Here is a 142,120-nt window from a genome sequence, read left to right as displayed (position 1 = left end):
AGCTTTTCCTCTGATCGAACTGTGTGGGACATGGCATGGGAGGAGACTTGTGAACTATAACCTCCCTGGAGGCATGAGGCCACAATGGGAAAATGCAATTTAATATAGTGATTTGAAATGAATCATTCCATAAACAAAAACAAACTCCTTGGGGTTTTGAGAATGTCCAAATGTTTCACTGCATTTGGGAAGCTTTATTTCTGTAACATATTTTCTGAAACGCTGCTCCTCAAAACAAATAAAACCATCAGCTTTAATAAAGAGAATTTCTCATAGGATGAAATTCTGAATTTCAGTTAGTTCTAGCTATTACCATGATCTTCATAGCATGTGCCACATTAGCAGCATTCTTCAGATTCTTCCACTAACCCGGTAACAGAAGTCACGTAAAGTCAGTGCAAAAACTGTATTATTTGAAATAAGTGCAGTGTATAGTGTGTCAATAAAACTGTTAATAATGATGGCACTGAATACCCTTCATAAAACAAGGCTTGGCAATCTTTCTAGAAAAAGAGAACCGTGTATTTTAACCATGATAAATAGGACTATCTGCTCCCATGGCAACGACACATTCAACCCCTGTGGTCGAGTGCCCCTTGCACTCCCAGCCCTTTCTGGCTATTGTAAGGGTAGTGATGAGGGGCTCCCAAGAGTCCTTTCAAGAGTCTGGAAAAATGGTGGCCACAACATAAAAACACAAGGCTGACAAGAACTGCAAGAAACAAAACAGGAAGTGTAAGTTCAATTTGAAAACATCTCAACAGGGGAAAACCTGGGGTTTCAAAACAAAACTTATCCCAAAGTTGAAGAGATTATGTGAAAGAGTATGTATACAATCTAGTCTAATATTTGGGTCAAAATGATCATTACTAAATAAAAAGGAAGATAGCTTTGGACAGCAATCAAGTCACCGGGGGGGGGGGGGGGGGGGGGGGGGAAGAAAAGGAAGAAAAAGAGTAACTGATACCTCACCTACTACCCTGAAAGCTAATTTCAATTTTAAGTTCATTTAAGAGACAAGAATTCTACTTGAAAGAATTCTTGTATCAAGTACTGTGGGAGGTCATGGCACTAATTAGTAAATTACAGCATATTTGAAACTATGCTCAATCTCTCTCCTGATCATATAAATTTTGTGGAATGCACAGATATGAGATGGTTGGATTTATGGAAGAAAATACCACACTCTTAAGTTTCATGTCACTATAAATCACGCTCTACATATTAGAAAATTTCCCTACCTAACCACTTCGCCTTCCCCTCCAAGCCACTCATATCTTCAAGAAATTCTGGTCTCTTGCTCCTTAATTAAGAATTTCAAGAGGTAAAAACAAACACATACACAAAAGCCACACCTCCTTTTCCTGTTGTCATTCAAGACTCTTCTATTATTCACTTTCCAATGGCTAGCCAAAGAAAGAGCCAACTAACATCCAGTCACCAGCGAGAAAAATATCAGTACAGTATTTCTACTTGTAGGTTTTTAAATACTTTGGTCCTGTCCAAAGCAAACAACAGACTTCTCCACACATACCACAGAACCTGGGAAAAGTAGAGGGTTGAGACAAAAGGCAGGGCAAGGTCCAACACAGAAAAGGCCACTGGAAAGGAAGGATGAGTGGAAACTGCTCCCGTAGATACTGGACATGGATAGAGCATCTGCAGGAAACTTTGGGGGAAATAAAGGCTTACAGTAGGAAGTCATGTTTCTTTCTGCCATACATGAAAAACCAGGACACTGTACAGACTGAGGGAGAAGTATAAACACAGATACATTCCATCAAGCATACCAAATGTTTCCTGTAATTAACCTACAAGGGTTTGACAGCACCTCCAGTATATTATGGGTAAGCAGCATTAGGCAAAAATTAATGCAGGTTCAAGACACAGGGATCTTGTCAACCTGACTGCACTGTCACTAACCAGCATCTACCTGGCAAAGGGAAAAACTGGTCAAGGCTTCAACACGAGCTCATGAGAAGCTTCATCCCAAAGTATCTGCTTTTCGAGCAGGCCGTTTCCCTGTGCATTCTCTCTGAGCATGGGAGGAAGACGTACAAGCTGCAGCAAGCCAGGTCTCTCTAAGACAAGTTTCCAGCTCTGCTGAAGCAAATCAAGGCACTCTCAAAACCTGTTTACAGTTTCTGAGGAACACTCTCACATCCCGAGGAACATGACTGTCATAATTTTCTTTAGACAAAAAAAAAAAAAAAAAAAAGTAAAAAAAGTGTGCGATTCAAAATTGCAGGGAAAGTTAAAGAGATCTCATTTTCACAGAAGAAACAGATCACACCTCCCTGAACTGCACCAACTAAAGGGCTTTTGTTAACATGCCCGTGTTGGTTTAGGAGGAACTCTTCAGGGTTGGTGGGTTCTGCATTTGGTTTTGTTTCGTTTCTTTTTTTTCCTTTTTTTTTTTTTTTTTTTTTAAGTTCCTTACAATTGAAGCTATGACAGCATCATTTTGTATTACATAGGTGGTTTCAGAAGTTGGAGCACAGCCATTAATACGTGGCAGTTTTGTTCCAGTGGAATGATAAAACTGATACTGGAAGAGTCATTTCATCTGTCCAAAAGCCCACAGCAGGTTATACAGCAAGTCATTTTCTCAAGAGAAAAAATCAGAAAGTGTCACAGACTGTTTTAAATATCAAGAAAAAAAAAACAACAGGAAAGAAAAAGAAAGGTAACCCACAGCTGGAGTCAAGACAGAGCTAGACATGCACACTCAGAACCATGAAATGCAGCAGTACTGGCCAGATTCAGCCTAGATCCAAGGGTCTTAAGGAGCTTGTAGGATCCAAAAGACCACCCAACAACTTGTGAAAATTTATTACCTTCTAGTTTCTAAGATATGAGCATAAATATCTTTAGAGGTCAGAAATTCAACAAGCCATTCACATAAAGGTAGGACAGAGTGTCACAGCCCAAGGACTGACGTAGCTGATGTAAGCTAAGGAAGAGGATGAGCAAACAGGCTGTATTTGGTAGACATTCTTTCCAACAGCACTCGTCATGGTGTGACAGCATAATGATGGGGGGGGCTACTCCTATCCCAAGCTTATATGCCCATTTGTCCCAGTCTACAAGCCCACAACACAGCAGTAACACACAACAATACAGGACTGCCAGGGAAGTTACCCCTTCTTTGGAACAAAGAATGGTGAAGTTCAAATTCTTACATTTTTTGAAATTATTTACATTTTCCCACTTCTGTGAAACATGAAAAGGAACTGACAATTAATCCTCGACAAATAACACAAAAAGATGAATTGCTGGCTCATCCAAGATTAACCTCCGCAGTTAGGACACAGGCTTTTCTACAACCACAAAAAAAAATAAAAAATCTTCTGGAGTCCACACCATGAGCTGTGTCCATACAATGCCAAACATACTCAGTGGCAGAAGATCTCCAAGAAGGGCAGTCCCAGCGAGTTGTTCCAACTATCAATAGGTAACAGGAGAATCCAGCCTAAGCTTGCCAGCTATGGGTTAGTTTTCCAGCCACTAAAAAACTACAAGCTGATACACTGAAGCAATATTAAAACCCAGTTTCCCACTCCCTGCTGCAGAGCCAACCATGCGGATCACGTAAAGGATAAAAGCCTTGGGTGCACAGACAGAAAGCATGGAGCAGACTGCAAAGGTGCGAGGCTGCAGCAGCTGCTTGAGCTTACCATACGTCTCGGATCTACTCTCCTCCGAACTAGACTTTGTCTTCTTGGAGGAGCTATCTGCACGAGAGCAGGAGAAAAGGAGAGAGAGATATAGAAAATATGGAGACCAAACATGAGAAAAAAAAAAAAAAACTTCATGAAAAACACAGACTGATTTATTAGGTTAAATCGTGCAAAACACAAATAAGATGTGAACAAAACATAGGTGAAACACTTGGAATAAGGGGTGAATAATACGAGCATGAAGACACAGAATATCAGACAATAAAAGAAGTTCTTTGCAATGAACTACAGAAAGTCTTCTGGTTAAAAAAAACAACTCCGAGCATAGAAACTCTGGTAACGTTTATCTCCAGAGCAAGTAATCGACATTGACATAGTAGTCCAGCATTCTGAATTCACCCCTTAAAAATAAAAGAGTTTTATGAAGGCTACAGCGCAGAGTTCATCTATCAGACCAGCTCACAAGCATCTTTACAGTGGTGCCAGGTAACAGCTCTCAAAATTGGAATGACTTTCATCAAATTAAGATTAGGGGATTCCTGAAATTTGCTTCTGAAAAAAACAAATTCCTTCTACAAAACAGGTTTATAGCCCGAGACCTCCTCTGACCTACTCCAACCTGAATAATTTTACATTTCCTTTGTCCTTGCAAATAGGTAAAGACAACAAGCACTAATTCAGCTTTTCCCCCTTAGAGGATTTTTTTTTTAAACCAACATTAAAAGCCCATTTTAATTTATTTTGTGCACACTAGGAAAGAGTCATGCAGCTAGTGACTGAAAGCATTAACGAACAGAATGGTTTATAAACACCAGCTTCAAATGCCTTGTGCAAAAAAACCACATTCTACAAGTCGTACCACCTTTACATTCAACTCTCATGTCTTCCACAAGCCCCAGGGAAAAGACTGGCTACACAGCAGAATGCACAGACATGAAAAACACACATTGCATGGGGCCAGGAGGCTCAGACAAGAGCCTGTCATGCATTTCATGAACACACCGAGTAGTCACTGGGTTAGTGTTTCAGAGAGAATAAAGAATCCCTGCATGCATCCTGATTTTTAAGACAGCACTGGACAGGCTTACCAAACTGACCCTAATTTAACCTTTTTGAAGGTTAAAAAAATAGGATAGCATATCCTTTAAAAATGGACATTTATCTTAAAATATATCATGTTGGAAAGTACACGTTCACTTTACAAGTGACAGAGATAGAACAAAATCCACTAAGGCTCAAAAAAACCCAACCAACCCTACAAGGAATACCAGCCCTAGTCGAGCCTATAACATCTCCAATTTCACACTTCAACTAAAACAGCCAAAAGAACTGCTCACAACTAATTACGGTATTTGCCTACTGAAATTTCAGACTGACTTTTCTGAAAGAGGAAGTAATTATAATTATTCACTGATACCACTAATCTAGGTTTATTCTTGCACCGTTAACAGCTGCTTTGTAGATGAGCACGTTTAAAAGCAAGCCCATATTAATTTCAATGCCCGCATGCTTCAAAAAGGCTTTGCAATCGCAGAACAACGCAACTCTGAAAACCACATACGTTGACACATTACAATCATTTTTATTTCAATCCCCAGTACTTTTTCAAATACAAGTCTAGATTTTTCACCTGTGAAGTTTTAGGACTTTACCTGTCGGATCAAAGTCGTGCGTACTACTGCAGCGTTCAACCTTCTGTTTCTTGTCAGCTGGAGACTCTCTGCTCAGAATGCTGCCGTGTCTGTGACAAACCAAAGCAGAGGATCCTGACTACCACGCCACAGAAGCATCGCCTCGCTGGCGAGGCCTTCGGAAATAACCTTAGCTAGCTCTCTTTGCTAACAAGGAATTTAGATTAAAATGTACGCATTAAGTTCACCTAAAAAATTTATTCCCAGACTGAATTCAAGTAGAAAAATGATCTCCCTCAGAAGCTTTGGGAGCGTAGCCAAGGTTCTAGAAACAGTCTCATTAACCTTCAAAATTAGTAACTGCGAGTGCATTCTCTTTATCATTCAACAGCAGGCCATATTTTATTTTAAAAGCAAAATAAATTTAAGTTACAGAGGACTGAAAAAATGGAAATCTTACCTCTACCTGCTCTCTCAGCAAACCTTAAATCTCTTTGTATGCAAAAATTAAAGATTTAGAATACGCACACACACACCCCCCAAAGGAAGCGTCTGTACATCATTAGTGTCGCTTTCTCCGAGCATCTCAAATCTCAGGTAAGAGAACCCGCCAGTGTACGTAACAGAAATGCAAATGGTAACACTATGCCATGCACTTTAAGTGCACCACCAACTATATTTTTGGCGCCCTGTCCCAATCTGGATATTAATTTCCTCACATCCATAACGGGTACTGCTATCTGTGTTTGTACATTTTATTTATTTTTTTTTTTCCTTTTAAAAGCGTTCCTCCTCTGAAAAAGGCTGTATCATAACTTGCAATAAACAGTAAACTTCAATAACTCACCTTGTAGGTTTTTTGAGAGGAAACCTGAAAAGAAGAAAGAACATAAGTTTAATGAACATTTTTTGTTTCTCAACATTATGTTTGATATCAACACTAATGCTTAAATACAGCCATTCTACATTTCTCTAATACCTTCACAACAGAACAAGTCTTTTTTTGCTCTGCTACTTCAGCCAAATTAAGTTCATTTACAGTTGATTCAATTAGGTAAAGTATTATTATCAATATGCTTAAATGTTTCAAACAGAACTAAGAACAGAAGCAGAATCTGTGCTCTCAAATCCAGCATCTAGTAGGTCTTTCTTAGTACAGTATAGCAGCTCATGGATCATCTTCCTCCAATAACAACTAGTTTCATACACTAAAAATTAACGTAGCTTGATTTTTTGTCCTGCTAATGGACCAAAGACCTGGAATCCAATGAAGGTCCAAACTCTAACTGAAAATTCTCTTATAGCTGAGACATTCTGGTTATCTCCCTCCTACATGGGTGCTGCAGCATCTGGTAACACGGGAGCTCGTGCTGACATCTCCTAACAAGATCCCCAACCATTTTCATGAAACTATACGAACTTGCCATCTTTGAGACAAGCACAACAGAGTAAAATTAAGTTGAAATTATATTAATTATTCCAAATATTATTACCGGGACATACACATAACAGGCAACACAACCCCACAGTTAAAGAAATCTATACACGTTTAAGTAAGGAAAAGATGTGGGACTTATGAAACCAAGGTTTTTTTCCTTGAATTACTACAGAAAAATGACAGAGCAAGGTGTATGCCATGTAGCTTAAAGCACCAACTTCTACTTTCATGAAGCGGAACTATTTTTTTCTCAGAACTTTTTAGAAGTTTAGCTCCATTCCTCCTGGTTAAACGATTTTAGATCCTTTGGCTGAAAGCAATATAAACATTTAGACCTGTGTATGTACATATAAGAAAAGAACAGACAACTCAAGTCACTTTTTGTTCTAAATGATGACATTTACATTATTATATAGCTGATCATTTCCCCCATATACATAAATTATCCTTATTGCATTCAGTTCCTCCTATTTATACAGGTTTTCCAAGAAGTAATAGGGTAAAGGTTAGAGGGAGGCAGAGAAGAGATTCAAGGAAAAAGAAATATAATACCACGAACATCGACAGGGGATTAAATGACTCATTTTTTTTCTTTTTTTTTTTTTTTTTTAAACATATTTTAAACAGATCCTATTTGATAAAGATCAGTAGTCCCATGGTAAGTCTGCACTAGAAAAAGGCAACATCAGTGCAGGATAGTCCCAAGGATATCACCTCTGAACTCAAACTGAGCTGAGCGATGGCCCTGTCCAACTCGTCCTCTGCTCAGAACCAAACCATTCTCTGAAAGTATTTCAGAGCATTACAACAAAGATTCCTTGAGCACTGCCAAGGAGACTGCCCAAAACGCACACCTCATGTTTTAAGCTCCTTTCTCCAAAGGAGGGACAACCTTGTCACCTATTCACCTGTTCTCTTTTCCTCGATAACTACGCACAGAGTGGCTCAGCCAGAAATAGCACAGTCTTAAAGCTGCAATAACTCCCTCCCCATTACCTGAAAAACATAACTGGATACACAGCAGAAGCACTCAACTTAATCCCTCTCTTTGACTAATAGGTATTCCATTAAATGCGTATACACCCTAAACGCCGGCCAGCTCACACATGCCAATCCCTACGCGAGCATGCACTAATATGGCAACTCTGAAACGAACACCTGATGACACATTAGGCAAACGAAATTAAAATGTTGTCTACTACTGAAAATAATTATACACATCAAAACACTTGTCATCTTTTAGATAACAGCGTCAAATTTAGTTGAAATACAACGACGGCTTCAAAATTAAGGTGAGAGATAGGGCCTTTGATTGAGTAAGTCTTAGGAACCTAAAGCAGAGGTTAACTGAAGAAAAAAGGCTGCGTACAGACTCCATAGGAAGCGGTACCCTCTTTCCTCCTCCCCCCAAAACCACTATTTTCATCTCGGAAGTCTGGGAAACGCACTTTGATTCAAAAGAGGAACGTGTAGCTAATCAAGCCTCTTCTGCTCTACCTGCAAAGCCAGATCTCTTCAGCCTTCAGCCCTGCCACTTAGGAATTCTGGCCAGTGAAGAACCACTTTCTGCAAGACAGACAACCTGAATCCCAAAGCAAAGAAACCAAAAGTCATCTCAGGCCAACCTAACCCTCTCTGAACACCGTATGGTAAACAGATGCAGTGGTAATCTAGCGTTTCATTGAAAAGCTGAAAAAGAGACAAAGGAATCCAGGCAAAGACAATCTATTGCCTCTCCGAAGGCAGGAAAATATGCTTAACGTTAATTACACCACGTATTTTATCTAATGCACTTGAACTTTTGAGCTGCATTAAAAAAAAAAAAAATCCTAACACTACTAGCAAATAGTTTGATGAAGAATTTAAGTGAAAACCTTTATCCCATAGTGTTTCTCCAGGCTCATGCTCCTACAGCAAAAGAAACCATTTATGAACAAAATAAATTTAGTTCATTGTTGTACTCTTCTGGTTGGTTCAGAGCTATTCATCATGTGTTCAAGGATGAAGTGCAAATATTCCATTTTACAGGTCTAGAAAGTTGTGTCAAACCTTCCTACTCGTAGACCATCGGCATTAATTATTTGGACAGAGAACGCTGAAGTTTGTGTATATAAAATGGCACTGAAAACATCAGGAATTGTTTCTGTGCTTTGATGTTAAGGGTGAGCAGGGAAGTCCCGCTGCGCGAGGGCCACAATCCCACAGCTCCCTGCTCCGAGGCCGTCACCGCGCTCACGGCTGTAGGGACGGCGCTTCAGGACGAAGGGTCAGGCCTCGCGAGGAGCCGGCGAGCTCCGAGGAGTCACCACCGCCCGTGGGCACTGCCGTGACCCCCATGGGACGAGCTGCCCGAGCCCAGGCCCCGATGGCCAGAGCCCAGGCCCGGATGGCCGCCCTCGGGCTCAGTCCCGGGCACACTGCCGCGGAGCTGGGCTGCGAGGCAGGCTGGGAGCCGCTTCCGGAAGCTCTGGAGCCCCTTGGCCACCCGCCAGCTTCCTGCGTTTCTTTCTTCTCCGAAGCAGGGAGGGAGGGAGGGACGTGGCGGGGAAGCGGGGCAGGCTGCAGGTCACCATCACAGCGAAGCCTCTGGGGCACAGGCAGCAGCACGTTCAACCAGAGGCGGTGAGGCCGAGGGAGCTCCAGGCCCCCTCCTGCACTCGCTTTACTTCAGAGGTACTCCATGAAATCACGGGAGTAGGAAGGGCTCTGCTGAGCTAGGCTGGAGGTGAAACTTCCCAGCCCTCCTCCCCCCTACCCCGAAAAATTCCCCTGCTGGACCTGAAATCGTTCCAGGCCACCGAGTTATGAAATCACAGAAATGAGAGATGGAAAAGTCAGCTGAGCTAAGACTGCAAGCGGGATTTACCGTCGCTGCCAGCCAGGCTGTGGGGAGTGCTCGTACAGAAGTCCCTCCTCTCCCCCAGGTTCCTACCTGAGGAGTACCCAGCACTTCTTCATTTGCCGAAGGCATTCATCAGTTCCCAAACACCGCTCCTATACTACAGCCGAAAGAAAAGTCTAGGTGGATCAATGGAGTATAATCAAAAGAACACAGAAGAGCTCCCAGGAGTTTATCCAACAACTGTTTGTATTTCAGTGCAACTTAGCCACTTGGAAACAGTATTGTTTGAAAGCAGTACCGAAACTGCCCTCGCTGTGAGAGCACCCAGCACTATATATAACATAGAAAATGTATTTCACCTACTGCTGCGAACACCACGCGAGCTGGAGGCACAGCAGGGCGCGGTTAACAGCTGGAGACTTAATTCCAAATCTAGCTGGCAAGTGTAGGCTCCATGATAAAACCCTGTAGACATTTTGTCTGATAACTGACAAACATCAGCACATTTTCAAACAAGTTGTTCCACTCTCCCAAATACCAGGAACAATTAAAAGCTAAGTCACATTTTGTTTTTAAAATACTGGGTCAAATAATTTAAGTAATTTAAACGCAACAAATTACTAAAAGTACGTCTTGTTAGTCATGCTGCATTAGGAAAATCTATTTACTGTAAAGCCAAGTGAAAAAATTATACCCTCAACTAGTAACACTGTGGATTAAAAACTGTGCTTCTCCAAGTTAGCTCACACACGCATGCACCATCCAGTACTGGACCAGCGCCTAACATCTACCTTGAAGCCAAGACAGAAAAAGATAGTTTTAAGACCTGATGTGTCAAAACACACCAGAGAGAAAGGATTTCCAGCTTCCAACAGTACAAAGCGTTCCATTCTAGCCTGGGAGGTTGAAAATATATCTGACCAAAAATAGCACAGCATTCAGATAACCATGTTGGGTTTTTTTTTTTACTCCCATGCTAAAATATTACCAGAATTCAAGTATTTGCTATCTCAAAAACTGATCAAAGTCAAAAATATTTAGATTCAGACAAGGGCCCCAACCTTGGAAATATTTATTCATATGCCTAACTTTAGTTCCATTTACTTCAGCAGGACTACTCACATGCCTGAAATTAAGCTTGTGTGTGTTTGCACAATTCAAGTATAAATTACTACAAGTTGTGCCGAGATGAGTAAGAAATATTGTGAAACCCATACAAAAGAGAACAGCCAAAAACTGCTTGCTTGACAGAACTAATCTTTAATTAGGAGATGAACAGTTGCAATAGAAGCTTCTTCACTGCTTTATTAGTTTCATTTAAATAAGACGTTGCTTGTTACGGACAAACCCTCTTACAGAATTCTAAATTTTTTAAAAAAGCAACAAAAACATGTGACTACTGCAAACTCAGGACTGATGAGAAATATTACATGTTCACACGTTTATTTTTTTCACACATTTAGAAAGAGAAGAGGAAAACCAAAGGTTAACCCAAAGCCTGATCTGCCCCCCCCCCCCCCCCCCCCCCAACAAAACTATGTCTATTTAAAATGACATCATCCTACTTCAGGAGGTTTTTCACCAAGTAATTAGTGAATGGGATGCCTTTTGCCAGCGCCACCTCCATGGGTTTTGGTGAAAAGCGAGTTGTGTAACTGGCAGCTATGCTTCTGGAAGGCTGAGCTGGATTGTACTCTCTTCTTGCTCATACATACCCAAAGAGATCCTTTCACTGGAAGAACTCAAGTCTGTTCTTGGGTGACAGTTAAGGAAAAAAAAAAAAAAAAAAAAAAAAAAAATAAAATCACTGAACAACTTCATGACTATTTCAAGTGCATCTAGTGATAGAACTCCTGCAGTACCTATTAAGCTTTATTTTCAACGCCATGACTGGACCTGCACTGACAGCCATCAGAGAAAAGCTACATTTGCTGCCTAAATGTAGTAGGTTTAAGTAAGTGCCTTGAAAGTACAGTAAGCACGGATGTCTTAAATGCCATTCTTCAGATAATTCCCAGAATTTAATCTTGAAAGAGACGGGAAGAATAAAAAAAAAAAAAGTCTGTTTGTTTTCCCAGTTTGCAGATGCACATACCCACCAGAGCAGTTTTTTGCAGGGCTTAAAAGCCCTGAGAAAGGTATTATGGGAGAGTGCTGACATGACCTGAACAAAAGAAGTACCAATGTGACCTTAATATAGAGCTAAAGGCAGTCTTCTGTCACAACAAAAAGAGGTGGACATGTTCTGTATAGGACAGCGGCTGAGTAAAAGGAACTGATGAGATAGCAAATGACAGGCGGATAGAGAGAAACACAGATGCAGCAAGTGGGCAACTATTAGCAACCAAGAAAAAACGCAGACAGAAGTCTGCCATTTCACTGCACTGCCCACAAACTGCAGCTGTAACCGCATCACCTATTCTGCGGACAACACCGATTCCACACATCAGGTCTATTTACCTTCGCATTAACCCACTTAAAGAGCAGTTTTATGCAGTGTCACCTTCTCCCCGTATCAAAGTACCTAAGCTCAGGTAACCAGAGTTTTCTTCTCAGAAAAAGCCCACTGCATACTGATGACAACGGACTGTCACGCGAAGTGCAGGGAGAAGGGACCCAACCGGTGTGGATTCCTGGGAGCTGTCAGAGCCTACGGACAGATCTTACAAACCTGCAGCAAGTGCACAAGGAGGTGAAACTGAGCAAGGCAATAAAAGTTTCCATGTTATTTTTGTAGGAGGCCAAGGCAGCAACCACAGCTGACGCAATGACTCATGGAAGAATCGTTCGTGGCATTATTAGCTTTAGATTACTGACAGCTTTGTGAATAAGCCCGGCCACTGCCTTCTGAGAAGGACCACGGGAAGGTTAGTGAAGTGACTGCAGAGCCCATATAGCAAATATCTTCTGTATCAGCTCCACACAGTGCTCCACCTTCTACACATCCTCAGCAACTTCAGTGCCGAATTTGCCCTACTAAAGCATCAGTGAATACCTCTAACTCAATGCTACGTGTTTTTTCTGGCCCACCAACGTTTCCATCCATAACTAGAATATGCCATTCAATTTTCCTTTTAGGTTAGAAAATGCAGAGTAGCCAACAGAGCCCATCAACAAACCTCTTGATGGCTCAGTATAAGGATCGATGCAAGGGACCAGCGCTATGGCAACCAACAGTGCTGAGTTAAGTGCTTAACGCAAATTAGGTTAAGATAAATTTGATGAAAATCAAAGAAAAAATTATGCTTTTTCACAAGTCTGGAAAGCTGGCAGGTTTCTAATGATCTTTAAGAGGAGGACAGGACTCCAAAAGGCATTTCTACAGAGAAAGAGCATTCTACTGGTGCTAGTGAGAGCACCTTTCCATCACAAGGATGTTTCTTCTTTGAGCTTTTTTTTTTTAAAAAAAAAAAGGATAGATAATAGAGATATCTCTTTCATTCTTGTAGTTAACTGGAGATTTATTCTGTGTGAGGGTTTCATCAAGAGGGGTGAAGAGAAAGTGGCAGCATGAGAAGGGAGCAAGAGAAGAAAATCAGTTTAAAAAGATGAAAGAAAAAACAGAATTCAACAGATAAGTCTTCGTCGCAAAATGGATTACAAGAACATGGAGATTTTGCCTCCACACATGGAGGTACATGGAACTTCCTGATCGTACTAGTAGTACGTCCATCCAAATGAGCATTACTCTCTCTAGGAAATACTCCTTTGCAGATAGATGTGACCAGGTCTAAAAAGAAGCTGTCAACAATGTCTGTTAAACAGACAAAACAAAAATTTTAAAAAAAGAGAAACGACAAGCAGCTTTGAACATACTATAGCCAACTGTAGTTCTTTCCTTAGCACCCTTTCACTCTGAAACTTCCAGATGGGAAGGGTTTGTATTTCTCTATGAACAGCAACGTTTGGAAAGGGTAGAAGAAAAGCATCTCTAGAGAAGTTTCATCCACAGTTCAGTCATTCAGTCCCAGCCCAAGCAAGTGCCTCAGCTATTTTCCATGACACAAGCACTTGGATTTTTCCAAGAGCTGATGTCAGGGCTTTTCATGGAGAAAGAACTGCATTTACAGGGCAGGCAAGGAAGGAGGGCTTCCCCAGCAGCTATTCTCAATGTGGCCTTTGTGCTGCTCTGCTGCTGAAGCCAGGACCCTGCAAGAACTTTTAGTCCCCGCAGAAACTCTACAAAGGGGAGGGGACAGAGACATTTTCAGCAGCCAGTGCTGTTCTTCCACTCCTGACTGACTTCCAAGGCTCAGAAGCATCAGCTTTCCATCTAGAGGGCCTGAAGTTCCAGCCTTTTTAAGACAAGGACAACTATTGTTTAATATCTCTACAATGGGGTAGAAGCAGACAAACAAACTAAAACTGGGGAGGGGGCAGTGGAAGAGAACATAAATAAACCAAGTTGCTCATGTTTCCGTGATGCTGCTTTTAGATTCAGCCTAAATGCAAGATTTGGGCAACAGAGATGCAGTTTGCCCATAGAATGTAGCTCAGAGCAGGAACAAACTCTATTCAGAAACTGAAGAACAGAGGTTGCCAAATCACAGGTAAGATTTCCCACAGGTTTCCCAACGTCACTGGTTATAAGTTACTCAATCCATCAGTTCCCACTTTCGGAAAGAAAAATTGACATCTTTGAAAGGGAACAACTTAAATGAATTAAACACCAGCAATATTGAAAAAGGCCAAGTATTTTTTCCAAAAAGACCATCAGAAAATGTTATCAAAACAAAAATTTAATGAAAACTCTAGTGCACTGCAGAGAAAAACTGTCCGTGATTTGTCCAGTTGCTGCACGCTTTTATTGCGTGACCCACTTAACAGAACTGACCAGGCACAGGAGAAAGGTCAAGCCTTGTGATTTCAGAAGTTATGACCCAGCTTTCTAGCTTATTTATTTATTTTTAAGTAGGCTACAGACAAATATTCCCAGGCATGGAGAGCTCAAGCTTCCCTGAAAAAAAGGAAAAGCAGCTGAAATATGCATGGTTTGGCCATACTAGAGGAGCTCCAAAATAGCCCTTTTTTTTTTTTTTTTTCTCCACATTTTCATATCATCTTGGCAACCTGAGCTTCAGCAATTTGAGGAAGGAAAAAAAAAAAAGTGCAGAACATGTGCTTTCCAATTCTTTTCTCCAGTCTTCATTTCTGAAAATTGTTTTAAATCCCTTTGCCCACAGACTGCTCCTCTATGAAAGAATCAAATAAAGCAACAAGGTTTCTTGAGCAGACAGGGCGTGGCAGTCAAAATTAACCTGCCTCCCTAAACTGGAGCTAATTACGGGGAAATGAAATGTTTGCTTTGCTTGCCAATAATTGCAATACAGAACTGGCTCAATGGAAGCAGCCCTGCTCCCCGCCTCCCCACCACCACTCCTCCTACACGGCGTCTGGAAAAGCTTTCTAGTTAGATGCACAAAAATCAAAGCAAGAGACAAAGGAACAAGAACGCTGCGCCAGACAATTTTATTTTCCTAAACCAACCGTAGAAACCATAAAGCCATCAACTGCCATGGGATTTGCTTTCACCCAACGCACGCATAAGGGCTTGGAGATCACTCGTGTTGCCCCAGCGTGTCAAGCAGTTTTTGCATTTCATTAGGCACACAGCCTAGTTCCTTATTAATGCCATACCTAGCTTGTGGTTGTTATGAACCAGCAACGAGACTACTGTGGAAACAGTTCTTAAAAACAGCAAAAGACAGCAATTAGGGAGGAGAAAAAAAAAAAAAACAAACACACAACACAGTGCACGTAATACGACTGGATGTATAGCTTTCAAATACTGTAACACTAACTCCAATTATCCAGCTTCAAGTTTTGCAAATATATGTACAAGGTTCAGAGCCACATTTGAATATTTGGCCCAGAGATCACATTTCTGGTGAGTGAGTACAGCTGCCTGGCACAGGAACACCACACCTCTATAGCTTGTAACTAATAAACATGGCTCGGGTGCTAGATACCAGTAAGAAAAGTATCCACACTAAGGCATATTTGCTGTTCCTCCAGCACGTCTTTCAAAAGGTAAAGAACCAACAAGGCTAAGTTGTTCTGCTCCTCAGCATTACCAACTCATGTCTGACAACGTTTCACTGGAGATTTACCTTGATGCAGATGTTACTACAATGTGAGAACGTCAGCAGAAGTACCGAGCTCAGCAACACCTTCACTGGTGGATTTAGAGATTCAAAGGGCAGTATAAGTTTGTCTGACCTACTGTACAATGCAAAATTTCATTAAGTTACTCCTATGATAAATAAGGTCAGCATGACTAAAATACTTAGCTCCAAGAAAGGCACTTTCCCTTAATTTAGATTTTCCTTCCATTCTCTTGTGAGCTTGTTTTAAAGGTCAGGGAGTGTTTACTGGTCTAGAAATGTAGTGCCAACACTTCAATCCCTGGACTTGCCTGCTCATCAGAACTCGGAATTTATCAGTTCAAAGCTAAGCAGACACTCAACCAAAAAGCATTTTCAACCCTGCCTTTCCTTCTCCCACCCAGTTGTGAACCTTTGGTCAAACTACACCCGTTCTGCATGGGATGTGCAGACAACATCCACCCTTACGACCTTTGCAAAGCTTCTAAATATTTGCCAGCTGCAATAAACTAATTTACAGCTAACATGTCTTGAACTACCCAAAGGCAAAGTGCTCCCAGTGGCCTAATTTACACCAGGGAAAAACTGGATACACAATTTTACCAACAAAAGCTGTAACACAGAGGACCAAGAAATCACTACCACACTGTTGCTTAACCTGTATAGTGGATTACGAGCCCTTAGTCCTTCACAGCTTCCAGTCTAGCTAATTCTGATGGAGAAGTTTTACTCATGCAGATGCAAACACCAAGAGCAATAGAAATCTAAACTATTTGAGACTAAATTAAAAATGTGCAACTAACTGAACATATCACTTTTCTTGCTTCAACACCTCCCAAGAGGGTTTCTATCCTAGTATTAACTCATATTTGTAAAAGTATCCAAAAGAAAATAGGTGATGCAAGCTCAACTATAAAGAGATTAACAACACTACATACTGAAGTTAAAGCTATTTTAGTTATTTACATGGCCTAAGAAAAGAGATTTGTGATGTGCATGCCTATTATTTCTCCCCTGAAATGCAGGTCTCACCTATAAAACACAAGACAAAAAATGCACATAGCATACACTGCATGAGAAGTGAAAAAAATTACACAGGCATTCGTGGCATGCTTTGGTCCTTCGCATTTCATTTTTCCCCTTCATCTAAATTACAGGATAAATCCAGAAAGACCAATGGTAAAGGACTGGAGCAGAACACAGGATTAGGATTTCACAGCAACATCAAGCCCTGGTTCTTCTTCTATAAAATGGAAGAGAAAAAAAAACAGTAGCAAAGCCACAGTACTTGTAAAATGGCTCAAGATCCTGCATGTGAGTCAAATACATTGCTATTAATAGGCCTCCAAATATGTTTGTATTAGTATTTTCCTCTTGGGTCTCTTAAATAAAAATACAAGAAGAGAAAAAACCATTTACTCAGGAAACCTACCAGTTGCTAAGAGGTGATGCCAGCAAAATTCCTCAAGACATGTGGCAGCAGCACAGAGATAACCAAGCTATCAGCAATACCATAACCAGTTTTAAGTTTTTTTCCCCCACACGTTTCACTTACACCAGTTCTTGGTACCTCCTCCTCACACAGGCACAATGCTGAGAACTGCCAACTCTCACTGACTTTGGTGAAAGCAGAGCTTGCAATAACTTGCAGATTGTCGCTCAGGATTTTTAGACAGTTACCTCTTCATGTCAGAGCCACCTACAGTGCTGCCTTCCTGGAAAATAAGCATCTGTCCACAAAGGGAAGTAACCACTTTGTAGCACCACTCACAAAAAAAATAAAAAAAAAAAAAAAAGGCTTCTTACATTCATACTTTTACATATACATATGTATACATGTAAAAACCAAATCCCCCCAGCAGCGATTAGCATCTCACAGCCCTTCTACTTCAAATCCTCGCACCCATACGTTAGCAGAAACTATTGCAAATGGAGAAAAGCCTCTCAGTGCTCTGATGGCTGTCACTGTATTAATGTCGTCTCAATTCTGCACCAACAGTACTGTCCAGACCATCACTGTGACTATCCTCTACTGATGCAATCTGCTTCGTTTTTAGAACACTTTACAATAAAATCCCCCCTAAAAAAAAAAAAAAAAAAATCAGTGAAAACTGTATTCAGAAGAAAACCCACCCAAAACACTCAAATATGGTTTCTTGAGCCCCAATAGCTAATTTAACATCAACACGCATAAAATATCAGCTTATCAAAAAAAAAAAAAATCACATTCATTTCGACTGCAAAAGCAGTCTAAAAAGTCTGGTGAGAAGGTTCTGCTAACATGCCGGTACGCAATTCAGGGCTGAGAAATGGAAAGGCGGCAGTGCTGCCAGCGTCTACATCTAAGGCATCCCTCCTTGCTGTCAAAACCTTTGTTCCTGAGCTGAGACACTGAGGCACGAATTTTCACAGCGAGCATATTTAATTGGCCACTTCCGCAATGAAAATACAAAAGAGTAACTAAGGTTCACGTTGCAGCTATTAAAAAAAAAAGAGAAAAAAAGCTAAAAGAGAAAAACCTCCTCTCCCACCCTTTTCCCAATAGATACTAAAGGAAAAATCCTTTCTCTCTCCTCTGCAATCAAGGAAGCTATTTTCTCATCTTTCAGTATATTCATATCACAGAATAGGAACAAAGACTGTCAGATATTACCTGTTTCACAAGACAAAGTCAGCTGAACAGGGAGATCCCAAAGGCCCATTTCCAGGGGGAGTACACTGAGACCAAGTCCTCTCCAAGGAGTGCAAGCTACCCCTCTTGGAAGCTGTCTGGTTTTTTTATGCTTATCCGATATCCTTGAGAGGCATCTGCCTGATTGTTTCACTGACCACTTGAGGGAAGGGAAGAAACTCCACCTCTTCTCTCCCACCTCCTCCCAACCACCATCAGCTGTGGCCCATCGCCGCACTGCTAATGGACACAGCGAGAACAGCATCCACGGACGTCCCACAGAGACTGCATGCAACAAGAAAGCAGAAGAGAGCTTGGATTTTAAAATTTAGGGTTTCCAACTGTCCCAAGGGACAGAACGATATATCCCTATACAGGTATTTATGTAAATACAATACATGGATGTGCACGTTCTGCATGTATTTATGTATGTGTACGTACACATCTATCTGTCTATACACATGTATACATGCATGCATGTCATTAAATCAGATCACTGATCAAAGAAACTGCATCACATGATGCACATGAACAAAGGCTTGGCATAGGGCAGCGAGATTTTTTTTCCTTCAATCCACTTCCAGCTTTTTTACAGGGTCACTCCGTGCCACGTAATGTATTCTGATTTCAGGCATTCTGAAAACACCCGACCACCGTGGCACCTGAAAAGCACACAGTGTCAGAAAAACAGAGCCTCTGCATTGTATCAGAAGAGAAGAGGGCAGGAAAGAGGGCGAGAAAGCAAGCATGCCTCTTTCTGTCATCCAGGGAAAGAAACTGGGAGGTCAAAACAGGGGGGCAATGAGCTTACTGCTCTTCTAGCTTATGTGACTGGTCAAGCCCTGGGGAAGAAGGATTGGAGGGTGAAGGGGCTGTTTTCTTTTTCTGCCCCAATAACCTAATTAAGTTTGTGAGCACTGCTAGCAGGATAGAAATTTCTTCACGCTACACTGTCTGTTTGTGTTTGATTAATGTAAATCTTCCCAGGGCTCTAACCATGCCCCAGGCAGTGTGATGCCTGACTCTCCATTAACAACCGTCCAAGCCGCCATGTACAGCGGGAAGAGAGAGAAAGCAAGATCTCTACTTCAGCCTTTGCCATAAAATCATCTAACTTAATCAAAATAACTTCTTGTTATTTAATTTGAATTACCATTCCTAATTAAATTCCACTTTTTTTTCCCCAAATCACGGGACCTATTAGAAAGATGAAACTGCAGCAAACCACTGAATATATTAATAGTAGTTACTTTCTTTTGCATTTCCTCTGTTCTCTCAACCGAATTTTTTAGACTACACTCACCACAACTTCTGTGCTGCCCAGTCCAACGCATGCTGGTACCAAATATAATCTCCAAGCCACAACTGCATCAAGGCTACAATTACACAGCAGACAGGAAGCCAAAGAAATCAACTCCTACCCCTACATCTATCTGCTCCATGGTTCTAAGCATGCAATAATTTCCCAGCCAGAGCTTGTATTTTCCATGCTTCTGTCTTTTCCAGTGGCATGCATTATCATTTTCTAAATAGTAGTAAGCTGTATTTCATTGGTTCGTATTTTGAAACATTTGCCCAGCTCCTCATTTTCTAGGAATTTCACAAATCAGAAAAGAAAATGTCAGCTCTCAAAAAGAAAATGGTAACCAGAGGAAAGCAAAAAGCTCAGCTGATAGCCAGCTGCTCATATACTCAATGGCTAGCACCTTTCAGAATCCTGGTATCTGACCCAAAGCACAGAAAAAAGAAAAAAAAAAAAATGAACAGTACTTTTTTTTTTAAGCAAACATGAAATCACAAAGACTTAAAAGAAGCAAGGGAAAAGTCACTGCAAATCCCAGAGCACGGCTTCATATCCAGTTTACTCATGCCTGAGTGAAAATCACGTGCAAGAAACAGCCACTGCTAAGGCATAAAGAGGGTGTCAAAGAGATATTTTTAAACCTGGATTACATTTTAAAATCAAGTATTTCCTAATTCTTCTCCCTAATGCTCATCATCAAGTGAAACATAGATGAAACAACATAAGCAGGCCAATAAGCCTTACTTTACTAAACTACATTTAGCTTAAAACAGTTGTTTGTCGTTTCCCTCATCGCGCAGGGTACGCTCCTGCTGACTGCAGCAATCCAAACACCACGCTCCAACAAGCAGAGTTTGGAACAGATGCCGAGAACCAGATCTGCTCCCCTCCACAGAAATTCACATTCCCTAGCTGCGTGCCTCAGTTTACCCTTCTCTACAAGCACATATTGCCCTCCTGCAGGAAAATACCACAAGTTTAAGATTTGTAAGGTGCGTTACCGTTGCAAGAATAAATATTTGCAACACTGCAAATATCCTTGAAAAACTCTAATTCCTCTAAGCAGAATGCCTGCTTTTTGAAATTTGAACGTAAAATACTTAATTTGAAACCATTCAGGTCAGCAAACAAACTGAGGTATACAAGAGAAATATCCTTCAAGTCTCTTACGCCTTTATGTCAGAAGGGATGTTTTCAATCCCCTTAAACACAAAAACTCTCTTACTGGCATCAACACTTGGGAAAAGAAATGTATTTGTACCATAAAACAATCTCAAAAGCTTCAGAAATACATACTGCAGCCTTCTCTTCATTATAATCAAGCCAAAACCACTCTGAAGAATCCAAATAAAATTTCAGTCTATCAGGAGAAGCATCAAGGAGAAAAAGGTTTTAAGCACAGGGTACAGCAACAGCAGTTTTGGAAAAGTATTATGAGAATGAACTTGAGACCAACATTGAGTTTGTTAATTTTTTTGCTCTAAGGTTTCTTTTACTCTGCCAAAACAAAAGAGGCCTGTTGTGAGTAAACAGGGCCAGTCCTGTAGATTGCTTCTTTCCTGAAATACTGATTTTCTGAAAGAACATTGCTTTTTAAAGCACCGACCACCTTTTGAAGCCTATTAAGTCCAGACTTAAAATACCACAAAGGTGGCATGCGTCACAACCTGAGAAAAGTTCTCGCTCTCACTTATGATGGGGAAGAGCATGCAAATCACTGATTTTTAACAGGATTATTATCCACTAAGATCACTGCGGAACTACATAGACCAGTCATTTAATTCTTAAATCTTAAATGTTGGCTGAAATATTTTTTTTTTTTTTTTTTTTGCTTACGCACATAAACTTTTAATTTTTATTTGTATTTTATCTACAGCCTTCAGGAGAAAGCAACACAATGCATTCCTTTCAAGTACAAACCAATGCAGCTGCCAGGAAACAGCGTAAAAACAAGAAAGATTCAGGAATGGAAGCTTATATCTTGCTTCCTACTCTGATTTCACAGATTTCCTTCCCTTGGTACTCTCTCAGCCACAGGACACAAGAAGAAAACAATTGGAAGGGGGGGAAAAAAAAAATTTTTTTTTGACCATAAAAAGCAAGAAAGTCTGGTGTAACCAGGTTTTGAGAAGAAGTGAGAGATAGCTAAGATATGGCTAGGACTGTGAATGTCGCATCACTGTTTTAAGTCTACAGGGATTTCTACAGTCCTGGACAACAGCAGGAAAAGAGGATAGAGAAAGAAAACATGGAAAAGAGATGTCACTTTCCACATAATTAAAAGAAAGCTCTCCTAAGAAGGATAGTAAAAGAATAAGTAACTGATTTAGCCAGGTCCTTTGTCCTTTTAGAAAAAGCATAATAAAACATAAGGCAGTTTTAAGTAAGTGCTTCTAAAACATCACACTACAAGTGGCAAGCCTGTATACTTGAGCTTTCACATTCCAAAATCTTCTCATCTCTCTCTGTTCCACCATTTTTTGTCAAGTAACTGTAATTTTGGTCCCTGCTGCCTCCCTTACACTCTGTTGACTAAGGAATGCTTTATTTCTTGCCCATGTACAAACCACACACCCTGCAAGCAACACAAGCAAAGCTCTTCTCCTTGTTCAATAACACTATTAGCAGCTCTCAGCTGGTTAGGCTGGGATATGGTAAATATTTATGCAGAATTCACAGACCTTTACCCCAATAAGGAGCCAGGCATGGGAAACGAACAGCTTCCCAGAGCTCCCTACAGCGGAAGCAGAGTGGTCCCCAAGGACCAGAGTCCACACCCCTGTGAAAAAAATAAAAAATAAAAAAACAAAACCCAAAAACTCCACGAAACAGCAAGAGAAGGTCTGCATCTGATCACTACCACTGCTGGTTGAGTTTCTACAACAAAAGCTAAGGTCTCCACACACCAAGCACTAAAGCATCCTGTCTGCAGCTTTGCTGAAAAGCCCAAACCTCACTCATCATTTTTGGGAAGCTCAAAGACACACAGATGAAGAAATTTTATTTTTGAAAAAGGATTTAGTTCAGATATTATCAAGATATGGGAGAGATGGATAAAGGCATTTTTAATCAATGAATCCCTAACTTTATAACACATCACAGCAATATATAATAAGCTCACCAATGCACTTCGTTATCCCCTAAAATCATAAATGACAGGCAGAAGGGCTGTCCAGTTCCCCCATCAGGGTACCTACACACTTTATAGAGCCAGACATTATGACCCTCAGTCTCTCATTCGATGGGTTCAGGGTGTTCATTTCTCCCATCTTTTAAATAAAGCAACAATATCCATCTCGCACATCTTGAATACACAGGAATTAGCTAAAGGCTGCTATGCTTTTCTTTTTTTTGAGAGAGTATATAAATATAAAAGTAAAAACAAGAAGATATGCATGAATTCTGACATATCTCAGCAAGATACTGTAACAGCGGTGTCCATGAGATGACCTGCATCTTTTAGACACATCAGAGAAACGTCTGAGTGTTTTCAAGTACCAAAATACTGGGTCACTACTTAGAAAGTAGGTACTTATTGAGAAATCACAAACATGTTATAGGCATTGAACTTCACTTTAGTAGAGGAAAGTATGGTGATTTTATTTTTTTTTTCCATAAAAAGATGAGCACTCTCACACTTCATTCACAATGGCACTTCTTTCTTGTCACAAGAAATATAAACTGTACCTTTTTTTCTTCTCTATGCCTATGCTGCCTTATTTTCAAGCCACACACATTTTATTTTTGCTTTAGACACATCTCGGTCTTTGACCTTCTGTCTTTACAGAACTGATACTGAGCCTTCAATACAGTTTCTGACAGCAGCAGCACCCAAACGCTGCCCGACCTGCAGCGGTCACCCCCACACTTGTTCCATCACCCACAGACGATTTCTCTCTGCCGTGTGCGTTACTGCGCCGACCCGACGTGTGGGAAGTGGGTGAGTTCAGCCTCTCTGCCTTCACAGCATGGATCGTGTTTGTTCAGGAACTTTTACTGGACTGAAGCATCAATAACTCACAAGCAGCATACAGCTAAGAAATCTTCCGTTTGGCTACTTCAGACACGCTTTATGGAAAACCAAAGACAACTTGATGATCAAATGAGTTAATATTTCATTTAAGTATCCGAAGTATGTTGCATTACATAACAGGCAGGGGAAGTTAAAGATACAGAAGCTTCCTCTTAGGAATTTCTGCAAGTCAGAGTAGACAATTTAAGGAGAGCTTACATCAAAATAATAATTTTCAAAACCACTCTTCACATATGCAAACCCTTCATTATTTCAGCTCCTTAGAAACATGCCTTAAATTACTGGAACTTAGTTTGAAAAATAGGAACCTGAGGTACAGAAACAGGAAATTATTTTTGCAGTAAAAAAGTAGATCAACAATAGCTAAATTAGAAATACTGCCCAGATTATTTGACCATACTCGGCCATTCTCATCTTAAATCAGCACCATAATTTCTTTTTTAAAAGATCGGCAAGAGAAGTCTGCGTGGCACCCTGTGAGGTACAGAAACCAAGTCACAGATGCTTAGGATATACATACAACATATTTGGGAAGGAGAGTTAAACTGAGTGCTAGCAACGCGCATGCAAGCCAAAAGACCTGCAAACTTTAGGGTTTCAGAGCATTTTGCTGCATGGGAGTTAACCAAATGCTTTTAGGATCCTAGGTACCAGATGAGACTCCCCTAAGAAATACCTCCAACTTTCTAAGTACATTAGTGGAAACAGCTTCAGCAGTCACCATGCGAGAGTCAAGTGACAGCATCTGTAGAAGGCCAGGCAAAATTCAAATTAGAAACTGGCATAGAAGAAACAAGAGGAGAGCAAGTACTACCCACAAAGCAAGGATGATTTAGACATGAGGGAAGCTGATAAACTGAGCAGGGTGGGAAAATACAAAAGCAAGGGTAGAGGATTAAAAAAAATATAACAGCTCTCTATTGCCTGAGATACAACTCAGTTTATTATGCACCTCACCGAATGATTCGCCATACAAATCCTCCAGCTCTGCTCTGAACAAAACCCACCTTCCGGGCTCCAGCCAGCTGACTAAAAAGCACGTATCAGCACAAGTTAGGATTAGACTGGCAACCTACTTTACAGAGTCAATCATTACAAGACAGAACCACATCTGTCTGTTTTTAATGCATGGCTGCATCAACCCTAAGCAAAAATGCAGCGCTTAGAAAAACCACCTTCAAAAAAGAAAACACTGAAGTCATTAAAACTTTAAGCACAGTTGTTAATTGCAAGCATTTGCTAATAATAGATATTACTGAAGTAAAGAATCTGCTAACCAAAGAAAAAAATTACAGAAGGATCCACCATTTTCTACTGTGACACACAACATGATACTGGACAATTTTCCACAGACAGTAATTATAATAAGAAAGTTCTGGTACAAATAGGGAAACTGGTTAAAAGACAGCTGTAAAGTCTGCTAAACTGGTGACAAAATAAAGAAAATACCTATCTGTAAAAGCAAAAAATGAAAGATCCTTTATGAAAGAGAACCCTAATTCTTTCAGTCTCTCATTGTTTGGGCTGACTTCTGGGATAGGAAAATGGGATATATGGAGCTTCATTTAAAAGGTCATACTGTTTCCTTCCTTCATCTTTTACCATGAACAATTTTAGAAGGCATTAAACATTTCAGAACAGCCTATCTAAACAAATTTTTGCTTATCCTGTCATTGAATTAAGTTCAACTGATTCCAGTAAGACTAGGAAAAAAAAAAAGCCCCCCCCAACAGCTCCAAAATACGATATTTATGCCAGTCACTAAATTCAAACTTGAATCAATGCCAACATGGCACACCAAAGAGAGATACGATTATTGTATAATTGACAGTTTGAAAAGAGAGAAAAATTAGATACTCCATTTTCTAAGACAAAAATCTACTTCATTCATAGCAAACTGCTGAAAGCAGTTGCTAAAATTGTGTCATAATTCAAAGAGATAAAAACACAAGACCAATAACATGCTTTTAGCACTCAATACCTTGTTATGGTACACTCTAGAGTTGGAAGTTTTCAGCAATAAATATTTTCAGACCTAAAAAACTACCAACTACTCCCTGTTTATTGAGAACCAGGGGAGGAACAGGGCAGTTTGACTTATTTTTTCCAGAGGATTTTGCAGGTCATTCTCAACTCACTGTAGACTTCATCCCACCCCAGCTTTACGGTGCAATACATACCCCAAAAAAATTAAAGGATACAAACTGCCACAAAACGTTGAGCCCATAAGCAAGTCAGCACAGGCTTTATCATTACTGTGTCCCGCATTTGTAGCCCTACACTCCCAAATTCTGAAAGCTGGGGAAAAAAAACCCCACCCAAACTGCAAGGTAACAATACCTGTAGTCATAGCCCCAGCCTCTGAAATTGCAGAAATCCCTTTCTTTAAGGCACTAGAACGTACTGTCATTCTTCCATCGCTTCAGTGCGACAAGGAACATACAACCACTGATATTTACAGTTCAACCGTGTTTCCAGACATTGTCTATGAGCCAAATACCAGTTTACCTCCCCCAGAATTAATTTTGGATTCTGTCCTATTGACGATTTCTGTCTTGCCCTCAAGCCAATGCATGAACAGTCTTTTCCAGGGCTCCCCATCTCCCCCTTTGCAGCAACCACCATGCCTAAAGCACACCACCGAGGCCGGGCAAGGGGTCAGGAGATGGGCAGGGAGGAAAAGGGTTTTCCATCTTGCCAGAAAGCTTTACCAGTGTAACTGCAACAGCCCGTCTGCTTCTTACTCTGAAATTCCAAAGCAAGAGCGTTCACATAGCTAGTTATACCTGTGCAATTACGACAGCACACTTCCTCAAAGAGGCAGGCCAGCACTTTAGTGGGGCCTGGTAGCTGATTCATCTGAATTTTTTAATATTTGCTTACAAGCTGAGTACTGCTACAGCCCCACAGCTTTAGCCTCTGGAGGGGCAGCAGCCCTAAAACCAGGCAAATTTTAAGGCAGTAATTGCAGCTGCTTTTCAGATAACACTTGATCATCAAATACACAAAACTAAGCGTCACCATTTCCATTTAAGCAGAGCATGCGTGCAGCTTACCTACAGAAATTTTAATACGCTTGTTCTTATCAGCTAGATCTGAGAGTCATCCATGCTTGCAAGAAACCACAACTCCCTCAACGTTATGTCAAAGCATGCTCCAAATGCCAATACACAGACCTCCCTCTCCAATTTCCACTATCAACTGAACGTGGTCACTGCCCATCACCAGTTGTCCACAGTCAAACATCCTCACAGGATTAAACTAAATGTTGTGTTATCACCATAACCAACAGCTGAGTTTAAGTAACTGAGACGATTCAAGCTACCACATATGCAAGAGACTCGCAAACATTAAAATTAAGCACCGGTCACCAACACAACATCAGTCCTCAGCGCATTAAATCAGGAAGGGAAATAGAGTTTTCTTTAAATTTGTGAACAGCCTGCAGTAAGGCAATTCCTCCCAAGGTATTTTCTGCCTGGGGTTCTGAAATGGAATATATGTAATCAGACCCACTGCAGCATGGAAACCACCAGGATGCCAGCAGAAGTGCTTTAATCTAAAGCAAACATCTCCACGTGACGGAGAAGAGCGAGGAGGGGGAGAGCGCAGGCAGCTCGCAATCTTACAAGACAAAAATTCATTTGCTACCGGGCATTTCTTCCTGCACACTAACATGCAACTGAATTGGGTTGACTGCCATTGAGAAACAGATCCTGGGGCCACAGCGCCAGCCAAAGTATTTGTCACTGACAAAGGGCTGCCCCACAGATCTGTTATTCCTGTGCCAGATTCATGCAGCCTGACATCTCTATCCAGCGCGCACACAGCTGGAGAGGTAGCAGAGACAAAGGGAGGATGCAGGGCTCATGGATCCGCAGAGCATGCGACCACCTTCAGGAATGCCACGAGCTTTAGCACCACTGAGCAAGTATTTCTTAAAATCCTGCAGGAAACAAGCTTTCCATTTTTGGGTCCCAGATATTCGAGTAGGCTTCTCACTGCCATGCAGTTAATCATTGTATCTCAAATTTACTACCACAGCAAACTGATCCAAATACAACTTGGAGAAGAAGATGAAGAGATTTCACATGGGGATTTAAACAAACAAGGTCCCTGAACAGAACAGTCCTTGTTTGAAGTGTCCAGAGTCCCTTTGTGCCTGTCCTCACAACCAATTACAACTATTTCTTTTTTTTTAAAAAAAAAAAAAAACAACCCACCTCATTATTTGTATGTTCTTTGTTATTTTCTTTCTCTTTACCTAGCTGTTGAAATGCACTTTTGCAGCAGCTTTGAGCTAAAAAGACATTTCATAAAAAAAAAAAAAAAAAAAAAGGGGGGGGGGGGGGGGGGGAGAAAAACCCTAAATCCCTATGCACACTCTAACTGAAAACATTTTTGGGAAAACATATTCTCACTTCCCAATAAAAGCAGAGGAACCAACTAATTTTGGTGGAGTAAAATTCAGCAACTTTCTGAAGCCATTTGATGATCCAACAACTGATCAAACCCCAGCAATATTCCAAGCAGCACGTTCTAGATCAGAAGGAGCCATTTTCTCCATATATGAAGAGCAACAGATGGGGCAAGATTTTCAGCATACTCTGAGCTACTGTGATGTTTCCGTCACTGCAGTGAGCAAGCAGGCTCAGCGAAGCTGTCTCCCAGTAGCTGCAGAGACATGATGACTAACAACAACAAAAAAAAAGAAAGAGGGGGAGAAAGGAGCAGGTTCTTGCCATCTGGCTGAATTCCAGCAAGAGCATTTCGATTTGCAGGCTGCCTAAAACTCAAACCTGTTGCAAGGCTATTTCCTCTCCCCCTTCCAGCTAAGTTTAATTATCTGCTTCTGCTTCACACGTGACCCAGGAGCTCTGTTGAGAGAAAGAGCCTCCTCCAGTAAGGCTGGTGCCAACTGTCAAAACAAGCCGTGATCGGCACACAGCGACAATTCCCCTCCGCCTGGCACCCGCCAGGCAGCATTACCCTAGCTCACAACCGGGCAAGCACGTTTCACACTACCAGGAAAGGAGTGTTTTCTGGCCTACCAGGGCCGGAGCATAACCAGATAGCCCATCGACGGAGGGGGAGGCAAAAGCATGGGTGAACAGGTGCAGACGCCAAAAAACATAGTTAATGTCTCGCTGATGAGTGCAAAACCTGATAAGTCTACTAAAAGGAAAAGGGAGAGGAGGTCAAGGTTTGCTGTGCAATACGTACAGCTGGTTAACATCCAAAGTAAACAACGCTCCAGCGTTTAAAGCTATCACCAACATTCCTACATCTTTCCACAGTGGAAGAACAAAAAAAAGTGTGCTTGGCTTTTTTGTTTGCTTTGTTGGTTTTTTTCTTTCCTATTACAGGGTTTTGTTCTCACAACAATTTCCATAACATGAGTGGGCTGAACATTTTACATAACTTCATAGACCTGACATGTTTGAGTGTAAAAAACTTGGAGCTTTCAGTACTACTCAAAGGGCTGCACTGCTTGGCAACATTATACTTCATCCAACCGTTGTGTAACTATTATCAAACTCATACACCAAGGCACCCGTCACTGAAGCGACTAAATCAGATACAGAGCAAAGTTATTTTAGATCATGTACCCCTTTCCAAACTATACAAGGTATTTTTACTGCTGAAGGCTCTATTATAACTCGAGGGTAGAGAAGTCATCTGTGACAAAGGTATTAGTTTTACCAGTGCCCTACAGACTTTGACGCATCCTTAAAACAAAGAAAATCCCACAACAATTGCAAATGGCGCTCTCTGCAGTATCCCCATACCACCTTCACCAGCCAAAATGATTGAGCTTGTTGGCTTGCTAAGATCAGATCTGCACCCACACGAACCACTTCCGCTACTAAAACCACAGGGACTACGCAGGGCAAACCACAACCTATCATTTTGTGTCTCTCAACAGACAGCAAGAACAAATTGCCAACTAGAAAGCTGCAGTTCATCATTATGAGATCTCTAAGCTAAGAGCTTTTATCCTCGACACAGAAGTATTTCTGATAAACCATCATTCACCCCCCCTTACATTTAGGGAGTTCACTTAGTATAAATTCATGCCCTTCTCTCTATTACAGTTCCCCCTGAATATTTTTTCAAAGTCGTTACAATGCTGCCTACCTAAGTCAGGTTAGATGGCTATACAGCAGTCTGCAGCAGGGCAGAAAAATCACTCTTAAAACCAGAAACAGTCTGAGAACAGCAGCTTATTTTTGGTTGAGGACACTGTCTAATTTGGGACATCACATAATCACAATTTTTCAGAAGGCCGAAAGAAATATCCTGTCGACACAGATCGGAAAACCACAATATTTTCTTACTTGCAAGCACCAACTTGGAAAGCCATTTAACAAAAGAACAGGACTTATCATCATCATGGCTCAAATACTGTTATACAGGACTTGCTGTCACTCAAACCAGAGCAAAATTTTAGAAGGCATTACAACTGCTGAAAGACTCTTTTGGTCCCAAACAAAGAGTATCTGCCTCCTCAAGAAACAGACAGGTACTCCCAGACCCCAAACGCGAATCTTCAGTGCTCCACAGAAAACTCAGCACAGTTGTAGCAGCCCTGGTTTGTCAGGGTTTTTGCCTTACACCAGCAGGTCTTAGTCCTTTATGGCTGATGTGTGCCCTCAGAATGCACTGGCAGACAGGAAACCTCTCTCCTATCTGGCAGTTGCCACCAGCTCTCCCATTTCTCTCCCTCTCACTCATTTCCTATTGACTTTCTCGTGTCTCACATTGCAGCTTTTTCCTATTTCCTGTTTCTCCTGTTACAGCTTCCCTCCCTCAGTTCTCTTCCCCTTTTTCCAACACTTTCCTGGTAGCTTTGATCTCAGTCCCTACTCTTTTACATCTGGGCACAACAGCAGCCTGCAATGGTGCCTCTGTGCCACAGGAGTACCGAGAGGAGACGCCTTGTCTGATGTGCTGCCAATAGGCTACACTAACAGCCACTATCATAACAGGGTAAAAAGACTTTCAAGCAGCAATCAGATACTTCAGGTAAGCCTGCAGGTTGAAGCTTGTATGTTTATGGGAGTGGTGGACTCAGAATCCCGTACCTGTCTCAGATCAGTCTAGTGTTTTATTAAATAGATGGGTCTTTTCCTCCAGACTGGGAAATGCTTGCTGAGGTCAATTCAGGTCCCACCTAAACTTTCCAAGCCCCTTCCAGCACTACAGCTCACTCAGGACTCCGGAATATCTAACTCTTCAGAGGTTACTGGTTCATCTTGGGAAGTCACACAAGCTCTTGGCAAAACGACTGCCTGCGACACCACGAACAAGGATTGAGTCTGCAAATAAATTCGAGATCAGCTTCTCACCAAAACAAGAATAGTTGCGCTGCTACTCATTGTTTCAAGGAGGAACAGTGCTTGGATAAAATTAAGATTTCCACTGGTATCTCTGAAGACCTCCAATACGTATTTTAAGAGCCCTGTTCAAGTCTCGCCCTTGCACACACATTTCTTGCACCAACTGAGAGCAACCAAGAACTCCCATAACCTGGGGATTCTCCTTTAGGTTTCTTGCATCAACACTGCAACTTCTTTGTAACCACCAAGAGAGGCCTTTCTGCTCAATTCACACAGTTTAGTCCATCTTTTACATAGCTCTGTTCCCTGATCACAAAAGGTTTAGTTTTGCTGAACCCTTAAATGACCTGAGACCCAAGTGCCACTTCCAAGACAGCACACAGTCCTGCAAGGGGCACTGCCTATCTTCAGCAGGACATCTGACAGCAGCCACGTAACCAACATGACAATGATCCAGACAGAGTGCAGCCACATTATTTCAAGTCTAGGAACTCGCATGTTATGCCTGAGGATCTTTTCCACCTCAGGTATTCAGCCTCAGGAAGGACACCACTCATGTGCTTTTCCAGTGCCAGAGCAATTTAATGAAGTACCTTACCAACTGACATCGCAGAGCTCAGAAGTTTGTGTTGTCAAAACAAAGCTTAAAATAGCCAAGTAGATAATATTTAAGCCTTTGCCAACAAATGTAAACAGCAATGTTTCTTATTTACCAGACTCCGCTAAATGGTGAGACGGTGCAAGAAAGGCTTCATGCTCATTGGTCTTAGAAGTCAAACAGACACAATAAGGAAAATACTCCAGGAAAGGATGCAGAGTAATAACAAAGCACGAGCGATGTTTAGTAGACGATTTGTGAATGTCACAGTCTGAAGATTGTTTGTTTTGTTTTTACTATTTATACTTATGCTTACATTTTAAACATAAGGACACTGCTCTTTCCTGTCATTTTTAATGTATTTATTTTTAAATGTTTTCTTTTAAAAGAAAAATGAGTAAACCTTGTTTCTTCCTGTCCTTTTCTAAGTGTGCTGTTCCTATTTTGTATGTATCCTGCCTTGTATTTTATCCCTTGTATATTCTTAATCAAACACTGCACGTTTCACATCCCTTTTCATTTTACTCACTACTTTGCTACTGCTTCCCCTGTTCTTATTTTGAGTTCTGATGTTAAGACATTATCTACATCTAGTCTCCCGGCCTTTAGTTTAATCAAGCTGAGACATGAACTAACTCTTCTATTCTTTAAACCTAATAATTATCCAGAACAGGGCCAGAGAACAGAACATAGCATCACCTTCCAGAAAGTATGCATCCAAGGCTATTTCTCTTAGTGCTACTGACATCTCTTACACAAGAAAGATCTAGTTATCTCAAAGCAGATAAAACATCAGGACTAGAGTGAAAGAAGGGAGAGTGTCTAGGCAGAGGAATATTTGCAGAGCCTTAGGAATGCTACAAGAAACATTTTTATTAGCATCTCCGATCACCCAGTCTTGAAATTCAAGGATAATACAAATGGGATTAATTAATGTCTCCTACTGCTCATTTTCAGAGGGAAGGAAGAGGCATTCAATGAGAAACCTGGAGGATAAGGCCTTGAAAGCCAGAGCCTAAGCTTATCTTTCGAGCAGTACAGCCAACATACTTTCCCGGTGACCCAGAAGGACCACCTTGAGGTTTAAGTGGAGAATTCAGTCTCCAGACCAAGTCAAACACTGCTCCTCTTTGAGAACCTTTGCACAACTACAAGCTATAGCACTGCGCTGGCCAGGGTGGGGGCTGACAGTTGTAACCATGAGAGGCAAACAATGCTACTCAGAACACTGTGGAAAAAAAAGGGGAAAAAAAAAAAAACAACATTAAATATCAAAAATCCTGTTGATTATACTCCAAAGCTTCTCGGGAAAGCCAGGAAACAGAAGCAGGCACTGAAGCTACTCACTGAACAGGATTCACATAAAATGCTTCAGGCACAAATTCACTAGGAGACCCCACTTCTTGAAATAATCAAAAGATCTTGGGATATAGTCATGAAATATGTAAAGTAACTGGTACAGGTGTCTGCACTGCTTTCCCCAGGCAAATACATGAATGCTCTACACTACCTTCAGATGGACTGCCAAATAATCCTCAATGCCTAAATCACTACTTTTACAACATGATACAGAACAGGGCTGAGAGTAGACAGAAGCCTGGACAGTGCTGCCACCCTTATGGACCAAGAAACTCTTCTCCCATATGAGTCATGCTCATCAATAGAGAAGTCAGTTCTCTATGAACACCCACAAAGCCCACCAGTGACCTCAGCAACTTTTGCTCGCAGAGTAAGATGCACATTTCTTCTCAGGCATCTCTAAACAGGGCAGCAGCAGGCCTTAACAAAACCGAACAGTGATCTTAAAGCACTCCGATGTGCAACAACTGTCCACAGGAAGAAAGGGGAGGGACGCAACACAGAGGACAATCCATATGTGAGAGTCATTAGTTGTGTCAACGCACTACTGGCACTCAAACGTTACTGTGGTAAGTCAGAGAGTTCTCTGTAGGACAGACTAGATCAGGCTGGAAAAGTCAGGTCCCTCCACCTTGCAGCAGGGTTTCTATGTTTCACGTTTACCTAGGCCCCTGTGGATACCACATTGACAGGAATTGTATCTGAAAATCTGAGATTATCACCAGGACATTGCTCCAGACATCTCATGCAATCCTTCATACCCTCTAGGCTTTCCATAATTATCTCTGGTGAGTATTTTTTTTTTTTTTTTTTTTGCTAAATGTCCAGATCCACAAGAATCAGGGCACGATACAAGATATTTCAAAGTCTACAACTGAAGTAGCCTACATCGCAGTAGTGTTCCTAATCTATCCATTTCAAACACTAATAAATGCCATAATAGGAGTTATGTGCACAGGGAGAATTATACAACTGGGCTAACAGATGAAATATCATTCCTGCCTCCACCCAAATAATCATGACGCCCACAGCTCTATTCAAAACTAGAAAATCAAGCTCACCTCAACTCCTGTCTCCAGTAAAAACCCTAATAAACTATGCAGCATGAACTGGCAGCATTTGCTTCCTAGCCAATAGTAAACATCACGGACAGTATTCTCTTCTGACAGCTTCAATAAAAGCAAAATAAAGAAGGAATTTATGCACAGACTATGTCAGCTACTAATGTGCAAACACAGTGAAGGCACAAGTCTTGCCTTGATGACTATTACACCTTTTAGACCATAGAAACAGATGCTGTGTTGCAGCCCACTGCCCATAAATATGAGATCTTACAAACTCTACTAATTAAATAAATGCACGATAACAACATCTAGCTACTAAGTAACACTAAGGAGTGACTTTCTGTGAAGTTCTTACCCTTACCCTGCTGGAAAAAATAAAACCCTTTTCCCCACCATACAGCTAAAGAAGTCCCAGTTACCACAGGGACTTACAAACAGCCAAAGACAGGGAAAGTGCATCTAAGCAGATAAGAAACAATTAGGGTCTATTTTAGTACCAAGTCAGGAGCAAATCAGCAATTAAAACCTCTCAAGGGTAATTATGTGTAAATTCTACCTCTCCTATTTTCCAATCATAGCAACAGAAACTACAGCACTGTTATAAATAAAACTCATTTGCAAGCAACTGCATAGGAAGAGTCATCAGTTCCTCAACAAGGTACTGCAAAAGCAGCAAGAGCCTCCATTCTTTTATCGTGTTTTAATAAACAGAAAGAAACATAAAACAAGTTTTGTAGCTATGCAATTGCTCAACTCTGTAGCGTGCTTGGAATGGTTACAGGAAGAAAAATACAGTTAACTACGAGACAAGAAAAAAAAAATTAATCGTACACAAATGTTTCTTTAGTGTCATAACAGGATACAGCAGGGTTCTGATCATCCTTTAGTGGCCAACCAGAGCCTGCAAATTGCCGAATTTCATGCCGGCCCCAGTATGTCTTTGCAAAGAATAAACCCCTTATCTCGCTCAGCCACGGGTCGCCTGCCACGAACGGCAGAACAGAGCAACGCCCAAAGCCAGCCGGCCTGCCCAAGAGTGGCTGGGCCAGCAGGGCTCAGAAGCCAGCAGCCAGGGGCACGCTCCTGTGCAGTCTCACAGAAGTAACAGGAAAACTCCTTTAACACACCCTACCCAGAGCGAGGTCCCAAAGCTGGCCTCGGACGGTCCCCGTAGCCCAACCTTTCCCTTCCAAAGCCCTCATGCTGACAGCCCAAAACGGCACCCAGCAACAAAAACCCAACCTAACGCTAGTAACTGAGGAAGCCCAAACCCAGAAATCTTCAGGCTAAAACGTATGGCAAATCTCACCTAAATCCAAAGCTGGGTGAAGACGAGCAGGCATTCTGTCATTCACCTGATGATTTTTTAGACACCTACTTTAGGATAAGAACTAGTCCTCCAGATGTGCCTATTTTCTTCCACTAACTATAAAGGCAATCTAGACAAACAGCTCAGATAGAGACGTCTACCTCAAAGACTTATTAAGTTAAGCAAGATAAATGCCACCTTAGGAGACCTCTAAACAAATACAGCATAGCTCAGAGAAGATTAAATAGGAGGGTGTAAATGTTTACAAACATAAAGTGGCAAAGCAATAAGGCTGAAGATGAGTTGTTTGATACAGTCCACTGGGCAACAGGATTATGAAAAGCAGCTGCTGACAAAGAACATCCTGAAAGAAAGAAGGGAAAGTAAATGTAACTGCTTGAAGTTCTGATTCTCTCATACCATAAGCTACACAGGGCACCAAGGCTATCCTGGACCTCTTTTTGCTTCTATATTTCAAAAATCTCAAGCACTACATTACAAGATCAATCTTTTTTCTGCTAGCACCTTTACATGTTTCTCCAAACGCGGAGTAGAAGACCAGGAACAGCTTCTTCAGTAACTGTGCCAAACAGCCATTACACTCTCAGAAGTCTTAATATCTGTTATGTCTTTTTGCTTAATACCTGGTATTCCCCCATTCTCCCAGGCGCTCACTTCCCTCCAGTCTTAAGACACTGGAGGAAAAAGGTGCAAAAAAATGATTTTGCTTCGAGAGCCAGATGTATAACAGAACCCAGCTTGGGGATGAAGCATTACCCATCATCAAAATTAACTGGGTGAAGGTTTGTTCCACAGAGAAAAGTATCCCAGACACATGAGATATGAACTGGCACGACTGTATTTCAGCGTAGTCTCAGACACGATTGAACTTTCTTGGAAAAAAGAAGAAAACACAATGAGGAAAAAAAAAGAAAAAAAAAGTGAGGGGGCTTAATGAAAACATAATCAATCATACTGGCTACAGAACAGCACTAAAAATCGCCATTCATACATTCCTTCCAATTCACAGAAACTTTAATGCCGTACACAACACCACCACCAAGAACATAAAAGACACAAAACACGTGAAGGATGGGACAAGTGCAACCTGGACAAGGGAAACGTCTAACAGCTATCAAAACACGCTACAATTGCCCCCTTAAACTGAAGGGATACAAAAAGAAATATTTGCTGTCTGAAACAGGGATTTAAGCGGCTATACGTATGCAAAATGCAAATATGTAAAGCTAATATGGAGAAAAATGCAGGCCCATGCTACCCTATTACATTTGTAATACCATTTGGCACAGATGTAGGCTGGGTTTTTCTGTTTTAAGGCAGTTCCCAACTCGATCTCACCAAGGAAGGTCACTGATAAATAAAGAATTGAACATGTCATGTGATTTACACCATGTAGATCTAATGACACTAGAAGCATCGAGTTTGTTTATATTGCACCTGCTTTACATTCCAGACTTAAGAGCCGGATTTAAGGAGGCAATACAGAGGCTTTTTGGGCCTAATGGAGAAGCAAGCTTTTCACCAACGGCCTGCCAGGACAACAGTGACCAAAAACCACCCTGCTCCAGGTACCGCACAACGCTGCGGATAAAAAGGAGCAGCCTTGCTCCAGATGCTAGCGAGCAGGCATCCACACCAGAATACGGCATAACCATGCTGCTGAAAGGGTTAGCCAGGGAACAAATGTGCCACGACAACCCAATTCCCTTCCCACCCCCAGGGCTGGGGTTCCTTGGGCTGGAGCAAAGAGCAGCGCCAATGCCAGGCCCTGCATCCCTGCATTTCCCCAACCATCACACAACCCTGCCACCAAAAGGCTCTGACTGCCAGGGCTGTGGAGCCAGCTCCTCACCTGACTTTAAAAGTCTTTTGAACCAAAACCTTACCGGAACACCAAACAAAAACATCCTCTTGACGTGACTGAAAGCAAAAGGAAATGAGACATTTTTCGTCTCTGCTACATTTTCAATTTGGCTGTTCCAATTCAGTAACGGAAAGTATTTTGTTTTACCAACAAGCAAATTCAATTCACTGTCCTTGTGCTTCTCCTTCCCTTGCATCACTCAACTGCTTCTGTATGAAAATCCTGTCGTTCCTTTTGATACGCTGCAACCTGCCGTAAGACATACACTCTTCTAAGTACGTGACAAAATTCTTACAAAGCCACTGAAATGCCACCTCCATACTCAACAGCACAGCCGCAAACACCGACTACACATAGTTCTGAGCTGTACTAGAGCCCTTTTGCACTGCTCAGGCACTGCTCTCTGGTAAGAGCTGTGGAGCCACGAGAAGGCCTAAGTGTGAGAACTGCACTGGCCCTCCTGCCTGCCCACACCTCGTTTCTTCCCGGGCCAGAACTGTTTGTGTTGGTCATGAAGGGCCTAGGCAGGGAGGCCTCTGGCACAGACACACCTGAACCACCAAATACGCACAGTAAAGGAGAATATAATAAATACATCATAAAAGTTTTTTCAGCTTACAAGTATTCAAAACATATCTTTTCCTTCTGTCAAAAAACCTGAAGACACGCATTCCACACTTCTGCCTCAAAAGTAAGAGGTTTCTAACTTTTTTTTTTTTTTCCCCCTGCCTCTGAAACATCCCAGTACAAGCGAGAGAACCCCAGAGTGCTAATGGAACACACATGGCAGCACCTGCAGCGAAGCCCGGAGACCTGAGCAGGTCTCTAAGGCAAGGGGCAGATTACTGCTAAGGTAGCGTAGACACCAGCAGACATTCCTGCTCATCAACTGCCCCTCCTGCCCTCGCCTGAAGTGACCTCTCTTTGGGAGGCTACAACGCTTCACCTAACAAGAAGCAAAGTACATCCTCGACGCGGTTTTTGAGTTCAGACTCGAGCTGTATCCTAAGCTCTCATCACTTTTTCTGCCTTAACTTCTCTCAGAAACAGTTGCTTTGGTGTTCCTCCCAGCACCAACCTGTCCTGGGAAGCTGAATGACAACCCCTGGTTCTTACAAAGCCTCGCAGGCTTGAAAGCAGCTGGACTTGAAATACTCCAGTTTCAAAGTTAACCCAGTTGCCTTGACAGTCAGCCACCCCAGGTACGTACAGATTCCCAGAAACTCAGATCTAATCCTGCTTTTTCGATCCCGTCTGTCCCACTGTCACTCAAGTCAGAACGCAAAGCACAGCTCTGGGAAGAGCCTAGACTTCAAAAACTAAAAAAAAAAAAATAAAAAAAATTTAAAATCTCATTTTATACTGACCTGTCCGTGATTGTGGACTGTGTGCCACTCATTGGAGCCTTTGGCAAGAAGTCGTATTATCCAATTTACATTTTACTATTACTGCAGGGTTATTAACGAGGCTTTGCCCCCCACATGCACTGAGGTTCAGGATCCAGCCTTGCTCCAGAAGAGGCATGCACAGAGGACAAATTCAGTTCAAGGGCAGGAGGAAAAAAAAAATATTAAAAAAAAAAAATCCAAAACAACTCCAAAACTCTTCTTGAAGTCACCCAGAATATCCAGACCACGGCAGTGAGGTGTGGGGGGATGTTCAAGAAAAACTCCAACAAAACAAAAACCAACAAAACGAGCTGTTCCCCTCGATGCTCCTTTAGCCCCAAGGAAAAAAAAAAAAAAAAAAAAAGGGGGTGGGGGGATAAACGCGTGCCGAGAAAGAAAAAAAATTCTTCCGAAGCAACCAGTCCTCCCCGGTCCGGAGTTCCAGCGCGCAGGGCAGCCCCCGGTGTCCGCGCAGGCGGCAACGCCAGCGGCCAAAGACCCGCGGAGCGCCGGAGCGGGGCCGGCTGCCGCGGGGCTGCCCCGCCGCCGGGGACACCCGCCCCGCCGGCTGGCGCTCGGCAAGAGGGGCTGCCCGGCCGCGGGGTGCCCGGCCCCCTCCCCGCCGCTGCTTACGGCCTCTGGCCCGCGGGGGGCGGGCGGCGCGCCCCGCCTGCTGCCGCTGTCCCCAGGGCCGCCGCGCCGGGGCCCATGTCCCGCTGCCGGCCCGCCCCGACCCCCCGCCCGCCGGCCGGCCGGCTCGCCCGCAGGGGGGTCGGGAAGGGCGGTCGCCCCAACGCCGCCGCCGCCGCCTCTAGGCCCGCAGGTCCATGCCCCGCCGCTCCGCCTGTCCCGCCCGCGGCCCGAGCTACAGCGGGGCGCGGCGGCCCGGCCTGCCGGAGAGGGCCCGGCCGGGCTCGGTCCCGCTCAGCCGCGGCGCCGGCGGGTCCCGGTTCGGGGTGGGGGCAAAGTCCCTCGGCGAGCGCCGGCGGCGCGGCCCGCTCCTGCCGCCGCTCCGCCGCTCCCGGCCCGGTCCCGGCCCAGCTGCGCGGCGGCGAGGCGGGAGCGCGCAGTCCCGGCGGAGCCTGCGCCGGGCCCGGCCGGGCCGCCCCCGCGCTCGCCCCTCCCTCTCCCCGTCCCCCCGCGCCCGGGGGGCTCGTACCTCGGCCGCCTCACACCCGCCCCCCCCCGCCGGATCCTTCCGCCGCCGCCCGCCCGACCCCTCCGCCGGCAGCGCCCGCCCCTCCGCCGCGGCCCCTCGCAGGCCGCCGGGCGGCTCCTGCCCTTCCCCTCCCGGCCGGGGAGCGGCGGCTCCTCCTCCGGCGGCCCGGGAGCGTCCCCCCCTCCGCGGGCCCGGCCCCGGCCCCGGCCCGCCGCCTCGCTCCCGCTCCTCTCCTGCGTCCCCTCAGGAGCTCCGGGGGCCGGGGTGCGGGGCGGGAAACTTAGGACAAAGAAAATGAAGTAAAATCGCGAGGTGCCGGGAGCCCCGGAGTGTCACCGGCTGCGCTGTGTACTCCCCGACCTTCCCTCGATCCGGACCCAGTCTCGTGTTCCCTGCGTGGCCGCGACACGTTTCCTTGGGAATTTTTCTCACAGGCGAAGGTCAACAAAGATCCCAACATCAGGACGGGAACCGCTCCCTCCCTGCGCACACCTCGGCCTTCCAGAAACTCCGCAGCCGAGGGCCTGCTCGTTCACCCCTTCTCTTAATGCAAAAAAAAAACCAAAACAACCCTCCCTCCACTATGAATCAGAGAGCAGGAGACCCTCTATGACCATGCCTACAAAACGCGGAATATCTGAACGTTCAGGTTTCAGCGCGTCCGGGTTTCCCTCTCCTCGGCCGGCGCATCCTTGCGGGAACTCCCGGCCCCTCGTGCCACATCCAGCACAGCCGCGGGGAGAAGCACCGGAACGGCAGAGCCTGGTTCTGACCACGCACAAACGTCGCGAAGCAAACTCTAACAGACCCGGAGCAGAGCGCCAGGGGCGTTCCCTCACCCCAAAATCTCGTGGCCAACACAAGGGGATAAATAAACACCAGCCAGGCACTCTTGTTCTCAAACGCCAAGGAGTAACATCTGTACGTTCAGGAACCTTCCGTGCCACCGCACCTCATGTCGCCGGGAATTAAAGCTCATGAGCACCACAGGAGTGGAGCGGAAGGCAGGGCAGTTCCAGTGCCAGGGCATTAATACCTGACCTCCCAGCGCAGAGGAACTTCTACAACATCAGTCCTTCCTACCAAATGCCAACAGACCAAAATAATCTTATTAACTAATCCCAAGCATCTAGGACACCATCCTTCTTCCCCCTTAATTAATCTTACCTTGATATACTTGTAAAAAAACCAAGACACTGGACTTGGAAAGTCTAGAAAACAGGCTGCTGGAACCTCAGGCCCAGACGCATCGTTAAGCACACGGGACCATCCCTTGCTCGAAGCTTTACTCAGGACCCCACCGCTCTACACCGGAGCTGCTTCCTCCTCGGAGCAAACCCGGCACGAATCAGGAAGCCAGGAGACTCTTTGATAGTCTGAAGAATTTGTTGTTTTGAAGAAGTTCAGTGCAAAGAGGGGAAGCGTGGGATGAAATAATTTTCTACACGATACTTGACATATATATGCAGGACATTTATACTTCCTCTTTTGGTTTCCTTTTGAGGAAGATAGAGGCTTGGGGAAATAATAAATAAAAGCCGGAGGGGGAGTGCGAGGCACACAGCTACAACTGCCTCTCCTTCTGCAGCTCTATGCAATATTTAATGGAGTGACTGAGTACCCCTATCTATCTTTCTTTCTTCCTTTCTTCCTTCCTTTCTTTCCTTCTTTCTTTCCCATCTCCTTATTGCATCTCCTCTGCAATAAACTCCTCCCCTAAGCTTTTAACTTAGGGAACATCAAGTGCTGTGCCTTGAAGGAGGACGGCTCCTGGGAGACCTCCTGTTTCATGGCAGGCCCAGCATTAGCATATTAGGCCTCGATGCTTTTTTATTACTTTAATTATATTTTATTGTGCGTGACAACATAATGACAATAACAATTAGCTGGAGGAAATCCTAAAAAAAAAAAAAAATACGAGAAGGTGAAGGAAACATCCCCTGCTGCATTAAATCGATGTAAAATTTAGTGGACGGACAGTGATTAACATTTGTCAAAAATTTGCTCGGTATTGTCAAAAGAAGCATCACACAAAACTACACCAATGACAAAAATCAAGCATAAAACCTTTATGCCACACGGTTCAGTACATTAACTCTTGCTCATAATGGGCTGCATTCACATTTCAATGTTTAATGTGACAATTAAAAAGAAAAAGCACCAACAAAACAATTCAAAAGTAGATCCTGAAAACATAACTGCTTCTCTTCTCTGCAAATGCTGATTTTTTTGGTGGGAGATGATTGCGTACTTACATGAATATAGATGCCTATTTATGATACTTCTGCCTGGGCAGTTTTACGATGCGAAATCAGGGCTGGAGAGCGGAGAAATCAATAAGCAATTACACAGTGCAGTAGCAATTAAACCAGACTTTTCTGGGAGCTCTGAAGTCATCACTTAGCCTGAATTTACATATCGTACATACACACATGGGTGATATAAGTGGAAACTGTACATTAACCTTATCCCTCCGTGGGGTATCTCCAGGGCAAAGCACCAATATTCCCCGACAGTCTGTTTTTTACAGTCCGGAGCAGAGCTAAGCAGTTCAAGGAGGACCCTGCAGTGAAGAAGGTTGCCTCCTGCGAAGGATAACTTCTTACTTTGCCTTAAAGGATGGCACCAAAAGGACAGATCCGTGGAGGTGCCTCATACGGGACTCCTGGAAGGACAGGCTTACAGAGAAGTTTCACTGAGGTGATTTTTTTTTTTCCAGTGCCCCAGGTTTCCTGCCTCGCACCCGAAGCTCACTGAGGAGCTGTTGCCATCTGCTGGGACAGCCTTGTATGACACCCCTCGTCCCCAACCCTCCCACCGGGGTCCTGCTCGCGGCATTTCTAGGCGGTGCAGGTAGGGGAGCTTTGAGGGGCTCTGCTTCCTGCACTCTGGCCGCCGAAGGGTTCAGGTCAAACAATGGGTTGGGTTGGAAGGGGCCTTAAAAACCATCTCGTTCCACCCCCTGCCCCGGGCAGGGCCACCTTCCACCAGCCCAGGTTGCGCAAAGCCCCGTCCAACCTGGCCTTGAACCCTGCCAGGGAGGGGGCAGCCACAGCTGCTCTGGGCAACCTGTGCCAGGGCCTCACCCCCTCACAGGGAAGGATTTCTTCCCTATATTTAATCTAAATCTCCCCTCTGTCAGTTTAAGACTGTTACCTTTCATCCTATCCCTACACCCCCTGATCTCTCCCCCCTTTCCCGCAGCCCCTTTCAGCCCTGGGGGGCCGCTCTAAGGTCTCCCCGGAGCCTTCTCTTCTCCAGCTGAACCCCCCAACTCTCTCAGCCTGTCCTCAAAGGGGGGGCTCCAGCCCCCCGAGCATCTCCATGGCCTCCTCTGGCCCCACTCGAGCAGGTCCGTGTCCCTCTGATGTTGGTGCTGCTCTCCATCCCCTCCTCGCCCAGCCTGTGTCTGTGCTGGGATTGCCCCGACCCACGGCAGGACCTTGCCCTTGGCCTTGTTGAACTCCATGAGGTTTGCCCGGTCCCACCTCTCCAGCCTGCCCAGGTCCCTCAGGATGGCCCATCCCTGCCCTCGGCGTGTCGGCCCCACCACACAGCTCGGTGTTGCTGGTGAACTTGCTGGGGGTGCCTCGATCCCACCAGACGTGGCATCTCATCAGGCTTTGCATTGCCATGGGTTCAGCATAAAGAAAAGTAGAAAATCAGCAAAGGATGATACTTTTTTTTTTTTTTTTTACTCCTTGATGCCAGATTTATCACACCACCTTGCCTCCAGTATCTGTTATACTTCAAAGTTTAGGTATGAACAAACAGTATACGTAATCGTTTTTCTTTCAGGAAAAATTTCCCTTCACCACATTTCAGACAGGATAATCAGCCATTAGAGCAACTTACTGACCGCTCCAATGGCCACTAACAGACGTCTGGATGCAACCCTAGTCTGAAAAAAAAAACCAAACAAAAAACCCATGAATTTGTGCTGTGCTCCACACTGCTATGCAATTTCAAAGCCTTTTAGCATCTCCTACCTTAAAATAGGCACATGAATTGCTACTACAGCCAGGCAGCTTGCTCTGCATCCAGTTGACTGGGAATGCTGGAAATGCATACAGAGCTGGCCTATGCTTTTAAGTCACTCGGACACAAATGCAACGCTTTGCTGACTTTGTTGAGACACAGATGGCCTAATCTATCAGACCTTCCACTATGACAGCTTATTACAGTTCCTAAACCTGGATAATCCACATTGCAGTAAGCATTTTTATAGCACTAATCTTTCTTTCCATATCAGCATAATTAAAGCAGCAACCTTTGTAAGGACAGATGAAGCTGCTGTACATTCTGTTATGAGTTTCCCTCTTGCTCTCTGCTATAATCACTGTCCTCTGATTGGAGGAGGGATTAAAAAAAAAAAAAAAAAAAAAAAAAAGAGGTACTTGGTTATTAGGGTAAAATCTAGAGATGGAGAATAACATTATTTCTCATCACATTTGAGGATTATCAGCTACAGTGAACAGATTTTAACCTTCTGTCACAATACACAATTCACACATAACAGCATTGCAGAAAACCTGTACTTTGTAACAGCTGAGAAGCCACAGAAACACTTTCTCCTTCCCATACTAAATTAACTACAGGTAAACTCTTCTTACTCTGCAAAAGCTTTTCCATACACCTTGATCTCTTCACTTCTTAAAGTCATTTCCTAAAGATCCCATATGCTGCCAACTTACCAGCTGCCAAACTCCCCCTGGAATTTGAGGGACGCAGGACAAAGCCCACAAAATCTTAACACCTTCTCTTACTTGAATTTACTTAGAGCACATATTGAAGCTGACTTGGAAAGTGCTGGTATATTGGTATAACCAAAAAAGAGTTGCTCCTTGCCCAGAAATTGCTTATGCAACACAGAGCTAATGCTGACTGGTTCTCCCTTTCTGTCTCTGAAATTTGATTTCTTTGGAAATGGCAGCAGATATGTTATTTTACTTCCAGCCAAGCTATACAAAGTCTGCAAGTATCAGGAACATACCCATGACTTCCATGAAGCTTAAAACTTTCATCTTTTTTGTCCAAGAAACAGACTTGCTGACAGCACTGGTGTTAGTCTAACAGCAGACTCTGAAGACTTAAAATGCTATGCTTTTACATCAGTGCTTGGACTACTGTTGCAAGGGAATAAAGCCTTGAATATCATAAAATTGCAATTTCTTCAAATACAAATAAAGAGTTCAGCTGGAAAAAGAGGGCAGAGGATTGAAAGAGGAGGTTAATTTTACAAATCTCTACTGCAGGGCCATCAGTAGAAGCAAAAGGCAGGCAGCGGGGAAGAAAAGACTTTAAAATAAATAATGGGAAGATAAAAAATGAAATTAAACGGAGGTAGAGGGGCAGATTTCACTCTTTACAGCCCAAGCGCATTTGTCCGTTGACTTAGGGCTAGATTCTGGTGTGTCATTCCTGAAGCCATGAAACTTGGAAGACACTTGCCGCTCTAAAGCAAAGCTTCAGCATGCTGCTGTACTTTCTTCTCTGCTTCTGGACTACCTCAGAGGTTAAACAAACCCCCAGCATAAATTACTGAAGTTCCTGAGACCCCTTCCTCATGCAGCCGGGCTGCCTGTGGAGTGTAAACAGGCCAGGACCTCGAGCCAGCACAGCTGCTCCCCAGACCTGGAGGATTTTGAGGTAGATTTAAGGGTTACATGCAAACAACTAAATTGGCTTAACTATTTATAGAAAGCAGACTTTTGGCATGCTGGATCTCTGGCAAAATGTTGTGACCATAAGCAAGGCAGACGAGCTGTTCTTGACCAACGCAACACTAACACTCAGGTCTTTCTGAGCCGGGCTTGGCTCCACACAGTTTTGGAGCTGCGGGCACAGGCCATGCAGGGCAGGGCTTTTCCTATGTTCTGGGTCTGTACAGTGCCTGGTGCACAGAAATTCTTCCTGGTGCCTAGGTCTCTTACTGCAATCGCTGAAAGCACCACTGAAAAAAAAAAAAGCTTTCCTCTCCTCTTATTTTAGGAGCATCCTTTGCTTTTAAAAAGGAGTGCACAGCTTTCTAAACTGCTTGACAAAGCTGTTCTGTGTGTCGGTGGCTTTCCCAGCGCTAACCTATTGCACCGAGGGCAAAAGGAGCCCCTGTGCAAACAGCCCTGAGCCCTGCACAACACCCTCCTGGCAGCTGGCATCTCCTCCAGCCGATTACGTGGCACAGTCAGTCCTGCCCAGGGAGCTCTGGGGGTGAACAGAGCAGCAGCAGCTGCACAGCCCTGCAGTTCCTCTCTGGCTCTGAATGAAGACAGCTCCCCAGCACACAAGCAATACCTCAGCAGGCCACAGACACGCACCACTCGGACCCCAGATTAAATCTGCACCTTCACACGGTGCAGACTTTGGCTCACCTCTACAGCTGCAAGTACCCCCACATCAAACATACTCTCCTCCTATCAGACTTTCCAGTGAAGAAATTCCTAGGCAACAATGCTTCGTTTATGACTGAGAAGAGCTCATGGGTTTTGGTGTGGAAACACAGCAGAACCTTCTCTTTGAGCATACAGGGCATGGAAAAAAACAAAGGAAACATTTTTGCTCCATGAGTTGCCCGAGGATAGGCGCCACGAAAGGCCTGGGGGAACAAACCTATGGAAGAAACGCACCTTGTGCAGCCAGTCAACAACCTGCAAGCACCTATCAGCAAACGCCAAACTACTAAGTACTCCTCAGGATGACCTTGCGAAGAGTGGTGTCTCTGCCTGTTAAACGGTGAAAGCTGTACAAGCTGTTGGCTCAGTCCCTGACAAGCACCCACGGACCATCCCCTTGTTCGTTTACACTGGCAATGCCAACTCATCCAGCAACACACAATACAGCTTAAGAACTGCATCCAAAGAGAGAAAAGAAATTCCTCATAAAATTAAATAATCTTTATTTTATAAAACAATACAAAGCATCTACACCATTCACTGGTGGAACATTAGTTGCTATTACACAGTAATTCAAACACAAGTTATTATTTCACACTAGTTCTGCAGTTTCCTTTTACAATTTGCCCTAGCCACTATGGACTAGCCCGAAGACAGGTCCCACCGTGTGCTCCACAGCTTGGAAGTTATACTTCTCCTGGTTCTGTGATTCTATGCTGGAGCCCGCTAGACAAAACTACAGGCCTTGCTCTGATACATCACTGCTAGCTCTACTTCATAAAGCCACTCCTCACTGCTCTTTTGTTTTCTGGTGTCCCTGCTTAACTTCTAAAGCCTCAACATTGATGACAGTGCTCTACTTCCAACTATGTTTTCCCAGTTTGAAGAAGGCGACCACTCAGCCATGAAAAGTGCATGATCTTTCAAAACATCTTCACGCAAGGTGTTTCATAGACGCCTGCAGTTACTGACAGCCTTATTCACTTGGGTAGGTCGGGCTGTACAGCCCTCACGGAAGGGCTGTAACCACACATTAAGCTGCACACCAAACCGCAGCAGAGGTCAGAGTCCAAATCATCAGGACTGCTCAGGAAACTCTTTTGGTGGGCAAGTCAACAGCTGTGCTGAGAAATAAGCAGGCTGTTTTCACCTACATTTCTTCAGGACTTGATGCTGAAAGTCCTTATTACCTGGTCAGGCTGCCTGCTGAAACTCTGGCTCCAGATGTCCTGAAATCCCTCCTAAGAAAAACCCACCAGACATCCTTTCTTCAACCCACCTGAACAAGCAGCAGCACTGCTGATCTTTACGTGTGCGTCTAGCTTACTCCCGTGGACTCCTACCCATAAGCACCTCTGCAAAGCACCTTGAGCTCCTGCTTTTGTGAGGCAAACCAGATGCCAGGAAGCGCCACCCAAGTTCAGGTGACAAAGTACTGATGATGGGTCACAGTGAGAAGTGCTTCGCTCAAAGCAACAGCATTTTGCCTTTATACAGCACAGCTTGACACAGAGCACCACACCTTCATCCAAGATGGCTCAGTGTTAACACATGAAAACACTCCACGAGGTAGGTAATACTGTACCCACTTAATTAAGTGGGTAAACTGAGGCAAAAAGGCTCCTTGACATGCCCAACAGCAACAGAGCTGGGAAAGAACCAGCAAGCCCCAGCTAGCCCTTCTTGGCTCCCTTCAAGGCTCAACAGTCGTATCACTGTGCTGTGCTAAATGAGTCAAGTTTCCTTTTCGGCACCAGCTCACCCATCAGTTAGCTCACCTGAAGTGCTTTGGGCTCTCCACGTCTTTGGCTGCAAGAGGCAAAGCTCACAGCAGAACCAGCACCTGAGCTGCCCTGGAGGCCTGGTGCTGAGGCTTAAAATAAATGATCAACATAATGACAGCAATAACAAAGAAACAGCACTTAGGAACATACAGTGAAATCAACACCAAGGAGCTGCCAACCGGGGGGGGGGGGTCAGTTTTGCCCTGCAAATGGGACCAGATAAGTAATGGCTATTTTTTCTGCCAGTCGGGTTCACTTTTTTGCTTTAAAAAAGGCCAGATTCTTTGCCTTTCGCTTCTTTAATTATTAGGCTGTAAAATAAGTTTCTCTTACCCTATAAATTCTCACTTTATAATGTGACCCAGATCCAATCAGGGAGACAGAAGTGAATCCAAAGCCCGGGGATCAAGGCATCAATTCGGATGAAGGAGAGCCAAGGTTAGGTCCCTGGCTTGGACAGGGCAGGGGACAGATTTGAGGCTGGGTACCTCTTCCACCTTTAGCCACCGTGTTCTGAATATGCACGTTGGCTACTCTTCAACCAGAAATCCCAATCTGGATCTGAGGAAACACTCTTGTTGAAACTGGGATCTATGGTCCTGGGGAAAAACATCAGTGCTAGTTTCAAGTGTCTTTCAGTCATCTTTCTGTAGAGCCCGCAGACATTCACCTACCGTGGCCAACCACCCCCAAACACTGTGGCAGACTCTGGGTTCAGATACGCTGATCTGAATCTGGGATGACACTTTCAAGAGCAACAGAAATACAGCCTTCATGACAAATCAGGTTCTGGCCCCTGTTCCCTTCCGATTGCCAAAACCAGCAACTACAGATTGTTTGCAGACTGCTGCAGTAAAACACTCAGGATTTACTTATTTTAAAGTTACTTACAGCTTGGGGAGAGTATTTGTCTGACAATCTCAAGGCATGCTGTTTGGTCTCAGGCTCCACACTATGCCTGCATTTGGGCCAATAAGCACAGCAGAGGGAATTTTGGCATTCTGCAGACAAATCAGAGCTTGGCCCATTGGCCAGAAAACCACTTACTGGCAAGTCCTGACGGGGCTTCTCATTACGGATAGCGTTGGGTCACTCGAGAAGTTAAAAGCAGTATTTGGAGGGGGTGGGCAGAGTTTTAACAGTCAGGGATGAAGAAGAGAGGAAAAAAATCTGAAGAGCGTTTCACATCAGGCTGTGTCTTTGGGGGTATTCACAGAGCACCTAGTCCTGCAAGGCGCCAGTGCTGACTGGAGCTTCTGGACACTACTGAAAAATAAGTTATAAATATGTTATTTAAATAAGTTATTAAAAGGAATTAGAAAGGGTAGGAAACAACGACCTACCTAAAATACTGTTCTTCCTAGAGTCACACTCTAGCTCAACCACCAAAAGCATTTCTCCCAAAGGAAACACAGGGATAAGAAACAAAGTGCAGATAACAACCATCATTTTGCATTTATATAGCACCTCTCAAGTAAAGATCTGAAAGTGCGTAACACAGATGGATCAGCTCCATCACCCCCAATTTACAGATGGGGAAATTAGGCACAGAGTTCGAGTTATGTGACTTGCCCAAGGTCACATAATGAGTTGGTGGAAGAGCCAGGAATCCCAACTCTGATGAAACACTAGAACATGCTTCTTCCTAACCCTAAGAAGAGTCACTCTAGATGTCTAGACTGTACAGGACACTGAACATGAAGATCTAGTGTTATTTTCTCCTCTCTTCCAATATTCTACCAGTGCTGAAGGAGTTTGCTACTAACATTACTATTTACACCTGCACTGCTGGACCAGTTATGTTTAGTGTGTAAAATTAGCCCTTCTTTCACTCATCTCATTTAGCGTATGCTTACGTACACACTGAGCCAGCCTCTGCCAGGCCAAACACTGCAGGTCCAATGAATCCATGGCATAGCTCCATGGATTGCAGTGGAGTTATGCCAGGGATAAATTTGGCTGCAGAATTTCTAACGTGTGTTGGCTCCTCTCCCGACAGTGGCATTTCAGGCATGATCCCCTCCTTGCCAGACTGTGAACTCGAGGAAGTCTTACTCAGGATCCAGTCAGTGGTTTTTCAGATGTCCGTTAGTTTTCAAGTATAACTCATCGCTCCGCCGGCTCCTCCAAGCGTGGTACTTCTTCATGCTCTTCCTCCTAGCGAAGCGACAGATGCTGACCATGAAAACCCAGGAGACAGCGTACATGATGACGCCACCCAGCTTAATGTACCACCTGGGTTTGGGCGAAGCAAGCTCACAGTACATCAGCCAGGCCCCCACTCCGATCCGCACCCCAGTGAAGAGGACCACGAAGAAGAAATCCACCACATCACCTGTCAAACTGTGGTAACATCCCATCTCCTTCAGGAACCAGCGGGCCTGCAAAAGTGGGTTGGTGATCTCACTACCAAAAATGACGGCGTTGACCTCTGTAGCTGACTCCCCGAGTGCCAGCGATGCCGTGATGCCCAAGATGCTCACCAGGTGGTGGGCCAGCATCAGGGCACCCTCCGTCTGGAAATACACACACCAACAAAGGTCGAAGAGGAAGTAGCCCAAGCTAAGGCACAGCACGTGTACCTGAAGAGCTGTGTTTGGTGATCCTGAAACATAAAGACACCAGACAGAGCTTTAAAGCATGGAGGCAACAAGCAGGCAGGATCTGAGACTAGGAAGGAGTATTCACCTTCAGCCCTGGCCGGCCAGTATTAGCTTGTACTGATCACAGCTCAGCTGGAGAAGGCAGACAAGTCACAATACTGTAGTTGTTGGGTCCAGCAGCTGCACACACGTAATGACCATGCAATGTGATCGCACACTCTGCCAGACGGCAGCTGGGGAGGCCATTACACTAGCAAAATACAGTACCAGCCTCTCCATTTCTCTAGTACTTCCATCACAAAGCAGCTCAGACATCATTACAATCACCGCTCCTCAAGCGGGCTGGATACTGAGGTGGTAGGAGAACCCCACTTTGTGCCATCACCCACTGGGGGACTTGGGACCACAACTTTCATTACTTACCCGGGTGACTCATAGGCCAGGGGCCATCAATGAAGCCAATGTAAGCAGAGAGACAGGTAGCAAGGATGCCATGGGTCAGCGTGACCAGCCGGCAGCTCCATTCGTAATTCCGGTGCTTGTAGCGATGGCAGAACCAAGCGTAGAGAGCAAGCCAGGCAAGCAGACTGCAGGCTACCCGCAGAGCAAGGGGGAACAGCATCCTGTCACAGGAACGGAAAGACAAAACGCATCAGAAGCTGTAGCCTTTGGCAGCGTTAGCACAATCCAGCGCAGCATTTCACCCGCAACCATCCCAGCGCTGAGTTACTGCGCTGTTCCCTGATGGTGGTGCTTGCTCCTGACAGGTTTTTTTCTGCAGAAGAACTGCAGTTCCTCTGAGGAAAGGCCAACATCAAAGAAGGATATTCTTGAAAATTAGGACAGATTCACCATGTGGCCACCAGTACACAGACCCCCACCGGAGTCACCACAACTGTGGGAAGACGCCCTGAAAGCAATGACCTGGTAAGGCAGTGAGTTCCCAGCCTGCTGAACAGAAAACATTCCACGACTTGGTAAAGCACCTCAGAGGACTTCCCCAACCAGTCTGCAATGCAGGATCTGCTGGGATATGTTTGTGCTCATCTGCACTGCCCCAGGGACAGGCTGAGGAGTGCTGCATCCAGCCATGAGGCTTTGATCCAGAGCTACGCCTGCCCCTTCGTTTTAGTTCCCTGCCCATACATCTGCATTTGACTGGTCTGCTTGCGTTGCCCCACCTGACCTACTCATCCTGTCATCCTGTTTGCTAGCTTGGTTCCTCCTCTCTTAAAAAAAAACCCCAAAAACCAAGAAAAACCAAAAAACATACAGCATCTTGCTAAGTCCACCGCTCAGCAATTTTCCCAGTGCAGTGACACCAACTGAAAAAGTCAAGAGAAACACAAAGGCATTGCCATCACCTGCTACTGAATTTTAACCTCTAGCACTAATACATTTCCAGGACAACTTGGGGAAGAAAAACCTGTAAAATCCCCTTGTCCTCCCCAGGAGAACTGCCAGTGGAACAAGACATTAAAGCCCCCTTTAAGTACTGGGAAGCCACTCTGAACATCTACCCTGAGCCTTCTCGTCTCTAGGCTGAACCCCCTCAACTCTGGGCTAACACCTTTCACAGAATCAACTAAGTTGGAAAGGACCTTGAAGCTCCTCCAGTCCAACCATGAACCTCACCCTCACCGTTCCCAACTCCCCCAGATCCCTCAGCGCTGGCTCAGCCCGACTCTTCAACCCCTCCAGGGATCCCGGGGACTCCCCCCTGCCCTGGGCAGCCCATTCCAACGCCCAACAGCCCCTTCTGCAAAGAAATACTTCCTGACATCTAGTCTAAACCTTCCCTGGCACAACTTGAGGCCATTATCTCTTGTCCTATTGCTCATTACTTGGCTCCAGAGACTCATCCCCCCTCTCTGCCCCCTCCTGGCAGGGAGTTGCAGAGGGCCAGGAGGTCTCCCCTCAGCCTCCTCTTCTCCAGACTGAACCCCCCCAGTTCCCCCAGCCGCTCCCCAGCAGACCTGTGCTCCAGACCCTGCCCCAGCTCCGTTGCCCTTCTCTGGCCACGCTTGAGTCATTCAATGGCCTTTTTGGGGTGAGGGGCCCAGAACTGAACCCACTCATGGAGGGGCGGCCTCACCAGTGCCGAGCCCAGGTTCCATGTAATATAAGATGTGCCTCATTACTCCTAAGCATTCAGGGAAGCACATCAAAAGAAGTTGAGTCACGCTGGGGGATACAGGAGTTCCCAGTTACGCAACAGCAAAAGCGCCACTGGTTGTGCTGGTACTGGCTGGCCAGCGTGCTGGATTCACGCCCAGGGCTGGGGAACACCGAAAGGACCACACGTGATGAGGAGTCAGAGTTGCAATGCCCAACCTTCCCGTTTGGCTTGTTACAAGTTATTACCTGGGATGACTTAGGAGGATGTGTAAACAAAACCATTATGGCATAATGGGCCTCCAGAACACGGGGAAATTAAATGAGGATGTGATTAACTGCTCTGACCGGGTGTTTCCCTTGACATCCCCGGTAGTCCAGGTCCGTGCGCATTTAGACTAAGGGCAGATAAAGCAGGAAGAATTCTGACGTGACAAAAGGGATCGACCAGCTGGAGAAGGCTGGTAGAAAGAAGACAAATGACCTTTTAAACACTTTCGAGGTGTTTTCCACAGCTACTTGTGAAAAAGATGTTTCTCCACATCCCGGAAAGAAAGACGGGGGCCACCTTCCAGCTGCATATCAAAGCTTAACGCTGTCATTGCCATATAAAATATATATCGCACCTGTGAATGCTGCCCGTCCGCACACACTGGAAACAGCCAGATCCTTTAAAAGCGGCAGTAATTCTTCCATCGTCTGTGTCACCAGCAGCCACGGGGGCATCAGTGAAACAGGCTCTACAGTAATTACATGTGCCCCAGACCCGAGTCCAGGACAGCCCCGTTCACAGAGTCACAGAATCATCAAGGTTAGAAAGGACCTTGAAGCTCCTCCAGTCCAACCGTTAACCCAGCACTGACAGTTCCAACTACAGCAGATCCTTAAGCACTAAGTTGACCCGACTCTTCAACCCCCCCAGGGATGGGGACTCCCCCCTGCCCTGGGCAGCCCATTCCAACGCCCAACAGCCCCTTCTGCAAAGAAATACTTCCTAATACCTAGTCTAAACCTTCCCTGGCGCAACTTGAGGCCATTCCCTCTTGTCCTATCACTTATTACTTGGCTCCAGAGACTATCCCCCCTCTCTGCCCCCTCCTGGCAGGGAGTTGCAGAGGGCCAGGAGGTCTCCCCTCAGCCTCCTCTTCTCCAGACTGAACCCCCCCAGTTCCCCCAGCCGCTCCCCAGCAGACCTGTGCTCCAGACCCTGCCCCAGCTCCGTTGCCCTTCTCTGGCCACGCTCGAGTCATTCAATGGCCTTTTTGGGGTGAGGGGCCCAGAACTGAACCCCCTCAGCGAGGGGCGGCCTCCCCAGTGCCGAGCCCAGGGCTCAGATCCCTTCCCTGTCCCTGTGGCCGCGCTATGGCTGACACAAGCCAGGATGCCATTGGCCTCCTTGGCCACCGGGGCACCTGCTGGCTCCTGTTCAGGCTCCCGTTCGCCCCGAAGGAGCTTAAACCCGAGACGGGCATCCTCGGCACGGCACCGTTATCTTTTCTTTTTTTTTTTTTTTTTTTTTTTTTTAAGGCGCAAACCAGAAAATGGAGGCGCCCAGAGAGCCTGGACCCACGGCCGCCGCCTGCCCGCCCGCCCCGGGCCCGCCCGCCGCCCTCCCTGCCGGCCCCCGCCGCCGCCCCGCCCGGCCCCGCTCCTCTCCCCGCGGCTTTGCGGGGCCGGGCCGCGGGAGGCGGCGCCGCCCGGTGCCCGCGGGGGAAGGCGGCAGGGCCCGGCCCGGCCCCTCGGCCCCGCGCACCCACCTGGAGGGACGCGGCTGCTGGGGCCCGGCCCGGCGCCTCCGCCGCCCCCGGCGCCCGGGAAGAGGAAGCGGCGGCGGCGGCCGAGGGGCACCTGCTGGCGGGGAGGAGGGACGGCAGGGACGGCGGGCAGGGCCCGCGGCGGCCGCTGAGCCCGGGGGGCAATGCCGGGGGCTCCGTACCCCCCCCCAGCATCCCCGGACCCGTGGGCGCAGGACGCGGACCCCGCGCAGCCACGACCCGCTGCAGCCCCCCGCGGGGCCCCGAGGGCTGCGGGCAGACGCGGGATTTGCTTCACTCGCCCCTCGCCGGCTCCCGACTTGCACAGGACTCGCAAAACCGCGACAGTTCATCGCCCCGGCCCTGCCCTCCGCGTCCCCCATCCGCTGCTTACGCGGCCGTTACACAGCCTAGCAGCTGCTCCTCGCTACAAGCGTTCAGTGCGAAACCGCATCTTTTCCCTCTCCCGCCTGCCTCTAGTCCACAGAGCAGCAAAACCCAGGGCTTGAGCAGGACACCTCCAACCAACGTGCTCCTTTCGCAAGCTGCCGTCAAAACAAGCTCTCGCACACACAAACGGGGTGGGTTTTTCTTTCCTTCACCCTGTCGGGTTTTACCTTTTGAAATACAGATGACGGGAGTGGCTTGTCCTGCCTCTTAGAGCACTTGCAATAAGCCTGTTTGCAACTGGATATCTCTTTTATCTTACATTTCAAGTCCAGGCCAGGCACATGTTCCTATTGCTTCAAGATGCTCATCCCGCAGCTATTCCAGCGCAACCACCGCGCTCACAGGACTCCGGCTTCCTCTCACAAATCTTTCCTGCTTTCCTCCACCTTTGCTGGACCAGGCACCAGTAGCCTCAGAAACAACCGAGGTGGAGCTGTTCTAATATTTAGCTTAGGATAAAGAACAGTGTTGACACAGAAAGCTGTAGGGCTAACGTTGACTCACAGCACAGAAACCGAGCAGCCAGGCAGAATGACAAAAGATGGTCACAGAAAAGCAACTCGGGGAGTCCCAACAAGTCAAGGACCACTTTAACGCCCGAGGTAAAATATAGAGGAGTTGAGGCAGCTTTTTGTTCCAGACCACACGATGTGCAAAATTTGTATCTAGGGAGATGCAAGGTGGCAAGTTAAATCACCTCCCAGTGGATTGTACCAGAAGTTAGGTGCAGCTTATACACTAATTTTCTTGTTTGCTTTGTGCAGAGTCAGCCGTTTAAATAGGCAGGCTGAGTTGCGCTGGCTGGCTCTGCCTGCAGATGAACAGCGTTCAGCAAAACAGCTCAGGACGGGAACCTTTGTAGCAGTTATTTGCACGCTGCTACCCGCTCCAGCACAGCTACACCCTCCCTCAGCAGTACGTTCTTTCTTCTTGCCTTCTCTCTGTACCTGTTCTACAGAGAGCTTACAACACTGAAGGGTCACAGAACATATCAGCTTGCCAACACTGGGAACCTTTCTCCTCCAAAAATAAACTGGAAATACACACAAGCCTTCCTCAGCGACAGGCCAAGGCTGATGCTCGCTTTCTGTGACTGTAAAAGCCCTCGAGGATATTTAACAGATAAAAATCAGGCACCCGTATTAAAAATTCTTTGAAACGTTTGCAAATAAGAAATCCAATGGGATACCGAGGGTGGAGCCAGATGCTTTTCTAGCATCACATTAGAGGGTTTAACACTAAAGCTGTTCTTAGATGAGACATGGTACATGACCACCTGAGGGCACTTCTTTTGCTTTAAATCTCACACAGTAACTACCACCAGTTCTGTTCTGCATCCAAGCTGGGTGCACTGGGTTACTGTCCCTCAGCTGAAGGAAGAGAGTTTTCTTGTTGGAAGCCAAGCCCAGGCCCACCTCCACTCCAGACAGCAGAGTCCTGGCCCTGCGGCAGCACGCTCTCAGCTGGAAACAGCCGCTCACAGCAGTGGCTTAGGACATCACATAACACGAGAGGTGTTCTCGTGCTTTCAACTGCTTCTCCAAAAATAGCGTAGACAACCCACCTTGTAACCCAAGCCTTCTAACTGGTCCTTCTGAGGATGAAACGCAGCAACGGAGGCACCTTGTTGCTTCAGAGAAAAAGAGGCAACCTGGGACGTGGGCCACAGCCAGAATTTACGTTACTCCTGTGACCTTGTGTCCACCAAAAGCCAACATCTCACTTTAATGGCCCATTCTTAAGCTCCCTGTGGTACTGACCACGAGTCATTGGCAAGGCAGGTTATGGCCACATTAGTCACAAACCTGAGCTTCAGCTGACCCTCATCTATCCTTCACACCTCAAGCCTGAGCTCCAGAGCACATGGCTCAGCCTGTGCTTGTTTCCCCACCAGCTCACTCCTTCCTGAACTGCACAAAGGGCACGAGCCAGAGCTCTGTCAGGGAGGACTAGCTTTAGCATGCTTAGGCTACGCTCAAGCCCGTTTTCCTCAGCATTAACTTCAGTTGCCTCCTTCAGACCCGGAACAAAAGAACATTACAGCAATCATTTCTTTTTAAAAAGAGAACATAACTTTATTAGAAGTCTCATCACTCAGGAGTTTTCGGAAGAGCGCAGCGACTCTGGCAGGACTTCATACCCCACGAGGCCAGGCCCCCAGAGCCATGCTGGCAACCTACAGGGGTGCAAGGCTCCTGTTTTTCTAAACATAGTAGCCTGCTAACTTGCCTGGATTCACAGCTGCAGTGCATTCAGAGGGCATGTCAAAAGTTAAGTTAATTCATGGAATTTTTTAATCTCTCCAGACACCTTATTCTAATCCCCAGTCAAGGCAGATATCTGCCCTAACCAGTGCCAAAGTCGGTGAGATAAGAGGCACGGAGGAGCTAGTCAGGCTGCACCACCCCATCAACGGTGTTCCCACCGCTCCCCTCCTTCACCTCTGCAGCAGGGGTGACACCTCACTTAGGCAAGAGCCTCACAGGCTGTTTCAGGGGCTCTTGAGCTCCTCTAAACAAGGTCTTTGAAAGCAGGAAGGAAAGGCAACCGGACTTGCTAAGCCTGAGGGCAACGCAAGGCCATTTGTCTCTTAGCTGTAAGGGAGGCTTTTATAGGAGAGTAAATCTCAACTGCAGCCTTAAAGAGAAGGAAATTCACATTAAAACACCAGGGGAAATGTCAGAACACAATTCTGAGAGGTAAAGAAAACAACAGAACTGGTCCATACTCCGAGACCTGCCGGTATGGAGCAGTTGTTACACTGAGATCTGCCTAAACGTTACTGGTCACCCCTGAAAATATAGTCACATATCAGACTTGCTAGCCATGCACTCAGCTGAAGTGGCTTGTAAACAAGCCAGCCTCGGGACAGAAAGAGCATCCAGAGAGGGTTCTTCTCTACCATCTCTCACCCACCAACGGGCCTGATCTTTTTTTAAAGCAATCCAATGCGAGGTGAACACCCACTTGCGGGGTTTATTGCCACCAGTCTAATTCTTGACTCTTGTTTGCAAGGGCCTGAGTCAATCCCAGTGAAGTCACACTGCTCTGAGATCAGTATCTGCTTGAATGCAAGTCTTTAAAAAACAAAAAAGAGAAATGTATCATTAAAAACAATGAGGTAAAACATGACCTCACCTCAAGTACCATCACTTCACACACTCAAAGGACAACTCTACCATAACCTCGCAAGCACATGAATCTTGTTCAAGGGCTTTCATCCAAGTACTTAGTCAAGCATGTTGACCAACTCCAGGATTAAGGGAGAGTGAGGCTCAGTAAATCTTTGCTAGGTCACACCCCTACCCAGTCTCACTGGCAGGAAGATGGGATTTTTCAGAATTCATTTTCTGGTTCTACACTGTAAAATAATTCTACCTCCAAAATGATTACAGAACACAGAGACTGTGCAATTATTGGCTGCAGACTGAATAGGTCTGGCATTGCCACCTTCCTTGAGACTGTACCATTGGTGGAGAACTCAGGGAATGAGAGTTCAGTAGACATGCCAGGTTCCTTGGTTTTCCATTCAAACCCCTCTTCTGTCAGCTTTCCCGCATTCCTAGCATGGATTCATCTCCTCCAGGGCTAGCAGGCCACTGCCAGTGCCAGAAAGTCAATTCTACATCACTTTTAGGAGTTCTTTTCACAGGCATGGGCTTCAGTAGCAGGGACCCTAGCCCAAAGGATTGTCATCCACAACTCCTTAATGAGCTGCCAAGTGCCCATTCGTTTTCACAGGTGCATTCATACTCCTCAGGCTTGTCCAGGAATGATATTTTTTCACCATTTTCCTCCTGATAAAGCGGCAGATTTCAGCCATGAACCCCAAAGACACAACATACATGGCCAGGCCTCCAGCCTTTAGCAGCCAGCTGGGATCAGGGGATGTCACCATCGCGTACATGATCAGAGCTCCTCCTCCAATTCGCAGCACCAGGAAGAGGAACACAAAGAAGAAATCCACCACCTCTCCCAGGAAGGTGTGGTAACACCCTACTTCCCGCAGAAACCAGCGGGTCTGGAGCAGTGGGTTGGTGATCTCGCTCACAAATACAACAGCATTGACTTCCGTAGCAGACTTCCCGAGGCCCAGCACCATGATCATGCCACAGATGCTCAGCGTGTGATGGAACAGCATTAGGTCCCCCTCTGTCTGGAAATAGAGGCACCAGCCCAGGTCAAAGATGAAGTAACCCAAAGTCAGGGCCAGCACGTGGATCTGAAGAGGTGTGTTTGGTGAACCTGAAAAGAAAGATGTACGTAAGCCTGGAGTCTTAATTTAAGACATTCTTCTGCTATATGGAGCAATACAGGTTGTGAGTGTGTCTCCTTCCTCCTCAGTTTCCAGCCTTATCCTATGGGCCAGGCTGGAAGCCTGGATGTCTGGTTCTGCTCTCCCTCCACACTTCAGCCCGCCCAGCAGAGCCAGGCAGGTCACCCCATCCTGCCAGGTCACCCCATCCTGCCACACTTCTGTTCCTCTTTTTCTCGCCTCCCTTTTAGAAAACAGGCATGGAAAGCCTGACCCCATCAGCAGAACTATCTGAGATTTAACGATAGAAAACAGCATACAAACGCCAGCAGTTATTACAGCCTTAAAGATGCAAACAGCACTTAAGCCTATTTTCAACACATTGCTACACCTGATGCCGCAGTAAACTCGAGCTGCCAACCTGAAAACTTTGCGTATGTACAAGGATAAACCAAACAAACAAAAAAGAATAAAAAGATTAAACAGTAAGAAGTGGTAAGTGCTGGAGAAGAAGCAGGGGAGTTAAATAAAATCCCATCCCAGAAGCGCACACACAAGAGAACAGAGAGCAAAAGCAATCAGCGCCCCGCTCCGCCAGAAGAAGAGATGCCCGCGCCGCATGACAGGGACACGGGTAAGACTCCAGACATACCTGCGTGGGTCAGAGGCCAGGGGCCATCCCAGAGAGCCACGTAACCAGAGAGGCAGGTGACAATCACGCCATGCAGCAGGGTGACCAAGCGACAGCTCCACTCGTGGGAACGGTGCTTGTTCCAGTAGCAGAAGCAGATGTAGAGAAGGAGCCAGGCACCGAGGCTGCAGGCCACTTGGAGAGCGATGGAAACCATCCTGCTGAACACCGAGCCGGGACGCTGGGAGCACAGCAGCCCCCTCAGCGAGGGGCACTCACCCAGGCCGCCTGCCTCAGCCCACCCCAGCCCATTCACGGAAATCCCGGGGGGGTAAATTAAAAAAAAACAAAACAAAAACAAAAACAAAAAAACCAAACCAAACAACCAAACCCAAAACACACACACGAGCAAACCAAACCAAACCACCCCACCAAAACACGCCTCGGAGCCCTCCCGGGGGCGCTGCCCCAACGTGTTTGGGGACAAACAAGATCCCAGAGCCCCCCCCGCCCGCCCCCCAGGGCCGGCGGAGGGAGCGGCGGGACCCCGGTGGGGCCGGGACCCCCTTTCCCCGCACGGCCCGGGGCTGGGGGGGCAGCGCGGAGGCTCCCCCCGGGGTTACCCCGCAGCCCGGCTCCTTACCCCGGCTCCGGGTCCGGCTCTGCGCGCCCGGCCGCGGGCCCCGGGAGTGCCCGGGAAGGGAGGCGGCGCCCCGGGAAGCTTTTACCCTCCCCTCCCCGCCCCTCCCCGCCCCCGGCCGGGGCAGCTCCCGCCGGGCAGGGTCCCTCCGTGTCCCCCCAGCCCCCGGAGGATGCTCCTCATCCCCTTTGCTCTGCCCCGGGGGCCGAAAGGGACCCGAGCGGCGGCGCCGCTGCCCCGGGCGGGGGGGGACGGAGCCGTGCGGCGGGGAGGGGGCACGGGGCCGGAGAAACGGGACGGCAGCGGCCGGCTGGGCGCGTCCCGGAGGGTCCCCGGGCCGGAATCGGACTGTTTTTCCTCTCTGATAAAGGAGAAAAATGTGGAGAATAAAGCGAAGGAGGAGGCGCGCTTGTCTTTTTTTTTTTTTTTTGTCTTTTTAAACAAGTGTGCTGGAGTCCCTTTTCAAGTTCTGCGGTGGTTTGGGAAGCAGAGGTTTAGGGTGCCCACCTTCGTGCTGCCCTGCGCTGCCTGCGAGGAGGGGAGGCAGAGGCAGAGGCAGGAGCCGGTGACTTTGGGGCAGTTTGTGGCCGGAGCTGTGCGGGGGGACGGGACACGCACCACGCAGAACAGGGCGAGCGGGCGAGGGTAGCAGAGATGGGTAACTGGGAAAGGACTGGGCTTCCCCCAACCCTGCCAGCCAGCTTGGTGTCCGGACTGTGTAATTTCTGTGTATTCAGTTTGCTTTAAAAGGAGATTGTGTGACCCAAACAGTGGCTCCCCTACAGCCACAGAACGCCACGCTGAGAGCGAAACCAATCGCTCGGAGCATGAGGCCTCATCTGCCCTCACCTAGGTCTGGTGTGTGCGCTGCATCCATAGGATGTTCCTCTGTGTTGTAAAAGCTGTAAAAGTAATATACATCAAGGTACGCTTCTAGCTGGGACTGTAGGTTATAGGTTGCTCTTATATTTGAGCTAAAACTTCCTTATTTTTCTTTCCTTTGCGGCATTTTGGCCCCCACTCTGAAGCAAACCCACGGGCCGTGCAGGCGCTGCAAAAGGGGCTCCCACTGCAGCTCGGGCACTAGTCCCTGCTGACACCTGTAAAGGCGAGCCTGAACTTAAACCCAGCTCGCCAAGGCACTGTTAGGATCTATGCTAATTCTACCGGGACTGTAAGTCCCAAGGCTGTGAGCATCAGGAATGATGAGGGCACTTGATGAGGGATCATTCGGACACTTAGAAATGCTCAAAGTCTCCTTCCAGGCCACAGGAAAAGCTGGGAAGGGCAAGGGACAGAGCCCTGTTGTCCCAGCTTGCACTCACTCTTCTCATAGGTGGAAACAGAGGAGGAAAGAAAGGGGAATGGACAATACAAGAAATTAAACACCAACAGAAAATTGTTAATTTTCCAGCCCTTCCCGGTCTTGCTTAAACTTGGGCACTGCTAAACGCCATGGATGTGTCAGGTATCCCACCTCCTACCTGGTCTCCACGCTCGCTTAGAGCCCTGGAGTCGCTACAGCAGGTAAGTGGGACAGTCAGCTGTGATGTCAGTCGTTACGGAGTGCATCGCCTCTACGCACCCCAGCAGCCGTCAGCAGAAAGTCAGGAGTATTTGTCCATTTTATTTTCTGAGGACGACAGTTCAGTTGTCTCTGGCTGAGAAGAGCAGGAGCTCGAGAGAGAGAGGTCTACCTACAGACAGAGCGTAACTTCCACAGGCCTATCACGTCCTTGATTTGATTTTGGAGCTGCGTGGGATCTGGCCCATTTCTCCAGAGAACTTGTGATTATCCAGACCACAAACAAAAATAAAAGATAAGCGGGGTTACACCCCTTATGCTCACAGGCGATAGGGATGGGACCCACAGGGGTGTTTTAGGGAGGGACTGAGCTGGCAGCTTGGCTCTTCGCTCACTCCCGGGGTTCACATCAGTGATGCGTGGGGAGCCCTAACGGCGGTGGAGCAGAGGAGCTCCTCTCCCGAGAGCAGAGCAGGACAGAGCGTGCAGCCTGCTCAGGCACAAGGGCTGCTATGGTGGCGGAGGAGGTTGCTCAGTGGATTATGTGAGTCCTTCCAGCCACGGTGAGGCACATCTGCTTGGGGACAATTGCTCCCTGCGTGGCTTATCTATGGCTGTGAGAGGTGGCTCTTGGCTTTGGAAAGCTGGATTTTCCTGCTCTGTGTATTTTTAATCCTTTAGATGCTCCTGTGAGATTGGAAGTATTCCTAGAAGACAGGGGGATGAAGACCTTACCTTTCCAGCTGGAGCTTTTTGTGAAACAAACCCGCTGCTACTGTTTGTTTTCCTATTAAGGACCAGTTTATGAATAAAATCCGAGAAACTCGTTATTGTATTTATAAACTTTTCAGCAGAGATCAGCTCTCACCATGCGTTTGCACAACACCTGACACAGCTTGGCTTTGATCTCAGCTGCAGTACTGATGTGCAGATACCATTATTCAGCATTTAATGCATTTGTCATTTCCCTCCCAGCTTACAGAAATAATATTCAAAAATTTATGCGGCGCTGCTTTTCTGAGAGCAAATTGCTTAGAGGAATTTCTAAAAATTAAGTGGAATAGTCCCTGTCAGTTAAGAGCCAGATTTTGATCTTGATGTATCTTCTCTATGTTATAAGAGTGTATGCAGATAGAGTAACTTGTAAATATATTATTGCAAATAGCTGCCTTTCACAACTTTATTTTTGGTCTCTTTTGATAAAGAGACTCAAACATCTGGGAGCCTTTACCCGGTGTTTAAGGAGACTGTCAACTGACTCTGGAATCAGTAGCCACGTTACAGCTCAGCTGCCAGGTCTAGGATTAATGCAGGAATTACTGGGTAAAATTTGCAGGCTAGGGTGATGAAGGCGATCATAACGGTCACTTCTGAGCTTTTAAATAATTGCTTATAATCAGTGAAATCACTCGAAATTTTTCACAGCGGAAACAAGCTGGAAACTCAAGCTTGCTACATGTCTCCTGTGATGACTGGCAGCAGTGTCAGCTGCAGTGTTGATCATTCCTGACCTATGCTATTTAGCACAAGTTGAGGACGGGGAGAAGGGAAGGATTATCATCACCATTCCCTAATAGGGATTAAGTGATCTGTTCAAGGTCATGCAGGAAGTAAAATAAAATAAGAGCATCCCAAAGGTACAGATCAGTGGTTTAAATTCATTCTTTTTATCTGCTAATCTTTAAATATTCATAATAGCTTTTTTTTTAATAAAAAAAAAAGGGAAAAAAAAAAGACAGGGTGTAATTTTCTTCGCAGCTGCCATCCTGTGGTGCACTTGTTTCCACTGTGTAGAGTATTCATTTTAAGAAGGTCTGTATCTTAGGAGGGAGAGGCTGGAGCAAGATCCCTTCATACCACTTGAACATCTTTTTTTCATGTGGAACTGGCTTTGAGTAAGGATTGTAAAATTATAGCTGAAAAATCCAGAAACTTCTTAAGGGGTCTTTATAATTACAAAGCAACAGCCAGGCCCCCCCCCCCCCCCCCTTCTTTTTTTATCCCTGGCCTGGGCTGTTGTTTGGTGAAAATCCAAATCCTGCTGACTTTATGCAACGCACTCAGTGAACAGTCACATGCAAATCACTTCTCAGGCTGGCGTGAAAAATGTTTCATCCTCCATCCTCCTCTCACAGGAGCCCAGTCAGAGGCCGGAGAGGAAAGGCAGCTCCTGGACGGAGGGGTTATGGCTTTGCCAGTCACCACCCACACCTCTCCCTTAGGACTTGCAGCATTTCTTCTCCAAGGACACAAGCCCCCAGCGATGCACCTGCCAGGGTTCAGCCGGGGCAGGTATGATTGAGTCAAGACACATTGGCTCATCGTGCTACGCCGTGGGGTTTGTGCCATCCCAGCCCAAGACAGGAGAGGAAAATTCTCCTCCCACACACTTGATCTGCACGCAAGTACAGGTCAGTGATTTGTTTTCTGAATGGATTTTTTTAAAAATCTATGACAGAATTGAAATTCTTCATGTAAAAGTATAGTTTTTGGTAATCTTTTAGACCAGATGGAGAGAAACACAACTCTGGAAAGGGTTCTTTCTAAACAATCCAACAAAACACTGGCATGTTTTAGTTGCAAAATAGATTTGTGCTTATTTGTTCATTCCTGCTTCTCCTACCCTCCACCATTTTAGCACAGATCCCCTCATCTCACCCCATCAGCCTCCCAAGCCAGTTTAGCTCAGCTGCTTATTGAAATTAATGGGAATGGATCAGGCAAAATACTTAAATATCCTGTCAACCCCACTTCTCTACCCAGCACCGGTGGATATCCCAGCGTGTGGATAAAACCTGGAAGCAGTCCCTGGTGAGTGTATTTGTTTCTAGAGATCTTCCACTAGGAGCCTTGGCCAGGGGTCACGGAGGCTTTTCCAGCAGGACAGAGCCAGCGCTGGAGGGGAGCTGAGCAGACGTTGCTGCTCCGTGTCCCCAGAGCCTGCCTGAGCTCAGCGGGGAGCCGTCCCGCAGGAGCATCCCGCGGAGGCGAAGGGCAGGGGTAGGTCCCCGCTGGTGGGATCCATCCCCCCAGCTGACCCAGCGAACGGGCAACCGAGTTCAAACGCAGTTGACATCGCACAGTTGGCTTAAAATACCGCCGTAGTATCATCCTCTTGGCTGGGGGAGAATTTGGGTTTTTTTCCTCAAGAATCCTGTGATCGAGGCACACCATAGAAAAGGCTGTCACGTTTAATTCCTGTCACTCTAGCTGTAGAAGCCAGTTCTTGCAGGGAAGTCCCTGTTAGAGACAGTAACAAACCTTCAATCTGCCAGGAAAACCCACCCGTGCGGCTGTACCAAACCTGCCACAGCTTAGCTTTCGAACGATTATATCCCAATAAATCATTTCACATCCCTAAATATAGTTGGAAAGCAGTGGAGAACAAGGCTTGAAATCAACCCTCCAAGCGTGTAAGAAAATTTAATTAATAGCAGAAAGAAGGGCCATGGCAATCAGGAGAGTTAGAATAATACTTCCCATCTACATTTCTTGCTTTCCCAACATAAAATGTTTTTTAAATCACAACATTTTGTTGAAAAAAAAAAAAAAAAGTTTCATTTAATTTTAATGTTTCCACTGAAAAACAGATATGATGAAAGTGTTTCAGTTAGAGGTAAATGAGTGGTGGGAGGGAATCCAGGAAACAGAAATACAGTTTCTCTTTTTTTTTTTTTTTTTTTTGTGTTAGAACATTTTGAAAAAACTTATTTTGGCAGTTTAAAAAAAAATAAATATTTTCTTATTTCCATTTTTCAAGAAATGTTGCCTTATCTTTTCCAGTCCTCTCTCATTATTATCAGTGTCTGCTTCTATGACAAAACCTCACTCAAAGCAACAAATGCGGTTCTATATACACTGTGCATGTAGGGCTCAATACTTTGTGTGAAGGTAGCTGATAAATTCTTAAGGTCCACAGACTCCCTATAGTAATAATTCATCACACAGGACTCGATGAATAGGATAAGAAACAATGGATCTTTTTTTTTTTTTTTTTCCCCCCCAGAAGTGACAAAGGATGATTTTTACTTTTTAAAAAAAGCTCACATTTACCTAAAAAAAAAAAAAAAAAAGCCATCAAAGTCTACTGCTCAAAAATGTCTATTTACAATCTGTGAATCAGATTCACTCACTTACTCTAGTTCCACTGAATTAATTACGTAGACAACCATAGACAACCTGACTGGGAATTTGTATTACTCAAGTCTACTTTAACAAAATTAAATATCTACCTCTTTTCAAGTGGAGAGCTGCAACATAACAACAATTTCCTTGGTGATATGCTGTGAAAATCGAAGTTTCCTACACTTTGGCATCTCATGAAGTTAAGAAACACTTGCACACACAAACCTCAAGGTTCGCACCTGAGCAATACAACTTGTCCTCCCAGGAACCGAAGAGCATGCTGCAGAGAACAGGCAAACTACGTTACTTACAGTTCAGGAAAGACCAGAACACATGCACACCTCTACTCCAGAGAGGTTATTTTCATTTGGTATCAGATAAAACCCGAAGGATGAATAAAAGAAAGAAGGGAAGGTCAAGACTAATCCTTGTCCCATCAACAGAAACTGCTCTGTGTTCAACGGAGTCAGAAGTTCACCCAAGGTTTTCAAACAGTGACGTCCTCCAGTGGGGCCAGCTGTGAACAATAACAAGACCTGGACACAAATTTTGCAAAAGACAACAATTTTTTTAAAAGGAAAAAATAAGAAGGCTCTAAAATACTTAATTAAAAAAAAAAAAAAAAAGGAAAAAAAGGGGAAAAAAAAAAAAAGCGTGCCTTTAGAAACAGAGCAGAACGGCTCAAAGCAAAGCGAGTTTGGTAGTGGATCAAGCACAGTGCCATTGACCTTGGAAGTCGATTGAAAACCAAGGCTCACATCTAGACACAGGTCTCTGGTGAAATGAACTGGGTAAGCTCGGCTCAGTTTGGGGGTTTATGGTACGTGTGCGTGATAGTAACAGCATGATAGACCCTTCTGACAGCTCTGAAATGAGTGAGGGGAAAAGGGGGTCCTGATACAGAAATCCTTCCAGATTAAGAGATTGCCAGGCGATCCAGTGTGAGCGCAGAGATTTGCAAGCAGAGGGCAGTGTTTCATGCTAATAGTGCTAAGCAAGGGCTCATTCCTGAAGTGAATGCCTGGAAGAGTGTTATAATGTCACTGTTGGCGTGGAGAATCCTTGGGGAAGGTCAGCTGCAGTGTGAGTCCCCGGAGAGTTCTGCTGCTATGGGCTCCCTTAAACAAGACCTTCGTTTGGCAGCATTTTGAAGGCACTGGAATGCCAGATGTTGCCCCAAGCATTGTTCCTAGAGAAGTTGGTCCATAGCTGGAAGTCAGAGCTCCTTTTACACGTGATGGAGGAGTCGTCTCAGTGGAGGTAGGTAGGTTGATTCCATCGGTACCAAGATCTGTTTGCAACACAGGGAATAAGAGCTACAGTTGCCGCGTAGTTAACGGTTTCCCTTGAAATAAAAATCATTATGACTTCCTTTGTAACCTTACTTCGACCTGGCAGCCGGCAGATAGATCTTACAGGGAGCTCAGAGCAAAACCCCTGTCTTTCTAAGCAACATCTTCCCTTGTGCTCCTGAGTTCACGCACTGCCCGGCTGTTGGACTTGGCGTAAGAGGAGGGTCTGATTCACGCACAGCCTGCGCCATGACTCAGGAAGCCCAGCAGCTACCGGTAACGCCCTCTGCTCTCTGTTGCCTTCCTACTAACACAGCATCCTTGATGCAATGGAGCGGAAACTACCAGTGCAGGGAGGCCTGAGCAGCACAGGCTGTGTGGCAGAGGCGTGTTCGGTGAAATAACCAGGAGGGCTCTGAGCCCACATGCGTGGCTTAATGCTTTTGTAGCACCTAAAGGGAGGGCAGAGGAAAATCCTCCTTCATCTGCCACTGTGGAATAGCTGCTCTGCAGCAGAGCTCTCCGGATGGCACCGCAGGAGAGAAAACTGGCTGTGGAGGGGGTTATCCAAGCAGAAACAGCAAAACAAGCTTTTCTCTGCTCCCTCCACACTGTTTAGGACAGTCCTTATGGCCCGCATTTCTAGTCAGGTTTTTGGTTCGTGGTTTATTGTTTTGTGGGTTTGTTGTTTGTTGTTTTCTTTGGGTTTTTTTTCCCCTTTTTTAAACCAGCACAGTTTTTCAGTCAAAACTTGATGTACTATTCGTCTTCAAGCAGAAAAATAGCCAGATCCCAAGAAGCTTCAAGTTCGATGTGAAGCTTCATGTAAGAACGTGCCAGCCCATAGCTCCACACTGCTGGAGTCTCTAAGGGCTTGTACGTTCTTCGCTAAGGTGCCACTGCTTTTCTCCCCAGCCCTCCGCTGCCCTTGCCAAGGAGCAAACTGTGGGGCCCCGCTGCCTTACCCTGAAGAGTTGAAACCGGACGAATTCATGGCAGCTTTGGAGTTGCTCTGAGCTGTGCCGGGGCTGCTGGCATGGAGTGCACTGCCAGGGGACGAGGGCCTGCTGGAGTTGCCTGGGGAGCACGATGATGTTACTGTGTGGCAGAGAAAGCAGAATAAGACTGGGATCTCCTTTTTTTTTTCCTGCTAAGGACAGCCCAAGCCCAAACACTCCCACCGTATCATGTACCCTGTGGTTCACTGCCCTGCAGAGGGTGGGGGTCTCCAGGACTGTGACTTGGTTTCTGTTCCTGTGAATCCCACTTCTCAGAGGGGATCTGACTGTGTTCTGCTGAAGCTACGCAGTAACCTAACCCCGGGCACTCCTCTTGTTTGCCTTCTAGGTGTGCCTGGCTCCCAAACCTAAACAGCCAATAAAATTTGCCTAGGATTACCCTGGGAAGGTTATCATGCCCAGGAAGCCTTCCATCTTGTTCCAGCCAAAAGAAAGACTTGCCTGTTTTTATCCCTTGCACACTAGTTATGCGGGGATACTTCCCCTGGCCAAACCCAAGGGTTTTATTAAGAGTGGCCTGCAGATGCGACCTAAAGTCAGAGAGCAAGAGCAAAGGAGGGAAGGAACGGTGAGGGAGACAGGTTTCTCAAGGCTTACCTGTCCCAGGCATGGTGCTATGCACCGGGTTGACAGAGAGGGGCCCCAAGGACCCTGAGGTAGAGACCTAGAGAGAAACAGAAGCAAACAGTAAGCACCTGGTGCTGTGAGGGTGTAGATCACAAAATGCCACTCCTTCCACATTCCCTTTAGAGGGTGCTGGCTCCCAGGCAGGCTCCCTATCTACATCTGAGGCTCCCACAGATACTTCTATTTATAGTCTAGTGTAGAAGCACCATTCCCATATCCAGGACCATGGAAAGAAACCAAAACGGGTGTTACATGCGCTTGACACTCTCTACATAGGTCTAAATTTATGGATCAGCTAATGGAAAAGCCTGAAATTATCAAACACAAGCCAAACTCTCTGGAATTCCCAAGATCTGGTTGGTAGGAGCTGCTGCCCGGTGGATGTTTATTCCCAGACCGGGTATTCCCAGTCTGAAACTTCCCAGCTCACTCTGGTTTTAGGCACAAATAATCCCTTTTCCTCTAGGGACTTCCTGATGGGTGAGAATTCTCAAGTGACAATTAGTAATTTGGTGGCTGCAATCAAAACGAGCCTGGGGCATTTGTTGTTCAACTGTGATACCTTAACTACAGGCAACGCTTGTTCAGAATGACTGATGAGCAAAGGCATACTTTGTACAATGCATCCACAGGAAAATTATTCACCGAAGCTACTGCTTTAAAAATTCATGGCTTGCAAGCAGCATTTTGTGTTTGTGACTGTAGACCAAACGAGTTGCGCAACAAGCGACCCAACTTCTTGTGATCTTTTCCTGCCTTCTGATGGATAATTCCAAAACCCAGAAGATTTCAAGATAAAATATTGCTTGAGAGGACGTACTCTCCCTCCCACTCACGTGTGCTCTGGCACTAACAACACCGTAGGGAGGTTCCTGCCACTTTTATATGTGGAAGCAGCCACGCAACTATTAACTAGCCGAAACGCAGTAGTAGCTTGTTACCCGCAGTAGCCACCGACAGTAGATTACAAGGACACATTTTCACCAACTCTCACAACAATTTCTCTTTTCCTCATCCTTCCTGGCAATGAAAATACACTTGCCAAAGTGTGACTGTACAACGTGAGAGAAGGGCAGTTAACACCACAGAAGTGTATTCTGCAGGCCTTGTAAAACAACAAGCTGATATGTAAATGGTTACCATTAGGTTTCAGAGTTAACAACTCTGTTGACATGAATAGATGTAATTCTCGTTCCACGGAGCGCTGATTCCTACTCTGTTAACTTTGGAAAGCTTTTATTGACCAATCTAAGGGTGAAAAGTTCTGGGATAGCACCCCTATTTGAATAAATTATCCTACAATTATATTGAGCTCCACTTTCTAGGTAACTTGTATTTTCTTTCTATTGTTTTCACTAATAGAAGTTCTGTAAGTGTGGGCATGAGATCCCATCCAAGCTGGGATGGTGAGTACATGTCCAACCCATGGCTAGCCCAGCTGCCTCTCTGCACACTCCTGCAGGTGTGGTCCCACCCTGGACGGAGGAGTGGGCCTGCCAGCAGCTCTGGGTGCAAGGAAGTGTCCGGGCCTGTTTCCTTTTCCATCAAACCCTGCTGCATCCCCCTGCCCTTTCCCCTTTTCGTCTGGGACAGCACGTAGAACTCCTTCATCCAAAGTGTCTCACCAGTCTGGAATTGTAGATAGGTGATTTGATGGGGGATGGCATCGGGCAGCTGATCCGTTTTTCCTTCTGGCGCCGGTTGCAGAACCAGACCCGAACCACCTCCTTTTCCATGGAGAGCTGCTCTGCTATCAAGGATATCTCCTCTGAACTGGGCTTGGGGTTCTGCTGAGAAAGGGCAGGAGGTTAAAGATCCCCAAAGAGCTGTAACGTACAGCATCACGTATGCTTCTGCTGCTGGAAGGGCAGGGGTGGGGTTGGCTGGAAACCGGGGAGGGGAGAAAATTTGCTTCTAAGACAAAGGGTAAATATTTGGGTGAGAGCTTAGGTTCTGTGAACCAGAAAGCACTTCTGATTCAACATCGAGTCTCATGGAATCAGCGGGGGATGAGTCACATCCCTGGCCCTGTTACTGCACAAAGCACCACGCGCTTTGGTCTCACCAGCGCCCTAAATCATTGCTGGGGGGAAGGTAATGACTGTGGTCTTCTTGTCACTGCACAGGACACACGAGCTCTGAGTGCTGTTTGTACGCCTACCTGCACCATCTCAGAAAAGCCATTTCTTTTTCTTCCTCCATCCTTTATTTATAAAGGGAAATAATAGTACCTATCCTTTCTTCTGAGTCACTTATTTTCTGGTGAATTTGACAGCATTCAGCTCTACGGGTTTGGTCTGAGTTGGAGGGAGATGCCAAGACAGTTTTCCCATTACAAAGAATGCCTCATACTACCTAAAAATGAAGCGCTGATAATGATCTGGCAATGCCTGTCTTTTGTTCTCATTGACAGTCTTAGGAGGAAATTTTTATATGATCAGATCTGAGGGAGAAGCCAAGAAAAACTGGGGGCTGGTCAAAGCCAGTTTTGATGAAAACTTTTCAACGCACAATTTATTCCTACTGATTTAAAGCCCCGTTTGCTCTCTGTAGTGATTTTTCTTGAAAATCTTCATGCTTAAAGTGTAAAAGTCTCTACTTCTAAAACGGTTTGACAGCAATACCTGTGGGTCTCACAAGACCTGCTTAACGAGGCACCCGTTTCCGTGCTGCACCACGGCCACACGGTCCCAGTGACACAGGCCCGCAGCTCGCAAAGACGTTTACCAAAAAATAATTTGATCCAATTTCTTTGGTTTTGACCCTTTTCCTGTTAACCCCTTTCTAACCTGCTACCGAAACAAACAAACAAAAAGAAATCTCTCTTTATGAGGATTCGGTGCCACTATGACCTCACAAATGCTAAACTCAGAGAGAGTTCACAACACATTGCAAGATTTTCCCCTCACATCTTGAAATCTTTTCTCCAGCGTGGAGCGAATATTGGTCTCAATGCTGGTTCGCTTCTTTCTTTTCCGTCCAAACATCTCATTCACTGAGGGGTAGGAATTGGGAGTGCTCATGGAAGAATCCAAAGGGGCAGATTCTGGGGAGAGAGGGAGGAGAAAAGAGATATTCAAGAAGATAATTATTTTCATTCCTAGATCCCTTCTGGGAATTACGGCACCTCCTAAAATAAGTAAAATGTTCCCGTGTTGTTGATCCTTCCTCTGATGATGATCGGAATTGCTCCAGCAGTCCCAATCCATCACCGATCTTGTCCAAATCATGAAAGAAATATGAGTGTTAAGATTTTAATCAACATACTGTTTTTCCTTTTTCCAGCTTGGTTTCCAGCCAGCTCTGGTGGGGACCACGCATTTTCCAGTGATGCAATTTCACACAGTTAAGGATGTTGACTTACACCTCCGGGCTCAGGCCTCGTGTAGCTGAGACACCTCCTGACATTTTAAATTGGTCAAACCCACAACTCCTGACGGGCTGGGTGAAGCACATCAGACTAATGTCATTCGTACAGCAGTTTGCAGTCAGCAGAGGACATCAGCCTAATCCTGCTGCTCCCGGGGATTCCCCTTGCGTGATACCTTCCTTTTCTAATTACTGCTCATGGGCAGATCTCTGAGCACTTTAGGAGGAGTCCCTTCCTATTCTTTCTAGTTTACACAGGAGGGACTGAACGGACTAGCCCAGTGATTTGCCCCAGGCCAAGCAACACAGCAAGAGGTGATGCAGGGACTGCCCCCGACTCCAGATTGCCAGAGAGAAATGATAGATGTGGTTTGATATCTTGCCTGCTGTGCCACCCGCCGTGTGATCCACAGGGGAAGGCAGTCTGTCACCAGCCCGGCCACGGATCTCAGAGGTCATAGCTCTAGCTTCGATTTTCCTGGCTTTTACTGGGGGCTCCTGGATGGATCCTCTCATCCTGGCCAAGGCTGGTGGCGTTTCTGCATGTAACGTCACCTACCTGCGTCACTCAGCCACTTCTCCAGCAGGGGTTTGAGCTTGCACATATTCTTAAAGCTCAGGTTGAGAGCCTCGAAGCGGGAAATAGTGGTCTGGCTGAAATCGTTGCCGTAGAGCTTCCCCATGGCAAGTCCGACGTCACCCTGCCAGAGAAGATCCAAATCACAACACGAGCTCAGAAAACCCCCCACAGCTTCCTGCTGTCCGACCACCTCTCGGGTTGCTTCCAGAATAGGTTCAGCTTTGTTTCCGTGACCTGTGTTGCAGAGGAAGTGATTTCTCTTCCCATGGGAACCTGCCCCACACCCCTGAGGCCTTTGTGTACTGGAGAAGGTGGAGATAATGAGCTCGTGGTAATGAAGTATTAGGGTGGGTTTGTCTCTTCGTGTGTTTGGAAGGGGATACTCCAAAGAAACCCAAACTGTATCTAATCCAGCCCTTCCTCCATCCATGCCTCTGCCACAAACTCCCTCAGCCCAACATTGCCACACCACAGGTGGCTCCACCCTTCCCACGGATGAGGCTGCTCACCTGCGTGAACCCCAATTTAATTCGCCTTTGTTTGAAAGTCTTAGCAAACTTTTCCAGCTCCTCCAGGTCACTGGGTTCCTCAGATGCTCCTGATGGAGCTAGGTGCTTTGCCACTTGCAAATGCTGGGGTACATCCAGGTGGGGTTCAACCGATGAGCCAGGGAGTCCAGAACGGCCCACGGCCTATTAAAACAACAAAAAATATGTGGAGAGTCACAACAGTAGAAAACCACGCCATTTCCTCTGCCATTGGCCCTGAATGAAGCAGCACGATTTGTAGGTGGGTGCTTCTCAGTGGGGGACTGTATGTTATGTATGGCTGAACAGGAGCCAGCAGGCGCCCCGGTGGCCAAGAAGGCCAATGGCATCCTGGCTTGTGTCAGCACTGGCGTGGCCACAGGGACAGGGAAGGGATCTGAGCCCTGGGCTCGGCACTGGGGAGGCCGCCCCTCGATTCCTGGGTTCAGTGTTGGGCCCCTCACCCCAAAAAGGCCATTGAATGACTCAAGCGTGGCCAGAGAAGGGCAACGGAGCTGGGGCAGGGTCTGGAGCACAGGTCTGCTGGGGAGCGGCTGGGGGAACTGGGGGGGTTCAGTCTGGAGAAGAGGAGGCTGAGGGGAGACCTCTTGGCCCTCTGCAACTCCCTGCCAGGAGGGGGCAGAGAGGGGGGATAGTCTCTGGAGCCAAGTAATAAGTGATAGGACAAGAGGGAATGGCCTCAAGTTGTGCCAGGGAAGGTTTAGACTAGATGTCAGGAAGGATTTCTGTGCAGAAGGGGCTGTTGGGCGTTGGAATGGGCTGCCCAGGGCAGGGGGGGAGTCCCCATCCCTGGAGGGGTTGAAGAGTCGGGTCGATTTAGTGCTTAAGGATCTGCTGTAGTTGCAACTGTCGGTGCCGGGTTAACGGTTGGACTGGAGGAGCTTCAAGGACCTTTCCAGCCTAGCTGATTCTGTGACTCTGTGAGGAAGGTTACCTGTGACGCCAGGCTGGGTCCCGGCTGGGAGAGGAGAAGGCTGCCCTGTTGCTGAGGGAAGGAGAGGATGTTTGGCTGCAAAGCTGGGGAGAGAAAGAAAGACAGATCCGATCAGCCCAGCTCCTCCACCAGCACCGAGGCAGCTCAACGTCGCTGCACAGGAAAGGCTCCTGAAGCCCTGAATGGAAAACGTTAGTTAGCTCTTGTTCAAAATAAGAGGATTCCAGCCATTACAAATGTGGGTGGCTCTGAATTGGATTATGAGAAAGGAAAGGTTCTTTTCATGGCTTTTTAGCCTGAAAGGGATTATTACAGTAATGATATAGGTAAAATATCTCATCCACTGATCCCTGCATGTAGCTCATTAACCTAAGGCTGAACCAGGGCACAGACATTTTACATAGACATAACTTTGATTTTAGATGTCAAACAGCAGAGAATTTACTACATCCTCAGTGGTGATCTCTCCCAGTGCTTAATCATTGTAGCTGTTAAAAAACCATGCATCTTATGTCCAACAGGAGCTTTTCTGACTGCAACTTTCAGCCACTTGATCTTGTTAAAAAAAAATCCCGATCCTACAGTTAATCTCATGAGCCTACCCACTCTGCTTTCTACTATACATTTCATTTTGAGGTGTCATTTTGAAGCCATCTGACCCTTTCTTCTCTACCTTACTGTATTTCAAATAAATTGAATTTCTTTCAGAATATATAAACTGACAGAAAATGATGAAAGGACAGAAGAAGGGAAATCTATAAAACTAACAAAAACTAGTATTTATAGAGACTGTGTAATTGTTCAGTTGACAAACTGCCAAGTACAAACCTATATCTCTTATGAGGAACGTCCCAAAGGATTAAGTAGCAACTGAAGCAGTGTAGTCCCCTAGAAATTTAGTTAGGTTCTTCAAGTCTGTTGTGGGTGAAGCCTGTAGAATTCAGTGAGGATTTATAACCTTTCTTGAAACAGCCAATATATTCTATTGATTGTCACTGACAATTATAGGGAAAACTATAGAAATTTATGGACTTTTGCTAAAAAAAAAAAAAAAGAAGAAAAAAAAAAAGAAAAAAAAATAATCTCCAGAATCAATCACTCTCCCCTCTCTCTCTTTCTGTCTTTCCTTTTTTAATTTAGGTTTGAATGTGCAGGATCCCATTTATTTATTTAGATTGGTGTTTCAATAAGCCTTCTCTAATGCTGGAACAACTTTGAATTTCAAATGCAGGCTGGTAATGAGGTGCACATTTTTAACAGTGAAGGTAATTAATCACCGGAATGGCTTGCCTAGGGACATGGCGGATGCTCTGTCATTTGGAGTCTTTAAAATCATGATTGAACACCTTTGCGAAAGCTAAGCTCTAGCTCAAATGAAAATTATGGACTGGATTCAGGATTCACCGGTTTGACAGCTGATGAGACCGAGGCTGTGTTTTCGTAAGATGAAGACTTCAGCAGCAATATTTTGGCTGACAGCATTCCCAGCATCTACCTGGCTGCTTGTTTCCACCTTCATGGCACAGAGCTCTCACCCCCTTATGCAAATGTGTCAGCATTAGCTGTTTGAAAGGCTGCACAATGAATCAGACCTGGGAACTTATCTGGATTAAAACAGCTTTAAAAGAAAAACAAACCAAAATGCTTGTCCTCTTGGAAGGATTAGGCCCACAGCCAAGTCTCTTTGGCCATGAAATCCATGAACTGATGCGCCCACCAGTCAGAACTCAGGAAACGTCGAGGGTGTCCCCATGACAGTCCAAGGGACGATTTCAGGGATATTTTGCTCATCTCTTTGGTATGAAGAACACTCTGACTGTATCTGTACCAAACAACTAATTCCACAAAACCATTCTGTGCCTTCACTTTCACTCCCCAGTGGCTGTGCATCGCATGGTAAAGGATCATTAAAACTTGGCAATTATCTATTCAAATAGAAGTGCTCTTGCACAAAAAGCCGGCTACTGGCCAGGATATCCAGTCTTTATCAAGTCTGGAACCAAAAGGGGTCATGGCCAAACAAGTGGCCATCTGTTGAAGGGGTTATAGCTGCCAGAGGGCAGAAGAAACTCTCTTCTCTAGAGAAGAAACTCTTTAACTCTATTAAAAGGAAGCAAGTTCTGTTTTGCGGTATAATGCGTTTCCTATTATACACGAACAAAAGCAGGCAGTAAGCAATAGATTATCCTGACCCTGCCATTTCAGACAAACTGGATTCTAGATTATCGGTAAATATACATCAAGTAGTTTCATTATACATCACTCAGAATCATTTGGTAGAAGGAAGAGTTTCTATGCTGTCAATGAGAAATAGGTTTCCCACTTGCGTACACAATACAGGGTTTCTTTTGGAGCATATGTACCAGTGGATTCCAGCTGCAGGGATTTTAAGGTTTTAGTTCTGAATTTTGATTCATATGGAGGGACCTCTGTGCTGAAATAAATCAAGAATGTGAGCAAAGGACCCATGCCCCTTTGCATCCGTCAGGTGATGGATCAACGCTGATGTTTGTCTGTCCATAAGCAGCATGTGGCACGCCTGTATCCCCGTTGTTGGAGAAATGCCACGAAAAATATTGGCAGTAAAAATAGAAACACAAGGACTTTCCCGAGCATAGAGTTCTGTCCTCAGTCCTTTCACCCCTTTCGTGGAGCTGATTACACTGGGTTTCAGAAGGAGTTAGACCTCCTGTCCTCTCCTGCCCCATGGCTTGGAGCGAGATTTGGGAACAACCACTGGCAACTCCAAACTCCTCAGCTCTCATCCCCGCATTGCTCCTGGCTAGGTTAGACCTCTTTGTTCTGGTGCCAGCATCGTCCTTCCACCAGAGCAGCTCAGCTCCTTCCCTGGGTTTGCTCTCCCTCTAAGGTACTTAGAGAGATCAACTCAACCTCTCGTCAGTTTTCTGGAAGAAATGAAGAGTGCTAACCCAGCGAGGCTGGGAGCCCAGGCAGGCTGCAACTGCTCCCCAAGGAGCAGGCTCCTTGCTGTTTTGCTGAGAGCCAGGCAGATGCTAGTCTGAATTTCAGAGGCGGGATCCCTACCCAGCCTGCGAAGACTGGCCCCAAGGTGGCACTCTTGGTGCACACAAGCCACAGGTGCCAGGAGCATCTCCCGAGTGGGAGATTCCCGGAGCAGCTACAGGAGTCCGGGAGCATCCCAGGGGCGGGAACCAGCACAGGGGGAAAATGGAACATAGCGGGGGAACAGACACCCTCCTCCTGGGAAAACAGATCGGGTTAAAAGCAACAGTCACGAGAAGGAAAGTTTTTCCTAGATGTGTATCTGCTTATAACGATGCCCTGACAGCTTTTTTTTTCTCTTACCTTGTTGCCCAGCCTGAGACTGAGACAGAAGAAACTGGGGAACCGACTGCATGTGACCGGGAAGCAATACAAGCTGCTGCAGGGTGTGAAGAGAGCTCATATCCTATGGGGAGAGCAAAGGGAACACAAGGGTCTTCGCACAGCATCACCTCTCATAAGGCTTCCCTGCTCCTTCACCCCATTCACACTTTTCATTCAACACGGCAGATTTATCTAATTCATGCACTGGAGAGCTACAGATCCAGAGGTACTCCGGGATCTGAAGTTTTCAGCTGGTTTTTTTTTTTTTTTTTGCATTTGCTTGGGATAGACACACACACAAAAAATAATGCCCTAATAAGACCAACTCTCTTTAGAGGCACATTTTTAAAGGAAATCATTACTCAGGAAGATGAGTCTTTGAGCTTCTCAAGAATTGTTTTGAAGCTTTGAGGAAATTGAACAGTCCCTCAGTTGTGTAAGGGCTCTGAATACCCCGTGAAAGAATGAGGGAAGAGATTATGGAGCAGCTGTGTGGCCTTCTGGCATCTAACTCACACTAGAATTTAATAAGAGTTAAGTGCTAATCTCCAATTTTTTTACCTTAGTGCAAAAAAAATCCCTCAAGGAATTAATTTATTCTCTGGCGTAAATCAATTTGAGGCAACATATTCAAGGATGGCTACAGTGGTTCAGATCAAGAGCTAATCTAGCCTAGAATCCTATCTCCAACAATAGCATTAACCAGACATTCATGAAAGAGGAAGACCAGGGCAAGTATATCTAACACTTCCCCTTGGTGTTGTCTCAGTCTCCAGTTATTTTCAGTTCAAGGGATTTCCTGAGCATGGTGTGGTTTGCCTACTTAGTAAACCCTCAAAGGAAATCTCTTCCAAGTATGTGTCCAGTCTACCTTTGAACCCATGTAAATCTTCCTGCAGAAGAGAAAGAGGCTGAGGAGGAAGCTGCCTTTTGCCAACACGGGTTCACTTTTGCAATTTAGTCCATCATACCCTCGAGTCTTCTTTTGCCACATTCAAAACGCATACGTAAATTGGCAAGTGTCTCAAAACCAGCCGCTTCTCCAGAGGTTCACTAACCAGTGCCCCTGCAGGCTTCTGGATCCCTCAAGCAGCAAAGTCACTTACCCCCGCGATTTGGCTTCCGGGCATCATTGATGATCCCTGCACAAGGTGACCTGACCTAGGGGGGATTGTGGATTGCAAGGAGTCACTGAGGTCTTCGGTTTTAATCTGAAAAAGAACGAATTGTAGGGTTAGGGAGCAGAGACAAGGGGATGCGGGAGGTGTGGGGCAGCCAGGAGTCTGAGAGGCTGCAAGGATCGGGAAGAGGCTCCTTTCAGGGAAAAGTGAGAGGTCAGGACTCACTGCTTCCATCCCTGGCTTTGCAGACAGGCATGGTCGTTCCCTTCTGCTCTCCAGTTTATAACATGGACATAATTTTCCTGCTCTGCCAAGCCAAGGGGAAGCTTGCAGTTTGCTCAATTAAAACACACTGATGAAAACACTTTAGGAAGTTAACCAAGTTCCAGTGACTTAGCAAGTTTTAAGCATGTGAGTGCTTTCCTCAGACAAACACACTGAGGCATTTTGTGGAGTTACAAGGAAGACACAAAGCAATTCTCCGTTATAAATCACAACGCGCAAACCGATATGGGGTTGGTTATGGATGGCCTCTCATTTTGTTCTGCGGGTACAAGGGGATACAAAAGGAAAGGTCATGAAGTAAAAGACCTCAAAAAGCAGTGTAATCATCCCGACTTGAAAATGCAGCACCACAGGCACCAAACGTATTTGCTTAGCTTCTACCAGAAAGCAACAAAAAATTGCACTGGTCTGGCAAGGAAAAATCCGCTTCCTTACAAGCTGTGGAAAAAGAACTGGAAAACTTCACAGCTGTCAGCCCTTTGTCTAGTGGTCATTTCGACCTACTTAAGTCTTCAAGAAATGTTCCTGTCTACAAAAAAAAAAAAAAAGAAATCATGACTTCTGAGTCCACATTATTAAGAGAAGAATTTATCCAAGGACCAGAATGGAATCCTTGTTCTGGTTTAATCCATAGTCTCCATGTTACTTTCTAATCTTGATACTACATTTAAAAACAAAAGTAAAAAACCAACCAACCTAACAAATAAAAAAAAAAAAAACCAAACCAAACCCAACTAAAAAACTGTTACATCACTTTGGACTAGCTTAAACCCTTTGATAAGTCTGACGGGGGCAGGAGAAGCGGGGACCTGGTTGAGGAGACTTTAGAAGTTTTTAGATTAATTTCTGAAAGCTGTCTGAAGAGTGTCTCTGCGCCGATGCCATGCACAGGAGAGAGAAAAGCCATACAGAGCTCTTGGAACTCATTTTCTCTAACAAAAGATCCAAGCAAACAATTTTGAAACTTAGGCTCAAGTTTTTCCTCACATCATGAGTCCCATTCCTCATCTAAGCCTTTCCAGTTCAAGAAGATGCTTCAGCTTACACAGACTGGAAAAAACAGGAGAACACCAGAAAGGACAGGTCTTGAAAATCCTGTCCACGGGCTCAGCACTGAAGATTCACTCTTTCTACTAGGGCTGAACCTCACCATCTCCCATCAAATTACTCCCAAGCAATACGTCCCCCAGGAGACAAGCGGGGTCACAGTTGCCGGGGTCTTGCAGTGCTGGTGTGGACTTTAGGTCATACAACCTCCCACCAGCAGAGGGGGACAAGAAATTCAGCTTTTAAAAACAATGGCCCAAGCGAATATATTTGGTTGCGGGAGGTTTCAATTCAATTTGACTAAAGCAAACAAACACACAAATCCCCACGGGAGCAGGAGCAAAGGAGAAAATGTGATCACAAGAGGCTCAAGGTGCAGTGCAGGGAGCTGGCCCCGTAATTTTAACCGCTCTGCATTTTGGAAGGTCCTACATGAAGGGAAGAGAATTACAACATCTCCCTTCATTACAACTATAGCTCTGGATATTGCCGAAACTAGTTTTGCAATAATACTAGCTCCTTGCAACAAGAGTTATACATGCTATAAATTCCAGTTCTTTCCTACCTTTCAGGTTGGCATGATCATCCCTCTTAGCCTGGCGAAAAAAAAAAATCAGATGGAAGGATCTTCTTGATCACTATCAATGCGGATAGCGTCTAAGTTCCTAAATGTCAGACAAAAGGCTCGGGAGAATACACCGTTACCCCTGAGCCATCCAGTCATTGCAGGCAAATGGTTTTGTGCACGTTTTTCTTTGACGGCTCATTAAAAAGAAGTCATCTGAGCCAAAAAGAAAAAAATAAATAATTAAAAAAAAAAAAAAAATTACTCCTGCTTGCAATTCATGTGTGTCTGCCTCACACAACGTAGTCATCCAAGTCTGAACAGTCCCAAAAAGAAAAGTTATTCGTGTCTTAGAGAACACGGCACTTGATCCCGCCTAAGTTATGGTCCCAATAGGAGTGAAGTGTTGAAGAAGCACAAGCCATTTCCAAACTGAAATCAATTTTTACAGCTGCCAAGCGGAATGATTTGGAAGCATTCCAGGGTGAAAGGGGTGTGTAGCTGCATCCCGGCATCGCACAATATGAGAATGGGAGGTGGGTTTGGCAAAGGACCGGTTCCTGATTTAAAAACAACAACATCTCCCACTGCTCCTTCCCCCGTCCCTGGAATTCTCTTGCTCCCTCCTGCGCAGTGGGCGGGAACCTGTGTGTTCTTGACAAATCCTTCTCCCCTGCACCAATTTTCACTGGGTTTAGGCTCAAATTTACCTCTCCCTCCTCTTCCTCTCCCCAACAGGCCTGCAGCTGGCTAATTGTTCATTAGCAAGAGTTCGGGGTATATCCAAAACTTTTGGGACGGTTTATGCAAATCCTGCACCTTCATTTTTTTTCCCTGGCTAAACCGGCAGTATTACCAACTGTACATTAAAAAAACCAAAACCAAAAACCCCAAAAAACCACACACATTGTGGGCGAGGCCACTCAATATCATGAGACTCCCTTAAAATAATGTAAATTTCAAATTAATAAAACAATGGGAGGAGTTGCCTTCTCCTTTCCCAGTGCATCTGACTCATATTTGCAGGCACTTTCTACAAATACGAGAAAAGTTTTCTTTAAGGAACCAAAAAAGGTGGAAATTATGCCAGAATCACCTCATGTAGGTATTTGATGAGAAGCCTGCTAAAACATTGCAAGGAAGCAACTGTGATTTGGTTAAAACCAGATCCCACTGGGCTTCCTCAGGACCTTGGTTTGACATGACAATCAGGCCAGACAGGGAATGGGGAACAAGAAGTCATAGAGGGCAAAGCTAAGTTTCTTCCCGTTGAATTTGATTTGGGGAAATAACGCTGTCTAAGGAAAAACAGACTTGTAAACCAGCGGGACCAAGGAATGGGCTGCAAACTCATCCAGCTAGGGAGAGATGCGGAGCCTGGGTGGCCAGCCATGAATCTACAGACATCTTCTTCCCCCTGGGCTTGAGGGGAGTCTCCGGGCAGGGCTGGGAGCAGCTTGGAGCTTCTCCGGAGGAGGGAACGGCAGGTGGCGGCACCCGTACATCGAGCTACCAAGGGTTCCTCCGGGATAGGAAAGGAATCACACTTGGAAATCTCAAGTGGATGTTTTCACAGCCTTAAAATAGGGTCAGCTGCCCTCAGGCAATCAGAGTGAAAAACACAGGAAGGGTGACTGGATGGAAAGAGAGTCCTTTCCTTAGTTGGCTAGAACATCTGCTGGGCCTGGCCAAGGATGGATTGTTTCTTACCTATCTCTGGCCTAAAAACAAAAACAAAAAGCAAAACAAACTAAGAAACATATTGAGGGCGATGGAAAATGATCAAAGCTCTTCAGCTTGCTTGCGTAACCGATTTGTGGAAGGTGTTTCATAAACATTTCATAAGAAGGAGAATTATGAAGAAAACATCTCCCAACCTGCCTGCAATTACTGCACAAACTCTTCCTTACCAGTAGGAAAGGGAGGAAAAAAAAAAAAAAAAGAAAAAAAAAAAAGTACATCTGTTTTGTAACTGATATGTGAACTTTTGGCAAACATTCGGTTCATGAAAACATCCTGCAGACATATTGCAAAGCTGTAAAAAGCCAGCCTTACATGAGGAAGTTGGAAAGATTCACCTTAGCAGCTCTGATTTCACCGTGTGGAAGGCCATACCCTTCCGACAGACAGACCAACCAACCCACGTTGGAGTCAATGGACTGACGGTTGGATCCCATTTGTTGGGCAGGACTCTGCCTGCGGCCCTCCTCACATAAGCCCAGCTTAGGGTCACTGCTCTCTGGTAATTGGTCTTCCTCATCGATTAGACACCGAAGCAGGCAGCCTGAGCGCAGCCCCACGCCGCCTCCTTTGGATGAGCGCTTCTGGCATAATGTAAGCACTGCTCCATCATCCTCTCTCAAAGGTGGGACCCACTGACTGCTTCAGCACTCAGAGCCTCGGATGCTTTCCCCAAATCTAGCTAAGAGATCTCCGTACCCTGCCAGAGTGAGGCCGTCAAAGCCATGTCAGCCTTCTCCAGTACCAGCTCTTAGGCAGGAATCGCCGTCGTTAGTGTAAGATAGAAGACAACCGTATTTGTTGTGTAGTTTCTATTTAGGCAGTAACCTCTTTGAAACAGATATTTATCTGCCTTCGTATCTGCCTTATCTCACAGTCAGCAACTCACAACTGTTTAAGAGTTTGACTTACTGACATCCCTCCTTCCCCCCGCTGCACAGCGGTAAGGCTATTTCCCTGCGTGGAAGAGGGTCAGGTGCACGCAAATTTAAGAGAATCTGAACCAACTGCCCCTCGCTGAAAACCGACAGCAGGGTTCTTCCAGGGCTGACTCACTCCCAAAGCGCTATGCAGTACAACGGGGCTGTCAGAAGCTGCCGCAAAGTGATTTGCCTGAAGTCAAGGGAGGAAGTTTTATGACAGAAACAGGTATCAAAACTGGATCCAAGGCTATTGCAGTTAACTAAGCCTTCCCACCTTCCACTGGTGTTAAGTGTACTTTTCTGTGAATTACCTGCACACGTGGGCATCATAAAATAAAAAACACACTAATAATAAATTATAGCAATAATAATAATGGGCTTGCAATTACTATTTCCACATGTACTATCCTGCATGTACGGCAAGGCTTAACAGACACCCATGAAGAAAGCAGAAAAGCCTTAATTCAGTGCAACGATCTTCACTTTAGAACATTTGATATCCTTTCACACTGAAGGGTGGGATTTTTCAGATGCTGTCGGCATGTCAATAGGGGAGTTAATCCCACGCTGGATGCCTAACAGACTCTATCCTAAAACTCAGCAATGACAGCACGCTGAAAAATTAAAATGTAATCCCTAACCTCAACACACCTGCATCACAGCTCTGTGAGGCCCCCGAGTTTATTAACTGAGGCCTGAGCTGATCTTCTTAATTCTCTGAGCTTCAGCTTGGGGTGTTAACAGTTGTGCCTTAGCTGTAGTAGAAGCCAGGATGGGAAATCAAAACTTTAAGAGTAACCGAGCTACACACTTCACAAAAGAAAACAAACAGAACCACACTCAGCTTTGTATCCACAGGGTGTCTGATAGAGCGTTTTTGCTTTTAAACAGAGAACAGGAAAAAGAAAGAAGCCACCGCTCTCCTCTGTGCTGAACAATAAACCTCAAAATGATCATGTGTAGCACAGCAGGCTTCAAAAGCAGGCTCTGGGCAAGGGAGTGGAGAACCAAAACCAGAGGTGGGAAGAGCACCTGCCCTGGATGGCCACGCTCCTATGGGCGCCTGCTCAGGAGGAGCATCCTGACAAAGGGCTGCTCTCCACACGAGGCTGCAGCCTCTGCCCGAGCCTCAGGAGCGCAGAAGCTAGCTCGTGCTTTCGGGAGGTGATCCGTGTTCAGGAAGCACAGAATTGGCAAAAAAAGATACTGAAAAGCGGCATCTTTGCTCTTGCTATTGGTACTCGAGCGTGTGGCAGCTTCTCTGCCAAGGCCTGTGGATGTGTCAGATTGGAAGTGTTTTAAAAAAGAAGGGAAGATGCCATTTTCTTGGTCAGAATGGTGAGAACCTTCAGACAAAGCATGGAAAACAATTTTACCAGCATTAAGGCTGTGATTTCTCTCATGTCTCTGTTCCAGGATTCTCCTTGCCCCTTCCTCAGCCCGGGGGTCCTGCCCCTCTGCCCCAACCCTCTCGTGCGTTGCAGCACTGCTCCCTGCATCTCTCTCAATTTCACTTGCCCAACTTCCAAAGCTCTCCAGAACTCCACCTCTGCCTACACCTTTGTGCTTATCTTCTCTGCTCCCACCCTGGGCTGCATCCCTACCCCTTTCCTTATCAATCCGATTTCACACACACCAAGGCTTCATGGCTTCTCCCATGCCCTCTTACATGCTCACACAGGTTCCCTGGAGCCTAATCATGTTCTTGGTGAAGTCAGCAGCGAAGGTGCCTTATTGGGCTTTTCTGGGGCCAGAAACAGACCCTTAACTATTCTTCAAATTCACTGCACAAAAAAATATTCCCCTTTCCATGGATCTCTTGTCTAGGGGGAGGAAACTGTGATTGTTCTGGATTCTCTGTGCCCTTCGGCTGTCAACCAGTCACAAACCATCTAAATACCTGGCCCTGCCTCCCCGCCGTACAGTACCGGTGTCCCCAGATCGGTCCCCACGAGGAGGGCAGAGCAGTGTCCACCTAGCGCGTCATGGCACAGGTAGCCCTCGGTAGCAAGGCACTTTCCACCACATCCCACGTTTGAAAGGAATTAACTTGGAGTCAGAGCGCTCCCGTGACTGGGGCTGGCTCCAGCCCAGCTTTGCAGATTTCTCTGATTGGTTCACGGTAGTTTTGGCACCAGTTGCTGCGCCCCAGGGAACTGGGACACAAGAAGAGCAGCTAGAGGGATTGCATTAAATACACACAAGTAATATAATTAAGAAAGAAAGGGAGAGTGAGAAAGATCAGCTTCGCTGGAGAGTATCACGTCGATTTTCATTCTGGGTGGAGGGAATGAAGTCTAGTAGTTGAGGGGAAAAGGGAGCTCAGAGCCAGTTCTCTGCTCCCAGATCGGTGGCTCTGGGCAATTCTCTGTGTTGGGGAAGCAGGGCAAGAGGGTTTCTTGCTCGCATAAACCCAATGTCTGCCTCCTGAGGGGCTGAGCAGCCCCAGTTCAGCCCCCTGATTTCACACGGAGCTCTAGCAGATCAGCACTTCTGGGAAGGGAGAAAGTGCACTCTGATGTCAGGCTTCCAAAATTAGAGGCCTTGCTTGAAACCCCATCGCCTTCACCTTTTTATGCTATGACTTGCCCTTCTGCAAAATGGGTGTAGGGCCCCACCCTTGCTGGGTGGTGCAGGCTTTTGATTGAATTCTTGGAGCTCACCAGATGAAAGGCCTTCAAGAATTCGGAGTCCTCTCCTTATTAGCAATGAGCTCCAGTAGGCAGAAGAGTCATCTCCATGCACAGTAGTTTGTGCAACTCACCGCTTAAAAAGGTGCCGAGCAACCTTAATAGTGGTTTGACAGTGACAGCCATGCCTTGAGCTTAGCTCCTATTGTGGAAAAAATTGTTATGTCCCTTTAGACAGGTCCATGAAACTAGGGTTCGTCCCCTGTGAGCCTAGAAAATATTTCCCGAAGGATGATAGGAGCGCAGTTGGAGCAGGGAGTTTGCACTAAGACCTATCTGTCTTTTCCTCAGCTGTAAAACAGCTTTGAAACAGCTGTACAATACATATTGCCAGTGGACAAGGCAACAAATATAAGAAATAACTTTTAAATATAGGTTGTTCTTGTGAAGCCTGGAGCAGGAAAGCAGGAGTTTGGGAATGGACTGCAGCTGGATCTTCAGGAACAGATACAATCCAGTCAACTCTGAAGCGATGCTGGGTTGTTGTCAGCTGTTATTGGCTAACATAAGATTAATTCAGTGGTTTTGGTCCACGTCTTGAGAAAAAAAATATAAAAAGACCAAATCCTTCCTCCTATTTCCATCCCCCTTTCCCTCATATCTTCCCCAGAGACTCGCTGGCCTGTTTTGGAGTTCATTTCCAGCAATCTCATCTGAGGGCCTCTGCAAGGTGCCAGAACAAAACTAGCTTGAAGAAGGGGTTCCTCTACATATCTGTCCTAAGCAAAACAGTGCCATATATAGAAACAGAGGACTTTCCCTCAAGCCAGGGCTTTCTCTGATGCTTTCCCAAAGGGCTGCATTTCAATGAAGAACCAGCACACACATACAAATTTATGCAATCAGCCTATCCCTAGGACAGAGCAGGGAAACTTCAAAAGGGAAAGGCCAAGGTAGTGTTCAGCTTAGATCCAGTGTCAGTCAAGGCAGATATGGACAGCCGGGCTGATTTCCAGCTAGTGAAGGCTCAAGAGATGAAAAGCAGATAGAAGACTTAGGCTGATACCCTGGGGCAATGCGGAGAAGAAGAGAGAGCGAAATCTGAATTGATCCCCAGAGGGGAGAAGGAAGCAGGATGTGAACCTCCCCTTGAGAGGAGGGCAAAACAGGACTGGGATGGAAATCTGGAGGGTAGACTGAAACCTGAACTACCCACAGGGAAAAGCCAAGCAGGAACAGAAATGACATATAGGGAACACATGAGATTAGGGGGAGGTGGGAACACAAAGTGGAATGAAAAACTATGAGAGAGATCCCTGGGGGGGAGGGAAGCCCTGATTGAGCAAAATTAAATCTGCAGGGAGTTTTGCATCCCAGATATTAATAACAAACTACCTAGCAAGTTAGGCCCTTCTTTCCACCTTCAAAAGGATGGAGGGGAGGAAGAACTTGTCTGTGGTTGAGCACAAGACTATGAATCAGAGAATGGGAGTCCGTATCCCAGCTCTGCCAGGGAGCAGGTCCCTGGATTACAATACACCTCAATGTCCACAGGCAACTGTCCTATAAAGCATCCACTGATTTCAACTGCAATCACAGTGCTCAGCATCTTTGGGAAAAGCCAGGTAGTCAGTCAGTGTCTGCTTCATCTGTAAGGCAAGGTTAAACACCTCCCTACCTTCCAGAGACACTGGGATGCTAAATTCATTAGCAAAGTACCTTCAGACGTGTGGGTGGAAAGTACCAAACAAGGTCAGAGTGTCGTTAATGGCAGTGAAAAAGAGCCAAGCCGACAGGGATTTTAGATCTCAGGTGCAGTTTGCCCACTTTAAATTTCTCATATCATGTGTCTGCAGAGCATCAGCTGTGAAGACCTGAGACGACTCACTCGATTACCTCAAAACTACTGTTGGAAACTCCACATAAACCTCAAAAATTACAAGTTTCCTTGGACAATAACTCTGTCAGATAGGAACAGGGCAGGGAGATGAGTTAGATAAGGAGGTGCCAAGGGAGGGGAACCCCTTTGGGAGAGAGCAGGGCAGTTAACACACAGGACCCTTCACTTGGCTTTGGAAGGGAGGAATTTTTGGATGGACCCAGTCTCTCACCGCTCTTTTGTCATACATTAGCAGACAAACTCAACTGGCCAAAAAAAGTCTGCTCAAGTTCTACTGACTGGGAATCTTAAGCAGCTCGATTATTGAATGTTGGCTGATCACTGAAGAGAGGGATTTTGAAACACGTCCCTTACAGCCATTACAAAATGGCAATGCGTGCAGCCCGATGTACGAAGGGAAGTGTTGAGCTAACGTGCATATGAAATACAAGGCCACTTCAGTCGCATATCTTATTTCCTTATTTTGTTCTGGATGCTTTCCTTTGTGTTCTGAAGATCTCTCCTGCCCCAGAAATACATTTCCAAGCTACCTCCTTTTCCCAGGTAAATCCATCCACAAATCCTATTTCTAGCAAGCCTGTTGGAAAGAGATATATATCCTTATTACATCCCCTGATTGGTGTGAACCGAAGAAAATAAAGTCATAGGAGTAAAGAACTAACAGGAAAATTCAGGCTGTGCTGAGCCCTGGGCTACTCAAGCACACTAGTGCCTGCTTGTCTGTTTTAAATATTGTCAAGTCTCACGGCGGGATCACCTTTACATTGATACAAATATCAAACCTGTCATTACCATTAAACAAATGACAGCCTGTCTGCAAGGGTTAGCCTTTTGCTGGAATGAAACTGCATGACATATTTGGATACAGAGCACATGCAGATCCTGCTGAGCCTTTGCTGCACTGGTAACACATAACCTTTCAGCTTGCTTTCAGAAGAGATAGATTCTCTGCCTGCACTGAAGAGCATGAAGAGGCTTGGAGAGAACCTCTCATTCCCTCCTCTGGGAGGAGAGGAGATCTGAGCCTTTGTTCCTCCCTGATACTCAGGGACCGCACTGCTGCAAGGACCAACTGACACACGGCCCTACACATCACTTTCCTGAGGGAAAAGAAAGCCGTGATTCAGCATCGGTTTCTCTCCTTCAGGTGCAGATGGATGCACGACACCGTGTGCTGGGCTACGCCGCTCGCACCACGCACACAAGCCCTGTCGTCTCCCAAAGCCGCCAGCCCGAGCTCCGTGTGTGTGCAGTTCAGAAGGCAATATTGTCTCAGGGATTAAGTCCAGACACAGGGTGAATTACCTGTCTCTCTAGAACAGCTCTCTTCAGACCCATCTACCAAAACAAACAATGCAGTGTTTCCATAAACGCTGCTTATACCAACGGGGAAATACACCACACAAGACCTGGGAAGACCGCAGCAGCATCACCTGCTGAGGATCACCACATTACAGCGAGGAAAAGATCTGATTTCAACGCTTCAGTCAGGCCTTTTCCTGGTCCCACTCGGTGCCCTTTCATGGCAAGACTGAAACCACATTTGCCGAGTTACTCCGTTCTGTCCCTGACACTCTCTGGACGTGATCCCAAACCATCAAGAAGCAGATGTCCCTACCCAGGTTGCCAGCACTGAAGGTGAAAGTTTATTACTGTCTCTTTGCATTTCCCTTGATATAAACAGGAAACAACCAGCATTAGACTCACTAAATAAAAAGCCAAACCAGATAGGCAAGGCAGAAGATGCTTCTTTTTCCATACACACCCTTTTCCCTCTCATTCACATACAAATTACTGTTGCATCCAGGTGGGAGGAGAGTTTGAAGAGGGGAGGGGGGGAAGAAATGTTTGCCAAATAGGTTGAGGGATCAGAAGGCAGCTTTCTCATAAAGCTCAGGGCTGACCCACAAACTGCGAGAAAACCTCAAACTCCGCAAGAGTTTCCCTCCTCCCCGTTTGCAGGGTGAGAGCAGCCACAGCAGGGAATTGGTAGGCAGGTAAGGGGTCTAACCAGGTCACTCCACCCTTCTCTTCCCGCCTGGAGCATAACATGGGAGGGAAACAGACCTGAAATGTAGGCCATCTACAAAGACTGGGGGAGAGGCTTAAATGATGTGAGATTTATGATCTTCAAAGTGATTAGCGCCCAGCACTCCAAATAAAGTCAAAGAGAGCTCAGCAGCTCTTGCATTCAGTTTGCAGTTGGGTTTCAAACCATACTTCTCTGGCTTCGGTTTGAAAACTTGAATTGCAAGGTAACAAAAAAAGAAAGCCACCCAAAACCAACCTCAAACCCCAAACCAAAATTAAAAAACCCACCAACCTCCACCCCTAATGAAAGAGCTCAGCACCTGATTTTACATGAAAACGTTTTGATATTTCCATATCTCCCTTCTTCCTTTTTCTCGTCGTTTGCAATCTATTTGCTGAATCGAAGATGAATTCACCAATAGCTGAGGTCAGCCTGAAACGTGAGTATATAACCCGTGTGCATTTGGGCTCCTGCTCATTTAAAATAGTAATAATAACAATAATGGCTCAAGTCTACACGTGGCCTTGCGAGGGCCAAGAGAGGGAGACAAAGAGCCATTTCCAACGCCTCTGTCCACTCACAGGGACGGTTCCAGCCCCATCCCTGACATCATCGCAAAACCCCTTCTGTGGGCACCACCTGTGCTCTGGAAAATCGGACCAGATTGAAAAAAAAACCCAAAACACATTAATATGAGGCTGTTCACAGGTTCTATGCTTTTTAAACCTTAATAAGTCCCCAGTCAGGTTTGCTACTCAGTTACTCAGACATGCTGGCACAAATGAAAGGGGTTTTGTGGTACCCTTCTGACAGAAGGAGGAAAACAGAAGTGGGAAGTGAATGCTACAAGAGCTGTCCTAAAACCACAGTCTCTTTTTGGGAGGAGGACGTTTCTACCAAGCAGACTCTGGCCCAAAATCCTACTGACGGTGAAGCTGTCTGCCCCCTCAACTTCACCAGCAGCCACTCGTTCAGGGACGTGCAGAGGACTAGGACCTTAAAGATAATGGGTCAAATCATCGGTGGGTGTAAATCGGCACCGCCTCACCATAGTCAATAATGTTTCCTTGATTAACCTCAGCCCAGCTTCCAGTTCTAACATCTTTGTGGTGTTGCCATAGGAAAAGTTTGCAACGTGTAATGATCTTGTAGCTTCATAGCTTATTTCTATCTTGAGGGAATTTCCTTTTATCACTAGTTATAAGCAAGTTGGATTCTTCTCTTGGCGTGCAGAAAGCCTGTGCTTTGGGCTCTGCAATCCACAGAGCTGGAGACACAAGACCTTTTTGTTTTCAGCTGGGTATTCCAAAAACCTGGAAGATGGCTGAACGTGTTAAGACACCTTTGATAGGAAGTTACGACCCACCCAAAACCAGAGCAGCCAAACCAAACAAACAAACAGCAGCTTGCTGACATCTGTCAGACAAGAGCCACCAAGGCAAGCCTGAAGGACAGAAAAGTCACAGCGAGAAGCTGCAGCTTCCCCCTGCTGCTAGCAGGGAGCCTTTGCTAAGGATTGCAACCTTTGAGGGTGGGGAATGCACGGCTGGGAGCGGGGAGGTTGCTGTGCTGTTGAGTGCCAACATCTGCTTCAGATGCTACCGACTGCCCGTGGAGTTACAGCCCCTTTCGCTTTCCCCTGGCCGAGCCCCGGAGCCCTGTAGTGCAGCCGTGGGTCAGCTCTCTAGTCCTTCTCTTCTTCTTTACAAGGTCCGAGTCCAGCTCTGCTGATGGCCGCAGGAGTCCTTAGCTCTGGACTCTGAGCATTTTCTCACGTGTCTGCACAGATTCGAGACCTATACTCCGCGGGGGGCTGCCGCCTTCCTCCCACTGCAAACCTGATGTGACATTTTGGGATTTCTTAGAGCCACGTATGAAAATCTCCAGGCCCTCAGTGAGACAGGGGTTGCTTTTAGCTGTATGAAGCAGAAGGCTACCAGCAAACACAGCAGAGACAACGGTCTCTCACGTGTTCATTTGCAATTAGGGTTTGCTTGCCCTGCAAAAAGCACTTGCTTTTATCTGCTGTCCCTTTCCCCAGTGTCTTGCAAAGAGGGATCTGCTCTTGTAGGCAGGTCTGCTCTAGACCTATGAACTTCAAGACCTCAAACCACTTCATCTTCAGTCCTCGGTGATACTCCTGTGAGTCAGCCCCGTGCTCTTAGACTTGCATACCACAGTGCTTCCAGCACCAGTGTCACAAGCAGGAGAAATGCATGGGGCTTTGGGGCGGGATTTGCACATTTGCCAGTGTAACTGAGGTCCCTTTTGTTTCTAAATGACAATGGGAAAAAAATTAAAAAGCCTCAAGCAAATGGTGATTTAAAGAAACTCTGTAATTAAACTGAACTTCTATGAAATAGGAAGGCCTGGAAACCAGAAGTTTAATCTGTCATTCTATCCCACAAGGGGAATTGGGAATAACTTCTGTGGTCTGTTTAATGCTAGCTTCTGACCTAAGAGTTTTTATCTCTTAGCAGTATAGCTGCCTGGGACTCAGCAAGATGAGCAATTAAAAAACAGTAAGTCAAGAAAGCAGGAGAATACCTGGTAACCCAGGGAGTGTCTTACCTGCCTGTTAAAGTCCAGCCCATTCTGTTCATTCCCTACAACGAGACAAACAGAAAAATATCTCAGTATTAATGACAGTCAGCATTGAGGTAAACTTTCCAGAACTTAGAGCACATGTAACCGAAGACACTCTGCAAGCCCAGCTCACTGTAAGAGCGAGGAGAGGAGGAGGAAGGTGGAGTCAGTGCGAATGCAGCAATGGAAGTAGAAAGGCAGCTTTTACAACATTTCTTGGTATCGGCCCTTGCCGAAGAGTAACAGAAGTGCTTCTGCCCGGGAGATACCTGAGCAGCAAGGGTGGGGGAAAGCTCACTGACTGCAAGGGAGATTCCAGCAGAGGTGAGCTGGAGGACATTGCAAATCTCCAGAGAAATCCAGGACCGAGGCACGGTACACAAAGCAAGGACTAACTGTGGGAGAGGCTAGCAAACAGGTGGCCGAGCCTGTTAACCAGGGATCTTCAGGAACCCGTGTGGCACTGAGTAATTACGGGATATCTAAAGGAACAGAGGGTGCCGTGGGGTTGTGCTCAAGAGGCGTCTCCTTGATTCCAAAAGAGATTGGCAGGCACAGGGGGAAAAAATCAGACAGGTTTCAGCCTGAAGGTACCGCACAGGCCCTCACTCATTCCCCTTTGATGATAAACATTCCCCCCCCCCCCCATCACACCTGCCAAATTCATCAAGAACATCACAGAGGAAAGGTTGTATGCTCCACAGATATGAATGCTTTAAGGGATTCCACGAAGCTCTTTAGTGCAAAGGCAACCCCAAGATACCCCTTCCCTTCCCTTTGCAATCCATTCCCTGAGTTGTTCTCTTCCAGTCCAACTGAGTTTGTGATAAACAGTCTTAAATTGTTCACATCCCACCGGCACAAGCCCTGAGGGCCTCCTGCTCCTCTTTTTTTTTCCAGTATAACGTTCCCCATAAAGCATAGCCCGTGCCCTGTGATCTGATCAAGCTTCAACACATCATGTTTTTCAGTAGTTCACGTCTCTCTTGCAAAAAGTTGGAAAGCAGTTAAGAGAGGCTGTGCAGGCAGGAGTGCAAATCCAGCTCTCCCATTGACTTGCTTTCTTCAGCTGAACAAGCCTCTCCCCTCCTCTAGCACTCAGCTTTTCAGCTTGCATCCTACAAATCATATTCCCAGGTGAATCAGTATGGGTCTCTGAGATCCTCAGGGGGAGCGGGCTTGGTACAATTATTCATAGATGGCAAAATATTTTAGTCAATGATAACAATTTCATGGCACCCTCTGCTATCTAGAAACAGCTCTGGAGATTTAATCTGCAACATGTTAACGGCGTTGACGGTGGAAACTGAGCTGCCTCTGTTGCTCTTGTTAGGCTGAGCAGGTCTTTGCTGTCAAAGAGTACCAGAGCACTATTGCACAGCACAACAAGTTGTTGCCCTCCCCTGGTCTCAAATCTCCTCTGTCTTCTCACCATCTGCAACTCAACCTAGATCCAGCTCTGCACCTTCTCCCCCCGCCTGTCTGCATTTCTGCTCTGCTAGAGCCTGCCCTTGGCTTCCTCCTGACTTGCTTCTCAAAGCTTTTTCTCTTCCCAATCTCAGGCCTTTATCTTCTTCCATGTAATTCCCTACTCTACTACAACCCTCCAACTTGCCACGTGTTTCCGTGCTCCCGTGCCACTCTCTGTAACCATCTGCTCCCTGACCACCTCTCTCCAGCTGCTCCCGCCTGAGGAATTTGTTCATTCATTGCGTTCCAGCTCTACGCCCCAAGAGCCAACAACTGCACATATAAACGATGGGAATGCTGATAGTGTTAATAGATGATCGCAATCAGTATCCACACACCTGAGCGGGACTGTGTGAGGATCTTCAAGGCCTGCAGTTTCTACCTTTGAAACCCATGGGGGGTTGATGCAATCTAAAGGCTGTAGCTAAAGGGAAGAAAGGCAAGGAGGAGAGGAGGAGGAAATAAAGTTCCCAGTTGCTAAAATAGAACAGGAAGGAAAAGGCAATCTTCTGGTTTCCTGGATATAAGAGTTTTGCTCGCGTTCAAATGCAGCTTGTTGATGAGGCCCGGTTCGAAGACCTTGAGGGAAATCCCTGGGTCCCCGTGATGATGGCTCTGAGTCACTATCATACACACCAAAACTTGGAATTTGAGATGCACAGCTGGAACGGAGTCTCGCTCCATATCGCTACCACCAGGTCCAAGTTCCCCAGCATATTCTTTCCTCCTCTTCCACGCTTACCATTTCTTAGTTTTTACTCCCTTCACAAGCACGTGCAGCTGACAGACTTCCACCTTTCTTTTCCTCTTTCCTCTCCTTCAAGGCCAGACACAGCTTCCTCCAATTCTTACCCTCTGTTCTCTTGCAGGTCCCGTTGCGGATCAACAGGAGTGTTGGGGAGCACCTCAGCCAGGTGTTGTGTGACAGTGGAGTATACTGCAAATATGCACGGAGACTGACATTAACTCAGTCGTAGCTTGGGCGTCTAAGTCTGAGATAACTGCCCCAGGCTGTCTTGGTAGACAGAGAGGAGAAATAGGCACCTCCAGAGGCCGTTCATCTGACCTATCTTAGACGCCCATCTTATGCTGAGATGAATGGCCCTCTGGAGATGACTATTTCTCTTTATTGACTACAAAGGGACCCAGGGGCAACCAGTTCAGACTTAGATGTCCAGTAGTGAGATATTTAAAACTGGGCGAGGTGATTTCTACTCCCAGTGGTTATGTAAATGGGAGCTGGATACACAAATCCCACCAACGATTCAGCAGGACAAGTGAGTGTTGGTGCACAGATTTATTTGCAAACAAATCTCATATTTTTCTATTTCAGTAAAAGCTTGTGTTCGAGTAAAATTAAAATGATTCCAGCTGCAAGCCAAGGTTTGAATGTGAGAGGGGTAACAACTCTCCTCTTTCAGTTAAATCAGTAACTTTCCTACAAATATTTTAAAAACAGACCCCGTTTCCTCCAAGTTTCTATCAACATCAGGACTCACACTGAAGGAGTCATTTCTCTCCTTGAAGGAACGGGCTGTTCAAACAACAAGGATCTACACTTAAGATTTAATCTTTTCTAGCTTCAGGAGATAAAAAGAAAGAAAAGTGTAAGTGGCAGCAGATTCTCAGCTGCTGTAAACTGCCAGAACTCCACTAATTTTAATGGAGCTTCACACCAGCCAACAACTTGCCTCTTGCTACACCAGCCAGACGCAATGGGATCCAAAGTCTCCAGCGTCTGCTAGACGCAGTCCTCCCCTCCTTAAATTGCATCAAACTGGGGAAGCCCTGGGATTGAAATAGAGAAAGATCACTTTGAGCCCCTTGCACTGTGGCTCCTGGGAGCTTCCCCATGAAAAAAGCCTTCCTTCCCCTCTTTATGGGTGTTCTGGGCAGGGGGAAAAAAAGGCAGCGATAAGCTCAGCTGGCTCCCGCAGCGCGGCAGACAGGGACCATGCTGCTCTCCTTGGTTCACCTGGCAGCTGTTTTGCATAGCACTGGCATCAGATCTGGTGCGAGTTTGCCTGGGGAGGTTTCTCTGGGGATGGGAGCAGCAGAACAGTTCCGGACGGCTTCCCCCCACCCGCTGCTCTTCCCCCTGCCTGGAACGCAGCGTTTGCTCTGAAAACCAAAGACGAGCGGTTCTATCAGAACCGACACGATTCCCACTGGAAGCCGCCAAGCCAGTCCAGCACTTGAGGATAAAAGCGCCGTAATGGGAGAAAAGTAAAATCAAGATTGGGGTGTTCCCTCATCTTCACAAGGCAACACATGCAGCAACACGCAGGTGTCACCTACGGGGAGTGACAGCCTCCCGTGGCTTCTCACCCAGTGCCAAAACCAGGGCTGCAACCAGGAGGCTGCCCTTACCCCCCTAACTGCACGCTGAATTCACCCCACGGTTTGATCTCAGCTGCACAGAAGGGACAGGGAGTTAGAAGGTGATTTCAATCTTTAACAGGTGTTGGGGAATTCCCACAGGGAATCAGTTTTTTTGCCGCGTGCATTTGGGAGGGAAATTCAGAACAGCTGAACGGCGATGGAGGAACAGTGCCAGGCAGACACCAGGCAGGGGATTCAGCTGCCTGGGCTTAGATGTCTAACTTTTAGGTGTCTAATTCCGAGCCAATTGCTCTAGGCTCCCTTTACAGCCACGGAGAGGAAGCAGGCGCTTCCAGAGGGCAATTCATCTCGCCCCCGAGATAGACGGCAGGGAGATGAATCACCTTCTGGAGATACCTATTTTCATCATTGACTGCACAAGGAGCCTGGGGTGAGCAGGTCAGGCTTCAGCTTCAAAGTATTGAATATCTAAAATTAAGATTAATCTCACCTATCCTGAAGACTTTAGCACTCCAGCTGATAAAGCACAGTGCCACTACAGATTGACATAGCAGGCCAGATGCAGAGTGCCTTTCAGTGTGCATTTCCTAGAAGCTTAGATATTAACTTGTTCACATGAACTGGGACACAAATCAAATCTCTTGCCTCAAATGACATGTGAAGTTACGAGATTACCCGGGAGCAGGTAGAGAAAACAGTGGCAACAATTATTATAACTATAAACAATGCCGGACCCACTTGCTGTAAATGAAGCAAAATGGCCACCTGCACCGAGAAGGATGTGGTTCTATTCAGCTAAAATCTATTCAGCATCAAATACACTCTGCAGGATTTCAATGCAGTTTGGAGACTCAAGCAAATGCCAAGTCATAGCCCTGACACTACTGTTCCCAGTCAGACCAGCACCTTCTCCAGAACGAGCAGGAAAAGCCCTGGGTGGTAGGAGTTCACTCAAATCACCATCTCTCCGTTTTAGTGGCTCCCCCTGATTCCCCCCTGCTGTATCCAGTGGCACTGGGGAGAAGAAAGTGAAGCTGAGCAGACACCAGTCAGTTCCCTGGATCCTTACGTGCCCTTGTGGTATGATTGCTGTTCCCAAGCCTTGCCTTGAGAAGTGCTTTTCGCAGGGAGCAAGGAAAAGTGTGAACAGAACGGGGAGTTTTGGAGGCAGCTGGATAGGGCTGCAATTTAACTATTTGCTCTAAAGTCACAAACGGACCAAACTGGGGCATCGGAGCATCTCCATGGGAAAACTGAGGCTGGTTAGCAAGAGAAGTGAGTCCGTGCTGACTCAGATGACTACAGACTTCAGGGGAAGCTTTCACTGACGACTCCAGTGTGTTATTTGGGTGCAAACCCCTGGGTTATCAAAACACCTTTCCCTTTGTCAGCAATGCATCAAAGAAATCCCGTCTTCTAGTCCGACTGCAGCTTTGAGTGCAATCTACCCTTCGCATGGGGCAGGGAGAGAAAGCAGGACAGCAAGTGTGGGAGACTCGGGCAGTTTCCAGAAGGAAACCCAAGGGCAGCAGTTGTTCCCACGGAAAACATTTCACCTGCAGGTGCTGGGAGAGGGCAAGTCTCTTCTCTTAGACCAGAGGCAAGAGGCAGATCAGACCAGCTCTTCCTTTGCCCCTCTAATTCAAGTCAAACCAGCCTTTTGTTCCCCTTTCCCCTCCCCATCCTTTTTTATCCTCTTCCATAATGGGATGTTTAAGAAAAAAAAATAAAATAACCCAACCTCAAACCCTAATCACCTTCATTTGAATTTCAAATATCCCCCTCCTGGCCTCCCCCACGCCCCAACTGACTCGGAGCTGGGAATATGGAAATTTCTCCTGCTTGCCTTAAATGTGGCTGTGCTATGAAAATCATCAGCCTTATGCAAATCCTGAGCAGGGCCAATTGCCATAGCAACCAGCTGTTTCCAGCCCGACTGCTGCAGCTTTCATTTATTCGGGACTTGGCCTGGGGCTGTGCATGGCTGCAGGGGGAAGAGACAAGAGAAATCCTGGAGGCTTTGAGGAAAGTTTCACGAGGGAGAGCTAGCCTTGGAGAGCAAAGGCGTAGCCAAGGTCTAGGCTCAGCCAGGGGGCCGGGAAGGCCAAGTTTCCTCAAAAGACTTTGCCCTGGCAATCTCTTTTTTCCAGCCCGATCTGAAGCGGTAACAACAAAAGGCAAAAGAAAAAAGCTCAGACTTTGCAGCCCTCAGCTCGCCGGCTGAGTGCCCCACGGAGAGCCCCTGTGCACCGAGCAGCACCGCCCCGGCACCCACCAACCCATTTCGCACAAGCCATGGCACTGCTCAGCCTGGCATCCCTTGCTGGTGCACGTTTCTTTTTGCCCGAGCTGGAAGCTGACACAGAGGTCGGAGCCTCCAGACCTTGTTCCAGCGTAAGGCATCAAAGTTTAAAAGAGACCTTAGCCCAACATCTGTGGCTGGAACACAACAAACAGCCGTCCCAGAGCCCAGCGGAGATCACGGCTCCCTTCTGCCCGGAGCGGTACCATCCATGGGAGAGCAGCACCTGCTCCAAAGAGCTTACACCCTGGCAGAAAGGTGGCAGAGGTGGTTGGGACCCTCACTGTGGAGCTGAGGAACAGAGAGAGACTTAACTTGCACAGGGAGTGTGTGGCAGAGAGGAAGACTGAGACTAGGTCTGTGGTTTTCCATCTACCCTGATTTAATGCAAAAATGCATTAAATACACAGAAGCTGGGGTGCTGGGTGGAAGTTTCGGTGCCCAGATCCAGAGCTGCCCTTGCTTTCCCTCCTGCACTGTCAGGGGACCTCAGGTCTCTGGTGGCAGCAGTGGAGGAAGGTGTCTCGTACTGATACCCTGCCACAGGCACGAGCTGGCTGACGTCGAGGATGCCAGGGGAGAAGGATGACGTTCACGGGAACGTCCTCAAAAGGGACACGGGAGCAGACGCATCGTAGCTCCTTACCGCTTCCATTTTCTTGGGGTTTAAAGGAGAGGGTCTTTCTTACCCTCGGAGAGAAGATATCTGCTTTATTGCTTCCTAATAGGCTCAGATAGGTTACCCAAGCTGCGAGGGTTGGATAACCCTGCTACCATAGCCACTAGTCAGAAGTGGGCCAGGAGCCCAGCTCTCTGGCTCCCTGAGCCCTCCCCACGAAACCACACTCCTCTACCTGGCTCTTGGTCTTCCCAGTCCCAGCCCCGACAGAGCTGGGCGAAGCTGCCGGGTCAGCCATCCCCCAGCATCCCGGGGAGCGATACCAGCTGCTCCCGAGGCTGCGATAACGCCGTCGGGCTGTCCTATATTGCACCCACACGTCCACACCCCAGCTCCTCTCCCCGGGTGCTGGGGTGCCCATCGCGCACCCCGCCCTGGGCTCCTGGCAGGCCGGCCAGTTCCCCCTGTTACAGGGTGGGGAGGGAAGATGTTCGGAGCGCCTGCAGCTATTCAGTTACCGATGGTTGTGTTTGAAGAGCTTCCCTATCGCCCTTTTGTTAAAGCTTTGGCTTCCCCCCCATAGCCTCAACAGATGAAATCAAAGGGAAGTAGCTTTGCTTGGTGTAACCTGTTTTGATCAAGCAGATAAACGGGGAACAAGTGTCTGACACAAACAAACAGACAGACAGAGGCAAGTCCCACCTCAGCATTTTGTTGCATCAGATACAGAGGGCTTAGATAAACCACAAGAAGGGGGAGATCTCTGCCTCTCGGCTCGAAGACCAGGGGCGACACTCTGCAGTGCCAAGCCCCCACAGTTCCCATAAAAAAAAAAAAAAAAAAAAAAAAAAAAAAAAAAAAAATCAACCCAGAACTTGCTGGCATGGCTTTCATCAGTTTAAAAAGATGAAAAGAGCTTCCAGCCAAGCATAAAACTCACGCTTGTCATTACCCCCCATGGAGTCAGTGGGACTGCCTGCAAGCCCAGCCACAGGCGCTTCAGGCCAAGCGTTAAACCACGCTGACATCCCCCAGGAAAGGGTAAAGAGGACCCTCGGACTGGAGAGATGACCCAGCGCTCAGCCCGGGACTGACCCACGCGGCTCCTGGCCGTCAGGCCAAATCAGTCCAAACCACGGCCCTTGCGGGAGAAACTCCTGCCTTACTCCCCTCTTCCTCCTCACACACATAACTGTGGTAAAAAAGGCAGAGCTACAGTCAAGGAAGGATTAAGATTCACAGGAGTAGGCAGGGTAGGTGATATTCCTTAGAAATATATATATATATATTTTTTTTTAATCATAGCTTTTTGTAAAATGGCAAAGTTTCGCTACAACCGGTAGACATGGAGGAGTGGAATCAAAGAAAAATGGATTTTTGGAGAACGTCTTACTAAAAAGCTTTGAAGCATTTTCTGTGAAATTGGTGTAGATGAAAAAGAAAAAAAAAAAACAACCAACACAGCAAACCAACTTTCCTAACCTCCTATAAGAGATGAACAATTTTGACAATTTTCTCAAAAAAAAAAAAAAAAAAAAAAGCCCCACGATTATTTTAAACACTTTCAAAGTAAAACAGTGCCCCAAATTACCCTTTTTCCCTCTCTAAGCCTAGAACTGGCAGAGATATGAAAGGATGAGATTATACTTCTGCTACTGACACTTCCCATCAGATCTTTAGGCATCAGTTTTAGATCAAGGGCTTGGTTTACAAAAGCATTTTGGCACCCAACTCCCTCCAGCGTGTTTTTTTTTGGTTTTTTTTTTTTTTTTTTTTTTAATTCTTCTTGGAGCCAGTCTGAATCTTTTGGTGATGAAAGGTCTTTGTAAATATGCACCTAGAAGGATTTCCATTCTTTATAAGCTATAATACTGTTAGTTTGGTAACTGCCCTCTCCTTTGGGGGTAACAAGATTCCTTGGGGATCTGTGTGGATTCATTAGGAAATGGGTCTTCAATTAATGAGTCATTGGAAAACAGATTTTCCCACATGAAGCTGGTAAACAAAACACTCAACTATTAGGTGTTGCAGTAAATATTCCTCTAACAATGTGTATAAGGGAAAGTAAAAACTTCCAGGGAAGCTCAGTACAAAGAGCTTTGTTGTTTATAAACAGAGTGGTCGGAAAGAGGGGAAAAAAAAAAAAAAAAAAGACAAAGAGGCGTAGAGGTTTTGGGTAAAACATCGAGGCAAGACCCTCTGTGGGCTTGACTGGTCGTGGGTGCCAGTGGGGCACCTGAAGGGTCACATCTACAGCTGAGCAATAGCGTGCTCCCGCCCTGGCCACCCTCTTCTCCGGGGGTTCTGGGAGGGGCAGAGAGCTCCCCCCCGAGGAGGGGTCGTGGCTTTGGGCTAGGGAGTCCCCCAAGAAGCTCCTCACTCACTGCAGTGTCTCTCATCACAGCTAAGCCTGCTGTGGTGATCCTGAACGCATCGACAAGTCACGGGGACTGCATTAGAAAAAAAAAAATAATAACTTAAACAGGTTCCTTGTATCAGTCCGAAGAGAAGTGTCGCTCTTTTGCAAATGAAGGAGATTTACTTGTTCTGATTTCCCTGCTTGATTTGAAGGCTCCTAGGGCAGAGCTAATGCTGCTGCAAACATTTTTATTATTTTAAAACAAATTGACTTCACTTCTCTGCTTGCTTTTCCCGATTACCACTAGAAAGAGGTGCTGCAGCTAACACGAATGCCTGTCTGGGAAGCTTAAGCTGAAAACCATAATTTATCCAATCAACTGTGATGCCAGCTTCTTGCCTGTTTAACACTTCTGACTACAGCATCAGCAGCCAGAATATCCCACCACAGTTAGTAAGAGCCAATACCAAACCCAAATAGCGACTGTCATCCCAGTACAGCCTTCCCTAATCTTGATTCAACGATGCTCTCCGCCAGCTCCGCGTACTAAGAGGCACGAAACATTTCAGGAGGCTGTGGTTCCCAGTTTAAGGCCCTGTAACAGCTACCAGGGTTTTTTGAAAGAGCTTGGGAAGTCGAGGACGTGTTTGTTACTAGGCGGCTTGGAAACGTTTATCTCAAAAAAACCACTTGGGGTCATCTGAAAGCCCTGAGCAGAAGCTGACCTGACCAAAGTCAATCAGAGTTCATGGACGTGAATAGAACCAGATTTTATCTCTACCTTAGATTGTGTCAAACAACCCAGTTTAATAGCTAAGAGCACAGAGGGTTTCTAGTCCTCACGTAAGGTGTAAATAAAGGGGTAGTTTTAGTCCTATCAAAACATGCCTAGAGTTCTCTGGTTTTACCAAGAACTTTTTCTAAGTTCTCTCAAATGACAGAGGTAAAAGAGAAACAGTAAAATCATTCTCCATAAAGTTTTAATCTGCTGTTCCACACCCCCCCGCCCCAAGCCTAGGGCTCTCCATTACTCAAGGAGTAGCGATTCCTCCACACCGTCTCTACCAGTTTGGGGTTTAAAAGGTGTTTATTTCTAGGTGTACAGACAAGCCTCAGGGTTTCTAACAATCTTAATTTCTTATGCCTAGTGGGTGCTAAAAATATTTCTTCTTGCTGTTTATTTGCCTAAAAAGGAATCCGACCATGAGCCTTTGTGAAATTACAGACTTCAGGTCTCGCATGCAAAGCCCACTGCGGGCAGCGTCAGTCAGAAGTGATGCCAGAATACACAGAACTGATTTTTCTGGTGTCTATCACACCTTGTGGCAGTGCAGAAGTTGGTAGGTAACCTGGCAGAAGTCAATGCTAACACCAGCACTGTCATCTTCAAAGGAACACCCTGTTCTTCAGCTTTCCGTATTCAAGGAGAACTGGGGCTTTTAGCCACAGAGCAGCGAGTCGGAGCAGCTGTCAGGTGGGAGTAGTGGAGGTGAGAAACCCAACCATGCTTCAAGATGAGGAGTGATCAATTTTTGCTGGAACTACCCACTTGGATTTGATTATTCCCAAAGTCCTTCCTATTTTTCTACATATACGTGGCCAAGAAGGTCTTATTCCCCGGGGAGTTTTGTCTAAGGAAACGTTCCTCACACGAACCGTGTATAAAATGAAGAGCTGTTTGTGCTAAACTGAGCGGACCAAGAGTATTTCAGTGGCATTATGCCTTTGGCAAGAGGTGAGCGCATTTCCATGCTAAAACCGCAGAGGACTTTACTGAGACACACACTGATTCACTGCTGTTACAGAAGGATCTTGCATGCTGATCAAGATACGAACGCAATCCTAGCCCAGAGCACATTCTTGATCAACTCCCAGGCTGGTTGGAAGAGCGTAACGTAGCAGCAACAGGAGTCAAGCAAAGCACAGACAGAAACTTCCAGCACCCACAGCCCCCTTTTCTTTTTTTCTTTTCTTTCCCCTCCCTCCTTGAGTTCCCTCACCTGCCCCCCACATCCTGGACCCTCCTTACCTGGCTCCACCTGGTCAGGTTCGTGCCGAGTATCTGTGGAATCTGCCGCATCACCGCTCATCTTGATCTCTGGAAAAGAAGGCACAACTGATTTTAATAACAGGTCACAGTCCCAGGCAACAGGCACATGTGGCTTCCACTAAACAGCACAAATGAATGTGTAATTATAATAAACCATCAGACTTTCAAATTTCTGATTCCTCAACATACAGTCACTAGAATATTCATCAGCTCCGAGGATGCACTTTTCCCTCCTGTTGCTCTTCGCATCCCCCTCGTTCCTTCCCCCCTCCCCAATTTGCTGCCGTGCTCTCACCTTTCCCATCTCACTCCTCTCCCCCACAGAGGTTTGTTTAATCACGGGGGGGCCCTCCCAGCCTCTCCCCCGAGCTTTATGCTGGCATCCCAAACCAGCCCGCATGGCTCTCAGCTTGACTCCATCCCTCACCACACCTGTAGAGGCAGGGGGGCCCTCCCAGCCTTCCCCCCCCCTCCTACATCCTTTCCTCGTCCCTCAAGAGGGCTCGGCCCGGCCGGTGCTTGGCGCTGTACAAAGCTCACGCAGGGAGGACCAGCCTTGGAGAGGCAGGCGCAGAGCAAGATGCTCTCCAGGAGAGAAGCAAAGTCTTCTCCTCTCGCTGCCTTGCAAACTCAGCTTGTTTCTTTCCAGAGGTCTGGTCCCTATTTTCAAACGCTTACCCCTGCTCTCTCCGCCGTGCACATCCTCACCCCCCTCTCAAACCATGAAGAAGCTGCCTTGCTCCAAAGCATTGGCCCCAACCCAGGAGCCAGAGGAGTGCTTTGCCGTAAAGCTCCTGCGTATTTCCCCCCATCCTTATCCATGCCAATAAATTTGTCATTTACCCTTGAAGTGATGGCTGCCACCACACCCGGGGCCACGTTCTCCTTCGGGGACAGCTGAAAGAAAAGGTGGGAAGAGTCAACTTTGCACTGGATTGCTCATCTCCTCCTTAAAAGAGACAAAGTACACACCAGTGAAAAAAGGAAGAATATCTATTCAAATTCAGATGGACATCCCCTCAGCTCTTTTACCCTTCGCATGGGAATTTTAACTCTTTCCAGGCTAGTTGGGGAAAAAAAAAAAAAGATAATATTTTTTTTATAAAGAACCAACTGATTTGCATGGGCTTCCTGCAGCCAATCCCGGCCACAGAAGTCATCCGATTTGCATCGGGTAATAACAACAGTGTGAAAGCTGGGCCAGTATTTGCTGTGGTTTTGCTGGGGTAGAAAAGGCAGGTGGAAGCCTTCTTAAAGGCATCATGCAAACCTTTTCCTCTTTCCTATATATGCCTTGTATTATTTCCAAACAGCCAAAAGGGTGAGAAGAACCCCCTAAGTTTTTATACCTATTTCCCTCTATTACACACACTAAAACAGGCAGGCCTTTTTGTTTTGTGTATTTTGTTCAAGTTTTCTTTTCCCCCTATTCAAACTTCCAGTGTGCAGATGACAAAATAACTTTTTTTTTTTTTTTTTTTCACCAAAACTGAATAGCTTTGTTTAGGTTAAAGTTGGAGGCTTTTTCTTCAGCAAATGAGTAAAGAAAGAAAAAAAATTACAAGATTTTATATCAGAGACAGAGTACAGAAACATTCACACACTTGAGAAATTTCCTTTCTTTAAGTTGTATTAAGTAGTGCGGGGGAAAAGGAAAGAGAAAAGAGTTGTGGGATTTTTCCCCCTTCCCTTCAAATAAACCCGCTGCAATTAAGACATGAACGTTTAGTGGGGTTTCTAAATGTTTCTACTGCAGGAAGAGTAATTATCATCAGCTATAAACATCTTCTTGTCTTGTAATACTGCCAAAGGACCCTAACTGAGGCAACCTACAAAGCACAAAGTTTTGCTCGCTGCCAAAAAGTGTCTTAAAAAAAAAAAAGAAAAAAAAAAGCGCCAAGTTCTCATAAAATAGAGTATGAAAAACCATAAACTGTGCAAAAGTTTGTTGCTTGCTTCAGTGAGAAAGTCTGCAAGGCTGCAAAAAAAAAAAAAAAAAGTAACGCAGGTCTCATTGCGAGCACAGAAATAACGAACGAACGCGTGTTAGGGAAAGAAAATTATCTAATCACTGAGATCAGCGTGCCTCTTCTGGGCACAGATCGAGAGACAGCGATTCAGACAGAGTCCAAGGAGGGAAGACACAGAAGCAAACCTGAGCAGGTCTCGCCCTCTCACAGGAGTAAGCCCTCAGCCCCTCTGCCCTTTATAACCTGGGGTGGGCGGGGAGGAACGGTGGAATATCACCCGTGCCTTCATTACACATCACATGCCATCCATCAGTTAAATTCCCTCCTTCTGGAGTCAGGAGATAAGAAGATATTACCCCGTGATTCTCTCATGCATAGAGCAGAAGAATTTTATTTTCACAAAGATTCAAATCCCCATCATGAACGTACACATGTCGTTACGGTGTAAGTATCATGTGGGGGAAAAAAAAAAAAAAAAGCGCAACTGGAAGAAAAATAAAACCCTTTTGATCAAAGCCTACTGGTCTGGGGCTGGCCAGCTTTTATGTGCACAGTGGTGCAGCACCAGCCATCCTCTGAGGGGTCCTCAAGGACAAGGAGCAGACATACAGAGGAATTACTTTCTGATATAAGTGTCGTCAAGATAAAGGCAACACCATTTTATTGACACCCAAGAGTCTTCCACTATAACCCAGAGTGACGCATCTGGATTTGACCTCCCCTCCATCTGAAAAACAAGACAGGCTGTGAGACTTTGAGGCCAGCTAAACGCAGGCTCCTTCCATACAGCTTTGCCAGGTTGGCAATATATAGAGAATAAGCAGGCTAGTGGAAAAAAAAAAAAAAAAAATCTCTGGGAAAAATAATGCAACTTAGGACTGCCTAACTCCTAACCACAGACCTATTAGGAGCCGCCACTGTGGCCTGGACCATATTAAAAATGTGCTGCTATACCTCAGCTAGCAAACATACCTGGAGTAGGGGTAGTCTGGTTTGTTCGCCCAGACCAAAGAAACTCTACCAGTGCAGACACTTCTCCGGGGATACATCTGCATCTCTATTTTTGCTGAAACAAATGCTGTCAGCAAATAAAGCTTTCCCAAGCCCTTATTCCTAGCAGTTGTTCAGACAAGGGCGCTAGGGTAAACCAGCCTGATGGCTTTAAAAGGAAAAACGAAAGCTCGTGGTGGTGGGGAAGGGCTGGAACCCAGTTTGGCTTGAGACCATTACATGGGGCCTACTGAATTTTCTGTGCTTTAGGTGCCCGAGCCCTTCTGGAGGCTGCAGGAAGGTGAAATCTCCAAATGCCTGGGGAGGAGGTGGTGGGACACGCCGGGGAACACGCAAACCCTCTCGGTAGGGTGGAGGGTATGTGGAGCCCGAGCAGCCCACCTTCATCTTGCACCCTGTGTCCTCTCTGCAGGGCCAGGGAAGGAACGGAGCACACCTCTGCAAGCAGCTTACTGCAAGGGCTTGCTCTTTGGGGACCCCCAAGGCTGAACACGCTGAACTGCCTTTGCACAAGGGTGAAGAAACACCCTCCCACCAGCGCTGGGCTCTGGCATGTGGAAGTGGCTGGGCCCAGGCTGGTCTCCCTCCCTGCGAAAAGACTGCTTAAAGCTTAGGCCCTTCTGACAGATTTGGGCGAGTGGAAGTTTAGCACGGAGCCAGCTCTGCACAGCTCCTGGCCAAATCCTCCCTGGGACCGATGCCGCTGGCTTTGACAGAGGGCACAGTATCGATCTTGGGAATCTTCTCATGAAGAAAGAGTCGCCCACAAGCAAAGCAGATGGGTGGATAGGAGCCTGCGGGGGATGCGTCCCCGAGAGACACCACACACAAGCACACCCATCGCAGGTGCTCAGACTAGTCAGGCTCACACGCTGAGCCAAGACCACGAGCCTCCCGCAGCCTCTCCTCACGGCCGGCCGCGCAGCACCAGGGGGTCCCCCGCTGCCTCCCCGCCCCGTGGCTGGCACAGGGAGCCAGCCTGCTCGGCGGGGTGCCCACCCGCTGCGAGGGGGCTGCTGGCACCCCAGAGCCGTGGGGAGGTCACAGAGCAGCCGTGGAGCAGAGGCTTTGGCCACCTCTGCCGGCCCGTGGCAGGCTGGCGCTGTGTTGGGTGATGGCATTGCCACAGCATCTGCCTTGCCTGGCCCGCCTGCCTCTGAGCCCACACAGGGGCCTGTTGAGGGGCTATGAGCACTGAGCATGGACTACCAGGTCTCCCCTGCACAGCAGGGCCACCAAACACCCGAGCTTTGCTGCAGCGTGCCAATAGGTACAAGGGCAACGGGCCTGGGACATGATGGATGTATCCACCCACCCCCTCCCCTCCAAACCTGGGGACAACACTCAGGGTTTTGCGCTGCACAAAGCACTGGACGCAGGGCACACGGCTCCGGTACCCCAGTGCCCTGGTGCCTGTCAGATTCTGGCCTTCCCTGCTGCCACCTCAGCGTCACCCTCAGCTCCATCATGCCCAGGGACGCCGTCCTTCCCCACAAGCACGGGGGCTCGAGCTGAGGGCAGAAGCTAAACTCACTCTGTGAGGGCGAGCCAGCGCTGAGCACAGCTCTGAGGGATTTGGCAGTGATTGCTCTCGTTCCCCAGCTAATTGCAGAGGAGAGGGCTGCTCAGAGAAGATTTGAGACTACCTAAGCTGTACCTCTGGATCAGACCCCCTGGAAGGAGCCTCCCTCCTTCTGAGTATCACTGTCCATTCATTCCTCACCCAGCCCAGCCTCCTGCAGCTCCCTCCTCATTCATTTCTCCCTCCTTTTCCCTCTTTGTCATTAACTTTTCTCCTTCCAACCCACATCTCATCTGAGACTCACTCTCACACACACACTCCTCCACCCTCATCGCATCCCTCTGAATTTATCCCCTCTCGCTCCTCCCGGCTTTATCCCTGTGACTGGACCCACAGGTCAGGCACTAGGTGCCCATTTTCCAGGTACCCGAGAGACCTCTGCGCTCTGCTCCTGGACCCACATTGGGGTTGGCAGCACGAGCACTGCGCCCACACTGTGGGCATGGCTTGGCATCCCCCTAAATAGGATCAGGGCAGCATCCATCCCCCGATAGGAACGTGAGCACTTAACCGGGCACTGCCTGCTATAGCTGACTCCAGCGAGAGAAGAGAGGAGGGAAAGGAGGGAGGAAAGTTGATAGGAATCAGAGCAACCCCCATTTCCAGCCCAAGTCCACGGTCTCAGCTACGTGGTGAGCTCCAGCCCGATCCTTCCTCAAGTGCTCTTTACCTGCGTGCACAGATTCCAGGTTCACCATCCTGCTGGTGGAGGGAAATCCGCGGTGCGCCCAGCCTCCTGCCGTCAGCCCCAGGTTACCAGGGGCTGCCAGTTTGCCCTCCCTCCTCTGCCACCCGCTGCCTCTCGAACCGGGCGTGGGTCCGCTCCCGAAGGGACCTAGAGCTCCATTGCCTGTTGCCATGCAGGGCCAGGTGAGCATGCGGCGCCACGCCACGCCTCGCCCCACCTCCGGCTCCCTCGGGTGCCCTGACACCCAGCAGCCTGGCGCCCGGCCCATGCAAAAGCCTCCATTTGCATATTAGTAACTCCGGGATGGATGAGTCCCTGCAGCGCTACCAGGGCGTGGGGTGGGGTGGGAAGGAGGGAGGAAGGAAGGCGGTTTGCCCGCCCTCAGCTGCACAGATACACCCCGCAGCACCTGCCTGCTGGGCTGCGAGCGAGGGGCTTTGCGGGGGCTCCGCCGCCAGCCCCAGACCCGAGTTGTTCCATCGTGGGAAAGCTTTTGGCTCTGTCCCTTGCAATGCATGGGGAGGAGAGGCCGAGGCATCGAGCCAGGCTGGGCAGTGGCCACCAGCACCCAGAAGGGAAGGTGTTTGAGCTGAGGGAACAGCCCCTCCAGCCCTTTCGGCTTCATTTCTGGCCTCTCTGATAAGCCCTGGGGTCTGCTCAGAGGGAGCCACGAGAGCAGCCTGTGCGGTTGAGTCTTGGCATCCCCTAGGTCTGGGCTGAACCTGAGCGATGCTGTACGAAACAATCAGCACAGACAGGAAAGTTAAGAGCAGAAAGGTAACCTGGTCTGGCTAAAGACACAGTGTTGGCAGCACATGGAGACCCCCCCTTCCCTGACTTGTGGTACATCAATCCCCCAAGAAGTGTAGAGAAGAGGCAGACAGCCTCTTCCTCCTCCATGTTAAGGCTGCAGCATGTAACCGGCTTCCAGGGAAGCCAGGGGGGAAAAAAAGTCCCCTAACGTTGGCTTCTTCTGTAGGAAACTGCCAGAGGCCGGCTCCTCAGCCGACGCTCTGTGCCGTGACAGGGACCAACAGTCGCCCTGATGGACCCTGGCACTGCGGCTGGTCCCTGTCCCTGCCGTGCGCTGCCTGATGCCCCCCACCACGGCCCAGGGTAGCAGGACGCCTGCGTTCAACTCCTGAGCTCCAGCCCTGCTCAACCCCCTCCTGAAAGCGTTAACACGCTCCATTGGTAGCTGCCAGGTACAAGCTATCACACATTCATCTCTCCCTGGCTAATTCACGTTCCAGGGCTCTCGGCTTTCCCACATACTGCTCTCCCTCCCTGGAAAGACAGGTTTCTCTGAAGAGATGGGTGGGCGGGCGAGCAGGCTCTGGAGCCTCACCTCCAACCCAGTCCTAGTTATGGGGCTGGAGTGGTTGGTTGCCCTCGGCTTGCGTGGCCAGAGAGGACATCCTTGGGAGAGGGCAACACGCTGGCAGGAAAGGGAGGATGTCTTAAACGAAACTCTAACAGGGAAAAAGCGGAGGAAAGCAGGGAGGAGAAATGGAAGAGGGAAAGCGGGGCGGAGGGGAAGTTCCTGAGTCATACTAAGGTTTGCGGGACGGGGCGCAAGGGGAGAGCGCTGCGGGCTGCCTTCAGCGCTGCTCCAGGAAGCAGAAAGGTGCCGGGGGGTGGTTTGCACTGGCAGCTTGTTTGAAGCTGCTGGAGGGACTGGCCTCCTGCCACCGATCCCCAGCCCGTGGCAGAGCCCCAGCCATTCAGGCCCTGATCCTCAGGGCGTTCCTGGGCAGCTGCTGGTCTGTTTTCTAGTGTTTTCTGCATGACCCGTCTGGGTCACCTTTTCTGCATGCACGTCTGGGTTTTCCCCATCCTGAAGACTGATGTGATCAGGTGTCCTCACTGCGTCAAACGTGCATTTGCTGGTGGCTTCCAGCCAGTTGGAAGGCTCTGGAAAGGCTGGGGACCCCGAGAGCTCTGCTTACCCCCTCCCCATCAGAGCACCTTTTGTCCCCCCAGTCGGGAGTTTCACTTGACAACGATCTTTGCTCTCTGCTTGCTGGTGCTGAGCCGAGCAGCCTGTCCCGGAGGCCCAGGGAGGCAGGTCCCCGCGGGTGGCACCTCCACCCCGGCGGACAGGGATCCCGGGCATCCGGACAGGGATCCGGGGCAACCGGACAGGGATCCGGGGCAACCGGACAGGGATCCGGGGCATCCTCGGGCGGGGATGCTGGCCCGGCCACGGGCAGGCCCGCAGTGCCCTCTCCTGGCCCTGCCCGCGCCGCTGGGATCTGCTTTTTCCCACTGTTACTTTGTGGTGACCAGAACAGCAGGGAAAATATTAATATCGAGGCACTTTTCCCCCTAGACAGCTTCAGTGCTGCGCCATGCAGGCAACAGAATACACACACACACACACCCCCATCCCCTGGCTAAGCCACCTGAAACACCTCTGCCACCCAGAGAGAGAGAAAACAGAGGAGGGACCACAGCACCATCACTCCTGTCTGCTGCGGAAAGAAGACATTCCCTTCTCCAGACAAAGGCAGATTTGCTTTAACTCTGTCCTGAGATGATCACTCCTAGATGCCAGCAGACGTGCTGCTCTTTATCTATTTATTTATTTATTTTTCTCCCATGGCCATCAGTGAATGATCCATCTGCTCTCATGTGTTCTTCCACTCCTGCTGTCAATGTTTATTCCGCTCTTGGAGGAAGATAAGCTCTGCAGATAGCACCTGATTTATGGAGTATGGCCTTTGGACGGGCCCTGAAAGCACAAATCAGGGAATGGGTTGGGTTGGAAGGGACCGTAAAGCCCATCCAGTTCCAACCCCCTGCCGATGGGCAGGGACACCTTCCACTAGACCAGGTTGCTCAAAGCCTCATCCATCCTGGCCTGCAGGAAGATGTTACAAAATCCCCTACTGCTTTTTTTTTTTTTTTTTTTTTTTTTTTTTTCCTAGCAGCGAGGATTTTTATACCAGTTCTCTTGGCCAACTGCGCCTTTTCTCTGTGCCAGGGAGGTCTCCTGTCTCCACCTGCAGCAGCTGCTTTCCGAGAGTGTTATTTAAGTGCATCAACAAGGATTTTTCTTTGGAAAGGCAAACACACCGCAGTGCAGTTCTCAAGGCTGGGGAGACAGCGAGATCTTGCCGGGCCCGGGGTGCGCAGCCCCGAGGAGGTTCTGTCCCCGCACCCCCCTCAGCTCCGCAGAGCCGAGGCGTGCTCCGCCAGCACCCACTTGTGGAGGCCGGGAAAGCTGCACTGTAAGCCGGGCTGCCCCGGGGAGGGCCCCCCCAGAGCCAGGCAGGGCCCCCAGCTCCGGGCAGAGCCCCCCCAGAGCCGGGCAGAGACCCCCAGAGCCAGGCAGAGCCCCCACCCCTGGGCAGAGCCCCCACCCCTGAGCAGAGCCCCCCCCCCCCCGAGCCAGGCAGGGACTCCAGTCCCGGGCAGAGCCCCCCCAGAGCCAGGCAGAGCCCCCCGCCCCGGGCAGATCCCCCCAAGAGCCAGGCAGAGCCCCCAGCCCCGAGCAGAGCCCCCCCAGAGCCAGGCAGAGCCCCCAGCCCCAGGCAGACCCCTGTCCTGTCCCGGGCCCAGGCAGTGATGGGGCTTCACTGGTGCCCCCCGCGATTGCCAAGCCCCCCACCACTTCTGGCCAACCCTTCGGACCCCTCGGGGCCCCGGGAGCCGGGGGACACGCAGGTGATATTAGCCTGGGGAGGCCCCAGTTGCTCACCCCCCCCTCAAGGCCCAGCTCTGCCGGGGCGCACACCAGCCCAGAAATGACTGTGGAGTTGAGCTCAGTGTGTCCTGCCCGGTTTAACGCCCCTCACTCATCTCTTACTCCTCAAAATCCCCTCCGACCCTCTCTGCTGAGCGTGGGCCCAGCTCGTAGGAGGCTCCTCCATCACCCCCAGAGCCGAGGCGGTGGTTTGGTTCCGCTGAGCACCACGCTGCTTTTCCTGGAAATACCCCAGGAACCGGGGAAGGGCCGAGGAGTCTCCGGGCACCCCAGAGCCCCTCTGCTCCAAACCCAGCACGCTGGAGCTGGCGGGGGTATGACCCAACGCTCCCAGAGCGAGCTCCTGTCCCCTCCCAGCAGCCCCGTGACGGAGGGAACAGTGGGGATGGGCCCCAGGGCTTGTAGCCACCCTGCCACCCTCGCCCACTGCCCACCTTGCCCCACGGCTGGCTTAACCAGCAAGCAGGGACAAATCCCACCGTGTCCCGCTGCAGCAGGAGCCAAGGCAGCGGGGAGCAAGCCCTGCAAATGCTGACCACCTAAGTGAAAAAGCAGAATTTCAGCTTCCCCAGGAATGACAGTCAGGGGGCAAGGCTCAAGCGGAGGCTGCAGCAAGTCCTTGTCCCATCTCTGCGCTCACCACACTAGGGGGAATCAGCACTCCACGCTTCTCCCTCCAGCAGCCGCGGAATGAGAGCTCTGAGCTGGCCCCAAACTGCCGCCCTCGCCTCCCCTCAGCTAGAGCTGCAGGGGAACGGACAAAGATCAGCTTCGGGAGGCTGCTGGAGCCACACAAACCTCCAGCCACATGGTGCAGCTGCAGAACATCCCCTCGTGGGACCCCACAATCCCTCGGAGAGAAGAGCGGGCACCCACCTGCCTAAGCCCAGGACCTGCCTAAACCCAGGACCCACCTCTGCTGCTGGTCTTTTACTTAGCAGAGCTCAGGCTCAAAGCTTTCACAGCTGCTTGAGAAGTCAAAGCTGTGTCCCTACTATGGCTGGGTGGACGTTACGCTTGAGATGCAGGAGCACACCGATACGTGTTCACGGTCATGAACAGCAGGACGTTCCCCCTCCATGGGTCTCCAGTGTCGTAGGTGTAGGCTTGAGATTTACCCATAAGAAAGCAACTCTCAATCAAAACCCCAAACATCTGGATGTCAACAGACTATTATGCACAGAGAATCTTTTAGGCCAGAGATGCTTTAAAAAAAAATCAGTTTATTTTACCTTACAAATCATAAATAATTTGGTTTTTTAAAAAAAAATCATTTCAAGTGTGTTTTACTTCATGTTGCAATATTAAAATACCTTTCCCTTCTCCCCCCTTAAGTGATCAATACAAAAATAATTGCGACCAAATTATTTTTTTTTCCTTTTTTCAAAAATTCCTGTATTTTAGGCAAAAAGGCACATTGTGAAGGCTTTTCACCAGGAGGTACAGGGGTTCACAATGACCCCAAGAGCCTCTCTGCTTGTTCTAACGTGAGAGGAAGAGGACACAGGAACCAGGGAGCACTCCTGCAGTGCGTTTTGTCTGATGCCCTCCAGGTGTATACCAGGGCCAAGGTCAGCTTCAGTGTTGTCCCTCTTTTACATGTAGGGGAAACCAAGGCACAGCAAAGCAGTACAATTATCTAAGAGCTTCTTGTGAATAGCTGGCAGAGTAGGACATAAAACTGGATATAGATGTAGGATGGTGTCTTCTTCGGAACGACAGCACAAACCCACCTGGGACCACCCTCCCCCCTTGCAACCACAATGTTATAATGGTAGTCACAAGTCTCTAGATGCTTCTTTCTTAGTGGGAGAGTCACAGGACCAACGCAAAAAGTTGGACCTTCACTATTCTAAAAAGGGATTAATGAGAGCCCTAATTATCAGCCCTTTGGAGGCAAAGTCATTGCTGGGATGTATCTCCCCATTGTATCTTCTAGTCACAGGCAGGATAAAATAGCCACTTGGATACTAGGAAAAGCTACAGGCAGGCTCTTGCTTTGGGTAGGCTTTGCACCTTCCTCGCTCAGGGTATGTGGTCCCACAAATCAGCTGTTTTCCCATTGGGAAGTGCTGTTGCATCACCAGGAGGTGGTGAAGTCAGTGAAGGGGCTTCTTCAGCAGCAGAGATGTTTGACAACCCAGGTCATCAAGACCATTTCTCTCCCTGCCCTGACCGCTCACATCAGGATGCTCGAGGCTGATAACTGATCAGAGCCGCCTCCTTTTACCTCTGCTAACACCAGAGCAGGGCCAAACACACCCCTGCCGGTGCTTCACCCCAGAAACCTGCAGCTCCTGCTTCTTCCAGGGCAGGAGAGCATCAACACGCAGGGAGCTGATCCCACTTATCACAGTATGAGAGAGTCACAGGGGGCCAGAAGGAAAGGCACACACACACACACACAGAGCTCTCCTGGTACAAGGCACTGCTGTGAACCATAATTCCTTCTTTGGAGCAGCCAGCTCCAGGAAGCCCTTAGCATCATAAATGGTGGCAGGAGGCAGATGAGCTGCCCCTTGAAAAGGTCTGGCCTGGCTCTGCTAGGTCTCCTCGTCCCAGAGACACAGCTGTTTCTGCGGCACGTAGTAATCGAAGGTGTAGCCCTTCTGGCAGCTGCGGATGCCACATTTGTAAGAAGAAACCTTGCCCCCAGCATCACGGCTCTTGCAGTACTTCAGCATGCACGGGTACCACTCGATGCTCAGCGAGTAGCTGCAGATGCAGGGTTTCCAGCGGTCTGCACACAGCTTGCAACGCTGCAGGTCAGGGAGATCCGATGTCTGCGGCAGGACCTCGAACATGGAGCCATCCACCCCTGCGGGAGAAAGCAGAGGGACATCGCTCAGGGCGCTGCCGAAATGCAAGGCCAAAGGAGAGAGCCGCCAAAGCAGGTACTGGGCTCTCCACACGGTGTCCAGGACAGTCGAGGAGGAGGAGGTTAGACAGAGCGCATGTCCAGGGGCAATTTGGACACGAGTCCTGACAGGAACCACAGCAGAAGAAAGAGCCCTGGGGAAAGTAAGCCAAAAGACAGACAAACTGTGTAAAGAACGTATTTCTTTTGGGTGACGGACCAGGTGAAAGGTTACCTTGAAAATACCCACCTAATTAGGTTCACTAGGAGAGCACCACCAAAAGAGACTGGTGCAGTGTGCCGTGCGAGCAAGCGATACGCATGCCTTACTCACTGTAAAGACAGCGAAAGAGAAGCCAAAATCATCTGCACTGATCGCCAGAAACCTGGCAGGAAAGATCACCGCAGAGTGCCAACTTGCTGACAGGAGCAGTTCCAATGAAACCAAGGGAAACTTACCTTTCTCCAGCCAAAATTTGACATCATCTTCTCGGGTGTAAATCGCTTCTTTGGCCTCTGCACAGACGTTGTGGATGTGATTGCTCAGCTGGGCCCCCTTGCTGAAGTTGACAGCTACATCCATGCTGAGATGCTCCAGGCCCCGCACCTCCTCAGCCTGCCGCACTGTCCTGGGGTTTTTCTGCAGAGGATGAAATAGCAAAAACCTGAATCCTGGTTGCAACAAATTATTCCTTACAGCACATCGTGATTTCATGCCAACCGAAGATGATGCGCAACTGGATGTTCCTCTGCAAACGCACCTGCACCCTATCTGGAGGGAAGGCACTTAAAAAACTTCATACTGATGCTGAAACTGGTGAGAGTTCATCACTGCTCTGATTTGCCTGTGACCGTTTCTCAATGATTTGTCGTGACGAACAGCCCCAAGTTCTTACTTCACCGGGCAAAGCAGGGCAGGGATTTTCATGGTGATTGCTCTAACCATCCTCCTGCCCTTTGATACAGACCAGGCTGAACTAAATCACGTCTCCTTCTGGGATATTAGTAGAACAGGATCAATACTATTGATAAACTTAGTTTAATACCGAGTCCCTCAAGCAGGAGGAGTGATTAAAGGTGGGTCTAACAGCTGAATACTCAGGCAGCTGCCCGGGAAGGGTATCCAGCTCTAGGAAACCCTGATGGACTGGGGGATGGAGGCGGCCCTGTAGCCAGCTGCAGGGTGCCCCTCACCTGCCGCAGCTTTGCCATGGACTCGCTGGGGATGATCTCGTTGCGGTGAAGCCGCGTGACGAAGCAGAGAGCTTGGAACTGGCTCTGGCCCCTCTCCAGCTCCCCCAGGATTAAGGCACGGAAGATCTTCACCTCCTGACAAAGACAGAAATAGAGTGAGAGTCACAGATCTTTGGCATTGGTGGGGTGAACCGAGAAGTCAGGGTTAAAGCGAAAGGCTCCAGCCCAAAGAACAAAGTCAAAGGTCTCATACTTCTACCTGAGCACAGGGGTGCAGTCCCAGGTTCAATCCCACCCAAAAGCCTGCAGCGTAACAACTGGTGTCTGTAAAGAAGGGAGGGTTTTCGCAATCCCACTGTGGCAAGGACAACTTGCTGCCAGGTCACATCCCACATCCACGGTTTCCTCAAACAACAGCTGGAGGTTTCTATCCTTTACCAAGCAGGGAGGCAAACCTCCAAGGAGTCTCGTTTCGTTTTGTTAAACAAATATCACACAGTCATTGTCTCCATACACTACCTAGGGCAAGCAGGACCAAATTTTCTCTACTGCCTTCCCTCACTTGCAACTGGCATCCTGGAGAACAAATTATTTACTTCTGAACCCAACAGCATGTGGAAGAGAAATGAAAGTTAAATTGTTAAAGCCAGAAGGAACCCATTATGATCAGCCGCAGCTGACCTCCTTTTTCTGCCTGGGTCAGTAATTTTGGCATTTTATAGAGAGAGCTTCTGACATGGATTGTAGTCCGTCTCCAAATCCAGCTTGGCAACCAGTCATGGTTACCTTCACGTAGACTCAATAGCAAAACCTCCCCACACCCTGTTCTGGCATGGATCGACAGTGATTTCTATGCAGGTATCAAATCATCTGGCTTCTGGGGCATTTGTAGACTCTGCAGGAATCCGCCATCCCCTGTCTTCGTGTCAGACCATGCCACCACCAGGGCTAAGTAGATGGATCAGAACGGTGTCTCCTCAGCACGAAGAGCAATTATTGCCTCTTGGCACCCACCCACAGCCATCGCTTAACATCCTCCGCAGAGAACGGACAGATATGGGTGGCGAGGGAGCAGCAAGCAGAAGCTGTGCCAAAGCTGCTAAGATCATCCCTCCCCTCCTGAGCTATTCCTGCCGGATGGCTCATGAGCTCAGCTTCTTCCAAACCTCATTCTGCCCTGAGAAGAAGGGAGCCTTTCTCTTTTCTACAAGCTCTAAGCAGTGTCTGTGCTGAGCTTTTCTGCAGACTAGCTCATACAGCCCACTATTTATTCCCTGCCTTCTCTTCCATGTCCAGAAGAGAAATGGTTACGCAATTCAGTGCACATCTGGACAGATGAAAGAACAGCTGCAATCTGGGATACGCTCCCCTCCCCAGCACAGGAGAAAGGGTTTTGCTGGGTGCGTTTGTTGACTGAAAATCTGCCATAAGAGGAGGATGTGAAGGAAGTTTGGGAAGAAAGAGCCACCAAAAAAGCTTGTGAAGTTACTATGGAATCATTATTTTTTTGACAGCTTTAATGGGGAGAATTCCCACTGAGACATTGGCACCACTGGAATGATCTACACTTAGTCCAGCTGAGTTCGTCTGCTGTGAGCTCCCGTACTGTGCAGGGCCCAAGGATGAGCAGACTTAAAACCAGCAGCTCACCCTGGCATATTCTTCAGCTGCAAATTTAAATTTAATTCACTTTGAACAATCAGCATTCAGCCTGGAAAACGCAAACAGGGATAGCCATGTTTTGCACTCGGAATGAAAACCTCTACAGGCGGGAGATTAAAAACAGTGCAGTACTTCCCAGGTTGGAGGCAATTTTTGTAAAATGAGAACATGCTGAGCAACTGATTAGTCCTCCTGATCTGCCTATTTAAGAATTAGCCTTCAGACATCCAACTCTCTTTCCTCCTCCCAGCTGATATGTGCGAGAGATTCACAGCTCGCGCTGCTCCTCGGGAGGATCTCGAGCTCCCGACTGATCCCACAGAGCTGCAGGTCCCTGCCTCTGCCTCCAAAGCCCGGAGTCCCCGCAGAGTCTGGGCAGAGATAAGCTCCCTCCCAAGCGGGCGCAGGTCCCAAGGCACCACTCCCACAGTATGCAAAGGGTTCCTGCATCCAGTGACCCTGTCCACTGAAGAATTCGGACAAAGGTTTTACGTATCTGGTTTTCCTGAGTTCCAAGCAAGCACACCGGAGAGGAAGGACCAAATCTACGTCACATCAGCGCACCACTGGAGCAAACAAACAGCTCTTGGGCATCGAGACAAGCACCAACTCCCCCCTCTGACCCGAGGCAGACAGCAGGAGCAAGCCTGGCATGCACAGGGTCACCAGCCGGTGCTGTACTGCCCTCGAAGCACCTTCTTGTGTCCCCTCCAGCTCCAGCCTTGCTCCCATCACACCAGCGAGGAAGTGACCTGGGGCTGCTGCTCAGCTACTCTAAATATTTACCTGCCTATCTCTGTGTGCTCCCTGAATTATAGGTTGATGAGTCCGCGATGAGTCCTCCGGTAAAGATCTCTGCAGAAATCATCACTGAAAGAGCTTCGCTGTTAGAGGATGGAAGGAGGGAGAAAGAAAAATGTGGGGAAAGGTGGTTTTGCAGTGGGGGGCTACAGCTGCAGGAGGAAAGAGCAAGGGGGAAGACAGTAAAGATCGACAGGGTGGTGTCCCACTGCGCGATCCATCCTTTCCTTCACCCCCAGATTCTCCTTTCTCAGAGAGGCACAGCTGATGGCTCTCACGCCTCCCCCCTCCTGCCCTCGGGCACACACCCAGCCAGCCCTTTGCTCCCCACCTGCCTGCTGCGGCCCCTGCCAGCCGAACCCGAGAGGCTCAGTGCCCAGCTGCTTGGACAGGTACATTAAACAGCAAAGCCAGATCCTTATCTGCATTCCACCAGCCCCGCCGACGCTGCTGCCTTCGAGAGTGACTGCCCCGAGCTGCCACCCTCCACGCCTGTAACCCCCCCGCCACGCCAGGCTTGGGTCCCCCAGAGAGGGGTCATTTCTTCTCCTGCTCCCTGTGTCCCCAGGGCTTCTGGCCCATGTCCCTCTCCCAGCTCTGTCACATTCCAGATCATCTAAAGCAAGTAACTGAGGCGTGAAGAGGGCTCTGGTGCTGCCTGAACTCCAGGTGTCAGGGATTTCCAGCACATTTACTGATACTGAGGGAGGCGCACTGGGAAAGACAGGACTGGTCTGGGTTTGCCCGCACTGAAATAACCAGTGAACCAACGAACAGCTTTAATCCAACTGTTCTGTTAGAGGGGCTGGCTCCTATGGCACGTGTTGGTCTAAAGAGAAAAATCCCACCTTCACCTGTCTCTGAGCAAACCCGAAGCGACCCTTGCTGTGGATTTCAGAGCAAGGCTAAAACTGTGCCACACACCGGCCCATCTTCTTGGGACCTGTGTCCTCTGCAGTAACCACTCTCTCCTGAGCAAGCAGTCTCTTATTTTCCCCAGCCTTTCTTCAACCCTCTGTCTCAAAGCCTTGCTTGGCTTTCCCTAGCCTCCCAGCTCGCCCTGCCCTGGCTCTGCAACCTCAGGTGGAGTAAGAACCCAAGCTTGTCACATCAAAAATATGTCACGCTTCTCACACTGAAAGCGCCACTGAAGTTCTTCCCACTCCGAGCGCCTTTCCCTCCGCAGCCACCTCACCTCTTTCCCACCAGCAGCAGCAGCAGGGCGAACCGGTGCCAAGGCGGGTACCCGGCCAAGGCAACAAACAGCACCTTTAATTCTGGATTTCTGCAAAATTTCCCAGCAGCAAACAAGTCCCAGCAGAACGCTGCCTTTGCAACGCGGGGACTCTCCGGATGAACTCATCACGGGGGCGTTGAGAATCCTTGGCCCTGACCCGCACTCGTGTGGCGGGTACAGTTACAGCTATTGTTTAGGTTTGGACGACAAACGCTTGGTGTAACGGAGAACAACCAGTTCTGCAGGCGAGCTCTAACCGTGGCACTGGAGGTAACCGCAGCCTCGGCTTTCACAGCGAGGGGAGAGCAGCTCCTCTTTCCTAAAGGCTGAAAGGAAATCAGTGCTCTCCCAACAGCCCAGGCTGCCTGCACTTATGAAAAGGACTTCCAGCAAAGACTAGCCTGCAAGGAGGAGCAGGGAAGCCATCCAACTTCTTCCCTCCTCGCACTGTCCTCAGCCAGCTCCTCCAGGGACTGTCATCTGGGGTGCGAGAACAATTCAACCCCCATTCCTAGGCTCTATCCAACAGGGACTTACAAGCCTGTGTGGTCTAGATCTGAGCCCAGCATCTCAACTTCACATTGAGTGGAGCCTACCAGTTCCCAGGGAAATAAATTATTTCAATGTCTTCTTCCCCACAACCCATTCAGCTTTCCTGCCAAATTTCTCTCCCCCAAGCACATCAGCGCTGCTGCGGGACCCACTTTTGTCTCTGTTGTCACACGCCCGCTCAGAGTGGGGGGGTACATGCAAGGGGCCACGCTGCTCGGGGATCTGGGTAACACCGGTGCCCCCGGGTCTGACTCCTCACCCTGTCAGCAGCCTTTGCTGTGGTCTGGGCCCTGCCTGCACTGCCCTGGGGTAACAGCTACAGCTGGCCAGAAAGGCGTCGTGAACAGAAAGAATGTGTTATTGCATCCACGTCGGGGGGTCCAGCCAGCTGAGTTACCCTGCCTGGGTGGGGATTATGATTTTTAACTCCTTTCCTACTGGAAATGGCTAGAATGAAGACAGTTTGGTGCACTGCCTCTTAGACTCAGGTATCTATAAAGGCAAATTAAGGATGTGCTGGCAGAGCGGAAAAAAACCCCCCACATATCCAGGAGCAATAGGGCTTGACCCTGACTCTTCCAAGCACTGAGCAGCCAGAAATCCCCACAATGCTCAGAAAATCATCCTCTAGGTTAAGCATCCTTGTGCTCAGCACCCACAACGTGAGCAATGCCTAAAAGTGATTGTCAGAGGCCACTTTTGAAACTGGATCCTCCCTAACAAGTTCCTTCCCCAAAGCGGTGGGGTGAGCAAAGGGCAGCTCTGGCCCTAAGGCAGAGTTGAGCCCTGGGCTCGGCTCAGCAGCCCTCGCGCTGCCCTGGCGTGGGGGGCAGCTGCTTCACCCCCACCCTCGAGGGCTCCGATCAAGAGAGAACATTCTGAGATACCTCACTACAGCTCAGGGTAACAGCCACCACCTTGGTTTAGTGCGCCATCCCTCCCGAGCCTTCCCAGAGAGCGCTGAATGATCCTCCTTTCATATTTTTGGTATCTCTACGGAGAAGAGACTGCTTTCCAAATCACACAGATACAGTCTTTGGGCAGATGCTTTCCTGTATCCTCTGCTCATTTAGCACCTAACACAGTGGACGCCTGGCAGAAGGAAATTCTCAGAACACCACCCCAGAATACCACGTAACATCGGCTTTATTAACAAGGACACTGAAAGGACTGGCAATGCGAGGGTTAAAATACAATTGTCCATGCTCTCTCCCTTGCGTTTCCAACTCATCCTTTTTCCAGCAATCAAATGGAAAAAGAAATTTTTATCTTTGTGCTGACCTTGGAATGAAACCACCCACTTCGTTCTCAGGCCACTACTGATCAACTGGCAAGATCACACTAGTCAAAGTAGACACAACATTTAGGGTTGCTGTTCCCCCTCACTCTTTTTTGCAATAGATTTTATGCCTGACAGTACTACACAAGGAAAGAAGAAATGTTTTCATCACGCTCTTTCAAACTGCAAGAAAGTAAACAGTCTTCACTACTGCACTGCCCAGAAAACATCAAGTCCCAGCTTGGACTCCCACAGACCAGTTTGCGCAGCACTACAGAAGAAAGCCCCCTGTGCTCTGAGGACACGACTCCTTCAGGTTCAGCTCTGGAGGGGATGCAGGGGTGGAAGGGAAATGAAAAACCCACCTCTGTGGAAGACCCAACCCCTGCTCAGGTCCCACCCAGCTTCCACCAGTGTCAAGAGAAATGAACCGTGATCTCATTGTAACTCCTTTCTTCTCCAGCCCCTGGTCTAGCAGCAACTCCTTGTCGGAAAGGAGAAAAAAAAAAAAAAAAATCTGCCTTTGGACTAACCCCCTGCAGTTTAAGCCAGAGAAGTGGAAAAATCATTTGTGCAAAACCCGAGCATCCCGGCCACAGCATGACCACACAACCTAGCTTGGAAAAGCCAGATCAACAGCCCCAGCTGCTTTTACCAAGGCTAAGAGCCTCAAGACCTTCTCTCTGGAGAGGAGAAGTTGTGTAATGTTAGTGAGAAGAGCACCAGAGCAGAACAGGGAAATGTTTGCGTGCAGCCAGAACAGGTCAGGAGGGGAAGCCTGGCCAGGCAGCTGCCTGCTCACATCATTACTCACTGCACCATAAATTCATCTCCTCGGTCCTTTATGTTTTTCTGGCTTTTTTCAGCTACTTTCCAGCAAAGCCATGAAACCAAGAGAGACGGTAGTACCCAACGGTTCTAAAACTAAAGATTATGAATGGACTTCTGCAAGTCCAATGCAAAGCCATCCAGGGACCATCTCGTCTGTATTTTCAGCAGGAGCTGAGGGGATGCATAGAGCTAAGGTTTTAACATATTTTAAGTCGAGATACCTTCAGAGAACCTGTCCGCTCAACTACAATAAGGATGAGAGCAACAGAAGAGGTAACATACACTCTGTGGGGTTTGTAGATGAGATTTGAGAGCAAGCTCCCCTCAAGAAGAGCTAAAGCAGGTGAAAAATGCTGAGATGATCAACAGCTCAGGACACCAGAAGAAGTCCCAAGTCACATCCCAGGCTCCCAAAGGGCCTACCTAGAGGACCCATAATGAATTTGGATTTCCCTTGGCCAGGAATACGCTGTGGTATGCAAGTTGACAATCTGCAAGCTCAAGAGCTCTTCTTCCCTCCCTTAACTTCCTTGGTGTGCCATGTGTTCTTGCAATTATTTTTTTTTTTAAACAGGAGTCACGGGACTGCTTCCCTACACGCAGTACGTGGAGCATAGCATCGCTTCCAACATCACCACGGCTTCTGCTAGCATCTTGGAAAGAGGTGGGCTTGCACCCTCCCGATGGAAGAGGGACGTCTGAGAGGCTTGCAAGGAGACCGAGACCAAAGAACGTAGCTGAAAGGGGAAGAGGCACCAGAACAATCCCTGGCAAAAGGCTCCAAGGTTCACCAACAGGTTGGGACACACCACCTTCCTATCTCGTGGGTCTGAGCTTCTTCCTGCTGCGAAGCAAAGTCCACCTGAGCAAACAGCCTGAACGGAGGGCTGGAACAAGATAACGCTGCCGTGCCACCCAGCCAGCCGTGCCACCCACACGGCAGCAAACAGCTTTTCCCTGGGCAAGAGGAAATTCGCTGCATCCCACCGGGCTCGGCATGCTCCAAGGAACGCCACGCTGGCCCAGGAGATACCATCTCCCGGCGAGACGTGCGGGGTCTTGGGCTTCGGCTCAGCAAGCCCCGCATCCCCGCAGAGAGGCCACGCACGGGCCGGGGAAAGGTTCTCCTTAGAGGGGGGCTGCTGTCAGTCCCACGGGCAGCTGTCAGGCAAACGCTTCCCACGCCACAAACTCACACGCGTGCTCCCAGTGAGCAGGAGCCCCCGTAGGGGAGTAACCGCACTCCACAGGCATCGTGGAGAGGGATGTCCCGGAGACAGAGCAGAGCGGGGTCACCCCCAGCCAGGAGTGAAGAACCTGAGGTCCCCCCACCGCCGAGCCCCTCCTGCCCTGCTCCCTGCCCGGCCAAACCTGCTGCTCACCCCTCAGCGGGGAGAGGCAGAGCTCCTGGGGCAGCTGGGCAGGGGAAGGCTTCGCCATCCGTCCCCCTGGGGGGGTTCTGGCACCCACCTTCGCCAGGGAGGAGGCAGGTTCCAGCTGTGACACCGCCGGGGACAGCGGCCCGGCGTGAGAGCCGCTCCGCGGGGACCCCGCGCTCCGTCCCCCCCGCTCCTGGGGAGCGGATCTGGCTCCCGGACCCTCAGCCAGGGTTTTCCCAGGCTCCGAGTCGGTCCCAGGTGCGGCGGGACCCCGTGCGCCGCTACCAGCGGGCGCTCACCCCACAGAAACCCGCACACCGGAGCCCTGACGCCGTCCTCTCGCCCACCCGCTCCGCTGCCCGGAGAGGGGTGAAGGACCCGAGCTCCCGGCCCGGAGCTCAGGCGGGAACCCCCGCGGGTCCTCCCGGGAGCTGGGGGTCGGCGGGAGGGGCCAGGCTCTGGGCGCAGCCCGGGGAAAGCTCCGCATCCCTGCGGAAGCTCCGCATCCCTGCGAGCGGGCGGACGCCCCGGCCCGGCGGGGATGGGGGGGGGGCGGGGGTTGGGGGGGCTCTCCCGGGGCCGTACCTGTCTGAAGTCGGCGGTGAGGGTGACGAGGGCCCCGTCGGCGGTTCGCAGCTCCAGGCTGACGCAGTCGGAGCGGCTATCAGCCTGCAGGCTCTCCTCCGTCACCTGCCCGCCGGGCAGCCGCACCCGCACCCGCAGCTCGGCCCGCACGGCGGGGCCCGGCGCTCCGGGCAGCGGGGCCAGCGCCAGCCACAGCAGCGCGGGCAGCGCCGGCAGCCGGCTCCGCGGGCCGCGCATCCCCCCCGCTCCTCCTCCTCCTCCTCCGCCGCCCCGGGGCGCGGAGCCGGGGCCGGGCGCCGCGGGCTCAGGGCAGGGCCGCCATGGGGCGCGGAGCGGCGGCGTGGGATGGCGGCCCGGGATGGCGGCCCCCGGCCCCGGCCCCGCTGGGCTGCCTCGGCGCGCCGCCCGCTCGCCCTTTTCATTCGAGCCCTCGGCGGGCTCTTCCCTCGCCCACCCCCAGCCCCCCCCCGGCCGTCACTTCCTTCCCCGGGCCCAGGGACCGGCCCCGCGCAGGCTGCGCGCCGCCCCCCCGTTAAAGCGGCAGCACCGGGCGGCGGCCGCCCCCGGGGGAGCGAGGGGCCGGGGGGGGGCCGGGGGGGGCCGGTCCGGGTCTGCCCGCGGGGGGATGGAGAGCGGCGTCTCCCCCTGCCAGCGCCGGGGCTCCCCCGCGCTCCCTTGGGGATTTTTCTTCCCAAACTGCACTTGGGAAGGGGAAGGGCAGCGGTAACGGCAAAACCCAGCTCTCCTGCCGGCACAGATACACCCCCAGTCCTCTGAACATGTGGGTGTTGTGAATCAAGGGACAGTTACGGGGTTGCTCAGCGCTCCGTGCACCGTTACAGCTCTGATGCGAGGTGTGCGGGATGTCTTCCTGCCCCCGAGAACCTCTGCCTGCCCCTGGGGATGTGTTCTTACCCCCGAGAATCCCTTCCTGTCCCTGGGGATGTGTTCTTACCCCCGAGAATCTCTGCCTGCCCCTGGGGATGTGTTCTTACCCCCGAGAATCTCTGCCTGCCCCTGGGGATGTGTTCTTACCCCCGAGAATCTCTTCCTACCACTGAGAAGCTCTTCCGGCCTCTGGGGATGTGTTCTTACCCCCGAGAATTTCTGCTGGCCCCCGAGGATGTGTTTTTACCCCCAAGAATCTCTTCCTACCCCTGAGGATGCGTTCTTACCCCTTAGAATCTCTGCCGGCCCCTGAGGATGTGTTCTTACTCCTGAGAATCTCTTCCTACCCCTCTGAGAATCTCTACTGGCCCCTGGGGATGTGTTTTTACCCCTGAGGATGTGTTCTTACCCCTGAGGATGTCTGCCAGCCCCTGAGGATGAGTTCTTACCCCTGAGAATCTCTTCTTAACCCTGAGGAAGTAGCGCGGGGCACTTCAGATTTGCTTTCACAGGCATCTGGCTCTGGGTCACTTCAGACCCTGCAGTTCACAATCAGAAAGCTCCTAATCTGCCCTTCACCCGCCCGGCTCTGCAATCACTTCCAGATGGGCAGACGCTCATGAAGGGCCCCTTTGATTTCAAAAGGTCTCTCTGCAAACACAAAGGTCACTGTGGCAGCAGGATCAGGGCCTCGGAGAAAGAACTTCGCAAGGAGAAGCACAGAAATAAATAGAAACAACCATTTAAATCCACACTTCCAGGCAAAGAGATCACTCTCATCCAAGGAGCGCTTTTTGTGGGACTTCACACAAGTTTTAACCCTAAATTTTCACAGCCTCCCTCAAACAAATCGTCTCCTTGAAATACATTCCAGGACAATAGCAGCGCTAAAAATAAGATCTGAGGAGAAGAAAAGGTTACAAGGTGCAAACAGGAGGAAAGAAACGGCTCAGATACAAAGAGAGAGGCAGGGCCCACAAGGTAGAAACGTACAGGAAGACAGTTCCTCATGACAAAAGCTGCCGAGGAGGTGGCCCCCCTCACAGTCTGTTTATTCAGAGGAGATTATGCAAAAAGACAGGAGGACCCCAGCAGGGGCTGGAAGGAAGAGCCATGAGGCCAGTGGGCACAAATAACCCTTGGAGGGCTTTCCAAAGAGCCACACTCACTCCTTGGCCCAAATCTGGAATCGACTCCCCTGTTACACCAGGGTTACTCCAGGTCCATCAGCTCCCAACTGAGCCTCAACACCAGAGCACAGCACAGTCCCACGTCTGTGCGGGAGGATAAAGGATCAAGGGAGACAAGGCCGCACTCCCCGCGGCTCTGGTCGCGGGAACACGCTCTCCCAGCTGCAGTGCCCACTGCGTACCCGGATCCTGGGTGCGAGTGGTAATTCAGGACCATCCTCTGCTGTGTGACTGAGTGAGCAAAGTTGGCTTGGAGTAAGCGGTATCATTTTTCTCCTGGTACCTCCTAGAGCAGAGGAAATTGGAAAGCCGCCTTGGAGAGCTTTTTCTGAGGTTCAGCACCTTGCCAGGAACGCTGTAGTCCTGCAGACTGCAATCTGAGCAGGGCACAACTGAACCTTCAATCTGACCTGGGAATGGTAGATTTGATCCCAGTCCCAAAATGAATGGACGCACAGACCAGAAGTGCTGGAGGGTGGGGAAGGGATGCAAAACGCAGGCAGGCAACAGAATTAAAGAGCAAGTAGCTCTCTAATAGCAGATAACAAAAAAGTAACCAGGGAGCACAGGAGAGAAGAGCTTTTCTGAGATTTGAGCGAGACTAAAGGCTGGTCAGCATCCCAGTGAGAGACACTTCAACAGGTTAGTGGTAGGTGGAGAGTTACCGGCCATAAAGGGTGGCCAGAGAAGAGTAAGTACAGCTCAAAGACTCTGGGACACATCCAAATGGCCAAACCAATTCTTTACTGGTGTCAACTGGCCTCCTCTACCTTTGCTGCATGGGATGGCTCTTCAGACATGTAATCTCTTCTCTGAACTGTAGGAACGTTGAAACACGCCTTCCAGTTCAGCGTTCCCATCGCAGGATCAATTGTGTTTAGTTTTGCTGAATATTAATGGTCTAGGCCAAGAGTTTCTGGTATGTGTGCACGCTGCAGTCTTTTTACTGGGAGGAAACTTCCATTAAAATACCTCAGCCGTGTTTGAGAACGAGGTTAAGGGAAAAAAAAAAACCCATGCTGTTAAAAGAAAACACTCTCCACTGTGCTTTGTTGTGAAGTTTCAGCAGGGCAGTGCGTGGGAGCAGGGGATTACAATCTGACATGGGGTTTGCCTTGGTGCCTTAGATGCATCCTTTGTCATCCCCGGGGAAAACCACTAATATTTGGCTGAGCTACAAGTCTTCATTCCCTGTTCCTCACCTCAAAACTTCATTTACAGAAAGCTCAGTGTCACATCGGCACCTTGGAAAACCAGGAAGGGATCAATGACCACAAAAACCTGGGCTCAAAGTCAGCCCTCGCTGTAAAAGCTTAGAGCCTTAGCAGGCAAGGGGAAAGCAGAAGCAGAGAGTGAGGAGCCCTACAGCATCCCTCATGAGGCTCTGTGGGTAAACTGCGTGCAAGAGCCCTGCCTTCCCTGCACGCAGATTTCCCAGGCAAACAGAAATGTTTGCAGCCACCCTGTCTTCACCGCTTACCACCCACTTGCTGTTGCGTGCGTGCCGTCAAGCTGGATGATGCATAAATACCTGCATCATCCTCTCCCTTCACCCATTCTAGGAAAACATATGCCCAGTAGTCATCCCGTCCCCCCTCGATCCAAAAACCAGGCTGCTGCAACCCTCCCTCGTGCAGTCTAGGATGACTCCTGCCCGGTCCCCTGAACACGGGAACATTTAAGACCAAAAGAGAACAAAGGCCCTTTCCCCTCGCTGTTTCACCCCAATGTGAGTAATCAGTCAATAGTCTAGAAGCTATTAGCATCTGAAGTTTACCCTCCCATAGAGGAGAGAGCAATAATTACTGCTACTTTCTCATCAACTTACAGTAAGGCTCTGTGGCCAGTTTTCTTATTAGGAGCACGAAACCGAGGTATTTAAAACACCGCAACAACAGTCCCAGCAACACATCAAAGCGGGAGGATGTTTGTTGTGAACAAGCTGCTTATTCTAAAAAACTGTTTTGGTAACTCGGTGAAGAGCTGGCTGAGTTGTGCGAGGCTGGGCAGTGGGGACCAGCAGCTTGCTGAGAACTACTCTGCTGCCAGCAATTCCTCTGCATCCCTTGCCTTCGGAGGGGCAAGGACACAGCTCCTACCCTCTGCAGCAGGCAGAAAGCCAGCCCTGCCTGTGCTGGGTGACCAGGGCGCTGCGGGGGGGATTTCATGCAGGAGCAGCACCGTACCTCTTCCAGACCTTAGTCCTGCACAACACCGCTGCTGCAGAAACAAGCTTTATCACTGCTGGAGTGGTTCCCCTCAGACTGCTAAATCAAGAACCACAGCGGTTCCCGAGAAGCTCTAGGTCCTCCAGATTGTCTCCACTTCTTCAGAAAGGCCTCACTCGCCACTTCCAGCTGGCAGTCTGTTGAACAGAAATTCAGTGCAGAAGCCACGCGGCAGCTAGGAATCCCCCCTGCCTGCCGGGGAAGGCACACACATGCCCCGGCAGGGCACCCTCAGGTCTGTGCCGTACCTAACTGCTGGGACCCTGAGAGCAACCAGGCCTTAGTTATCCAGCCTCAGCTCTCCCCCTTCACCCCCTCTGCCCTGGCTCCACTGCTGCCTTTAAACAAAGACCCCAGCCCTTACCTGAGCTCCACTGCAGGTAGGAACTCTTTGGCTTGACTCGTCCCCTCAGCGTGGCCCTGGGCCTGGTTTATCATCGCACAACTCGCCTGGTGCTCACCGGACTGTTGGCTGAACCAGTTATCCCCGCTAAGCCTGCCCTGCTCACCCTGCCCAGGACCGTGCCTGTGTTGGTCAAGATGCAGCCTTGTCCCACAGTGCTCATCTCTCTAGGGGGGCAGCCCCCCTCTGGGTGCTCCACACAGCCAGCTGAGGGGAGGGCAGAGGCGCCTGGGCTTAAATGGAGCTGTGGGACCAGTGGGAAGAGAGTGTGTGATGCTCGTTGGGGCAATTAGTGCCCGCTGGTGTGCTCAGGGCCCTGACACCAAGTCTTTTCCAAGCCGGAGCTCAGACAAAGCACTGATGTCAAGCCATATTTCTTTCCAAGTGATTTATCGGGCTGTGTCTAATGAACTGAGCACAACACCCTTGTCCTTGCGTGGTTAAGGCGTGGAGGAGATGGATGGAGCAAGCATCAAAGCTGGTGTATCCACCTGTTTTGTCATGGCAAGGGGTTTAAGACTAGATTTTGCTCACTAATAACAGACCAGGATTGCCCACAAACTGCAACGGGCAGCAGCAAGATCCGGACCCTGCCGGAGCTGGGAAACACACTGTGCTTTTGGAAGGAGGTAGAGCAGTGGCTGGAGAAGGCTGGCCTCTGCTCCTGGGGCAGTGCATTTCTCTGGGAGCTACTCACAGCACACTCTCAGTTCCTCAGGTCCTTCCTGCAGCACTTTCAGCAGGGAAAACACTGCACAGCTCCTCTCAGAAGCTGCAGAGCTGAGCAGAACCCCAGGAAACACCCTGTCACCACAGCCTCAGGCCTTGTACCCCGATCAGACTGCTAAGCCAGCTCTAGCAGATCCTGAGAGCCATCCTCTCTCTTCCAGCCTTCTCCGGGCAGCTTGCCTGTGGTTTACCAAGGCTTTCTGTCCCCTGCCCTGGCCTCATCAGGTTTATTTCCCTTGCTGGACTGAGAAGAGCTCTGTGTGCACATCCCGAGAGCCAGGCAGGCTTTTCCTTCCAGCACTTTGGCTAACGGGTTGCGCAGACAGAGTTCAGGGCAGTAATGCAAAGGCAAGGGGAAAGAAAACCAGACTTTTGGTTGTGCTCTGAAAACCCACTCAGCAGTTGTCCAGAACAGCCGGAGAGGTCCAAGTCTTCAAAAATCAACCAAGAACAAGCTTTGGCCCCTTGTTCAGTCCCTGAGTTTCTCATCTTATTTACGCTGATGTTAATCTCAACTAAAGTTGGTGTAACTGAGGTCAGGGATCAGACCAAAATGTTCTGCCTTGATCTCTTTAATCTTCCATCCTTCATTTTCATGCCAAACTCTGCTTTTAAAGCTACATGAAAGAATCATCAGTGCTTTTTGAAGGATTCAATCAGGGCAACTATTTTGGGGATCTGAACACATAAAACCCAGCTTTTTACTATTGTTCACAGCACTGCAGAACTAATAGGGCTCTGGGAGAGTTAATTGGATTTTTTTTTTTTTTTTTTTACTCTCCCAGTCCTCTAACTTGTTGACTAAATCCCAGCTATTATCAAGAATATTACTACAGAGGACCTGTGGCTTGATCTGAAGCTCTGGGAAAGGATTTGTGTTGTGGTGTTCAGTAGAGATCTCACTGTTACAGGAGGGAATCAGGCTTCAAGTCATTTTTCATTAACTAAAAACTATTCAAGCGTCCCTTTTGAGTGTTCCCTCCTGCCCCTCCTGAATGCCCTCCTTTTCTAGGCAATTACATGAAACAAGCTTCTGAATGGTGTTTAAAAACAGCTTTACTGTCTCAAAACAATGCCTGGCATCTTCTATCTGACCTGTTTACCACCCTATTCTCTGCCCTGGGCAATTAAAAGGTTGAGGAGTACAGAAGCCTGGGTGTAATTAAATGAACAGGCCCCAGTGGCCGAGCACTGGGAGGTTAACTGAGTGCTCAACCTCTATAGCCGATGCAGACTCTCTTCCAGAGATGCTGATGTCCTGATTAGATGCACGTTAATTGAGATACCATGCTCATTTATACAGAGGCTGGGTGCAGCTGTAGGGATGATGAGAAAGGCAGATGAAGGGGGGAGGAGGGCAGTTGGAGTAGTTCCTGCTGTGTGCAGAAGGGGTTCTTGCCCCTTTTCTCCTGGGTAAATTCATGGGAAGAGACTCAAAAGCATGAGCCTGCTCTGGCCGTGGTCCGTGTGACCTGATTCACAGCTAGGGTGGAATAGGGAAATTCCACAAAAATAACATCCTTGAAGCCACACCATGCAATACAGGTAAGGATCCCTCACAGGAGACCCGAGGCCCCAAGAGAGAAATTCTGAACCGTGGGATCTGGTGGGGTTCATCCACTAACAGTAATCAAGATCTGGGCTGCCCTTCCTTAGGAAGGCCATGAGAGCTGGAAGGATCACGTGGAAAAGCCTGGACTTCAGAGTTCATGCTGATGGTGTAGATTTAGGAAATTCTTGGAAAAACCTTCCTTGTGACCAACACCATCCTACAGCTCCTCACAGGAGGCAGCAGGCTCACGGCTAAGCACTGGCTGCGGATGCCTTCTGCAGACGACACCTCTTGGCGTGGGCCAAAATACATCACCCTGGAAGAGGAGAGGAGGATTTAGTAGTTTTTGCAAGTCAGCCCTTCTGTTACCCTGAAGATCTGAGCAGGCTTCCCTTTTAGTGCAGCTTCTGTCCTCTGCTGGGGGCAGAATGGAAGTTGTACGCAAAGAGGCGAATTCACATCCCTTTTGTGTTTAACTGGTCTAAATGGCAGGGCAGGCTTGGTGCCCCTGCTCCAGCCTTTTTCTGTCCCACTCACACAACTCTGCTCCTTCCCTTAACATCTGGATTCAACTATCAAGCACCAGGCTTTCTGTAACACATTCCTCGCCTCCCTCCCTGCTTTATGCCTCGTAGGGTTTGTCCTGTTCACAGAGGGAAGTAACACAAAGAAGGGGAGGTCAGAGAGACAAAGATGGGGCAGGATGAAGGCATCGGTAGGTGAAAAAGTTCTTCCTTTTCCTTTCCTGAACCCAGCTCTTGGCCTGTTTGACATGGGCTCCCAAATGCCACCCAAATACAGGAATCCCATTCAAACCCACCGCAAAAGTCTCCTGAAACTGTCCCATGAAGTGCTCACAGTGAGCAGGAGGGAAACCTTCCTGCCATTTCCAGAGGTGGGGAGGATGTGCGACCCTCTGCGCTGCTGCCGGGCTGTTCTTTGGTTGGCAGGTATCTCCCACGCTGCAATTGTGTGAGTGGCATGTCCCATAAACTTTTAGCATCCCTGGACACAGAGTAAGCTCCAGTGTCATGTTGTGTTTTCTAAAAGAAGAGATTCAGCAGGTTGGTTTTGTTTCCATGAGGCCTCTGAGTGAGCGCAGGCACCCCTGCCAAACTAAGTGCTGAAGATCTTAATAGAAATTAAAACCCATCAGCTAAGGCCCCCAGTGGGTTTAGAGATAGAACTGGGTAAGGTCTAGGAGCAGGGGCCCACTTGGCCCGCTGTCCTGCCCTCCAACAGAGCCCCAAATCACATGTTTCTGGGAAAGCAACCAAATATCCTGCTGTGAACATCTGAAATAACAGCCCTCAGGGACATCTACTGACCCGTCTCAATCAGAGGTTGGCTTTCACCCTCGAGCACGTGGATTTAGATCCCTTCTTGCTGATTTCTTACGCTGATGTGATCAGAGCTGGGCAGGAAATACAAAGCCAAGTTCTCGGTGTCTGGTAACTGGAAGAGCGGCTTTTCAGAGCACTGCTGCCTTCCTCCTGCTCTGGTGTTGGGGCACAGGCTCTTGCACTGGAATTTTGTGTCCTGCAAGAGCTCAGCTCAAAACAAGGAGTGAGGGGGCATGGCCTTGCCCCAATGCTGGCTTGCCTTGTGCAGTTGTGGTCTTGGGGACACCAGCAAGTAAGAAATGCTGAGGAAGGAGATGCCACTAGGCCTGGGATGACCAGCTCTGAGCTCTCCTTAAAATATTTGAGTATTTTACGGGAAAAATGAAAGTGGAGAAGGAAACGCTACTGCTCTCTCAACACTCACTTGCTTCACCCTTAGGGCTTGGCCAGGGAAAGCCCAGTTTGGAGCCTACGTTGCCCAACCGGACCCTGATTCAGGAGTCTTGCATCCTGGGAGAGTACAGTCCTGTCCCCTGCGATGCTGGGAGAGGGTGCTCAGCTCCCCTGTGATGGTGGGATACTCAGTGTACAGGAAAGAAAGGAATAAACGTGGAACGCCACTAACTGGACTCCCAGTGGGTATTCTGAGGAATCCAGTTAGGGAGATGATCTCCATTACGTTCCTGCTGGTGCTGACTTGGAGGAGGTTACTTTAAATCAGCACAGTTTATGCTGGAATGATCCCAGTGGAAATTAGCGGGGAAGAAAACAGGTGGTGATGCTTCATATATCTAATTGGGAGGCTGACCAAAGTCTAGATAAAGCAACATCAGTGTTGAGTTAAGCAGTATCCTTTAAAACAAAAAGGATGTGAATCTCCATGCAAGATAAGCCTAGAAAAAGAGGTATTATAAATCTAAGTGAAGCCCTCAAATTCTAAAGGGATATAAATCTAATTAAAGTGATATAAATCTAACTGAAGAAATACACTGTAAATCCAGCCAAAATGATATCCATCTAAAGAAAGCAATGCAAATGCACTAGAAACACCATAAATAAAATCAAAGCAATATATAAGATGTAATGGAAGCAATCTGAAACCTAAATCAAGTGATATAAATATAAGAGAATGATATAAAACTAATTAAAGTGATTTATAAAATGGACATTTCAAAAAGAGTCATGGCCCACAGAAGATGAGAATAGCTGAAGAGAGGGACCAGGGTAGGTTTATGAGCAATAAAAACATCTACAGCGACAAAGAATAAAAGAAGGTTAATGAGGCGCTGGGCTTCAGGGCAGTGTCCGGTTGCAGAAGGGGTCAGGAAAGCTGCTCTCCTCTGAGTCACGGCGGCTTCTGACCCACGTTACATGAAAGGCAAGAAAGCCAAATGGGTAAATGTAACACGGTGAAGAAAACAGCATTGCTCAGGGGAACCCCAGAGCCCTTCAGCGCGAGGTCCTGGGAGCGTGAGGGGCTCCTCAGTTAGGCAGAATTCATGGGAAGGAGCCTCATCCCCTGCTGACCACCCTCATCCGACCCTGCCAGGCCCGTGGTGAGGGTCGACTCTCAAAAGGTTTAAGAGAGATCAGCATCAGCCCTCAGCAAAAGGTTGGGCACGTTCAGCCCCAGCCCGCTGTGCCGTCAGCCCGGGTGCCCAGTGCCAGCGGCCACGGGGCCAACACCCCCAGCAATTCGTGGGGTGGGAAGGATGAGCTGGGGAGGTGTGAAATGCCGGGGTTTCAACCCCAAGCCCCAAATCAAGGTTGACATGTGGGTGATTCCCACAGCCCTTCCCAAGGGGGGTGAGGTTCCCTTTAGGCTTCCCCCCAGGGTGGGCCGGCCTGGCAGACAGAGCCATTGGGTAAAGGAGCCCCAGGGGTCCCGCAGTGAGTAACCCGGGGTCAGGTGTCCCCCCGAGGGATAAAGCTGGGACCCCTTGCAGGAGGGGCAGTGTCTATGTGTGAGGTGGGTGCCCTGTGCAGAGTTCCCTGTTGGGGAAGGACCTCCCGCCTCCCTGGGACTGGGCTCCACTCAGCTCTGGCTGTTGTAAACGCGGGCTGTGCAGAGATTCAGTCTGTGGCTTCCTTGGTCTTACGTGTTTGGCTGGTTGACTCGGTTGTCTCCCGTCCCTTCTCTGGCAGACTGCATGTCACCATTTATTCCCCCGTTGCTGGTCGTGCGGTGTCGTTGTTGGGGTCAGTGGGATTGATGTCGATTATGGATAATCTGACTTGTTTGTACCCCCAGCGCTCACCCACGTGCTGACCCTTTTGTACCAAATACAATTTGGTTATCGGTTCATCTTTCTGCTGGCCGTGTCCTTTAAGCTAGGCCTGATAATTGGCAAAAGAGGGTGTTAGTGGCTCCCCCCTCTCCCCGGAGTTCCGGAGGGGTCCGGCTTCCCTGCAGATGAGGGGACAAGAGCAGAGGCAGCACCACTCTGAAATATCTTCCCCTGGGAGACTCATTTCCATTTCCAACTTTCCTGTGTGCAGTGAAGCAACAACAACAAAAAAGTATTTGAGGATTTTTTTTCCAGTTCAGTTCTGAGCAATGAACCCCTCCTTCCCCCTTTGCCTCCCATGGTTAAAGGCAGAACTGGCCCAAATCTTCTACATTTGCAGAGGGAGACAGTGGTTAATATTTTTCTCTTAAACTGGAAAAATCTCATTAGTAGGTTCCATTTTCATCCACTTTCACATAAAATAAATGCCTAAGGATCTTTTGGTTTTCACTCGAGTGATTTAATAATTGACTTAATACGACCACAATACAAATATTTAATAAGGCTGTTGCTTGTCTTTGGAAAAGAATCAGTTTCAGAAAACAGTCGGATCTGCTCAAAATCCTGTCTTTCTTTAGCTAAAAGAATGCTCTTTCTTTTCATTCTGAATAATAAAACATCCTCAGTTCAGCTTTACAATTGAGCTTTTCCCTTCCAATCTTATTCCAAAGCAAAGTGCCATATGTTTTATACTCACGATTTCAAAATTTTCTCGTGCTTGAAAGCCATTTGGCATTTGAGCATCTGCAGTGGTCTGAATTTCATTTTTCCAGAGTAAAGGAAAATAGTCTATTTTCTGGAAACTTACCGAAAAGCAGCAACCCCCTCCCAAAACACCCAACCCCAACAATTTCGGTTAGAAATCAGCCTAGAGGGAAATGCAAATATTTTTCTTGCAGATTTAGCTGGAAGTGTCTCCTATGCTTTCTTGGAACATTAATGCAAAATTAGGCAGTCTGTTTGACTGATGGGTCCACTGAATCAAACAGCTTTTAAAAAAAAAAAAAAAAAGTTAACCAAAATGTCTGTTCACTTCATCTATGGGCAGATGCATTGCGTTGTGTGTCACCTAATCCTATGTGGTCTTAAAGCTCACTGGAAATAGTTCTGTGAAATATTGTTATATGATATTATATTATATTATATTCTTCTCATCAAAGCCATGGGAGGGGTCTAACCACACGGATCAGCTTGGAACTGGGTTTAAGAGCTTGGGATGACCAGGGGGAGAGTGATTAAGCCACCCTGACAGAGTTGTTTGTACCACACCTCTGTTTTAAGGCGCCTCCAGTAAAACCTCGCGGAGCTCATTACCTGGAGTCAAGGAGGTGGGCAGACATTCAGCATCAGCAAAATTCAAACCTGATTTAGCCCAAGCTGGAAGGAATAAGATGTGACACTTGGAATTAACGAATGAGCTGGAAATTGGAAAATAGGGCTGGTGACTAACAGCTAGAAGCTACACACCAAATCCAGACCGAACCCCTGCGAGCCCTGGTTCCCACAGCGGCACATCAATGCCTCCTGCCTTCCCCTGGCTGTCAGGAAATCTTCCAATTATTTGAAACAGCAATAAGCCTCAGCTACAGCCTGTCCTCATGGAGTAATTGTACAGGTCACTAGAGTTACCTTTCTGTCCTACATTTGTATAATTTTACACCAAGAATTATTTTGCCTCTGCAGCTAGTCCTACCCTGAAATCATTAGGTGCGAGGGATGGTGCTGGTCCCTGTGAGCACGGGGGCCAGGATCTGGCCCTGGGGATTTCACATAGTGCAAATCCACGCTGGATCCAGCCCTGGGACTTAGCAGAGATTCATGACCAGGCTGTTTCTCATCCTGTTCTTTTGCCGAGGTGGTTGCAATCAGTATTGAATACAGACGCTGAAATAATCGTGGTGATACAATCAACAAACAAAAGCCCTGAAGCCATGAAACACTCACTCTGTACTGTCACTACAACTTTTCCGGTGGCTACAGGAGGATGAGTGCTGTCCAGACCAGCCTGAAACACAGCAAAAACATCTCGGTGCGTTGTGCCCCATGTGTGCAGACGTGAAAAAATATAGGATAACTTAGCACGCTTTGAAAAACGATGGGGAATGATTTAAGAGGGAGAACATCGCTGGTTATTATAGCAGGGTAGAACATGGGGTTGCGATGACATGTGAAGAAGGGCAAACAAGATCCTACTCATGGATGAGTACTCCTGGGGTTAAGGCTCTGACTTTATACTGCCTCTTGACAGCTCCTGGCCAGTGAGATCCTGGAACTTACCTGAGAAGCCCAGGTCTTGCTGCAATAAATGTACTAAGTGATGAAATGATTATTCAACCTGGAGGGAGGGATTTAAAAAAACAAGGTAAAAGCAGAGAAACTTCATAGCCTGTCAGGAAATGAAACCAAAGCTGAAAGCTAGGCTTGATGAACCTAGAGTTGGACTAGTTACACGGTCCGAGCCAGGAGACTGTTCCTGTGAAGGACCTGGTGTGGTGGCTGGCTCTGAGAACCAGAGCAGAACAGCTTATACAGACACATCTTGAACTTGGAGGTGAGGGACACAGTCAAAAAAAAGAGAACATATAACCTTGGCTACACAAGGACTCCGGCAGTGTTGTCTACCACCTTCAAAAGGGTGAGGACCTCCTTTGGGTGACATCTTCTGCCTGCACAGCCTGTGCTTCTTGTGGTGACAAGGCTCTGCAGCCACCCTCTGCACGGCGCTGGCAGGGGACAGGGCTGCCGTCTCCCTCCTGGAGCCACAGGGTTCACCTCTGAGCCTGGGGAGCAGCCGGCGGTGGAGCGGAGGTTAGAGCAATGCGGAGGCTGCTCTACCCTACACGGGGGTGCAGGGCTGGTCCACGCCTGCTCGGGAAGGCAGGTGAAGGTGAACGTTACCTTCCCTTCCTTCCCAGGGGAGGCCGCAAGCTCCTGTGCAGCTGGGCTGTGGCAAGGGGCCTGCCAGAGCCCGGGGGGGGGGATGCCACCCCCCCACCCCCACCCCCCCAGCTTTCTGAAGCGAAGCCGCTGGCAGTCACCCCACACTGGGCTTCAGTGGGGGGGAAGGAGGGGTGGAGGTGCTTCAGGTCCAGGTCCCGGTGTTAGCTTCACCAGGTGGTCACAGCCCTTGACTAACTCTTGTGAATCTTTGCTGGGTGCTGCCAACAAACCATCAAACTAGAGACGATGGAAAGAAACCCCCCCTGTGCCAGTTCCTGCAGCCCCTCCTGCAGCTCCTCAACCCTGCTGATGCTTTGGCTCCGGCTCCCAGGTGCCGTTATCCTGACGCGTGGCTCCTGGAAAGAGTCCCCCCTCCCTTGTCTCTGTCTTCCTAGCTCGAGGTCCCCCTGCCTGATGTCCTTGCAGGCAGGAAGATGGAGGCAGGCCAAGGGACAATCTGTTCCTCATTGAGGTCATCCTGCAGTTTGCTGCTGATGTGGCGTTTGGGGGATGAAGCAAAGGAAAAAAAAAAAAAAAAAATCTCTTCCTCGCCTGGTCTCGGTTCCAGCACTGCTGGAGGACTGATAAAACCTGAGGAGCACAAGGCCAACAAAGGAAACCAAACTCTTCCAGGTGACCCTTTACACGCCCCCATCCTGCTCCCAGTCAGTGGCTAAAAACCACAGCAACTCACTGGCTTGGCACTGTACCAGGACTTTAGAGGAATATTTTCTATGTCCCTTGTCAATCTTCTGTTTTTGTCTCTCCTCCAGTTATTTCAGAGAAGGGGCTTCCCCCACCCCTGCTCCCCAAGGCCCCTGTGCTGGGACGCTCTCCTTCCCCACAGCCCAGCCGAGCTGCTGTCTCATCTGAATGACCCAGCTCTGAGTGCAGCAGCCGAGCTCAGACAGTTTCTCGGAATCTGGAAAAAAATCACAGCTGTCTGAGAGCTTCCTGTTGCTTTGCCTCCCCCCCCTGCCCCGTTCAGGAGGTGGGGAAAGCAGGAATGCAAAATCTGAGAAGCATTCAGAGCTGGGACGTGTTTTCTTCCCTCCAGTGCATCAAAGGCAAGATGCTTCTGCCTTCCCTTTCTGTGGCATGTGGGAGAAAGCAGCAGCATCTTTTGAGAAGCTACCTGCTCCCAAATCCCAGAGCTCCCAACCCTCCCTCATGAAAGAACTGGGCTCTGCATTTCAAAATACCCCAAAGTCTGAAGAGTTTTGGCTCAGGCTGTTACTCTGGAGCTCAGGACGTGTCTTTCAGTCATGCTGTGGAGTAAAACCAGAGTCCACTATTAAATAGCGATCCATGGAAGCAGAGAAGCGTGAAAGAAAACAGAAAGGGGGCACGAGATCTGGAGTAAGAGCTGCTGCTGGGCAGCCTGGGAAGTCCCCTTTGTGTGCCCAAGGCACTGTGGCATGAAGCTCAGAGCTTGGCGAAGGACAAAACAAGATGGTCCTGCTTGTAGCTGCCCTGCCAACCACCTCCAGGCTGGGCAGCCCGCAAGCCACCGCGTGTCAAGCCTGGGAGCGCACATCCCGCTGGCTGTGGGGCACCGCTGCAAGGACGTCTGCAGCCCAGAGTTAACTGAGCAGCTCGGCGCTGCAGGAGAAATCACCTTATATTCCCTTCGCAGCTCGTGGGGCAGGATTGCAAGAGAACAAGAATCCCTGGCTGGGATGGAGCCACAAAAGGGTCAGGGCACTTTCGTCTGTATTAGGGAGAAAAGACAGAGCTTTTGCTTGAGATGAAGCACTCATTAGAGCAGGAGGGGGCAGAGCCCGGCGCTTTCGCGCTGCCTGGTGAGAGCAGAAAGTCACGAAGCCCATGTTGTACCCTGACAGGAGGCACAGAGGGGACCCGCTCCCGGCAAGCGTGCTCAGAAAATGCTTTGGCAATGGGGCAGGGGGGTGGGATTAGTGTGGAAAGCTGCACCCCTGGTAACGCCAAGCAGGTTTGTGGCACTACTGGCAGCAAAGCCCAGGTTGTGGAAAAGAAACCTCCCCTCTCTTCTCAGGGACTAGCTGGGGGTCTGCCGCAGCTGACCAACACTGGGAGTTTCCCTGGCCCTGACCAGAAACTGGTCCTGTGGGAAAAGAGGCCAGTCCAGCTGTACCAGGGGGTGAGGGGTGACCCCTGCTCCCCAGCTCCAGGAAACTGTCCCACTGGTTTGTGATTCACGGTTACAGGAGTGTGGAGGCTGGTACATGCATGTAGCCTCTTGCGTGCTAATCACAGCTGAGGATGGAGGTGGGGGAGGTGGGAAGTGTAGGGGGATGAATTCCCATCCCCTGGTATGAAGAGATCCAGACAGCCCGCTGAGTCAGCGTGGGGTCACCAGGGTGAGGCCAAACAGGCTCCGATTCCCCCAGCAACTGGCTTTCAGCTGATGCCTTCCCAGCCCAGCCCTGGCATACAAACCACACGTACAAGGACAGCTAGCTTATCCCTTCGCCTCTCTTCCTCGCTGTAACCTTAGCTGGAGCCCTTCCCCGCAATCACGTGGCGAACATGGCTCTGTTTCAAGGGACAAAGTGCAGGAGTTTCTCATTAATGGAGAACGAAAACTGCCTGCTGTGATCCAGCTGCAGTAACTCTGTTGGAGGAGGGAGAAAAGCGCTGTGGGGGAAGGAGGAGGTAGAAAAGGAAATCAAACAAGCACCACTGCCTCGCAAAGGCAAGAGCTCTGAGCCTTGCAGTGCTGTCCCTGCACTCCTTTCCTCATGCACCCCGCTGAACCCCCACTGACCCCAGCATGTCACGCTGGAGAGGACCTTGTTCTGCTCCCTGAGCCTCTTGGGGGATCACAGCGGCAATGACCTTGGCTTCAGTGTAACACCCAGCAAAGCCTCTCTGGGCACACAACATCCATCAGGGGCTTTCCTCTCTTGCCCAGACACCTGCAGCCCATCCCGGGATGTCGGGAGCAGGGAGAGCACGGCCTTCCCAGGGTATTTAGGAGCAGGGAACTGAACAGAGGAGGAGCAAGAGAAGGGGAAGTGGTCGCTGCAGTGTTTACATCTCCCCTTGTTCTGCCCCCCAAAACAAACTGAGATTTGATTTCCCTGAGGCAGCTCCCAAAGAATTTACCCGGCATTCAGAGGAAAAGGCCTCTTTTTTTCCCACCTACAGACTTGGCTGCAACACCAGCCTCTCATTCTGCAAGAGGAAAAAAACCCATATTGTTAGTGAGAGCCCACTACTGCCAAACAGACCGACCCACGTGGGCCAGGGCTGGGAGTAGGAGTGAGACAGGGAGGGAATAAAGTGGCCTTTTATCTGGTGCCTGAGTTGGGGGTGACACATAGTTAGCATAACTGGAAAGGTCAAGTTTCATAACAGCCTGAAGAGGGGGATCTTTCTTCTAGGAGAACGAGGGGAGGAATAAGGAGAAGTGTCCGATGAGCGAAGAGCCAGATAGTCATTGACTTGCATGTGGCTATTTCATGCTCCAG

At 48.1% G+C, this 142,120-nt stretch overlaps 5 protein-coding genes across 12 annotated transcripts in view; all 5 read right to left on the bottom strand.

The window, feature by feature from the left end:
• Positions 1-38,979, bottom strand: part of ARHGEF12 (Rho guanine nucleotide exchange factor 12) — a 76,756-nt gene extending 37,777 nt beyond the window's left edge. The window contains exons 1-4 of one of the 5 annotated variants that reach the window (XM_074927641.1): positions 38,625-38,979; positions 6,159-6,182; positions 5,333-5,421; positions 3,678-3,734 (exon numbers count right to left, since the gene is read on the bottom strand). In XM_074927641.1, coding sequence (XP_074783742.1) covers positions 3,678-3,734; positions 5,333-5,421; positions 6,159-6,182; positions 38,625-38,656 — 202 coding nt within the window. In that variant the 5' untranslated portion in view covers positions 38,657-38,979. Of the gene's footprint in view, positions 1-3,677; positions 3,735-5,332; positions 5,422-6,158; positions 6,183-16,789; positions 16,807-17,250; positions 17,336-24,659; positions 24,676-38,624 lie in introns of those variants that run through there. The other 4 variants (XM_074927646.1, XM_074927644.1, XM_074927642.1 and 1 more) reach the window with 4 other exon arrangements.
• Positions 38,980-46,688: 7,709 nt separating this feature from the next.
• On the bottom strand, positions 46,689-54,506 carry LOC141970740 (TLC domain-containing protein 5-like). 4 transcript variants are annotated; one of them, XM_074927562.1, is made up of 4 exons: positions 51,857-51,905; positions 51,007-51,206; positions 50,464-50,585; positions 46,689-50,361 (listed from the first exon to the last, which is right to left on the bottom strand). In XM_074927562.1, the coding sequence occupies exons 1-4, from the start codon at positions 51,859-51,861 to the stop codon at positions 50,047-50,049; spliced, it is 642 nt and encodes a 213-aa protein (XP_074783663.1). In that variant the 5' UTR covers positions 51,862-51,905; the 3' UTR covers positions 46,689-50,046. The 4 variants fall into 4 exon arrangements, with proteins under 4 accessions (XP_074783663.1, XP_074783661.1, XP_074783662.1 ...); XM_074927560.1 differs by lacking the exon at positions 51,857-51,905 and adding an exon at positions 54,456-54,506 and having other exon boundaries at positions 46,689-50,585; XM_074927561.1 differs by lacking the exon at positions 51,857-51,905 and adding an exon at positions 53,325-53,731 and having other exon boundaries at positions 46,689-50,585.
• Positions 54,507-56,997: 2,491 nt separating this feature from the next.
• Positions 56,998-60,469, bottom strand: TLCD5 (TLC domain containing 5). The gene is made up of 3 exons (XM_074927426.1): positions 60,432-60,469; positions 59,810-60,029; positions 56,998-59,147 (listed from the first exon to the last, which is right to left on the bottom strand). Exons 2-3 carry the CDS (start codon positions 60,003-60,005, stop codon positions 58,609-58,611), a joined length of 735 nt encoding a protein of 244 aa, XP_074783527.1. The 5' UTR covers positions 60,006-60,029; positions 60,432-60,469; the 3' UTR covers positions 56,998-58,608.
• Positions 60,470-67,329: 6,860 nt separating this feature from the next.
• POU2F3 (POU class 2 homeobox 3) lies at positions 67,330-109,286 on the bottom strand. The gene is made up of 14 exons (XM_074927518.1): positions 109,001-109,286; positions 104,611-104,664; positions 103,747-103,815; positions 92,610-92,644; positions 78,902-79,006; positions 77,775-77,877; positions 74,448-74,530; positions 73,475-73,657; positions 72,945-73,086; positions 71,926-72,062; positions 70,642-70,803; positions 68,987-69,053; positions 68,336-68,468; positions 67,330-67,369 (listed from the first exon to the last, which is right to left on the bottom strand). The coding sequence occupies exons 1-14, from the start codon at positions 109,284-109,286 to the stop codon at positions 67,330-67,332; spliced, it is 1,599 nt and encodes a 532-aa protein (XP_074783619.1).
• Positions 109,287-113,930: 4,644 nt separating this feature from the next.
• On the bottom strand, positions 113,931-125,541 carry OAF (out at first homolog). Its single transcript, XM_074927418.1, is given in 5 exon segments — positions 113,931-115,545; positions 116,044-116,224; positions 116,779-116,913; positions 125,105-125,451; positions 125,454-125,541. Coding segments are annotated over 5 exon segments (1,011 nt in total). The 5' UTR covers positions 125,527-125,541; the 3' UTR covers positions 113,931-115,270.
• Between the last annotated feature and the right edge of the window lie 16,579 nt (positions 125,542-142,120).

The sequence above is a fragment of the Athene noctua genome, chromosome 26 (genome assembly GCF_965140245.1).
Source record: "Athene noctua chromosome 26, bAthNoc1.hap1.1, whole genome shotgun sequence".
Lineage (NCBI taxonomy): Eukaryota > Metazoa > Chordata > Aves > Strigiformes > Strigidae > Athene > Athene noctua.
This window is presented reverse-complemented; position numbering and strand designations above follow the sequence as displayed.

Bases quoted from the DNA above. Each gene is read 5' to 3' on its own strand.
- TLCD5 (XM_074927426.1), bottom strand. From the start codon at position 60,005: ATGGTTTCCATCGCTCTCCAAGTGGCCTGCAGCCTCGGTGCCTGGCTC. The intron at 59,148-59,809 runs GTATGTCTGGAG...CTTTCTTTTCAG, and splicing joins CTGGCCTCTGACCCACGCAG to GTTCACCAAACACACCTCTT.
- POU2F3 (XM_074927518.1), bottom strand. From the start codon at position 109,286: ATGGGCCGGGCGCCAGGCTGCTGGGTGTCAGGGCACCCGAGGGAGCCG. The intron at 103,816-104,610 runs GTAAATGACAAA...CTTCTTTTCCAG, and splicing joins TGGCAGCCATCACTTCAAGG to AGATCAAGATGAGCGGTGAT. The intron at 67,370-68,335 runs GTAAGGCAGCGG...TGTTGCAAACAG, and splicing joins TCCGGTTTCAACTCTTCAGG to ATCTTGGTACCGATGGAATC.
- LOC141970740 (XM_074927559.1), bottom strand. The intron at 50,586-51,006 runs GTAAGTAATGAA...TTTATGTTTCAG, and splicing joins CTGGCCTATGAGTCACCCGG to GATCACCAAACACAGCTCTT.